Below are 121,896 nucleotides of genomic sequence, written 5' to 3' on the forward strand. Positions count from 1 at the left end.
GCCAGCAGATAGCCAGCAGGTAGCCTAGTGGTTAGAGTGTTGGGCCAGTAACTGAAAGGTTGCTGGTTTGAATCCATGAGCTGACAAGGTAACATTTTTGTTCTGCCCCTGAACAAGGCAGTTAACCCATTGTTCCCTGGTAGGCCGTCATTGTAAATAAGAATTTGTTCTTAACTGACTTGCCTAGTTAAAAAAAATATATATGTATTTGGCTCCCGTCTAAGATTTGTGCTCCACGCCCCAAAAACCTTGCTCCCTCAGCATACTGCTCTTGATAATGGATATTAAAGGGCCAGTGGAGTCAAAAACATGATTTTACTGTGTTTTATATATATTTCCACACTATGAGGTTGGAATAATACTGTGAAATTGTGAAAATGATGAAATGCCCTTTTAGTGTAAGAGCTGTTTGAAAAGACTGTCTGAAATTTCTGCCTGTTTTGGTGGGATGGAGTTTTGGCCTGCCTGGTGACATCACCAGGCAGTAAATTAGTTAATGGACCAATAAGAAAGAGAGTTTCAAACCTCTCTGCGAATAACAGCTAATTTACAGTTTTACCCTCTTTGCTAAGAAGCAATCTTAGTTTTTTTTTGACCATTTTAATTGAAAACAATCACAGTAAGGTACTTAATTGTTACTCAGAAATGATTGGATATTGATATAAAAACAGCTGCATTGGACTTTTAAAGCCGTGATTATCAGTGAGTTCACAAAGGATATAGTCAGACCCAGCCTGGATAAAGCTGTGTATCATTACATTTTTGTATAGAGCTGACGCTCGTTGTTTAGATGATATGAATCACAATCTCTTCTTTAATTAGATTATTCTATCTTATTGAGGCCCTGAAGCCCTCTCTCCCTTAACAACCTAACATCTAATCAGACTATTTGTTTGCTGGATTCTAGCTAGATAAGTATGTTTTCAACAGATTCATCTTACTTACCTGGGAACTTTCCTACTACAAGAGGGAATTGCTTGCTGGAGTTAGGTTAATAAAATAAAATAATGCTAAGCAAAACCTGAATTGTTTTAGACAGGCAGTAGTTCCCTAGTGGAGGCTCTGGTTGGAGGTATGATAGCAGCTATAATGGTCTGCTTTATCCTAGTCAGAAGCAGTCAGTCAGGGAGAGGGTACCGGCTATCCCAGGGCAGCATAATGTCCACACTGAAAGAGTTGTCTTTCTCCTCTCCTGGAGTATTTTGGCTCTCTGTGGTTCTTTCAGAACCTGCAGCTCCCTTAGCGACCACAGCTCTGCAGCCACTCTAGCCACTAGCTCTCATCTCCTATGCCATCCACAGCCTTGTCTCTAGTTCACCCTCTGTCCCCAGGCACACCAGCCCATTTTGTCCCCCAGCATGTCTAAGCCTCTGTACTCCCATAGCCTATTAGGGGCTAGAACACCTCCCTGGTTTCATAGCCCCTTGCTTTAGCTCTACGGTCCTTTTAGCCCTCAGCTACCTATCCCCTGAGCTTCCTACTGCCAGCCTCAGCTACCTATCCCCTGAGCTTCCTACTGCCAGCCTCAGCTACCTATCCCCTGAGCTTCCTACTGCCAGCCTCAGCTACCTATCCCCTGAACTTCCTACTGCCAGCCTCAGCTACCTATCCCCTGAGCTTCCTACTGCCAGCCTCAGCTACCTATCCCCTGAGCTTCCTACTGCCAGCCTCAGCTACCTATCCCCTGAGCTTCCTACTGCCAGCCTCAGCTACCTATCCCCTGAGCTTCCTACTGCCAGCCTCAGCTACCTATCCCCTGAACTTCCTACTGCCAGCCTCAGCTACCTATCCCCTGAACTTCCTACTGCCAGCCTCAGCTACCTATCCCCTGAGCTTCCTACTGCCAGCCTCAGCTACCTATCCCCTGAGCTTCCTACTGCCAGCCTCAGCTACCTATCCCCTGAGCTTCCTACTGCCAGCCTCAGCTACCTATCCCCTGAGCTTCCTACTGCCAGCCTCAGCTACCTATCCCCTGAGCTTCCTACTGCCAGCCTCAGCTACCTATCCCCTGAGCTTCCTACTGCCAGCCTCAGCTACCTATCCCCTGAGCTTCCTACTGCCAGCCTTAGCTACCTATCCCCTGAGCTTCCTACTGCCAGCCTCAGCTACCTATCCCCTGAGCTTCCTACTGCCAGCCTTAGCTACCTATCCCCTGAGCTTCCTACTGCCAGCCTCAGCTACCTATCCCCTGAGCTTCCTACTGCCAGCCTTAGCTACCTATCCCCTGAGCTTCCTACTGCCAGCCTCAGCTACCTATCCCCTGAGCTTCCCATTGTCAGCCTTCAGTTCCATGTGACCAATAGTCCCCTCGGCCCAAAATGTTTGGCTCCCAGCTATCCTCCTCAGCCTTCTGCCTCCTGCTCAGACAGAGGAGAGAAGAGGTGTCTGACTGTCCATTGTCCTGCTGCCATTACCCCGATTAGAAAATAGGCCACGTCGCTGTAGCTCGAAGTCAACCTGAATATGTGGTGTCCACTTTCTAATGAGGTCGGAGACGTTGCCTGTCCTTCAGAGAAGACAAAACGCATTCACACGTGTTGGCGGTTCGGCACAGGGCTGCAAACTATCAAGAAATGACTCAGCCAAAGTCTCTAATCTATACTGAACCAGAGAGGGAACAAGCTAATATTTTTGGCAAATAATGAATCCATTACAGAAAACAAATGGATGAAATGTCATAAATCTGTAGCTAATTTTCGAACAAAATTGTTCCTCTCTCTCAGCCAGGTACGAGTGAAAGTTAGTCCCCTTCCAGGTGCCATTTAGTTGAATTTGCACTGATGTGCCAGTCACTCCTCTTTAACTCCCACTCCCCAGACTCTGGGTTGAAATGTGGTCTCTAAATGATTACCTGCAGTGCTCCACAGCCTCATTAATTATACATGTAGCGGAGCCAGAGTGTGATTCTAAACTGCAATGGGTGCTGAGCGATGCGCCTGTCACTCAAAGTTCAGACAGTCGGGGCGCGATCACGTCGGCGGCACCAGTCAGCCTCCTCTCTGCAAGCCCCTCAGTGCTAAACAGGAGAGTGAGAAGGTATGACGGTGACGGTGTGAAAAATAGCATTTGTTTAACCCTCGTACATTATTCTGGAGATGAGTGTCATCGGGATCAGGGAAGATGGGAAGGCAGGGAGGAGAGAGAGCCGTGGGAGAAAAATGGGTCCTTGCTATCCGGGGTTTTCTTGGGACGTTCCAACTCTTACCCCATTGAAGTTGACATTTAAAATGGTTAAGGTAAGGGATAATGTTAGGGTAAGGGTAGGGGTTCAGTTTAGGGTATGGGCGTCCCAAGGATCCCGGATAGCACTAACCCTGTGGTAATGTTCCATTTGAAACAGCCTTTTAATTAAATACAGTCAATTTGTGGTCATTAAGAAAATACAAAAACTAAGAAAATTCTGTATGGAATACATGGCTGTTAGTTTTTCTCCTCATACATCAAGCCCTTTTCATAAACTTGTGTGTAGTTGTGTGTTTATGTATGAAAGTAATGTATTTTATGATGATGACAATAGCATGAAAGAATTTGAATAATTGGTTTGTGGTTCCTGCAACAGTAAACACACTCATCTAATAAACTGCACATATGAACACTGTAAATAAGCCATAGTTCATAACCCTTTGGTGAGCTCAAGTTGTTTGTCTTCATTAGTCAGATTCCAGAACGTTCCATTTGTCTTTTGTGCTCTTCTTCCCTCTTCTCGTTCTGGTGAGCAGAAGCAACAGTGCAGAGACAGCATCGCACCAAGAACGCAAATGATGATTGGTGAAAGATCCATTCTCATTAGACTATGCCTGACTTTTCCTGAGTTACGAGTGATGTTGTGGAGTGTGAGTTGCATGGTGGGCTCACCTCAGAAACAGAGCTCCCCCTTCTCTCTGCAGCCCCAGAGTCGTACATTACTCTCCCCACCTCTCCCTCCCTCCCATGCCTTGTGTAGCCCTGCTACTGTGAATACAGATGTAATCTTACAGCTCTGACACATGCTAGATCCCAATACAACACTGTTATCCCCACAGTCCACCATCCAGCACCACCTACATAATCCTCTCATTCCCACCCTGTGTTTCTCCCTCCATCCCCTGCATCTGTCCGTCTGTCTGTATGACTAGCCGTCTGTCCAGACACTTCATTATGACGACAGACACCAGGTCGATAGGCAGAGTTGGAGGAGGGACCAGGGAATGCAGGCTGCCTACTTTCCTCTCCTCTTACAAGTGGTCAAGGACATTGGCCCCATGTTCTGTTCTGTTCTATAGCCGGCAGGTTGTACTAACTCTTTCTTTGACATTCAAATGAGGATCATCCCTTAGGTCTGTACAGCTTTCCTATCTCTACCCTTCCAATAAGAGCAGATATGAATTCAAAATGACCAGGCCCATCACTACTGTAACTGCAAGACCTGTCAGAATCATTAGGATTTGTCAACTGTATTTCACCGGTACTGCATGCTGATTTTAAATGCTAATGGCCATCTGCTTATCAGTAGATGCTTGAACTGCAGCTCTTTTTTGAAAAAGAGAGTCAAATGTGTAGCAGCCAGTCTTTGGAGTTACATGTCTGTAAAACAAGTTCAATCCCCCAGATGTCAGTCACTCATCCCACTGTCTGTCAGAGGGGGGGTTATTCCCTAATTGCCCCCATGTTCTCATCCCACTGTCTGTCTGGCGAACATCGGAAGGGGGGGGGGGGGTTTATTCCCTAATTACCCCCATGTTCTCATCCCACTGTCTGTCTGGCCAACATCGGAGGGGGGGGGGGGGTTTATTCCCTAATTACCCCCATGTTCTCATCCCACTGTCTGTCTGGCCAACATCGGAGGGGGGGGGGGGGGGGGGTTATTCCCTAATTACCCCCATGTTCTCATCCCACTGTCTGTCTGGCCAACATCGGAGGGGGGGGGGGGGGGGGTTATTCCCTAATTACCCCCATGTTCTCATCCCACTGTCTGTCTGGCCAACATCGGAGGGGGGGGGGGGGTTTATTCCCTAATTGCCCCCATGTTCTCATCCCACTGTCTGTCTGGCCAACATCGGAGGGGGGGGGGGGGGTTTATTCCCTAATTGCCCCCATGTTCTCATCCCACTGTCTGTCTGGCCAACATCGGAGGGGGGGGGGGTTTATTCCCTAATTGCCTCCATGTTCTCATCCCACTGTCTGTCTGGCCAACATCGGAGGGGGGGGGGGGGGGGGTTATTCCCTAATTACCCCCATGTTCTCATCCCACTGTCTGTCTGGCCAACATCGGAGGGGGGGGGGGGGGGTTTATTCCCTAATTGCCCCCATGTTCTCATCCCACTGTCTGTCTGGCCAACATCGGAGGGGGGGGGGGGGGGGTTTATTCCCTAATTGCCCCCATGTTCTCATCCCACTGTCTGTCTGGCCAACATCGGAGGGGGGGGGGGGGGGGGGGTTATTCCTTAATTACCCCCATGTTCTCATCCCTCTGTCTGTCTGGCCACCATCGAAGGGGGGGGGGGGGGGGGGGTTATTCCCTAATTGCCCCCATGTTCTCAGCCCTAATCACTTAATTAGGAAGCTAATCTCTGCAATTCAATTAAAGCTGTGTGATGGCGTTCAGAGCATCAAGCTGACCCCAAAGGCGAGGCGGAGTCCCCAGACAATTATACTACACTACTGACTCACCGTGTGAGGCTAAATGGAATTCATTTATAAGCCTGGTGTGGAACAACTGGATTGGGTGGTCTAATGACGTACACATTGCAGTGCTCAGTTGAAATATGCTGAGAACATGATCGTGTTGTCATATTGATGGAGTCAGATATTCAAGACCATCTGCAAGGATCTGAGTATGTGTTTTTGAGCTGTCATGATTTTCAGAATTTGCTTTATCAAGGTTGATAACATGTTTCCATTCATTGTTGAAGTCAAATTCAGAGTTGATAGTGTTTTGTCTAAAGAACAACTTGTTCATTATGAAAGATGTTCCCTCTAATCTGTGCGTGGGACTGCCACACAGAAGAAATATCAGCCTGCACAGAGAAGCAAAAAATTGAACTTCACTTAACATTCTAGAGTTTCCCGTTAATTAACACTATCAATGTTTCCCTTTACTGTGGAAATTGTGATCGAATCAACGCAATATTAGAAACTTTCAATACAACATACCGAAACAAAACAAACGATGCAGGAGTTAGTATGCAAAACTAACTATACAATATATTATGTTGTAGGCAGTATGCATCGGAGTAGGATTCTATTGTGTTGACAGGAACGACAGGCCTGTACTCTACACAGACCGCTGTAACATAGCAAATCAGAGCTGCAGTAGACCTACATGCAAATAGACCATTGCCATATATGGATCTGTGCCAATCCAAGATGGCGTAGCAGTCAGTCGTCCTTTGTCCTCGTCTTATCGTGTCCCGTGTATATATCTTTTTCTTCGCATATCTTTTTGATATTTTTTTCTAAAACTCAACTTCAAAACACTCTCCTGCATCCCGCCTCACCCAATGTGGTGCGGATCTGTTTTTTTCTAAAGAATTATTCACCTCGAATAAGGAATCCCACAACAGGAGCTAGCCAGCTCACTAATTACTAGCTAGCAGTCAGCTAATCACTGCTAGCGGTCATCAGCTAACCTTTAGCTCAGAAAGCTCCCGCCAGTTTGTACAACTCGACTCAAACCAGAGCATACCGGACCTATTTTCTCTCCATATCCCCGGATTCCTACCGCAAGCTCTGGACATTTTCACCTGGATCGTCGCAGCTAGCTAGCTGCTACCCGAGTACTGGTTAACGTCGGTCCCGGAGCAAGCACCAATTAGCCTGGAGCCCATGCTAGGCCCTTTCTCCCGCCTTGCTTGAGGCCCATCAGCCACTCCTGGGCTACAATACCCGGACCCCTTCTACTGCCGGTACGGGGCACGGAACCCCGCCGATCCTTCACAACTGCACTACGACTTAATCTGCTCGAGGGGGTACTCAACTGGCCTCTACATCGCGACCACCCCTGAATGACCATCCGCAAGCCGCGGCCCGCTAGCTGCTAGCTGTCTAGAGCATATTGGACTGTTAGCTGTATAGATCCATCGACGATTTCTTGGGCCACTATACCTTTTTTGCCAAATGGACTTGGACCCCTCTGCTACTCGGAACCCTACTAATCCATCATGACTGGTCTATCGACGTCACCAACGTGGAGACCAAAACAGACTTTACTCCGTCGAGACGTCCCTCTAAGGCCCATTTGCTAGCTTGCTAGCCCCGGTCTGCTAGCTTGTATCAGGCCCCGGCCTGATAGCTGTCTGAATCGCCGTGTCTCCAGCCAGCCCAACCACTCACTGGACCCCTCTTGATCACCCGGCTACGCATGCCTCTCCCTAATATCAATATGCCTTGTCCATTACTGTCCTGGTTAGTGATTATTGTCTTATTTCACTGTAGAGCCTCTAGCCCTGCTCAATATGCCTTAACCTACCATTTAGTTACACCTCCCACATATGCGGTGACATCACCTGCTTTAAACGTCTCTAGAGACAGTATGTCTCTCATTATTACTCAATGCCTAGGTTTACCTCCAATGTACTCACATCCTACCATACCTCTGTCTGTACATTATGCCTTGAATATATTCTCTCACGCCCAGAAACCTGCTCCTTTTACTCTCTGCTCTGAAGGCACTAAACGACCAGTCCTGTTAGCCTTTAGCCGTACCCTTATCCTACTCCTCCTCTGTTCCTCTGGTGATGTAGAGGTTAATCCAGGCCTTGCAGGTGCTCTCATTTGTTGACTTCTATAACCGTAAAAGCCTTGGTTTCATGCATGTTAACATTAGAAGCCTCCTCCCTAAGATTGTTTTATTCACTGCTTTAGCAAACTCTGCCAACCCGGATGTCCTAGCCGTGTCTGAATCCTGGCTTAGGAAGTCTACCAAAACACCAGAAATGTCCATCCCTAACTATAACATTTTCCGACAAGATAGAACTGCCAAAGGGGGCGGTGTTGCAATCAACTGCAGAGATAGCCTACAGATTTCTGTCTTAATATCCAGGTCTGTACCCAAACAATTCAAACTTCTACTTTTAAAAATCCATCTTTCCAGAAACAAGTCTCTCACTGTTGCCGCTTGCTATAGACCACCCTCTGCCCCTAGCTGTGCCCTGGACACCATATGTGAATTGATTGCCACCCATCTATCTTCAGAGCTCGTGCTGCTAGGTGACCTAAACTGGGACATGCTTAACACCCCGGCCATCCTACAATCTAAGCTTGATGCCCTCAATCTCACACAAATGATCAATGAACCCACCAGGTACAACCCCAAATCCGTAAACACGGGCACCCTCATAAATATCATCCTAACCAACTTGCCCTCCAAATACACCTCTGCTGTTTTCAACCAAGATCTCAGTGATCACTGCCTCATTGCCTGCAATGCCCCAAAGCCCCATATACTACCCACCACTGCGACCTGTATGCTCTCGTTGGCTGGCCCTCGCTTCATACTCGTCGCCAAACCCACTGGCTCCAGGTCATCTACAAGTCTCTGCTAGGTAAAGCCCCACCTTATCTCAGCTCACTGGTCACCATAGCAGCACCCACCCATAGCACGTGCTCCAGCAGGTTTATCTCACTGGTCACCCAAAACCAATTATTCCTTTCGCCGCCTTTCCTTCCATTTCTCTGCTGCAATGACTGGAACGAACTGCAAAAATCTCTGAAGCTGTTGACTCTTACCTCCCTCACTAGCTTTAAGCACCAGCCGTCAGAGCAGCTCACAGATCACTGCACCTGTACATAGCTCATCTGTAAATAGCCCATCCAATCTACCTCATCCCCATACTGTATTTATTTATTTATCTTGCTCCTTTGCACCCCAGTATCTCTACTTGCACATTCATCTTCTGCACATCCTACCATTCCAGTGTTTAATTGCTAAATTGTAATTACTTTGCCACCATGGCCTATTTATTGCCTTACCTCCCTTATCTTACCTCATTTGCACATACTGTATATAGACTTTTTCTACTGTATTATTGACTGTATGTTTGTTTATTCCATGTGTAACTCTGTGTTGTTGTATGTGTCGAACTGCTTTGCTTTATCTTGGCCAGGTCGCAGTTGCAAATGAGAACTTGTTCTCAACTAGCCTACCTGGTTAAATAAAGGTGAAATACATATATTTTTTTAATCACTTTGAACTGGACTGTTTTTACAGCGTAAGCGGTCGTGAGTAGATGCACTTGTCTTGAGATCAAAGCACGAGCTGCATTTAGCCACCAGTGCACATTTGTACATTTGTTCATATTCATTGCTGGTCAGTGAGTTATTAGCCCAGTTATAGATCATTCGTAATCAGCAATAGGGGAGTGATTGTGTCACACCCTGATCTGTTTCACCTGTCTTTGTGATTGCCTCCAGGTGTTGCCCATCTTCCCCATTATCTCCTGTGTATTTATACCTGTGCTCTCTTTTGCCAGTTCGTCAAGTCAACCAGCGTTTTTGTGTCTCAGCTCCTGCTTTTCCCAGTCTCTCTTTTTTTCCACCCTCCTGGTTTTGACCCTTGCCTGTCCTGACTCTCAGCCCACCTGCCTGACCACTCTGCCTGCCCCTGAGCCTGCCTGCCTGCCGACCTGTACCTTTGCCCCACCTCTGGATTATAAGACTTCTGCCTACCCTGAGCCTGCCTGCAGTCCTGTACCGTTGCCCCACCTCTGGTTTACTGACCCCTGCCTGCCTTGACCTGCCTATTTCTTGCCCCTGTTGGATTATTAAACCATTGTGAATTCAACGTTGTCTGTATCTGGGTCTTACCTTCATATTGTAATGAACACGATGGGAGACAGAGAGCTGGTTTCAAGCGCATGGCGCAGCAGATGTTTATTTGTAAAGGACCACAGGAGGAGGCAGGTAGATTGGTCCAGGGGCAGGCAGAAGGTCATACACAGGGGTCCAAAAAGGCAACAGTACAGGCAGGGAAAAGGCTAGTAACGAAGTCCGGGAGATCAGACACGAGGTTGATAACAGGAAATCCAATAGTCAAAAGTACAGGCAGGGAATAGGCAAAAAGGCATCGTTAGTGAGGGTGGCCAAAACTATGATACACAAGAGAACAAATACGGGAAAAAACAGAGCTCTGAATAGAAATGTGTATCAAAACAAACAATACCTCACATTGATGGTGTGCAAAGAACTGAACTAAATAGAGTGTGTAAATTACATACAGGTGAGTGAACAGGTGATTATAATTCAGGTGATTGGGATCTGGAGAGTGAGCTGCGTTCAGGGGATCTAGGTGTTTGAGAGTGTGAGTTGGAAGCAGACGTTACACATACCTGATAGATTGCTTCCTGCAAGAGCACAAAACGTGTGCATTTCTAGACATCTTTGAAAAGTGAGTCAGATAAAGAGTTTTTTTTGTCTGAAAGGGGCAGTGGTGTATTTTGAGACAGGCTTGAATAAGCTAAGTAGACAATAGGCAGAGGATAGCATAATTTGTCTGATTCTCTGTAATAATGGTATGGGAATAATTATGCATTTTATTTTGTGAAGTGGTTTTTGCATCAAACAACACAACAATATTTTCAGTCACCTCCTTGTCTGAAGGACAAGTGGATAAACAGGTTCATGTCAAGCCCTGCATGTTTTTATCAAAAGTCACATGGAATGTAGGCCTACGTTGAACACCACACATTGGCTGCAACTGTGGGCTGAATGACAGAACAGCTATTTCCATGTTAATGCATTTTCTCCATTATTTCTGACGGTTGGCCACTCCTGTATGCCTACATTATAATCAAATAGCCACAGTAGTCTAATTGACCGCTCTTAAAACTAACTTAAAGTGTGTACAGCCTCAGTGTTCACAGTAAACGTGTGTCAGAAGTTGTACAGAATTTTCACAACATTCAAGTTTGCGCTCAGCAGACCTGACATTTGCTCAGTGACGTAAAACAATTGAGGGAACATTGATTATGGGTCTTGGTCTTTTAACTGGATGGATGACACACAAACAATCTCAAAAGCGGGAATCTGTGAACTGAAGTCAATAAATATCCAATGAACCTGATCTGAACAGAACATTATTTTCAACACACCTGTCTCAAGGCAAGTCACAAAGATTCTCATAAACCCATCTATTAGCAGTAAGCATGTAGTCACTGAATCCAAGAGAGCGTCTGTCAATTCTCCTTACATTTTTTGCATGTTTAACAATTAACAAGGTACAGTTATTAACATGGTAATTCACAGGTGACTTTCAAATGTATAGTTACACAACATTAGTTACATAGTGTAACAAGAAAATGTGTCATAGCATCAATAATTACACATGTGGAATAACCTTCGGCCAGTGGATGTGTGATTACACATTCCTTGTTCCAATTGTGTAATAACTGATAGCTACTAGCTCTACAGCCTTATTACCACATAATGACATAGTAACACGTAACTACTATGTTGTTACTAGTTATTCATGTGTAGTTATATAGTAATAGGGGCAACTTTATGTAAAGTGTTACCCAAATTCATTAAAACCACCAGGTTTTACGGGTTAAGACTCTGAATGCTATCATCCTAATCCTTTTAGTATTCAGGCAGCACATAATGGAAGCAACCAGATTTGGGGAGGGCAATCAGTGAGTCTAAATTGAGAAATGGAGGGGCCGTGCCTTCAACCTCCTGGTGCATTGTTTACACGCCACCTAATTTAAAAGGAAATTGAATGCATAATTGCCTGTACATCTGGGGGCATCGCCTTGATAATTGAGAGGAGGGAGAGATGGGGTGATGTCGGGAGAGGAGGAAAGGAGGAGTGCAGGCTTCTTCTTCTCTTATTTTGTGTGGAGATCAATCAGACAGTTTCCCAGCGGTGAAGGAGAATAGAAACAACCAACTTTTTTCCAGTGTCTTTGTGTTCCCTCAGTGAGTGTCCCTCCTCTGTTTCTCTCACCCCTTGTTTGGTTCCCGTCGTCCAAGTGTCGAAGCAACAAGTTGAATCCTTTGCCGTTGTAGCTGTTGGGGAGATAATGAACAGGCTAATTAGGGGACGTCGTTAGTGTGGATTGTAATTCTCTTACTTCATCTGCTCATTAGCTGTCAAAATTGTTAATTAGTGGCGTTAGGAGTAACAAACATCTGAGGTGGAGCAGCGTCAGATTTTCTGCTGTGCTCTGCCTCTTTCCTGTACTGTGGCCGTGGCTCCATTCATTGTAGCCTGAGAATGGCCAAAGGCTTAGCCTCCAGAACGTGCGTGTGGTAGCGATGGTACTGTGGTGTACTTATAACTGACTTGCCTAGCTAAATAAAGGTTAAATAAATAAAAAAATAAGCCACTGAGGTCAGCTAGGGTCACATTACATCCTGTGAAACTGACCGCTAACATCAACATATTTAACACAGGGAGTAAGTAGCCCAGGTTCTCTTAGCTACGGTACAGGATGGGTCACGGGTTACATTGAACTCTGTTCTATCCTCATGGGATGCCAGCTCAGTCATTAGATAGCTATTGTTGAGACGGCCACTCCCCTCACTTTGGGTTGAGTGTGTCTCGCTGATTTCCACAGAGCCTTTTCACTTCGTCCTGAAAACCAAGTGTCCTCCAGTTAAGTTGAGAACAATGGCCTTTTAATTTGTGCCATTTCGCACGTTGCTGATGATCTTGTATTTCAAACCTGTTTGAAACCCCCTGAAAAAGAAGAGTCCCAGGCAAAGATGCAGAGGAGTATATTTATTTAATTTGTCATTAATCATGCTGGACTAAATAATAAGGCGGCGTGCGGCAATTAATCAAAGACGACGAGGGCAGCAACATCTTTCAGTTGTTTATTGTGCACTATTGGCACTATTTTTCTATTTTTTTAATTAGGAATGGGTTGGCTTCGAAGTCAAAACTAAGAGGCTTGGTGTGTGTGTGTGTGTGCGTGTGTGTGTGGAATATAGGATGAGTGTTTTAATTACGACGCAGAGGCCTGCGTGTCTTCCGTCCACAGTAGTCCTCTCTGATTTATGACGGCAACAGAGAGGAGACACTAGATTGTTTTCATCTGGTTTCTTCCGACCAGGGAGGGGGAAGAGTCGGTTCATCTGTTGATTAATTTCTTCTTCTGCATTTCCTGCATGCGGGGAGAAAAGACTGTGTAGGACATGCTCCAGTGAGTCTGGAGGGAAGAGAGAGAAAGAGAGAGAGAGATGTCTTTTATAATGGAGAGAAGACAGAAAAAAGAGGGAGAGCGGGATGACATTGAGTTTGGTGGAATCTGCACAATAAAAAAACTTTGATTTCAACTCGTCCTTGGTCGGTATTCATTTAGCGTCAGAGGGCTAGATAGATACACTGTTGTTGTAGCTAATTTAATTGATTTGATTGACAGCTACTGCACTCGCTGTGGTTATTTTCAAATGGAATAGACAGAAGAATGAACATGCACATTAGAGTATAGACTATATTTCTTTTTACTAGTGTCTTTGCACTTAATATATGCAGGGAGAAGCAAGAGACTACTGTCTGCTGAGCCAAATACCGAGCTGAGATTATAGGACCAATGGCAGACAGGAATGATTACTGAGGTTAAATGACCTCATATTCTCCCAAAGACTATTTATCTACTTCCCTCTCTGAGGAAAACCATCACCTCTATTTAGTTTCTCCTTGGGGTAGAGCACTGTGTGGGCTAGCTGCCACTTGCCAGGTCTTAATCAGTGGGACTCCGCCTGCGGTGGCTGTGAAAAATGGTTGTGCCTCTGCAGGTATAGTGATTGGAAAAAGGCAGCCATTTTGTGCTCCAGGGGAAGGAGGACCCGAGGTTGTAGGTCGCTCCTCTCTTTATGAGGAAATTAATAAAACACTCCTCTGTATTTAAAGATGTGGAGAAAATAGTTGTTCCTTTTTTCCTGAAATGAAGTTCAAGCAAGATTTACGAAGACTCAATGATTAACAAATTATTTCTGACTGACTGTGGAGGAACTCAATGTAATTCAAGTGGCAGTACCATGTTATTGGAATGTCTCCGTATTTCTCTGCTAGATGTTTCAGCAGTACCACAGCTGCTACACCAGCCATGAAATGAAGTGGTTGATTCAGAAAGTAATTCTGGCCTCTTGGTTTATTTCTTTTTTCTTCAATGAATTTCCTCTGCCTCTGTAGACGGAGAGAGTGCCCTTTCACTCATCGGAGGAGTGCAGAGGACTCTCATCAATTATTCCCCCCGGAGACGCGGCCGGCCGACCGCGGCCGTTAATCCAGCTGCTGGGGTCTGTAGCTCGACTCAACTCCCCTCTAACTCTCCCTTTGTTTGTTGCATTTTATTCATGTCCCCTTTGCTTATCTCCTCCAGTGGCAAAGCCATTTGTTTTATCCAAAGCAATTTTGGGTTTTATTGCAGTGTGATTGTGGCACAGTGAGGTTCTGTCGGAGCACCGATAAATGTAGAGGACGCCGACAGCCGGTACTCCCACCCATCCGGCCAGTCACCAACACACAGTCAGGGGAGTCCAGACACCAGCTTACCCCTCCCTTATGGTCTTCCTGTGTTATGTACTGTACACAGAGATTGAGCTGTCAAATGAATACAACAAACACAACGCAAACACTGTAACAGGAAATGATGACGGAAATAGAGCCGCAGTCCATTGCATTCATTGCAGGTGTCTTATTCCCGACACAGAGGTGTTCTTGCAGTGTGAACATTTGAGTGTTATATTCTCTTCAGTAGCGCAATCCCCTCCTTTTCTCTCAAGCTTTTCCTCTTTTCTGAAATACAGGGCTCTTTTCCTCTCATAAGGAGGAGATTGCAGCCATCAATATTGATTTCGCTCAGCTCAATTGCAGATGATTGCATACATTTCCTTTTTAGATGTGCATAGATAATTATCTCTGTCAGCTAATCTAACATTATCACCCACCCCCAGAAAAGTTTAATGGTTGGTTCCTGACAGAGGCTTTGAGTAGATCAGTAGACATATTACTGAAGACGCCTGGGTCTCCTTAAAAAGTTTCGGGCCTCTTAAAACATTGATGGGCTAATGTCTGTTGAGGGAAGAAAAATTGTACATGAAATATTAATTGAAATTTTAATTTCACTGTTGATGTGTCACAGCCAGTGTTGGGGCATTACAGTAATACTATTACTTTTTGCGGTAACGAGTAATATAACGGAGTACTGTTCTAATTTGAGTAATAATATTACAGTTACTGATCAAAGATAGGTCGCTGTTACTTCTTTACTTTTGTTATCATTACCTTTCTATTACAGTTACTGATCAAAGATAGGTCGCTGTTACTTCTTTACTTTTGTTATCATTACCTTTCTATTACAGTTATAGATCCAAATAAATATTTGGGACGGTTATTATTCCCTCTGCTGACGCAATATTAAATCCCCCCCTGTCCCAGATTCTAATTGTTTTTGTCCTTAGTCCTTTCACCAAGTTCCTGTTTACGTACACACTATTACTACTAACTGTTTTAGTGGGCAGGTGAAAAATGTCAGAAAAGTGTCTAAAACATTGAGTTTCTCAGGGTGGAAGTACTTCCATTACTTTGATTTGGTAGAAGGACAACATCACAATTGTCACGTTCTGACCTTAGTTCCTTTTTTATGTCTTTATTTTAGTCTGGTCAGGGCGTGAGTTGGGGTGGGCATTCTATGTTGTTTTTTCTATGTTTTGTTCTGTGGTTATATTTCTGTGTTTGGCCTAGTATGGTTCTCAATCAGAGGCAGGTGTCGATCGTTGTCTCTGATTGAGAATCATACTTAGGTAGCCTGTTTTCCCACTATGGGTTGTGGGTAGTTATTTTCCGTTTCAGTGTTTTCACCATTCGGGACTGTTTCGGTTTTCATTTTGTTTCACTTTGTTATTTTTGTATTTTGTCGTATTCATTCTCATTAAAAGACATTATGGATACGTACCACGCTGCATTTTGGTCCTCCTCTCCTTCCACCAACGAAATCCGTTACAACAATAATATAACTGTAGAATGTAAACTGTGTCCAGGAGAGAAACATCTCTCCACTGCTAGAAACACAACTTCCAATCTCTTGAAGAACCTGTAAAAGCAACACGCCAAGACAAAAGTCGTAGCAAAAGATCCCAGAGGCCTGACCACTGCTGCTGTAGGCCTACCTCAACCAAACAACCAAGGCTTGATCTAATCGTTCAGGAGGACAGGCTGGAGCCCAGGGGGCTACTTGTATAGGCCTACATACTGTAACCTTGACATTATTTACAATGAGTGAGGACACTCAATGTTTTGGTGTAACGCGAAAGTGCTATATCCAGTAGTGTAACTAATTACTTTTCCCAGGGAGTGATAAGTAATTTGTTACTTTTGAATGAAGTAACAACCCCAACACTGGTCACAGCTACTGTATTGTTGATGACCAATATTCGATCTCCTTATAGTAAGGATCAGTGGGTCCTCATCACCCTTCGTCACATGCACATTCTATGCACAGCTTTAATAACAGAGTCAGAAGTCATTATTTCTTGGGTGACTGTAGTTTGCCTGATGAAATGTTGGCTCAGCCTTACTGGTAGAAATGTGTTATTTATGATCCGCAATATAATACAAAGTCATTTGAGACCAAATCAGAGCGATTATGTTTAAGGAAACCATAACCATAATCACTCATCAGCAAAATCATTGTCAGTGCTGTTGTCATTTATTTAGTCATCATTATCATGCTCGTCGTTGTCATCATTATCATCGTCATCGTCGTTGTTGTCACCATGACATAAGCATAATGTAATTATCAGATGATACCTTGGTAAAATACCAGTCCCCTTTTCCCCAACCTAATACACTTGTGGTCACAGACATATAGGACGCCCCCACCTCCAAAACAACACACAGATTACACATAAATACAAGATGGATACCACTGTGACCCAACTACAGCTCATAGACCCAAGTACATATGTATATATTCTTAGACGGATAGAGACCCTATATATTACACAATCATGTACCAATTCCCACACTGTAAAACAAATATGTTGTTGTAAGCTTTACAGTAATGTACTGTTAAACCAAAGTTTCTTTGGAATTTACGGTAACATACTGTACTTTTTTTTTTACAGTAACTGCCAGTAAGTTTATTTTTTTTACATTGCAGCAGTTCACTCTCATTCAGGTGAAAAATGGCTTAATATGCAAGGTAGGGTCTTATCTGCCTCCTTGGTGACCTGCACTCACCCTCCAACAGAGCAGCCTCCTCCCTCCCACCCCTACCTGCTCAATATCACCTAACCCTCACAGGGAGCGCTAGTAGGTTGAACACTGTCAGTACACACAGGAGTTCAGGAGATCTCTGAATGCTCTTTGAGGTTTTACAGGCTAAGTCCTGTTTTTATCATTGCTATGGTAATGTGATTGAATAAAAACAGAGATTGCTACAATAGGCAGTTAAGGAGTGTACAGTCCTTCCCTTCATGGTGGAGGTTGGCCTAGCCATTCTACTAATGATGCCAAACCAGTAGTGTGCGTTGTGAGTTCAGTTATATTCCCCATATCCACCCCTTTTATACACATGTCTAGCCCTCAGAGAAAAGCCAGGCATCGTGTGCTAAGTCTAGAGGACTGTGTAATCACGCAGTAAGCATGTCCAATTGTGATCAATGGAACTATTGATCAAGTGTGTTGTGAGGTTGCAATGCCTTGGGACCCTGTGGTTTGACCTCTGCAGGGAACTTTCTGTTGTTCAGATCTGAAGACTCGTGTCCTCTGCAGCAGGGCCTCGGGGCCTCAGGGCTTACTGCTTCCTGGAGAGAGGCGCTCGAGACCCCAACAGATCCACAAACCGGTAAACCGACACAGACAGACACATGCTGTCATAGAGCATAGAACGTACACACTGCACTGTCCTCTGGAATATAACGGTATATAAATAAACGTAATTGGAGGAGAGAGACAGATAGCTTTTACATGAAGGAAACCTCGTGGGGATATCACCGATGAACAAAACAGAGGATGATAATGCTTTGAAGATTGCAGTTCAGCAGTCATGGATTATAACATATTTGTATGCATGAGGAAATGACCCGAGGTACTTTTGCAGATTAAAATAATTAAAGTTAGGATGGGATTTGCATGATAGTAGCAAATATTTTAATTTCTATTGCATGAAGAGAAAAAATACATGTCTGTCAGTATGAATTTAATCTGATTGTATTTGCTTTTTCAAACCTATTTATTCTAGTGATGTTATTATGCAGAGTATGATGCCTAGCGTGTTGACATTGGTGTTTTATATCCTGACCTAGTGGTCTCTCCTACTAATCAACATATTCACACAGACCTCATCACACATGGAACATCGCCCGGAGAGGAGAGAGGTGGCACCCTGGTTCAGTCTCTGGGAGACAAAGAAAGGAAAGTGACAGATGTGTTTTCTAGAATTCTGCCTGAGCAGCAGAGGACAAGGTTGATATCAACGGTGAAACTAGTTTTCAGGGTCCAACTGTTGTTTTTTTCTGCGATCTGGTTCGTTGTCCCCTGGGCGCCTGTGGCTGACAGTCTGTTCCAGACATGTTTTTGCATCGCTCTGCACCTGGACAGGGACATACCGCAGGCCAGAGAGGGGGGAGAGGAGCGGAGCTGCATCCCTGTGATCCAAATCTGTGAGCTCTTGGGGCCTGCAGCTCGCATTCTGCATTTGGTGTGACAGTGTGTCTTTCAGGGGCATAGTAAACACTAAACACTTCTTCTTCTTCAGTTGACTAAATCCAAACTTCTTTTTAATGCTATTCAGCATAATTATGTTAAACAACCCCATCTCCCTTGTGACAAATCACAAATGCTATTTATTTACCAACATTTTATTTATGATGATTCCTGAAAATTACAGTCTCAGGTTGATGCTAACCATTGACCTGAATGACCTCAGATCACATCCTATTGTAGTATTGATCTGATGATTTAAATAATATATAAGATGAGGTCATTGCTGATGGTGTATCACTGCATTGTATCGGGGCACAAACCAAATTAACACGAGGGGGAGGGGGGAGGGGGCTCACCATTCTGGGTTTAATCAATCACCCCTGTAGGAATCAGGGGCGGGAGGAGGAGGGACAGGTGGAGGAGGGGTTGGGATGTGGGATGTTGGCTGGGGAAGGAAGGAATTCCCCTTCAGGGGCTGGTGCAGAACCGGCTCGTTTTTCACCGCTCTGGGCGCGGCTCATTCATTCATTAGGCAGCGAGACGGGGGTGTTACGGTGGTGGTTCTGCCACGCTGGCGCTGCCTCGTTACTATCCCAAGGCTGGCAGGAGTGTACCACGGTGTGGAATATCTAACACCCCCTCCATCGTCCCCAACCCTGCCAGGGAGAGATGTGAGCTCAACATGTTGGATTGTCTGCTCATTATTGCAGTATCGTCATAACTCAGCCAAGGACGTTGTGTGTGGAGGAGAACGGGATAAGTGACGTAGAGCTAGAGAGGGGTTTCAAATCCCCGCGAAGGGACGTGGGAGGTATTTCTCTGATTGAAATACTAATAGCCTTGGAAGATAGAAACCTCCTCTCTCTCCCTCTCTTTTTAACTGCCTGTTATAGCGTAGGGCTTAAATATCATTCTTCCCTCCAAGTGCATCTAGAAAATATTGAAATCCAGTGAACAGTTGATTTAGCTTTGTACAGTACCTATTAAGAGCTTCTTTTTAGATGAAGGACCAGGGCTTTGTCCCAAATGGCACCCTACTCAGAATGGGGCTCTTGTAACGATAGTCTTCATCCTCCTCATCTGAGGAGTAGGAAATGTCGGACCAATACGCAGCGTGGTGAGTATTCATATTTATTCGAATACTTTAAATAAAGAACAAAACAATAAACAGACGAAACAAACGAAGACGCAACAGTCCCGAAATAGTGAACACTAATACACACCAACAGGAACAATCACCGACAACCCACAATACAAAACAGGCTACCTAAATATGGCTCCCAATCAGAGACAACGACAAACACCTGCCTCTGATTGAGAACCATATCAGGCCAAACACATAGAAATAGACAAACTAGACATCCAACATAGAATGCCCACTCAGATCACACCCTGACCAAACAAAACATAGAAACATACAAAGCAAACTATGGTCAGGGCGTGACAGCTCTGCACTAAATGGGGAATAGGGAAGGATCTGCCATTTAGGAGGCACCCAGTGCTGTTGAATGTAATCACCCCATATTGATCAGAGAGGACAAAGGCCACGTTATTACTGGTCTATGAGTGTCTCAATGCTCCTACCCATTTGCCTGTGATGCATTAGTTCCATTTACATGGCTGAAATGTCCCCAGCAGAAACACCTCGCCTTCACCTAATTACTGTCATTTCCCCTTGTTTGAAGCCAGCCTCCATTTGAAGCCAGGTAATGGCTTTTAGCACAGCAATTATTCCACTTCCTTGTATCTTCCTATCTCTCACTTTGGATTAGAATAATTTCTCCCGCTTTACGCTGTTTCGAGGGATATCTGCAACCACACCACAGAACGAGCCCCTGTCGTTGTTATTAACGGTTGCATGTAGGAGAGTGGCTCCTTCACTTTAGAAACTGCAGTACAGGATTGCTTCAAACTCACTAATTCCGAAGCCACAATAGATGTTTTATCTGTGTTCCATTTATACTATCACAATTTACTAACAAGATTCTTATCCCATGTTGTTCTCTACTCTCCCCAATAGGCACTTCAAGGTTGGTTTTTCTTTCCAGCTTTTCTTGGCGATGGGTGCGGTATGCCTGCTCTGGCAGCCCGTAGAGACCAGACTGTGATGGGTGCGGTATGCCTGCTCTGGCAGCCCGTAGAGACCAGACTGTGATGGGTGCGGTATGCCTGCTCTGGCAGCCCGTAGAGACCAGACTGTGATGGGTGCGGTATGCCTGCTCTGGCAGCCCGTAGAGACCAGACTGTGATGGGTGCGGTATGCCTGCTCTGGCAGCCCGTAGAGACCAGACTGTGATGGGTGCGGTATGCCTGCTCTGGCAGCCCGTAGAGACCAGACTGTGATGGGTGCGGTATGCCTGCTCTGGCAGCCCGTAGAGACCAGACTGTGATGGGTGCGGTATGCCTGCTCTGGCAGCCCGTAGAGACCAGACTGTGATGGGTGCGGTATGCCTGCTCTGGCAGCCCGTAGAGACCAGACTGTGATGGGTGCGGTATGCCTGCTCTGGCAGCCCGTAGAGACCAGACTGTGATGGGTGCGGTATGCCTGCTCTGGCAGCCCGTAGAGACCAGACTGTGATGGGTGCGGTATGCCTGCTCTGGCAGCCCGTAGAGACCAGACTGTGATGGGTGCGGTATGCCTGCTCTGGCAGCCCGTAGAGACCAGACTGTGATGGGTGCGGTATGCCTGCTCTGGCAGCCCGTAGAGACCAGACTGTGATGGGTGCGGTATGCCTGCTCTGGCAGCCCGTAGAGACCAGACTGTGATGGGTGCGGTATGCCTGCTCTGGCAGCCCGTAGAGACCAGACTGTGATGGGTGCGGTATGCCTGCTCTGGCAGCCCGTAGAGACCAGACTGTGATGGGTGCGGTATGCCTGCTCTGGCAGCCCGTAGAGACCAGACTGTGATGGGTGCGGTATGCCTGCTCTGGCAGCCCGTAGAGACCAGACTGTGATGGGTGCGGTATGCCTGCTCTGGCAGCCCGTAGAGACCAGACTGTGATGGGTGCGGTATGCCTGCTCTGGCAGCCCGTAGAGACCAGACTGTGATGGGTGCGGTATGCCTGCTCTGGCAGCCCGTAGAGACCAGACTGTGATGGGTGCAGATGTTGTAGATGAGGGGCAATGAGGGGAGATGAGGAGGAGGAGGAGGTGCAGCGTGGTGCTGGAGGATCATGTGTTGATAGCTGACATATCTGTTTTCAGATGGGGAGAGCCGAAGCCCTATGCCTCCCTCGGGGGAAATCTGCTCTGTTTCCATCTCACACAATTCTACTGGCTCTCACTCTCTTCCTCACACGCACACACACACAACACACACAACACACACAACACACACAGACACTGTATCATCCCAGATGCAAGAGCCAGATTGACTTATTTCATGATGGGCTTCTAATCCAGCATTATCTATTGATTTCGATGAATTTTTATCTCCCACCAAAGCAGTTATGATTTATCCGCTAGAGCATACGTGATAAATGTTCTTGAGAGTAAAGACGGTATTTGTGTAATTGGATCATTCTTCGTCCCACTCCCCATAACTCCTCTGTCTGTTCTTTGGTAGAGTTATGAGCGCTCATGGCAGGTAATGTATTTCATTATACGCCAGGCTAGTTTTAAATATAGAAAATGGGTGGGATGGGACCAGTCCAGCCTGAGGCCATTTTCTCGGCTGGTCCCTGAAGGTGCATCCAATATTGATTGCTATGGAGCGGAGTGTTATATCCCCACAGAGCAGGATGTGTAGGCAGCAGGAGAGACGCTGCTGCTTGTTTCCTGGCCAGATTTAGACTGCCAAGCAACACTAGTGATGACAGACTACTGGTGGAGGTGCCATGGATTTACAGTGAGCTGCAGCTTCACAGCTTGAGCTGCTGAAGCCCCCAAGCTGTCTGCAGAGCGGAGAGGCAAAACAGAGACGAGGCGCTCTCTTTCTCTCTCTCTCTCTCTCTCTCTCTCTCTCTCTCTCTCTCTCTCTCTCTCTCTCTCTCTCTCTCTCTCTCTCTCTCTCTCTCTCTCTCTCCTTCTCTCTCATCATGTCAACATGTGAGCATTGATTAAGGCTGAGAAGATGTATGCAAGGGGGAGGAGAGAGTAAAAGAAATGCTCAATTGTTCTGTGTTTACCACCTGTTATGCAAGCAGGTTGTTTCCATCTACTGTGGGATAGGAACACAGCATCCATGATAGGAGAGGACTGTCTCCAAAGAAAGTACAGAATTCAAAACAGCAAATATCTGTCACTAAAATCCTGCTGCCTAAGGAATGAATTTCCATTCAGATTGTGACCAGAAAAATATGGGTATTTATTCGGCGCTCTAACTTGCTGAATGATGAAGAAGTTTTGCCCAGTGATGCTCTTGACTAGATTCACGTCAAAAGTATCCTACTTTGCATTCTGGGTGTAAGGTCTGGCTTCATCTGACTTTCACTTTGAGCTGTGATGAATCTGCTGAACAGTTTTTCTCCCTATAAAGGGACATCTGATTAAATGAAAGGCGTCTGATTCTCAGAGCAGTGGTGGTTTGACAGCCCAAGTATGATTCATCGTCATAATCTCCTTTGCACAGCGAGCGATTTTTGTAATCAACACATTCCAAGTGAAAAAGACGTGAATCATTCTCTCTCATATGTGCCTAATCAAGAGGGGAAAGCAGCAAATGAAACAAGCTGGTTAGGACTGCGTGGCTCATCAGACAGCTCTGAGCGTGGTGTGAGAATATGGGTGTACATAATGGGAAAGTTATGCCTCTACTTAGTATAGAACATTGTTTCTCAAGCATGTGCTTATTTCTGGGGGGTTTTCCCAAGCCTTGATTCGTGGAATTTATGATTATTTGAATATGGTGTGTTAGTGCTGGGGTAGACACAGGAAGAGGCGAAGTGGGATGGTCCACTCCCGTTGAAATCTGTCCACAAAGACAGCAATAAGCAGAGCGATAAGCAGAACACCTGCCTTCCAGCCTTTGGGACGACTCCCATTGTTAGGGCGGAGAATAGACCATCTCATCATTATATACAATATATCTGGCGTCCCCCAGGAAAGGAATGGGATTGTTACATAAAAAGAAACACTCAAAAATGCAGCATGTGTCCAACCCTGGTAAATGTTTTCACCTGGAACTGATCATCAATGCTGACAGAGGAGCAACAATGTGCATGAAGGGTTTTTCCAGGTGAACTGCTACAGTACACAGATTCCGAAGCTGACTCAAGCGTAATGCATCAAAGTAAGGAAATAAAACTGTTTGGTCAGCAAGAATAAAACGTCCCTAATGTTCTGCATTATTTTTCCACCCCTCGTCTCTCAGGGCTGTAAAGCTGGTGCTGCAGTCTCTAAGGTGTTTACGCTGGGCAATTTCAGTTATTCACCACCGAGGAGCGAGGAGGACGGGAGGAATACCAACCTCATCTGATACTCACCTGGGGCATGAGTCTGGCTGCATTCCATACAGGTAATTACAATTATGCTAATCAACTGCACCATTTGGCCCGGAACAAACACATACACCTTCTATATAAACACACACCACATATACCGACACGTCCACTTGCACTCTCACATGGTTTGGTATGTCACGCTCTAAATCTGTTACAGTTAATAGTTTCCAAAATTGTAATCAATAAAGTAACTTTTAGATTAACCAAACTCAGTAACGTAATCTGATTACTTTGTTACTTTTGGATCAAACACATTTGGTGTGTCATCATAGTAGTCACTGACTTGTGGTCAGACTCGCTCATGTGGAGCAAACTTAAAATTGCCCCTTTTTCAATAAAACAGAAAGGTGTCGTTTTTTTTCTCCTCGCAAACATAATTTCTGAATTTATAGTAATCCAAGAAGTAATCATCTTGTTTTTCTAAAGTATCTGTAATCTGATTACAATATTTTTGCTGGTAACGTAACTCAGTCCTGGGGCCCCCGGTAGATGCACATTTAGTTTTTTTGCCCTAGCACTACATAGCTGATTCAAATAACCAATTGATCATCAAGCTTTGATGATTTGAATCAGCTGTGTAGTGCTGGCGGGGGGGGGTGTTGGACCGAGTTTGGGAAACCCTGAGTTACGTTACCAGCAAAAATATTGTAATCAGATTACAGATACTTTAGAAAAACAAGATGATTACTTGTAATGAGTTATTCCCCAATCCTGGACTCACACACACACAAACATGCACAGACAAACACACACACACCATCAATCTTATCATCATCCTATGCAACTGATGAAATGAACAAGTGGTTAAAAATACTAGGCTATACATCTAGCACACAAGGACATAAGCGGGCAAATCATGGCCACTCTCAAGGAGAAAGCTGAAAGTAGCCGCAATCTTCTCTCTCTTGTTCCTGATTCAGTTTCCTAGATTGGCTTTGGAAGGAGATTGAAGCCATGAAACTGGGTGGGGGGATAGAGGAGGTAATAGGTTTTGGACTAGGGCCTTATGAGACACAGGACAGGTGATGATTTGAGCACTCTCAAGGTGATTTTAGTGTGCACCGGAGGCAGTGGAGGACCATGTCAGTAAGGCACCTCTGGATAGGGCAAAATAGCACAGGACTCAACATCCACCAGAATGGATACATACAACTACACAAAGTTTCATTTAGCATCTATGCCTAGTGATTTATGACAGCAGATTGACAGCAGTCCTTGATGAAGTTTAAATCAATGTATTATATACCTTGATGCAGCAACATTTCCAAAAGCAATCACTCTCCCTGCTGCATAGTGATGCCTGTTGCAGGCCAGGACTGGTATAGCTCACAGCCTAGAGCCTATAGTTGGCAGCCTACAGTTTAATTTACAACCTACAGCCAATACAACCTATACCCTATGCACCCTAAAGCCGGCAGTGGCCAGGCCAAGACATTCCCTCCCGCCTCCCGGAACAACAGAGCGAGTGCTAATGAGGCCATCTTCCCTTAATTTAATTTAGCATGGCCCATCCACGGGGCTCTACCTCCTTCTGCCATGCAGCTCCCAGCTGCTGGGTGATTAACCTGGGAGGAACTCTACAGGATTCTGTGGTAAATACCGCTGTCTGCATGGTCCATTACTGTGGAGGGCTGCCCTGCCTCCCGCCACCCGCCCACCATTAGCCTCACTCAGCCAGCCTCAACGGCGGCACAACATTCAGCTGTCTCATGCACACACAACACACAACACACACACACACACACACACACACACACACACACACACACACACACACACACACACACACACACACACACACACACACACACACACACACACACACACACACACACACACACACACACACACACACACACACACACACACACACACACACACACCTACAATGTGCTATTGCAGGCCACATCACACATCACATACGCATGGACACACTCACATCTGGACTTCAGTAATGAACTTCTGTGGTGGATCAGGGTGTTCCTTTATCTCCATTCTAATTGGACGGGGGGAATGTGTGTGGAAAAAGTGCTATCACTCGCCTCTGATTAATTTATTTTCTCACATCACTCTGACTGTATCTCATGATGATCATTCTTATTGCTGACGTGCTCTCAGCTCTCGTTGAACTATGCATTGATACATCGTTGAGTCAGCATAGAGAGTTGTTCATTTTCTTTAAAAGACAGCCCACTGGTTGAATCAATATTTTTTCCATGTCATTTCAACAAAAACATTTAATGTGATGACATTGAATCAATATGGAAAACTGATTGGGTTTGCAAAAAATCCTCAACGTAAGAGAATATCCCAATTTTTTCACCCAATATTAGCCTAAATCCAATGGTAGGGTGACATTTTTGGTTGATTTCACGTTGAATTCATGTTAATTGACAACTCAAACCAAATCAAAACTAGATGTTGAACTGACACCTTTGCCCAGTGGCAGGGGTCACCTTAGAATCCTACTATTAAAGTAAATGCTAAACCAGTGATTATTGAACATATTTGATGAGTCTCACCTGTCTGTGAAACATGTGGGAGCATTCCTGTGCGCCCAATGTGAAACCAGTGAACAAACAACCGGAAGCTAAAAACCCAGAAATTGATAATTGAGCAGTGTAGACAGTCACACACACACATACACACATGTATATATCACTCATTTACAAGTTCAAAAATGAATATAGCAACTAAGGATTCTAGCTTTAAAAATGCTAAGGTATACATCTAGCACAAAAGGACATAAGTGGGCAAATCATTGCCACACTAAAGGCAAACTCTCAATCGCAATCTTCTCTCTCTTGTTCCTGATTTGGTTTCCTAGACTGGCTTGGGAAGGAGATTGAAGTCGTGAGACTGTTGATTAGAGGAGGAGGGAACAGGGTTTGGACCAGGGCCTTATGAGTAGGGCCAGGAGTTTCTGGCCACAATTGTAGGAACTGTGCTTTTACCGGTGTTTACAGCATTGTCCACTAGTATTGACATAAACTGTCTCCAATCAATCAATGTGTGTTTGGAGGGGGGATTTCCTAAGCCAGGGGAGGCATAGCTCTGTTAACTTCTTTATGATAGGGGGCAGCATTTTCACTTTTGGATAAATTGCGTGCCCATAGTGAACTGCCTCCTACTCTGTCCCAGATACTAATATATGCATATTATTATTACTATTGGATATAAAACACTCTGAAGTTTCTAAAACTGTTTGAATGATGTCTGTGAGTATAACAGAACTTATATGGCAGGCAAAAACCTGAGAAAGAATCCAAACAGGAAGTGAGAATTCTGAGACTGGTCAATGTTCAACTCATCGCCGATTCAATTCCCTATAAGATATGGATCTGTTTGCACTTCCTACGCCTTCCACTAGATGTCAACAGTCTGTAGAACGTGGAATGAAGCTTATGCTGTGTTGTGGGGCCGGATGGGAGGGGTATGAGTCAGTGGTCTGGCAGATTGCCAGTTCCTGGTCATGCGCTTTCCTCATGATATCGCCTTGCGTTCCATTACTTCTACAGACATGAAGGAATGCTCCGGTTGGAACGTTATTGGATATATATGATAACAACATCCTGAAGATTGATTCTCTACTTAGTTTGACCAGTTTATTCGACCTGTTATATAACTTTTTGAAGTTTTCGTCCGAGGTCGCCTGCATTTGCGCGACCGTTTGGACATGTGCACTAAACATGCTAGCAAAAGTAGCTACTTAGACATAAGGTATGGACATTATCGAACAAAACAACAATTTAATGTGGAACTAGGATTCCTGGGAGTGCATTCTGATGAAGATGATCAAAGGTAAGGGAATATTTATGATGTAATTTCGTATTTCTGTTGACTCCAACATGGCGGAGAAATGTTGTTATGTTTGAGCGCCGTCTCAGATTATTGCATGGTGTGCTTTTTACGTAAAGTTTTTTTGAAATCTGACACAGCGGTTGCATTAAGAACAAGTATATCTTTAATTATATGTAAAACATGTATCTTTCATCAAAGTTTATGATGAGTATTTCTGTTATTTGACGTGGCTCTCTGCACTTTCTCCTGATATTTTGGAGGCTTTTCTGAACATGGCGCCAATGTAAACTGAGATTTGTGGATATAAATATGCACATTATCGAACAAAACATAAATGTAATGTGTAACATGATATCCTATGAGTGTCATCTGATGAAGATCATCAAAGGTTAGTGATACATTTTATCTCTATTTCTGCTTTTTGTGACTTATCTTTTGCTGGGAAAATGGCTGTGTTTTTATGTGGCTATGTACTGAGCTAACATAATCGTTTGGTGTGCTTTCGCCGTAAATCCTTTTTGAAATCAGACATGTTGGCCAACGTTACCGTCCCACATATCCCAGAGAAGTTAATCTCACAAAACCTATTATTTGTTAGGGAATACTATTTGTAGATCAGTGATTCTACACCTCACTTTGCTCAAGCTGAACCTCTCCAACTGACACGGAAGTTACTGCTGAGTTCCTCCCAGGTTAATCACCCAGCAACTGGGAGACGCATAGCACTCCTATATTTATTCTGTGAGGCAGTACCATGCACAGCTTAGAGGGAACATTTTTCATAATGAACAAGTTTATCAGGAATCAAGGTAAGACCCAGATGCAGACACGTCAAATTCACAAAGGTTTAATATTCCAACAGTGGCAGGCAATAGACAGGTCAAGGCAGGCAGGGGTCAGTAAACCAGAGGTGGGGCAACGGTACCAGACGGCAGGCAGGCTCAGGAGACAAGGGCTGTGAGACATAGGTTTGACTCTGGACACATGAAAGGTGGGGTGTATATGAAGGGTACGGGGCAACAGAAGAGGAACATCAGAAGGCCTAATAACCTTGGAGATGGGAAATGGGCCCATAAACCAGAGGGAGAGTTTGCGGGATTCCACCCGGAGGGGCAGATCCTGGGTGAATAGCCACACCTTCTGCCTGAGACGATGTTGATCAACTTCTTGTTGTTCCCTGGAGTTGGTCTTGAGGAGGGCCGACCGGGCACTCCTCCAGGTATGACCACAGCGGCGGACAAACATATGGGCAGAAGGTACGCCGACCTCTTGCTCCAGTTCGGGGAAGAGCGGGGGCTGATACCTCAGGGAACACTCAAATGGAGATAGGCCCATGGCAGAGCAGAGAAAGGTGTTGCGGGCGTACTCGACCCACACCAGTTGCTGGCTCCAGGAGGTGGGGTTGGCAGAGACCAGGCAGTGCAGAGTAGTCTCAAGATACAGGTTGGCTCTCTCCAACTGGCCATTTGACTGGGGGTGGAATCCAGAGGACAGGCTGGCCGACGACCCAATGAGGGCACAAAACGGCTTCCAGAATCGGATGAGAACTGAGGCCCCCGGTCGGAGACCATGTCCATGGGAAGTCCATGGATCCAGAAGACGTGCTGCACCATGAGCTGGGCCGTCTCCTTGGCCGAGGGTAGTTTGGGGAGAGGAATGAAGTGAGCGGCCTTGGAAAACCGGTCAACCACAGTCAGGATGGCAGTGTTGCTCTTAGACGGGGGGAGACCCATGACAAAATCCAGGGATATGTGAGACCAGGGACGGTGAGGGGCAGGCAGTGGTTAAAGAAGACCAGCCGGAACTTGCCGATGAGTCTTATTCTGAGTACAGACTGTGCAGGCGGAGACAAATGCGGCAACATCCGGAACCATCGTAGGCCATGAATAGCGTTGTCTCACGAAGGCCAGGGACCGACAGGAGCCCGTGTGGCTGGCAAGCCTGTAGGAATGGGCCCACTCCAGGACCGCAGAGCGGACAGCGTCAGGCACAAACATCCGATTATCCGTCCCCCCCAGGGTTCAGCTGGGACCGTTGCGCCTCCCGGACTTGTTTCCCTATACACCAGTTGAGTGTTGCCACCAGGCACGAGGTGGGAAGGATGGTCTCGGGCTGCGGTGTGGTACCCGTGGGGCTATGGCAGTGGGACAGTGCATCCGCTTGACATTCTTGGATCCCGGCCGGTACGAGAGGGAGAAGTTGAACTGTGTGAACAGCATCTGGTTGCCTGGAGTTGCGGCACTTGGCGGTGCGGAGATACTCCAGGTTCTTGTAGTCGGTCCACACGATGAATGGGTGTTCCGCCCCCTACAGCCAATGCCTCCATTCCTCCAATGCCATCTTCACCACGAGAAGCTCACGATTCCCCACATCGTAGTTCTTTCTGTGGCGTTGAGGCAGTGGGAGAAGAAGGCACAGGGATGTAGCTTGAGATCCAGGGCAGAACGCTGAGACAGGACCACCCCCACTCCGACATCAGAAGCATCGGCCTCCACCACAAACGGATTGGAAGGGTCCGGTTGAACCTAGATAGGAGCTGTGGTGAAGCGATGTTTAAGGTCCAGGAACGCCCAGTCATCAGCTGGAGACCACACAGCAGTAGCCCACACAGCAGTAGCCCAGGTGTGAAATTGTGTGTGAATTTGATGTTCAAAGCAATGAGGGAATCGAGCTCCGTAGGTAACTCCCAGGCTGCAAGCTTGTCCTTGATCTCCTCCGAGACACCGTGCAGGAACATATCGAACAGTGCCTCTTGATTCCAAGCATTCTCCGCTGCCAACGTGCGTAAATCCACCGCATAATCAGCTACACCGCGGGAGTCCTGCCGAAGTTGGATTAGCTTGGCTGGAGAATGGGGTATCAAAAACCTTCCTCACTTCTCCCACGAGACTAGCGCATAGGGCGGGCTGTTGTTCCCACACAGCAGTAGCCCAGGTGAGAGCCCTCCTGGACATCAGCGTGATGAGGTAGGCTATCTTGGAGCGATCTGAGGGGAAGGAGGAGGGCTGAAGCTCGAAGATGAGGGCACACTGAGCTAGGAACGCCCGACAGGTGCTCTGCTCTCCATTGAAGCGTGCTGGAGGAGGTAAGTGGGGCTTCCGAGAAGGTGGAGTGACCGATGAGACGCCACTGCTAGCAGCTGAGTCGCTGAGTCTGTGGGGTTACCACCGTGGTAGGCGGCCTCCCAGACAACCCGTGGAATTGCTCCAGCAAACTGTCCAACGCCCGGTCATGGCGTTCAGCTACCATTTGGACCCCCTCCACAAGGCCATGAAGCAATTCCTCGTGCTTACCAATGGTGGCTCCCTGGGTGGAGATGGCGTTGTGCAGCTGGCCCCGGGTCTGCTGGGTCAGTCATGGCCAGTTCGTACTATCATAAATCAAGGTAAGACCCAGATGCAGACACTTCGAATTGACAATGGTTTAATGTTCCAACAGGGGCAGGCAATAGACAGGTCAAGGCAGGCAGGGGTCAGAGACTGTGAAAAGCAGGAGCTGAGAACAAAAACGCTTGTTGGCTTGACAAACAAGACGAACTGGCAACGGGCAAACAGGGAACACAGGTATAAATACACAGGGGATAATGGGAAGATGACAAGAAGACACCTGGAGGGGGGTGGAGATAATCACAAGGACAGGTGAATCAGATCAGTGTGTGACAAAGTTGTTCTTCAGGCAAAAACCTATCAACTCTGAATTTTGACTTCAACAGTGAATGGAAACATGTTATCAACCTTGATAAAGCAAATTCTGAAAACCATTACAGCTCAAAAACACATACTCAGATCCTTGCAGATAGTCTTGACTATCTGACTCCATTAATATGACTACACGATCATGTCCTCAGCATATTTCAACTGAACACTTACTTGCATATGTCATTAGACCGCATAGCAGACGGAGGTAGAACCCTGTGGGAAGGTTGACATTTATTGTCATGAGTCTTGTCCTGGAGGCAGAACTGAGCGTTTCCCCTTCGATAGACCAGCTGCAAAGTTAAAATTGCCAAATTTGTAAAAATTCATAAAAACACATCATTTAAGGTCATGGTTAGGCTTAGTTAAAGTTAGCAGTGTGGTTAAAGTTAGTGTTAGGGAAAACGTTACGTATAAAATCTGATTTTATGACTTTGTGGCTGTGCCAGCTAGTAACTACTCTGCAGAGCTGCCTCCAGAACAAGATTCATGACGAAAAACACTAACGCCCTTTGGGATGGGAGGTGCTAAATTAAATTAATGGAAGACGGCCCCATTAACACTACCTCCATGGGCCGTTACTGTGGAGGGCTGCCACCTGCCACCCGGCACCCGCCCACGGACCAAACTTTACAACTCAATTCCTACATTTGAATTTAAAAAAATATATCAAACAAAATGATGCTACATTTTATCTCTGGGACCCTCAGGATGACAAATCAGAGCAAGATTACTGAATGTAAGTACATTATTTACCTTCAGAGATGAATTCATGAAACCAGTTGCGGTGATAAACGTTTTTTGTTGTTGTGCACTCTCCTGAAACAATAGCATGGTATTCTTTCACTGTAATAGCTACTGTCGATTGGACAGTGCAGTTACATTAATAGGCTCTTACTATAGTCTTTTTTTTCTCTAGAGATAGGACAAAGTTTTTTGTTATGTTGAACATGTGCTCTTCATGACAGAACGTTAACATCAGGTGAAATAAAACTATTTCCCCCATCAAGTGACTACTCAAAAGGCACCTGATTTGTGCACAGGGATCACCATGGAAACCTGCGATTAACTAAATGCTAAGTAATAAGGGTGAATATTAACCATATTTGATTAGCCTTACATGTCTGTGGAACATGTGGGAGCATTCCTGTGCTCCCAATGTGAAACCAGTGAACAAACAACCTGAATTTAAAAACCCAGAAATGGAAAAGTGAGTAGTGTAGACCGAGGTGTTCTGTACCCCTTAGGTGGTTTAGCAGTCAGAAGTGATCTAATGTGTTGCTTAGCCCCTCTCCTTCACTTTGTGTTCCTGAGCACCTGAAAAGCAAAGTTCAGAGTCCTCGGCAGACGAGCCCTATTGATTCAAACGGCTGTGATTCGCTCTCTGTTTCAACAACAATTCACAGGAGTGTGCTGTTTGCTCTCGTAAGAATCAGAGACAGACTATTCAAGATCTAGTATTGTGCATATCAAAGAAGACAGTGAGCTTCCTGAGCTAGAGGCTAGCAGTTACTCCATAGCTCTGTGTACGCTCACCTCTGCCTTCTGTGGTCTCAGGCAAAGCAACTACACAGGGTAGCTAATGTCAACCTACACTCTTAGAAAAAAAGGTGCTATCTAGAACCTTAATGAGTTCTTCGACTGTCCCCAATGGAGACCCTTTTTGATTACGGGTAGAACCCTTCTGGGTTCCATGTAGAACCCTTTCTACAGAGGATTCTATATAGAACCCAAAAGGATTCTACCTGGAACTCAAAAGGGTTATCCTATGGGGACAGCTGAAGAACACATTTTTCTAAGTGTAACAAACCTCATATTGATGAATTGCTGTCTAATTGGGAGGCTGGAGATTGCATAGATTTTCTGACCAGACTTATCACAAGTGAAGTCTGTCTCACAAGCTGTGTAAGATAAGGAACCATATTAATAGGGTAGCTTTGTGGTGAACGATCTGAACAGGGAAAAGCATTTTAAATGTTTTTAGATCGCCCAACCTTGATTAAGTATCAAGAGAAACAGTTGTAAAAGTTGACTGTTCTATCTTCCGGTAACCTTCCCTCAATCCCTCTTTGAGAGGGAAATCTAAACATGCAGAAACATTTAGCTAAAGTGTGCGAAAATTTGTATTCACCTAATCCCATTCATTTTCCCCTTCTGTCTCTAACTCTAAACTTGGAGGCAGAAATTGGATGATTTCCATTGGCACTCGAGTGAGGCGCCTTTTCACAAGGCACTGCTAATCTCCCAGACCTCCCTCTGTTTAACTCATCCTGTGACATATTGACAGAGGGATTTCTCCATTCTTTACTGTGTTAAAACAAATCATCTAACTTGACTCATCCTGTAAATGGAATATACGTCAATGGAAGAATTATTCATCTATTAGACATTCTCATGTATTACCATATTTTCACTCATATAGATATTGGCTAATGTATTTTACTGTGGGCCCAAGTAGTTCGTATAATCAGTATGATCAACATGATTTCCCTCAGTCCATGACCGGTACATTGAACTAGTTATCAGGAGAGAATGGAAAGACTACATCCCAAGGGAGGACTGCTAGATGGTGAGGGAGCGGCGCAGATAATAGGGGGTGATATGCTGGAAGGAAAGAATGAAAGAAGATAAAGAGCGCAAGCGGGAGAGAGAGAGCGCAAGCGGGAGAGAGAGAGAGCGCGAGCGGGAGAGAGAGACAGCGAGGGCTGCCCGTGAAAACTGGGGCCCGCCACGCACATCGCTCACACGTCCAGCAGAGAATGGAAGCAGGCTGACTGATTTGTGCCTAATGAAGTTGTCACATCCTATCAACAGCCACATCGACAACGTGCAGCACAAGCCCTCAGCCAGGGCTGTTTAGGGGTGACCAGGGGCAGCCAATGGCGTGACAGGGCTAGCTGAGGGATGGATGATGCGACGGAGCACTGCTTGATGGGAGCGGGGGCAGATGATAGAAGGTTATAAGGGTTAACTCTGGACAGTGGACATGCACTGTACAGTATATTTGCTTTGTAGTTGTAGCTGTACAGTATATTTACTATGTAGTTGTAGCTGTACAGTATATTTACTATTTAGTTGTAGCTGTAAAGTATATTTACTATGTAGTTGTACAGTATATTTACTATGTAGTTGTCGCTGTACAGTATATTTACTATGTAGTTGTAGTTGTACAATATATTTGCTATGTAGTTGTACATTATATTTACTATGTAGTTGTAGCTGTACAGTATATCTACTATGTAGTAGCTGTACAGTATATGTACTATGTAGCTGTAGCTGTACAGTATATTTACTATGTAGTTGTAGCTGTACAGTGTATTTACTATTTAGTTGTAGCTGTTCAGTATATTTACTATGTTGTTCTACAATATATTTGCTATGTAGTTTCACAGTATATTTACTATGTAGCTGTACAGGATTTTTTATTATGTATTTGTACAGTATATTTGCTATGTAGTTGTACATTACATTTACTATGCAGTTGTAGCTGTACAGTATTTTTACTATGTAGTTGTACAGTATATTTACTATGTAGTTGTACAGTATATTTACTATATAGTCGTAAAGTATATTTACTATGTAGTTGTTCAGTATTTTTACTATGTAGTTGTACAGTTTTGCAATAGTTGTAAATATGTTATGAGATACCATTGTTGACTTTATTCCCAATGTTGTAGATGTACGCTAGTACAGCTAGTATGCTAGTACAACACTGCTCCTCTGGTGGCGCAGCACCCCTCGTCTAGTGAATTGATACATTTACATTTTAGTAATTTAGCAGATGCTCTTATTCAATTAGAATTAAGTGCCTTGCTCAAGGGCAAATCGACAGATTTTTCACCTAGTTGGCTCTGGGATTTGAACCAGCAACCTTTCGGTTTCTGGCCTAACGCGCTTAACCGCTAGGCTACCTGTCACCACTAAAATCTAAACAAATGATTGGAATCCACTTCTCTGCACCTTTGAGTGAGAGTAGCTGTTGCTGTGTGCTACATAATTCCAACGGTTGGAATGTAATTAGAATTACACCTTCGCGGCTTTGTAGACAGGGTCCCGTCCAGGAGCCTTCTTATTTTCTCCCCACCCACACAGCCACGCTCCCATGTGGAGTGGCAGTATAGGAGTATCCAGGGCCTGACCTCGAGAGGGAGGCAGAAGCTGGAGTCAGAAAGCAGCTGTCCACCCACAGTTCCATATTTCCACTGCCTTTAATAGATGCAGAGTCAGACATGGTCAATGGTCAGACATGGTCAGTACAGAACATGTTCCCGCCACACCGTTGATGATGATCTCTGGTCTCTGAGTGGTTTCACCGTTTTACAATGGCCTGCTTTTTATAAACCTGTCAGTCAGCTATATATAAAGAGAACATGCTTTTAGAACTTCCCAGTCTTGCTCCTGGCAAACTATTTTCAGAGTGAAGCCTTTATTACCTTGTTATTAATTTCATGCAGTGAACGAGATCGCACAGTACATTAAAATGATACTCCATTAAGTTGATTCAAATGTATTATTGGTTATTCCTCAGGTGCTTGGGGAATCTAGCATGGATTACATGTGGTGTGAAGCCGATGTGGAGAGGAAGACGGATATAGATTTATATAGATCTGGTTTTATTGGTTTAGAATTGCAACTAATTTGCAGCAGTATTAAGCTGATATGCATTAAAACTCTTTCTACCACAGGAGGTTGGTGGCACCTTAATTGGGGAGAACGGTCTCGTGTTAATGACTGGAGTGGAATTAGTGGAATGGTATCAAATACATCAAACACATGGTTTCCAGGTGTTAAATACCATTCCATTTGCTTCGTTCCGGCCATTATCATGAGCTGTCCTCCCCTCAGCAGCCTCCTGTGCTTTCTACAAATTGCTAAACTGTCTCCTGAAGCTAGAATCGTTAGTTGCTAAATCTATTATAAATTAATGATACATACTCATTGATTGTTGAAGAACATAACTTATAAATGCCTCATGAGCTTAGTTCAACTGTTGTACCCCATCAGATCCCAAAATATGTGCTTGTTGTACTTCAATGTTTGTAACAATGTAAATGTAAACAAACCCTATATAACTTCAAAACATGGTTAAAACTATAATTTTTATATCATGGTCAGTGGTCATGATCAGTCAGTCAGTGTGGTCAGTGGTCAGATGGTCAGTCCTTGTACCCATAGCTCTGTCTAGGAATTTGAGAGTGGTTACATTGCTCTAAGCCCATCCCTCAGTTTTTTTGATCAAAACAGAGGCGGAGAGACACTTTGTTATTGTTTCAATTAAGGATCCTAGCTTTAATATGTAACGAGACTGATAATAGTACTGTTGAACCATGCTGTCATACTGTACAGGTGCTGTTGTGATTCTGCACTCCAGAAACAATGGTTTGGTTGTGCTGAGGGGAAGGGAAAGCATATAAGCCCCAAACTTCCTCTTCTCTCAATATACTCAGTATCTTCCTCTTCCCCTTTATTACTTTTCCAATCTGCATTTTGATTCATTCTACAAACACGCCAAAGAGAAAACAGAACTATATTATGCAACTGTCTTATCAAAACTTTCCAAAATGTAAAGCGACAAGACCAGATGCTGCCTCTCTTCATCATAATCTATTTCATTCCTCAACATCAGAAACTGAATTGGGTTCATATGGAATATCTTTGGGTATAAATAGTTTGCAAGGTTTCAGAGCATGCTAGTCTATATCAATCATGGTCGGCTGCTTACTTTTGAGGGTGACTTAATGTAAATGCTCTGTGGAATTCTGTGCAAAGCAAATATTGAAGCAGTTGAAGGCTAAAGCGCACACTGATACAGAAGCACGGTGGTTACATAAACAATTATTAAGCGTTTATATAAAATCACTTAAATCCCTTAAATTAATCATAACTTTTACAAGTGCAATCTCTGTCAATTAACATTTTCATTAAATACATTTTCAATTTTTTAAAGTAATGCTGTATAGTTAAGCAATAATGCACGTGTCACGTTCCTGACCTGTTTTCCTTTGTTTTGTATTAATTTTAGTTGGTCAGGGCGTGAGTTGGGTGGGTTGTCTATGTTTGTATTTCTATGTTGGGATTTTGTGTTCGGCCTGGTATGATTCTCAATCAGAGACAGCTGTCAATCGTTGTCCCTGATTGAGAATCATACTAAGGCAGCCTGGGTTTCACTTGTGTTTTGTGGGTGTTTGTTCCTGTGTCAGCGTTTGGGCCACACAGGACTGTTTCAGGTTAGTCACGTTTGTTGTTTTGTTAATTTGTAGTGTTTGTTGGTTTGCCATTAAATCATGAATACTTACCAATCCGCATCTTGGTCCGATCCATGCTCCTCCTCGTCTGAGGTGGAGAACGACATTGACAGCCGTTACAGAAACACCCACCAAACCAGGACCAAGCGGATTGGAGAAGGACGGCAAGAACAAAAGCAATGGAGAGAAGAGGAATGGACATGGGAGGAGATCCTGGACGGCAAAGGACCCTGGACTCAGCCAGGGGAATATCGCCGTCCCAAAGCGGAGCTGGAGGCAGCGAAGGCAGAGAGGCGCTGGTATGAGGAGGCAGCGCGGCGACGCGGTTGGGAGCCCGAGAGTCAGACCCAAAAATTTCTTGGGGGGGGCACACGAGGAGTGTGGCAAAGCCGGGTAGGATACCTGAGCCAACTCCCCGTGCTTACCGTGGAGTGAGAGGGCGTCGTACTGGTCAGACACCGTGTTATGCGGTAAAGCGCACGGTGTCCCCAGTACGCGTGCTTAGCCCAGTGCGGGCTATTCCACCTCGCCGCACTGGTAGGGCTAAGTTGGGCATCGAGCCGGATGTCATGAAGCCGGCCCAACGCATCTGGCCACCAGTGCGTCTCCTCGGGCCGGCATACATGGCACCAGCCTTACAGATGGTGTCCCCGGTTCGCCAGCATAGCCCAGTGCGGGCTATTCCACCTCGCCGCACTGGCAGGGCTACGGGCACCATTCAACCTGGTAAGGTTGGGCAGGCTCGGTGCTCAAGAGCACGTGTCCTCCTTCACGGTCCGGTATACCCGGTGCCACCTCCAAGTACCAGTCCACCGGTGGCAGCCCCCCGCACCAGGCTGTCTCTCCGGGTTCTCTCTCCAGCTGCTTCCACCTGTCCAGCGCTGTCAGAGCTTTCCTCCTCTCCAGCGCAGCCAGTGCCTATACCACGCACCAGGTCTACAGTGCGTCTCAGCCGGCCAAAGTCTGCCGTCTGCCCAGCGCTGTTTGAACTGTCTGCCTGCCCAGCGCTGTCCGTCGGTACTGAGCCTTCAGAGCCGTCCAGCCAGGACCAGCCAGAGCCGTCCAGCCAGGACCAGCCAGAGCCGTCCAGCCAGGACCAGCCAGAGCCGTCCAGCCAGGACCAGCCAGAGCCGTCCAGCCAGGATCCGCCAGAGCCTTCCGCCAGCCAGGATCCGCCAGAGCCTTCCGCCAGCCAGGATCCGCCAGAGCCTTCCGCCAGCCAGGATCCGCCAGAGCCTTCCGCCAGCCAGGATCCGCCAGAGCCTTCCGCCAGCCAGGATCCGCCAGAGCCTTCCGCCAGCCAGGATCCGCCAGAGCCAGCCAGCCAGGATCCGCCAGAGCCAGCCAGCCAGGATCCGCCCCTCAGTCCGGGGCTGCCCCTCAGTCAGGTGCTACCCCTCAGTCTGCTACTGCTCTTTAGTATAGTGGGATTGACATGGAGGGTGGACATTGGGAGGAGGCCACGGAAGCGGGGGTGGACTATGGTGGGGTGGGGACCACGACCAGCGCCAGAGCCGCCACCGTGGACAGACGCCCACCCAGACCCTCCCCTAGACTTTGTGCTGGTGCGCCCGGAGTTCGCACCTTAAGGGGGGGGTTCTGTCACGTTCCTGACCTGTTTTCCTTTGTTTTGTATTCATTTTAGTTGGTCAGGGCGTGAGTTGGGTGGGTTGTCTATGTTTGTATTTCTATGTTGGGATTTTGTGTTCGGCCTGGTATGATTCTCAATCAGAGACAGCTGTCAATCGTTGTCCCTGATTGAGAATCATACTAAGGCAGCCTGGGTTTCACTTGTGTTTTGTGGGTGTTTGTTCCTGTGTCAGCGTTTGGGCCACACAGGACTGTTTCAGGTTAGTCACGTTTGTTGTTTTGTTAATTTGTAGTGTTTGTTGGTTTGCCATTAAATCATGAATACTTACCAATCCGCATCTTGGTCCGATCCATGCTCCTCCTCGTCTGAGGTGGAGAACGACATTGACAGCCGTTACAGCACGAGGAGGTGTGGTATATGGCCAATATACCACGGCTAAGGGCTGTTCTTATGCACGACACATCACGGAGCGCCTTGACACAGCCCTTAGCCGTGGTGTATTGGCCGTATACCACAAACCCCCGAGGTGCCTTATTGCTATTATAAACTGGTTATCAACGTTATTAGAGCAGTAAAAATACATGTTTTGTCATACCCGTGGCCAATCAGCACTCAGGCCTCAAACCACCCAGTTTATAATCATGTATATAATGTATATATAATCATGAAGCACAATGTTATTGTAGTCTTTGTCAATTTGGAGTCTGTCTCTGTCTCTGTCTATGCTAATGCAGTGATGCCATTGTGTTGGGATCTCCCTGGCTGCTGTATGAACCCGGCACAGTCTGTCTCACTAATCATCAGCCAGTTAGCATTGACAAGACTGATAGAGATGGATTATTGCAACATGGTCAGCACATGGATTACCTGTCAGTACTCTGACTAGCTGACCGAGCTGGAGATGTGGAGATGCTCTTATAGGTATCAGAGCTTGACAGAAAGCTGGAGATGAGTTTGCTATGCGGTGCAGACAGAAGACAGAGGAAATAAAAGAAGAAGCAGGGCAGACAGAAGAGGAGGAGGAGGAGGGAGGAAGATAAGGAGAACATGTAGGGTGAACTAGATGTTTGATCCCTCTGCGTTGGCAGGTGAAGACTCATGCTCGGTGATGAAGAGAAACTGCCCCAATTACCCGATGTTACCCCTGGATGCACACTGGAAGCATATCTCCCTCATCCATACCATTCAATATACCATGTGGCACACATTAATATTGTTCACCTTCATGTTTAATTCGAACCTTCTGCAGTGAGAATGAATGGCCTTGCCTGAGAGGAGGAAAAGTTGCTTGGTTGTCAAAGTTTTTGGACACGGCCTCTGAAAATGCGATCTTTCATTTAATGAGATTCTTCTCCAACTTTTCTTTATCTTTGCGGTGCGATAAAAAACCACTGCCTGATCTGTCATGTTTTGTCTTTGATCTTCATGTCTTGTCCCTGTGCTTCCCTCTGCTGGTCTTATTAGGTTCTTTCCCTCTTTCTCTCTCTCTCTCTCCTCCTCCCTCTCTCCCTCTCCCGCTCTCTCTCTCTATCGTTCCGTTCCTGCTCCCAGCTGTTTCTCATTCTCCTAACGACCTCATTTACTCTTTCACACCTGTCCCCTATTTTGCCCTCTGATTAGAGTCCCTATTTCTCCCTCTGTTTTCCGCTTCTGCCTGGTCGGATTCTTGTTTGATGTTTGCTGTTCCTGTGTCCTTGTTCCGCCCTGTCGTGTTTTTGCCTTCTTCAGATGCTGCGTGTGAGCAGGTGTCTATGTCAGCTACGGCCTGTGCCTTCCTGAAGCGACCTGCAGTCTGTGGTCGCGTCTCCTGTCGTTCCTCTCTACTGACGAGAGGATTTCAGTTTCCTGTTTTGGATTTACCTTTGATATATCCAGGAGAATCATTGTTTGTTTGATACTGGAATAAAGACTCTGTTACTATTACGTCGCTGTTGGGTCCTCATTCATCAGCATAACAGAAGAATCCGACCAAGATGGACCCAGCGACTATGGATTCTCTCAACACTGCCGTCGAGTTCCAGGGAGCAATGCTCGGCAGACACGAGCAGGAATTGTTTGCTGCTCGTCATGCCGTTGAGACCCTGGCCGCTCAGGTCTCCGATCTCTCTGGACAGTTTCAGAGTCTTCATCTCGTGCCACCAGCTACTTCCTGGTCTTCCGAGTCTCCGGAACCTAGGGTTAATAACCCACCATGTTACTCTGGGCAGCCCACTGAGTGTCGCTCCTTTCTCACCCAGTGTGATATTGTGTTCTCTCTCCAGCCCAACACGTACTCAAGAGAGAGAGCTCGGATCGCTTACGTCATATCACTCCTTACTGGTCGGGCTCGGGAGTGGGGCACAGCTATCTGGGAGGCAAGGGCTGAGTGTTCTAACGATTATCAGAACTTTAAAGAGGAGATGATACGGGTTTTTGATCGTTCAGTTTTTGGGAAGGAGGCTTCCAGGGCCCTGGCTTCCCTATGTCAAGGTGATCGATCCATAACGGATTACTCTATAGAGTTTCGCACTCTTGCTGCCTCCAGTGACTGGAACGAGCCGGCGTTGCTCGCTCGTTTTCTGGAGGGACTTCACGCTGAGGTTAAGGATGAGATTCTCTCCCGGGAGGTTCCTTCCAGCGTGGACTCTTTGATTGCACTCGCCATCCGCATAGAACGACGGGTAGATCTTCGTCACCGAGCTCGTGGAAGAGAGCTCGCGTTAACGGTGTTTCCCCTCTCCGCATCTCAACCATCTCCTCCCACCGGCTCAGAGACTGAGCCCATGCAGCTGGGAGGTATTCGCATCTCGACTAAGGAGAGGGAACGGAGAATCACCAACCGCCTTTGCCTCTATTGCGGTTCTGCTGGACATTTTGTCATGTCATGTCCAGTAAAAGCCAGAGCTCATCAGTAAGCGGAGGGCTACTGGTGAGCGCTACTACTCAGGTCTCTCCATCAAGATCCTGTACTACCTTGTCGGTCCATCTACGCTGGACCGGTTCAGCTGCTTCCTGCAGTGCCTTGATAGACTCTGGGGCTGAGGGTTGTTTTATGGACGAAGCATGGGCTCGGAAACATGACATTCCTCTCAGACAGTTAGGGAAGCCCACGCCCATGTTCGCCTTAGATGGTAGTCTTCTCCCCAGTATCAGATGTGAGACACTACCTTTAACCCTCACAGTATCTGGTAACCACAGTGAGACCATTTCCTTTTTGATTTTTCGTTCACCTTTTACACCTGTTGTTTTGGGTCATCCCTGGCTAGTATGTCATAATCCTTCTATTAATTGGTCTAGTAATTCTATCCTATCCTGGAACGTTTCTTGTCATGTGAAGTGTTTAATGTCTGCTATCCCTCCTGTGTCTTCTGTCCCCTCTACTCAGGAGGAACCTGGTGATTTGACAGGAGTGCCGGAGGAATATCATGATCTGCGCACGGTCTTCAGTCGGTCCAGAGCCAGCTCCCTTCCTCCTCACCGGTCGTATGATTGTTGTATTGATCTCCTTCCGGGGACCACTCCCCCTCGGGGTAGACTATACTCTCTGTCGGCTCCCGAACGTAAGGCTCTCGAGGATTATCTGTCTGTTTCTCTCGACGCCGGTACCGTGGTGCCTTCTTCCTCTCCCGCCGGAGCGGGATTTTTCTTTGTTAAGAAGAAGGACGGTACTCTGCGCCCCTGCGTGGATTATCGAGGGCTGAATGACATAACGGTTAAGAATCGTTATCCGCTTCCCCTTATGTCGTCAGCCTTCGAGATTTTGCAGGGAGCCAGGTTCTTTACTAAGTTGGACCTTCGTAACGCTTACCATCTCGTACGCATCAGAGAGGGGGACGAGTGGAAAACGGCGTTTAACACTCCGTTAGGGCATTTTGAATACCGGGTTCTGCCGTTCGGTCTCGCTAATGCTCCAGCTGTCTTTCAGGCATTAGTTAATGATGTACTGAGAGACATGCTGAACATTTTTGTTTTCGTTTACCTTGACGATATCCTGATTTTTTCACCGTCACTCGAGATTCATGTTCAGCACGTTCGACGTGTACTCCAGCGCCTTTTAGAGAATTGTCTCTACGTGAAGGCTGAGAAGTGCGCCTTTCATGTCTCCTCTGTCACATTTCTCGGTTCTGTTATTTCCGCTGAAGGCATTCAGATGGATCCCGCTAAGGTCCAGGCTGTCAGCGATTGGCCCGTTCCTAAGTCACGTGTCGAGTTGCAGCGCTTTCTCGGTTTCGCTAATTTCTATTGGCGTTTCATTCGTAATTTCGGTCAAGTGGCTGCCCCTCTCACAGCTCTGACTTCTGTCAAGACTTGCTTTAAGTGGTCCGGTTCCGCCCAGGGAGCTTTTGATCTCCTCAAGAAGCGTTTTACATCCGCCCCTATCCTTGTTACTCCTGACGTCACTAAACAATTCATTGTCGAGGTTGACGCTTCAGAGGTGGGCGTGGGAGCCATTCTGTCTCAGCGCTTCCAGTCTGACGATAAGGTCCATCCTTGCGCTTACTTTTCTCATCGCCTGTCGCCATCGGAACGCAACTATGATGTGGGTAACCGCGAACTGCTCGCCATCCGCTTAGCCATAGGCGAATGGCGACAGTGGTTGGAGGGGGCGACCGTTCCTTTTGTCGTTTGGACTGACCATAAGAACCTTGAGTACATCCGTTCTGCCAAACGACTTAATGCACGTCAGGCTCGTTGGGCGTTGTTTTTCGCTCGTTTCGAGTTCGTGATTTCCTATCGTCCGGGAAATAAGAACACCAAGCCTGATGCCTTATCCCGTCTCTTTAGTTCTTCTGTGGCTTCTACCGACCCCGAGGGGATTCTCCCTGAAGGGCGTGTTGTCGGGTTGACTGTCTGGGGAATTGAGAGACAGGTAAAGCAAGCACTCACTCACACTGCGTCGCCGCGCGCTTGTCCTAGTAACCTTCTGTTCGTTCCTGTCTCTACTCGTCTGGCTGTTCTTCAGTGGGCTCACTCTGCCAAGTTAGCTGGCCATCCCGGCGTTCGGGGTACGCTTGCTTCTATTCGCCAGCGGTTTTGGTGGCCTACTCAGGAGCGGGACACGCGCCGTTTCGTGGCTGCTTGTTCGGACTGCGCGCAGACTAAGTCAGGTAACTCTCCTCCTGCCGGTCGTCTCAGACCGCTTCCCATTCCTTCTCGACCATGGTCTCACATCGCCTTAGACTTTATTACCGGTCTGCCTTCGTCTGCGGGGAAGACTGTGATTCTTACGGTTATCGATAGGTTCTCTAAGGCGGCACATTTCATTCCCCTCGCTAAGCTTCCTTCCGCTAAGGAGACGGCACAAATCATCATTGAGAATGTGTTCAGAATTCATGGCCTCCCGTTAGACGCCGTTTCAGACAGAGGTCCGCAATTCACGTCACAGTTTTGGAGGGAGTTCTGTCGTTTGATTGGTGCTTCCGTCAGTCTCTCTTCCGGGTTTCATCCCCAGTCTAACGGTCAAGCAGAAAGGGCCAATCAGTCGATTGGTCGCATATTACGCAGCCTTTCGTTTCGAAACCCTGCGTCTTGGGCAGAACAGCTCCCCTGGGCTGAGTACGCTCACAACTCGCTTCCTTCGTCTGCTACCGGGCTATCTCCGTTTCAGAGTAGTCTTGGGTACCAGCCTCCTCTGTTCTCGTCCCAGCTCGCCGAGTCCAGCGTTCCCTCCGCTCAGGCTTTTGTCCAACGTTGTGAGCGCACCTGGAGGAGGGTCAGGTCTGCACTTTGCCGTTACAGGGCGCAGACTGTGAGAGCCGCCAATAAACGTAGGATTAGGAGTCCTAGGTATTGTCGCGGTCAGAGAGTGTGGCTTTCCACTCGTAACCTTCCCCTTACGACAGCTTCTCGCAAGTTGACTCCGCGGTTCATTGGTCCGTTCCGTGTCTCTCAGGTCGTCAATCCTGTCGCTGTGCGACTGCTTCTTCCGCGACATCTTCGTCGCGTCCACCCTGTCTTCCATGTCTCTTGTGTCAAGCCTTTTCTTCGCGCCCCCGTTCGTCTTCCCTCCCCCCCCCCCGTCCTTGTCGAGGGCGCTCCTATTTACAAGGTACGAAAGATCATGGACATGCGTTCTCGGGGACGTGGTCACCAGTACTTAGTGGATTGGGAGGGTTACGGTCCTGAGGAGAGGAGTTGGGTTCCATCTCGGGACGTGCTGGACCGTTCGTTGATTGATGATTTCCTTCGTTGCCGCCAGGGTTCCTCCTCGAGTGCGCCAGGAGGCGCTCGGTGAGTGGGGGGGTACTGTCATGTTTTGTCTTTGATCTTCATGTCTTGTCCCTGTGCTTCCCTCTGCTGGTCTTATTAGGTTCTTTCCCTCTTTCTCTCTCTCTCTCTCCTCCTCCCTCTCTCCCTCTCCCGCTCTCTCTCTCTATCGTTCCGTTCCTGCTCCCAGCTGTTTCTCATTCTCCTAACGACCTCATTTACTCTTTCACACCTGTCCCCTATTTTGCCCTCTGATTAGAGTCCCTATTTCTCCCTCTGTTTTCCGCTTCTGCCTGGTCGGATTCTTGTTTGATGTTTGCTGTTCCTGTGTCCTTGTTCCGCCCTGTCGTGTTTTTGCCTTCTTCAGATGCTGCGTGTGAGCAGGTGTCTATGTCAGCTACGGCCTGTGCCTTCCTGAAGCGACCTGCAGTCTGTGGTCGCGTCTCCTGTCGTTCCTCTCTACTGACGAGAGGATTTCAGTTTCCTGTTTTGGATTTACCTTTGATATATCCAGGAGAATCATTGTTTGTTTGATACTGGAATAAAGACTCTGTTACTATTACGTCGCTGTTGGGTCCTCATTCATCAGCATAACATGATCACTAGTAAGACAACTAAAGGGGACATGTACTAGAAAACACATTCAATATCAGTTTCCCAGATCATTTAAGATAGAGCTGAAAATAGGGGTTTATTCATCGTTTTGAGAGAGAAAACATTTATTTACATTTTTGCCCCGTTTTGTTATTGAAAACGGGTTCATATTTTTGCCGCCTTGGGATTTTTTACCAAAGTGAAAAATGGAGGTGCCCCATACTGTCAAATCTGTAGGGACAACTTGTTTTACACTCCATTCCTCAACATCAATGCAGCATCTCGAGATGTTACAGAAAAGTGTATGTCCTAACTTTCCTCTCCCTTTAGAGTTCTGCCCGAGCATTCATTTTGAATATGGTGTTCATTTCTTAGTCCAGCACTCTTCAGGCTTTATTGTCTATAATAAGGTGGGATGTCCTGTAAATCATCTGCTTTAAAGTGTGATGTGACTCACTATAATCAGCAGGCGGCCATCTTACCAGCCAATGATAATTACGTTAGCACATTGAAATGTTCACTACAATCCTCATTAGGTATTGCAGTGGGGACATTTCAAAGGAACACAGCAGCACCCACGAACATTCATTTGAGTTTTAACCAGCCATCAACATTCTGTATATCGGCCTGCTGCTCATATATACTGCACTGTATGAACTTTAGATCACCCAATGGTGACTCATTTGAGACATGTATGAGACATTAGCATGCCAAGCAGGGGAATGTAGGGAGTCATGTCCTATGTCCTCATCCTCATGTGGCGAATAGATACTCCAACCCGTACTCTGGAGAGTTTATTACAAACACATAAAGCAGTTTTAATGGCTACCCTGAACCTCTCCTCAGACAAGCAGTGTGTGGGTATTGTACATCTATCAGGCTTAGAAGAGTGGGGGACAGGGGAAGAGGCTGGGCTGCAGGCAGGACGTTGGAGGAGAGTTAGAGAATATCATTACCTTCATTTTTATCCCGAGTGCAGAGCCCTATTGAATTTTCTCCAAATGGCGACTTTTATAGTCGCTTTTCATCTGCTGGCCGAGTTTGTTTTTGCTCCAGAGTGCTTATTTGATGTAATAATAGTGCTACAAACAGCCATTCATCACAGAGAGAGGGACATATAAAGCCATTTGATAGCGTGGGTTGGGGGGGGGGGGGGGGGTAGAGGGTGGAATATAGATGTGCGGGTCTTCCTGTTAGGGAGGCTAGAGACTATGACATGAGGAAGATCTCAGTTGCATACTCCCCGTTTCTTCTCTCTCCTCTCCTTCTGAAAACCCATTGGAAGAGAAGGTCAGAGAGGAGGGTCCTCTGGCTTTTTTATCCAATGGGTTTCGAGAAGGAGATGAGGATGCGAGGAGTATGCAATTGAGATCGTATCATAGCCTTGAACTTCTTTGATCTTGGCCTTACCCCTTCACAATGATTGACATTAACCTTTGATAAGATGTTCAATCTACTATCATCAGTGGCTATTTTGCCCCATTGGGAGTTTGGTTTAGTCCTGATGTGTTTTTATTAACCTGTGGGTTCAGCAGACCTGGTATCTATTAGTGATGTCCCATTGAATAGCAAGAGGGAGGTAATGGAAATTGCCATGGAGTGAAGAGCAGATGCCAGGAGATGGGGGGTTACTTCCTCTCTACCACCCAGAGTCAGTCACACTCCTCGGGGCTGACTGAGTGATGACAGGAGCTGTTACACCACATGCCTTAAAAAAAACGTCTGAGATCCCCAAAGATTGGAAAGATGCCGTGGTCATCCACCTCTTCAAAGGTGGAGACACTCTAGACCCAAACTGTTACAGACCTATATCTATCCTACCCTGCCTTTCTAAGGTCTTCGAAAGCCAAGTTAACAAAAAAGATCACCGACCCTTTCGAATCCCACCCTACCTTCTCATGTTGCTGGGGATCATGTGCGCGTGAAACAGGTTGAGGTTCCAAGGGTTTGAGCAGTGCAAAAAGTGACAAATGCTGAGGCAGTGAGGAAAGTAGAGGATGATGGGCAAAGGGTAAGGGATCATGAGAGAATACCAATAAGTAGTAGGGCAGGAATGAGTGTTCTGAAATAGTTTGTGTTTTAGCAAGGTTGGTTTCTTGGCATTCATCGCTATGGTAATTAACTGTACAGCACAGATGAAAAGGAACAGAAGTCGCAGAAGATAAAAGTAGTAGTAGCAGCAAGTAGTAGCAGCAGCAGGAAAGTTATTAGGAGTGAACGATTTTACTGCAGAATAGTTAGAGGAGATCTTGAAAGGAGTCCCATCCTCCCAAGCTAGAAGCCAGGAGTAGGAACAGTTCGAGAAAAGTTGTGGGATAAGGAGTGTGTTTTGATTTTATAGGTGCAGGGTTAGTGGGTGGTGCAAATGTTATTTTACCGTTCACATTTCTATATATATTTGTCAAATTCCGAACTGAGAAGGGCTGGATTTCTCAAAAATCGTCTCATCAGGCAAAAATTCTAACGAAGAAGATCTGCGTTCTCAGTCGTCACTAGTTACCACAATCACAAATTCATAAACCCCGCCCATTTCTACAATTTAACTTCTTAAAATGTGATTTTAAACCTAACCTTGAACCTAACCTTAACCACACTGCTAACATTATGCCTAACACTAAAAAAAATTTTTTTTCCAGTGAATTGTTCATATCTAGCCAATTTTGACCTTGTGCTTTCTAGTGGAAACCGTATTTTCGGGCATGAAGAAAGGTTAACTTCCGGGTGTGCGGCATCGGAAACGCTTCATGAGAGAAAGGCGGACCCCTCCTCTGCTGTCCTTTCTTTGAAACTTTATTTTTTAACAATTGCCTGCACTGCACTCTTGAAGTACCAGGTGTTCAATTTAGCAAATTATTTAATTCCTGTAACGCTGCAAAGTTTATAGCCGCCTTCGCTTGACTACGGAGTGATCTGTCAATAACTGCTTGCCTTGAGAGAAGTGTGACAGCTGCCTTTTTCATCAGGGAAGCCGCAGTGAACTCTTTGAACACAAGAAAATGGGGGATAAAGAATTGATGTGGGCCTTGAAAAATGGAGACCTTGACGAGGTTAAGACCTTAATGAAGGTACGATATACTGTAGCTATCTTACTCGCAAATCAGCCAGCTAAGTGCGCTAGCTAGCTATGTTTTGTCTGTATAGCTAGCAAACGTTAGCTAGCCATGGCATTGCAAGGTTAGCTAGCTAGGTAGCTAACTTTCATTGCTAGCTTAGTGTACATACATAAGCTAACTATCCGTTCACCTAACTATCACAAACTCACTGTAGTTAGTTAGCTAGAAGGTTTGCTTTTACAAACGTTTGTAAAACAATCGGTACCTAGATTGGGTAGATTGTTAGATAGCCAGCGTTAGCAAACTACCATGCTGAACAGAAATGGTTAGCTAGTTACTGCAACAACTTGTTGTAATCTGATTCAATCACAGTGTATCGGTGTGTGTCTTTTTGCTATTACCTAATGAATGACTATATTTCTGCAGACAAGCATATGTATGGTCAAGTACCTAGCTAACGTTAACTAATTATTAAGCTAGATAGTTGGCTCCTGCTTGAGAATCAGTCTTGGTTGGTTTTAGCAAGCAGCCTAACTAGCTATAGCAAAATCCACAGGCCCCTGTTGTTGTGACAGCTAGCTAGTGTGAAGTGTGCGGGTGTCTCAGAGCTTTGTTGCAAGGCAGATCTATCTAGAAGGCTAGCTTGCTAACTTCATGCCGTTGAAAACATGAAGTAGGCCTAATCATACTAGTTTGCGCTCTGCTTTGAATGAGGATGTTCCGGGAAATCTTATCATTCAGCCTCCATACTGACTGAGTCTCACTAATTATCAGGCCACACCTATGCCATTTTTAGAGCATTGAAACATTAGCTATTGGTCTGTAAACAGGTCATTTAGACACTAACTTATTTTGGTCAAATTCTAGACATAAAATAGACTCAAACTTTAATCAATCATATTTGAAGAACACTAATGGTGGCAGTCGTTTTGTAGGCATCTCCTTGAAATAGATTTTTATCACCAATGTTGCATTCTCTGTAGGCCTACATTCCAGGCACACATGGTACATTTGGAAAGTATTCAGACCCCTAGACTTTTTCCCCATTTTGTTACATTTCAGCCTTATTCTAAAATGGAGATGTTTTTTTTTAAATCACTCAACAATCTACACACAATACCCCACAATGACAATGCAAAAACAGTTTTTTAGAAATTTTTGCAAATGTATTAACAATTTTTTTCACATTTGCATAAGTATTCAGAACCTTTACTCAGTACTTTGTTGAAGCACCTTTGGCAGCGATTACAGCCTTGAGTCTAGGGTATGACGCTACAAGCTTGGTACGCTTGTATTTTTGGAGTTTCTCCCATTCTTCTCTGCAGATCTTCTCCAAGCTCTGTCAGGTTGGATGGGGAGCGTTGCTACACAGCTATTTTCAGGCCTCTCCAGTTATGTTCGATCGGGTTCAAGTCCAGGCTCTGGCTGGGCCACTCAAGGACATTGAAACTTGTCCTGAAGAGTACAATCTTGCTTCTCATTGTCTGAGAGTCCTTTAGGGCTGTCATGTGCCTTTTACAGAAAAGTGGCTTCCGTTTGGCCACTACCGTAAAGGCCTGATTGGTGGAGTGCTGCAGAGATGGTTGTCCTTCTGGAAGGTTCTCCAATTTCCACAGAGGAACTCTGTCAGTGACCATCAGGTTCTTGGCCACCTCCCTGACCAAGGCCCTTCTCCTCCGATTGCTCAGTTTGGCCGGGCGGCCAGCTCTATGAAGAGTCTTGGTGGTTCCAAACTAATTCAATTTCAAGAATGATGGAGGCCACTGTTCTTGTGGAGCTTCAATGCTGTAGAAATCTTTTGGTACCCTTCACCATATCTGTGCCTTGACACAATCCTGTCTAGGGGCTCTGTTGACAATTTCCTTTGACCTCATGGCTTGGTTTTTGCTCTGACATGCACTGTCAACTGTGGGACCTTAGACGGGTGTGTGCCTTTACAAACCATGTCAAGTCAATAGAAACAGGATGCACTTCAGCTCAATTTCGAGTCTCATAGCAAAGGGTCTGAATACATATGTAAATAAGGTATTCATGTTTTTTAATTTTAATACATTTGCAAACATTTCTAACCCTATTTTCACTTTGTCATTATGGGGTAGAAAAAGGCTGTATCATAACAAAATGTGGGGAAGGGGTCTGAATACCCCCCCCCCCCTCCCCCCAAATGCACAGTACATAAGGTATCTAAGCATTGGATCTTTCTGTGATGTACCTGAAAATAATACTGAAACACGGCTTGTGGTTTGAGGTTTAGCCAGTCTGGTGTAGGTTGAACACCTTAAAATAGCTGTGGGTAAACTCTTGTTGAAAGCTGAACCACACTGATGAAGTGTTAGGTCTGTAGAGCTCCTGTGTAAAAGCAACATGTCTTTTTATGCATTTTATTTAGACAGTAGGCTTGGAGCTAGACAATCTAACCTCTATTCTTTATAGACCTATCAGTTGATTAGCTAACTTCTGTGAAATAGCCTAGCTCTAACCATTAGGGTGGACTGTATTTAGGCTCTGCTTTCCTTTCAGCTTTTGGTGATTGAGTTTAATCAAAGTCAGAGGTACAGCTATTAAAAAAAAATCTTTACTGATTTTGGCAAGCAAGACCGTTACTAATGCACTGAGTTGCTGCATTACTCATATTGATCTCAAAGGCTGCGTTTACACTGGCAACCCAATTCTGATCTTTTGCCGCTAATTAGTCTTTTGGCCAATCAGATGTTTTGCCAGTAATTGACCAAAATATCAGAATCTGCCTGCCTGTGTAAACCTAGCCCAATAATCCCGGATTACAATTAAATTGCAATAGGATGGAAATGTTTCAGATATGGGCCATTCAGTTGCGGAGATGGGTTTTTCCGCCCTTTGCCAAAGATTTTTCAAAAGCAGGCAGCTCCTAGACACTTCATACTGCACATGTGGAAATTAGACTGTGATCCACTGTGGTTTCCCTTATCCCTCAACCTGAATGAAGCCATTTAAATTGGCCCCATATTACCCAGCTCCTGGAGGTAATATTTGAAAACTATTAGAACGGGGATGAGATACCATCATGCCTAATGGATTCAGTTGGCTTGGGTGTAAAATGAAGGCGTGGAATCCGGTTTCCACTGTTTTCCTTGACCTTCAGGGGAATGGTGACACAGGTGAGCATGCCAGAGATGGGCCTCTGGGTTATATATATGGGCCTCTGGGTTATATATATATATATATATATATATATATATATATATATATCAGTCATACAGCTAGTGACAGGATAGCAGTTTCACTACACATCACTGTCGGGTTAAGCCGTTATGTTTGTCATTCATATATATTCATATTTGAACTGCAGGAAGGGCAACTAGTGTCTGCAGCTGCTGTCTCAGTTTATCCAATAGGAACCTTTCTCACCAGGCTACATTAGCCTAACTCACGGGAGAGTAGAGAGGAATGTGTAAACTCTGATTACAACACATGGATGGACCATAGGCTACATTTACCTGAGCTATGGAGACCTATCAAGCTTCAGAAATCCAATGAATTGCAGCAAAGGCATCCATTGGATCACTGTGCTGTCTAGCCTAAGCTTTTGACAGCAGGTGAGTGGTGCTAGCATTACCCAAAGCCTGGCTGTAACCTTTACTGCGCCAGATTGATTATCACGCCCGGCCGGCACAGCTAAAGACTAGCCCAGACCCCGACTCATCTCCTGATAGGCTTGTTGCCTTAATTCCATTACCGCGTAACTGCCCTATGCGGAGACTCAAACAAAAACCATTGACTTCAAAGTTTAGCAAACCATACAACTCAATGCGCAAGGATTTGTCTACTCTTAACAATTTCCACTGAACATTTTACAAAACACATTTACAGCAAGAACTATGCAAAAACAAAGTTTGATAACCGCACTAAACTGAGATTTTACCGTATTTCTTTTACCAAACTTTGCATCAAGTTTTTTTTCTTACATTTTTTATTTACTGTGGAAATTGTTCAAAGTTGTCATTGTGCATAGAGCTGTATGATTTGTTCAAAGTTGTCATTGTGCATAGAGCTGTGTGATTTTGTTAAACTTTGAAATCAATGGGTTTTGTTTGGCATACATTTTAAGTGAAAAACTGAGTCATCAAATCTGCTGGTGACCAACACAGACGAAGGATAGCCATGCCCCCTCAACCCCAGCTCTAGTGTCTCTCCATCACACTCTTGCTTCCTGTAATAAGATATGTCTCTCTGTCACACAAGCTGAGTAGGTTCTGCTTCATGTTCATGGGTACACCGTAGGTCCTAGCTAATGTATAACCTATAGAGCTGCTGTCTGGGAATCCATTTCTGTCCTGTAGCTAGCCAGGTACTATAAAAAGTCATTAAAATGGGTTGGTTTTATGCAGGATGCTTAGCAGGTGAATACATTCCAGTCCTCTCTTTCCTCGGGCCAGATAGCCAGCTAATGAGAAAGGTGCTATGGTGTGACATGGTACTGACAACGCTGCCCGGTCTGAGTGACCGGTCTCTGTAATGAGTATTGTCCCTTCAGGACTACCCACCGCTCCACACAATGGACTGTGGAGGAGCTATAGAGCCTGTCTTTCTTCTCGCCTGTAGGCTTGACAGTTTGAGGCCTCGCAATACCACAGCAGGGAGACTCTAGGAAGAGGCGTGTGGTGTGATTGTGTGACGGCCTCTGTTTTGAACTGAGGGGTGTTTCTGGCACAAGAAAGGATTTCTATTATGTGATTGTATTAACTGTGTGCATGTCCATGCAGTAAGTGTTTATGTTCCTTTTTAGCAAGCGGGTGACCAAGTCTTGATACAGGAGGGGAAGTTGTGTAGGTGATGGTATCTCAACCGTTTTTTAAATATTTTTTTTTTTAGGATGAGGATGTGAACAGGACCCTGGAGGGTGGCAGGAAGCCCCTGCACTATGCTGCTGACTGTGGCCAGGCTGAGATGCTGGAGTTCCTCCTCTCCAAGGGCGCAGATGTCAACGTAAGAGCTGCTAGTGGGAATACTGCTATCAATATAGGCCTACTGCTGTTATACAGTTATTAGAATACTGCTGTCAATATAGGTCCTACTGCTGTTATACAGTTATTATACTGCTGTCAATATAGGCCTACTGCTGTTATACAGTTATTAGAATACTGCTGTCAATATAGGTCCTACTGCTGTTATACAGTTATTATACTGCTGTCAATATAGGCCTACTGCTGTTATACAGTTATTAGAATACTGCTGTCAATATAGGCCTACTGCTGTTATACAGTTATTAGAATGCTGCTGTCAATATAGGCCTACTTTTTTATACAGTTATTAGAATTCTGCTGTTAATATAGGCCTACTGCTGTTATATTGTTAGTATTTAACAACCGTATTCTAATATGAGTCCTTCTCTGTTTTATTAGTAGTGATATGGAAGAAGGCTATGGTGGTAGCCCTCTCTGTCACCTATCTGCTCACGTTAGAGAGATCAGTTATTACTGATGACCAAGGAGGAAGGATGATGCGTTTTCCATTCTGTGTGTTTGCATTCATTTGCTTATTGAATAGATCTAATGGTACCAGAGAAAACAGCACTCCCTTATTCTGAATCCACTCATACAAAGCTTCTACTATAGTCAACCACATACTGTAGTAACGACTCAGACCGACATGACTTAACTACTGTAGACTCTGCTAGTTTTGTTCAGACATGTAGAGAGTGGTTAAGCTCTATGTTTGGACCAATGGGATTCCTCCGTTATAAGGGACTCGTCATTCTCCTGAAGCCCCCCCCCCCAATTCCCTCAGTGTGCAGAGAGCAGCACAGTCTAACTGGCCATAGTCTGTCAGAATGCTCCCCTGAGCCTCAACCCATTACCACACTGCAGTGGAGGGAATCCATCTGCTGTTACAATGGGATGGAGTAGTGTGATGGTTGTGGCATTTACAAGTTAGGGAAGGTGACCGTATTGTACAGTTCTGCGCTAGTATCTTTCTAGGTAGCCTCGGTGTGCAACTGTTGTTAATATTATAAATTCTTAACCTTATTCGAAGCTCTTCTTTGGTCTCAGTCCCCTCAGCTCCTCAATATTGCCACACAAGCCTGAACGTGCTTATGGATGTCACTGACCCAAGACGTTATAGTTAGTTTCACACAGACACGTGTTGACCGTTCAGGCGATACTTGCTAGAGCTGGAAGTTCTGACCTTCCAGTGTGAATTTGGAATGCTTGTTAACTAGGCCCAACTCTCACTGCACACAGTCTGTAAAGCCATGTCCTCTCCCCACCTCCCTTATCTGCCTCACGGTCTGATCACCACCACACTTGTCATTCACTCCAACATCCATCAGTCTGCCTGTTACACCATTTTGTTTTCTCTAGGCTTGTATCACTAACACCCCCCCCTCCCAGAATGTGTAACTCTGTCTCTCTTCCCCAGTCCCTTCAGATAAGGGGCCCCAGCCAGGGCTCCTGAAACAGGGGAGATAAATAGTGGCAGAGTGGATTTCCTCTAATTCATTGACGTGATAAGGAGAGAAATAAAAGCGCTCCCTCTGAGTTATTTCCTGTGATAACGAGAGTGACGTGATGTGCCCTTGTGTTGGAGGCAGGGACGACTGGTCTGCTGATGTATGGCGCCTGTCCACGCACAAACCCGCTCACTCCCTTTTTTTTCACTTTCTTTGGTCTCCCACAGGCCCCAGACAAACATGGTATCACTCCGCTGCTCTCTGCCACGTACGAGGGTCACCTCACCTGTGTCAAGATCCTGCTAGAAACGGTAACGCCACACACGCGTGCACAGAGCTGTCTTTACACTCGTCAGAGCCATTTCTGTGTTGGAAGTTCTGTGTGATGTGTAACTGCTGAGGTAACTCCTGTATGACAAGGGACTACAGTAAAGGCTGAATGTTCAGTGACTGTCTGGTCCTGCCTGCCCAAACCTTCTGTTCTGTGTGGAGGGAGCTGGAATGTTCCCAGACCTCATCACACAGCACTGCTGCTGTTTGTTACTCTCCCACTAGCTAGTGCCACTCACACACACACACACACACACACACACACCTCTCACTCAGCTCTGGAACACTGAGGAGATGATGATACGATGGCTGAATGTGACACCTCTGTCCTGGCAGTGACCCACCGCTGTAGTGAGGAGCCAACACTTTTCCTGAACACCAAGGAGCTGCTTTTACAGTCCTGTACTGCTGCCATTTTGGATTCATACAAGCAGATAGGTTATGTATTCTTTGAGAGGTGATCTTTGTCAAATTATGAAATCTTATTCCTAGTACACAGTAACTACTATCACAGTGCAGTCGTAGAGCAGTGATTTTTAGACCCTATTTGTTTGATGCAGAACTGTGTACATACAGGACATGATTTGGGCACTGCCTTGTGGAGTAGAGTCAGTCACTCACTGTGTGGTGTTAGTATTCATTCAGCTCACGTTTTCCCAGCTGCTATCTGTTATCATGGCGTGCCGGCTCAGTGAGGTACCTGTTGTGCAGCCACATAGAAATTACAGATGTCTCCGTTCTCTAATAGTAAGCCCTGTGGAGGCTTATATCACTTTCCTCTCTTTCTCTCCCCCTCACTCTCCCCTCTTTCTCTCCCCCTCACTCTCTCCCCTCTTTCTCTCTCCCTGCTTCCCTCTGAAAACATGCCAAACTGCTGTGAAATGGATGTACCCCTCTCTCCCTCACTCGTAGCTGCACAACACAAAGGGTAGAAGCATAATATGGCCATTTCTTTCATTACCTCGTGATTGTGCTTTTTTTTATGTCTGTGGTCTTTATCTGGGGAGCGCCGACATGTCAGTACAATTACAAATTACTTTCATAAAACGTGTGTGTGCCTCAGCATTTGTATGTGGATGTTTGTGTTTTCTTGTTTCTGACTGTGTGAGAATGGAAACCAACAGGCTAATATTTCCAGTGGGTAAGCATCGGTCATCTCCCAGCCCCAGCCAGGCTAAATGAGGCGGGGTATACAAAAGCTCCGTGCCGCGCTTCTCCGAGAGTGGCGTAGGCGGCCTCACTCGCCGAGAGATCCAGCGTCACAGCAGTTAAGGGACTTACTCGCGACGGGACTGCCAAAAACACGTCGCCACTCGCCTGTGTCCAAACTCCAAGCGGCGCCCCTCTTTGCATCCTACGGACACGACCCGCCACGTAAATCACCCGGCACCAACACTACTGACTATTGGATGTTCTTATAGGCACAATAGTATTGCCAGCCTAATCTCGGGAGTTGATAGGCTTGAAGTCATAAACAGCGCTGTGCCCCAAGCATTGCTAAGAGCTGCTGGCAAACTCAGTAAAGTGCTGTTTGAATGAATGCTTACAAGCCTGCTGCTGCCTACCACCGCTCAGTCAGACTGCTCTATCAAACATCAAATCATAGACTTAATTATAATAAACACACAGAAATACGAGCCTTAGGTCATTAATATGGTCAAATCCGGAAACTATCATTTCGAAAACAAAATGTTTATTTCAGTGAAATACGGAACCGTTTCGTATTTTATCAAACGGGTGGCAACCCTAAGTCTAAATATTGCTGTTACATTGCACAACCTTCAATGTTATGTCATAATTACGTAAAATTCTGGCAAATGAATTACGGTCTTTGTTAGGAAGAAATGGTCTTCACACAATTCGCAACGAGCCAGACGGCCCAAACTGCTGCATATACCCTGACTCTGCTTCCACTGAACGCAAGAGAAGTGACACAATTTTCCTAGTTAATATTGCCTGCTAACATGAATTTCTTAACTAAATATGCAGGTTTAAAAAATATATACTTGTGTATTGATTTTAAGAAAGGCATTGATGTTTATGGTTAGGTACACATTGGTGCAACGACAGTGCTTTTTTCGCGAATGCGCTTGTTAAATCATCACCTGTTTGGCGAAGTAGGCTGTGATTCGATGATAAATTAACAGGCACCGCATCGATTATATGCAACGCAGGACAAGCTAGATAAACTAGTAATATCATCAACCATGTGTAGTTAACTAGTGATTATGTTAAGATTGATTGTTTTTTGTAAGATAAGTTTAATGACAGCTAGCAACTTACCTTGGCTCCTTGCTGCACTCGCGTAACAGGTGGTCAGCCTGCCACAGTCTCATCGAGGAGTGCAATGTAATCGGTGTCCAAAAATACCGATTGTAATGAGAACTTGAAATCGGCCCTAATTAATCGACCATGCCGATTATTATATATATTTTTTAATCGGTCGACCTCTAATATGGATGGAACCAGATCACCTCTTAGGGATGGGACAGCCACGATACATGCAGAGACCGAGATATCATGTGGCTGGAGCCAGATCGCCTCTTAGGGATGGGACAGTCACGATACATGCAGAGACCGAGATATCATGTGAATGGAACCAGATCGCCTCTTGGGGAGGGGACAGTCACGATACATGCAGAGACCGAGATATCATGTGGCTGGAACCAGATCGCCTCTTGGGGAGGGGACAGTCACGATACATGCAGAGACCGAGATATCATGTGGCTGGAGCCAGATCGCCTCTTAGGGATGGGACAGTCACGATACATGCAGAGACCGAGATATCATGTGGCTGGAACCAGATCGCCTCTTGGGGAGGGGACAGTCACGATACATGCAGAGACCGAGATATCATGTGGCTGGAACCAGATCGCCTCTTGGGGAGGGGACAGTCACGATACATGCAGAGACCGAGATATCATGTGGCTGGAACCAGATCACCTCTTGGGGAGGGGACAGTCACGATACATGCAGAGACCGAGATATCATGTGGCTGGAACCAGATCACCTCTTGGGGAGGCGACAGTCACGATACATGCAGAGACCGAGATATCATGTGGCTGGAACCAGATCACCTCTTGGGGACGGTCTCGGCGCGATACGTCAGCAATTGAAACCCCATCTGGCAGATATGAGAATATGGCGTCTGTCATCAGGCGAAGGCAGGCCCGGGTCACCGCCAGCCAAGGGCTCATCAGCAGGGGTTAGGCCTGAAGTGGAGTGCGAGGAGATATGAGTTGACGCTCCACACCACAGCAGCCTGATGGCTCATTTCAGCCAGAAGCACCAGCTTCTGGCTCCATCAGGACTGGAGCTCTGAAACACTTTCTCTCTGGCTACCTTTCCCCACACTGTTATTACACATCAAGAGCAACAGCAGGCCAGTGCTTGAATGTCTACTCATTGATTCATGTCCACTCGTTTATTCAGCTTTAAGAAACATTCAGAGGAATCTGATACTGCATCGTTAGTCCACTACTACCAGAATGTATCATTCATGATAACTCAAATATTCATTTTGGACAAAATGCTTGATAGTCTCGGAAGTGTGCACCTGAGCATCATGGGAGCTGACCTCTGACTGCCCCCCAGGAGGTTCCTGTATTATCGAAGGCCTGTTAACCCTGTGTCTAAGCAGGCTGGGGGAGGGAGTGTTGCTGACTTGACTACAGTCCAGAGAGACGGCTTCAGAAGAACACGGGGCTTGTTAATTATGAATCAACACTGAATCCCTCCCTACCTCCCTTAACAACTCCCACTTTTATTTTTATTAACCCATCAACCCCCCCCCCTAAAAAATATTTATTTTTATTTTACAGCTTTTGTGCTACATACACATTTTACATACATGGTACTTTTATATAAAGCAGTCACATCAAAAATACATTACCAAACATAAGCTCTTCAATCCCACCACTTTCAGCCCATCCCACCTATCACCATAGACCACACTCTTTTAACTGTTGGCCATGGCCATTGGGTCAGGAGTATGATATTATTCAGCCTAGTCTTCTAGCTGCATTAGACCTGGGGTGTATTCAGTGATGTGAAACGGTCTGAACGTTCTGTGAAATGTTGCAGATAGAAATGGAATGAGTAGAGCTCACACTGTTCCCTGTTCAATCATCTGTTCTACGTCATACGTTTCTATCTACAGAAGAACGTTCTGTTACGTTACATCCTCCTGATCAGGCCCCAGTCTACACTGTGCTAGGCAAGCGAGGGAGAGTGATTGTGGTGGGTACCGCAGTGTGAAGAATGTGTTGTGATGGATTTAAGACTTGAATGAAGGGTGGGCTGGGTAACAGGAAATGAGTTAGTAGGATTGTGAAGACTACCATTTCCTCCCTGTCTAAATGTAGACCTCTGCGCACCACTATGGGCATGTTGCTAGGAGGGAGGAGGACTGGGGGAGTGAGACATGCTCGTACTGTGTCGGGATGCTATTAAGCTTCTCTCTTCTCTCAGGACGATGTTTAGCTTTTGGGACTAACTAGCCAAGATACTTTTTCATGTGCTCGACAATAGATGCCAGAAATGGTTTGTTGTGGACAACTGTGTATAGATAGATAGTACTACCTTTTCCAGGCTTATAGTGGCTCAGTTGGTTGAGCATTGTGCTTGCAACACCAGGGCTGTGGGTTCAATTCCCATGGGGAACCAGTATGAAAATGTATGCACTCAATACTGTAAGAACTCTGGATAAGAGCGTCTGCTAAATGTTACACTACAGCCTCCCCCTCACTGTCTTACAGTACAGCATACCCCTCACCCTCACTGTTGTCTTGCAGTACAGCATACCCCTCACCCTCACTGTTGTCTTGCAGTACAGCACCCCCCTCACCCTCACTGTTGTCTTGCAGTACAGCACCCCCCTCACCCTCACTGTTGTCTTACAGTACAGCACCCCCCTCACCCTCACTGTTGTCTTACAGTACAGCACCCCCCTCACCCTCACTGTTGTCTTGCAGTACAGCACCCTGCTCGTGTTTTGGTCCAACAGCCGTCCAATCTTTTTCCTCTTCTTTGAGCACAGTGCAGCCAACAGAAGTCGGTTTCTCCATCCCCATACAGATATCGAGCTCTCCTTTCTTTCCTCTCCTCCCTCGTTCAAGGCCATGTAAAATATGCCCTGTGAACGGCCCCGCGGCCGCTTGACTGGAGCGGGCGGGTCGATGCACTCCTGTAAGCATCACATCTTATAACCAATTCTGAGGGGAGGAGATCTGAGGGCCTGAGATTATTCATGGGCAGTCTCTCCTTTCCACTCAATAATGGCATAATGAAGACTTAATGGACACCTCGGCCAAGAGGCAGACTTACATAACCCCTATTACTACTTACTACACACACACCGTGGCGTTGTTTGTCTCTGTCACTCCAGGATGTTGTGACTGGCCTACATCTCACTTAGCTCAGGCTGTATCACATCCGGCCGTGATTGGGCGGCGCACAATTGGCCCAGCGTCGTCCAGGTCTTGCCGGGGTAGGCCGTCATTGTAAATAAGAATTTGTTCTTAACTGACTTGCCTAGTTAAAGGTTAAAGACATTTAAAAAATGGTTGCAGCCTCAATCTCTTCCTGGCTGGATGTTGTTTGGATCATCAGTGTTTACTGGCTACCATCATTACTCCCATTTTAGACTAGCTCATTATTCTAAGTGGAGACCGGTGGATGTCCATGGTAGATAGTCTGCAGTTGTTTTCTCCCCCCTCTCAGTAGAGCCCAGGGAGAGTGAGAAGCCGTGTCGGTATACGACAACACGAGTTGGTCTTCACTGGATAATACAGCTAGCTAGCTCCAGTTATGAGTCAGGGAATGCTCATTATATGGTGCTGGAAGGCTCCTGTAGGTAGTCGGCTAGGTAGCAGCCTTCTCCCAGGCTGTGTTGACTAGGAGTCTTGTTGAGGTGAGCGTCGGGGTGAAGTGGTGCTGTTGTGTAAATGAGGCCTATGGAGTACTGTTACGTCTGGGTCCTCCTCCACCGGTACCAGCTGCTAGCTAATGACTTCCCCTGAGCTAGAGGGCCTCCTCCACCTCCTCTTCCTCCTTGTTCTCTTTGCCGTCAGCCCGCGAGAGCTGAGAAGACGATGACCATGGAGAACAGCAGGCTTGGTCACAAGATGCCTCACTAACACACCATCCAAGTACAGGTGTTGAGGCTTCGCTCCTGCTCGTTCTCGCTCGCTGCGTGTCTGCAGATTGCTGGTTTGTTTAACCATGTTACCACATTTATTTAGTGATAGTTTGGTCCTGTTATGAATATTGAAACCCATACAATCTCACTAAGCCAGGTCGTCATTGTAAATAAATAGAAAATATATAACTTTTCACAAAGTTGCATCAGAACACTGTAAACTGTATTGTGAGATGCAAGTAAACTCTTAAATGTAGCTTTTCCCCCAATTTTAGAGATCTCTTTCTAAGACGGTATCCACCAGTCCTGTTTAATCCCTGTAGCCCGTGCCCCGCTCCGATGCCCCTTTTGGCAGCACACACACTTTCTGCCTGGCACTCAGTGAGTCAGGCTTCTCCACTCGACAATGGCGTGTTCTCTGCCCGGGCTCCGTAAGCCCCCGCTAAGAGGCTGAAGTCTTCCATTAAAGTTGTTGGTCTGGTAATGCTCGACCACTCGTCAGCTCGTCTTCTTGTAAGTTTTATCCCACTTTGTCCGTTATTTGCAACCCTTGCTGCATTCCCTTCACCCTCATTCACCTTCACTGTCTTGTTCTTAAACAGTGTGTGTGTGAGAGATGAAGAGCAACATTGGGTTAGAGGGAGTTGGCCAGAGCAGGGCGCTACACAGCTTTGCTTCTCTTGAACCTATAATGAGTAGTAGTTTGGGATGCTTGTTGATTAGTTAATCAGTGATTAAGCGCAGTGCCTTGCCGGTCCTTTTGGAATGCACTTGGAGAGGGTGAGAGAGACTACATCATCACAGAGTGGGTTGAGGGGGTCAAGCAGGTTGGCCCACACTCTCACAGAGCATTACTGATGGGCTGAACCTGTGGCCTTGGGTAGAGGGCCGGATGGGGGTGTAGGGTGAACACTGATTCTAACCTTGGCCTGTAGTTCACTTTGAGAGAGAGGGTTCACACTGAGGTTGAGGCCTTGACGCTCCACTCAGATCATAATGTCTCCCTGTCATGTCTCCCCCCCCCCCCCAGGGAGCCGACAAGGAGCAGAAAGGACCAGACGGGCAGAGCGCCTTCGAAGCAGCCGAGACCGACGCCATCAAGGCTCTCCTCAAGTGAGACGGGAGCCTAGAAGGGACGGACAGGTGGATGCAGCAGTGGTCCCCCAGACAGACAAGATGGACACACCGCTTCCCCCGACCTCTGTCTTTAGCACTGCTTTGTCTGTTTGCGGTTTTTGTTTTTTCCCTTTTTTTGTTTTATTTTTTAAGTTGTAGGGATTCTCTCTTCTTGCCTCTTCAGTAGCCATTGAATGGATGGAATTGTCAATCATGTCTCCCTAAGGGACCAAACACTGAGGGGAAAAGCACTGACTTGGACCCTCCCTGAACACACAAGGATGCAATGTAAAAATGAATAGAGCTTAACTCTTAAATATGATCGCTCTCAAGTCCTGTGTGCACTCCTTTCACAAAGATGTTGGCAGAAAAACAACGGAAACATTCAATAGTGTTCATTTTTGTTGGCCATTTTCAGTATTGTAAGACCACTTGGTTATATTCATCTTCCAAACATCAGTTGTGCTAGATGGAGAACGGTTGTAAAGATGAATTCTATTAGCCCAGTAAGATGGCCTCTTTCCCCTGGCTGTGTACTGTAGCTCTTCTCTGTAGACCTGACTGGCTAACTGTCCAGTGCTTCAACTAGGGGGGTTTGTACTGTATGAGAGGGTAGGTCCTGTTTAGGTCGCTAATAATATTGGTTACCCACTCTCTACGTAACCCTCTACTGATAACATATCACACTAAACATTAATGACCAAGGTTACTCTAACGTATAATAGCGTAAATACCCCCTTGACCAATCACCATGTTGGCTATTACAAAAAATGTATGTAAAAAAAAATATTGATTAATCTGTTATTAAAACATTGCTGTGTAGTGGTGGCATTATGTCAACATTGACCATTTATGCAATTTAGAATTGCATAATGTTTTTCCCTTTTTGAGTGAGTTTTGAACGTGTTCTGATCTGCAATCCTTTGTTGCCGCAGTGTGTTTTGTATTAGATGAATTTGGTGGGTGGGCTCTGAACAGAGGGATATACAGGGGTGTAGGGTTCGAACTGTAGATCGGGGAAATGATGGTCCTCTCTGTGTTTGATTAACCTGCCGGCTCTGCTGCATGTCAGAACTGCCTCTACTGCTACCTTCTCCAAAATGGATGCCTTCCTCTTTTGGTTGCTTTCAAATAATTACAATGCAATGGTAACAAAATACAAAACGCTTTCTCTCTGGCATTGTTGTGAGGGGAAAACTGAAATAAAAAATCTTAATTATTCTTGTCTTTGTGTGGTAATCCATTGATTTTGTTTTCTGCTGGTATTGTCAACTTTTCAGTCAGTCTTACAAATCGAAAAACACTCATTGACTGCTCTTAGAACGGACACTTCTGAGCGGTGCGCACACTTAACTGTAATCTATATTAGTTCCTTTGTATACAGCTATACACTGTCTGTGCACCCACTTACCTGCGAGGCTGCGATCCATACTAGGTGCTTTGTATACAGCCATGCCCTCCATCTTAATGACTTGAGTATTGCTTGTGTCTTTGTCAAACTGTCAGCAGCATCAAAGCCCCCCTCCAGCTGTGTCTGAGCCTGGAGCACAGTGGGTTATCCTGAATGAATAACAAGCAGCAGCTATTGATTCCATTGATTCCTCATTATACTGTCTGGGCTCTGAGTGGTGAGTGTCTCTGGCAGTGGGAAAAATTACTTGCTCATATTGTTCGCTGGCTGCTGCCTCTCAAGTGCCCCCAGTCCCAGGTGAACTAGCTCGCTCGCTCTCCCCCCGGTTAAATACCCTCCTCTGCTTAGTCGTTGACTAACACCTAGCCAGTTGCCTCCCATTGGGTAAAGGGCCAATGGAACACTATCACGGTCTGCTGCTCTCTCCAGCCTATAGGATGACATTAGAAAATATAGGCTGAGGTTTGAGAAAGGGATGTTTATCACTTCTTTGACATCTTGGTGTTTTATTTTCCCTTCGCTGGTGTCTTTATCTTCAAATCCTTTGGTTTCTCAAAAGGAATCAGCCCGTGTTCATGAGCTTGACCTGAACAAAGTCTCCCTTTTCAACTCCGATAGGCCTGTGTCTTTCAGGAGGTGAATGAGGAATCTTGATGGTATGGGGGAGTATGACCATTAGGTTGCTTCCCTGATGCTTGTAGACATGGGTCACCTACCAGGCACATTGCTCTGTACAGAGGAGGGCTGAGAGCATGACGTCAGTCTGAAACACAATGCGCTGTGATTGGGCATGGCCCAGCTCTTTTTCATATTTCACTAAATGACACATGGCTTAATGAAGAGCCAGTTATGTACCATCTGAGATCATAATCCGCTTTCTTCATCCCTACACATTGCATGTTATGTTCTGTTATGCTCCCTGACAGTCAATAGAATACTGTGGACTAGCTCAGGTCAGGAAACACATTCCGTCCTGGCCCATTGGCCAGTACTCGACACACACCCCATCTAAAACAATGGTATCATTGAAAAGAGCTGCACACTGGAACGGTGCTAACGTACGTGTTTGTGAAGTATATTGAGTATGGCTGAAGTGGGCGGGCTGCCTAGTATCCAATGGTGTTTCTGTTATAGAGGCTTTTCTTTCGTCTCTAAAAGGCATTACTGGCAATGATCAACTGCACTGTTCTGTACCACACTAAGAGCAGTGAACCCTGGGGCGCACACTAAAAGTACCCAACCATTTCAAATGGTGAGGCAACAGTTGGTTGCAACATGTTTCCTGCTGTGCCACTCAAGCTTGACTAGAGTCTATGATGGAACCCTGCTACACAAAACATAAACAAAAGCATTCAGTAGCAGGTGAAAGACATTTCACCCAGCTTAACCTGCGGCTGATAGACAACAGTCACCATAATGTCTTCTTTAGTCTGTAAATACTAAAGGTAGCTGGAGAGAAGAGAGCAGGGGGGAGAGAGAAGAGAGCAGGGGAGAGAGAACAGAGCGAAACTGGATGAGTGTAGTGGCAGGCCTGTGAAGTGTTAGCGTTAGGTGTTCTGTTAATCAGACCTCTCTTTCCCCTGCCCATGTCTAAAGCCTTCCCCTGTCCGTCTCCCCGAGAATAAAGGACAAATCAATTATTCCAGAGCTGTGAAACATCGACATAAACTCAGACTGCGAGTGCAAATTTTGTTCAACCCTTGTCTCTTCTCTGATTGGGCCTCTACACGATTAAAATGGTTAGAAAGGTCTTTCTGTCCATTCTTGATTGGGAAGGAAATTCTGCTTGGGAATATAAAGCACTTAATTTCCTACTGTCTTTGCAATGCAGAGGCACAAATACTCTTCATATGTGTCGAGAAAAAGCTATGATTTAGGCTGATGATGAATAAGAATTGATTCATTGCCTCCGTCTTGTCAATTAGCCTATAAATTGCCTCTCTCCACAGGCCTGCGGACCTGCTCACAGGCAGTTCCGGCGTTTTCAACTGAGCTTTATCTGCCTAGACCAGGGAGGGAGATCCTGTTTTATAATCAAACCATAATAATTTGCTTGAAAATGGAAGCCGTTCCCAGTAGTTTAGATACTGTTTGTAGTCTAGGGGAGAATCTCAATTCCATACTCCTCATGTCCTCCCTCCTCGCCTCCTTCTAAAAACCCACTGGAGGAGAAGGTCAGAGGGGCGAGACCTCTGGCTTTCTCATCCAATGGGTTTTGAGAAGGAGGTGAGGAGAGAGGAGTGAAGACGCGAGGAGTATGGAATGAGATTCTCCCTTGGAGGCCATCTATTTGATGTGCTGCTTATCGCTATTCTATATGTGATAGTAAGACTGGGTCAAATAGACATCAAAACCAATGTTTGAACCAGGTCAAATAGACATCAAAACCGATGTTTGAACCAGGCCAAATAGACATCAAAACCAATGTTTGAACCAGGTCAAATAGACATCAAAACCGATGTTTGAACCAGGTCAAATAGACATCAAAACTGATGTTTGAACCAGGTCAAATAGACATCAAAACCGATGTTTGAACCAGGCCAAATAGACATCAAAACCGATGTTTGAACCAGGTCAAATAGACATCAAAACTGATGTTTGAACCAGGCCAAATAGACATCAAAACCGATGTTTGAACCAGGTCAAATAGACATCAAAACTGATGTTTGAACCAGGTCAAATAGACATCAAAACCGATGTTTGAACCAGGCCAAATAGACATCAAAACCGATGTTTGAACCAGGTCAAATAGACATCAAAACCGATGTTTGAACCAGGCCAAATAGACATCAAAACCGATGTTTGAACCAGGTCAAATAGACATCAAAACCGATGTTTGAACCAGGTCAAATAGACATCAAAACCGATGTTTGAACCAGGCCAAATAGACATCAAAACCGATGTTTGAACCAGGTCAAATAGACATCAAAACTGATGTTTGAACCAGGCCAAATAGACATCAAAACCGATGTTTGAACCAGGTCAAATAGACATCAAAACCGATGTTTGAACCAGGTCAAATAGACATCAAAACCGATGTTTGAACCAGGTCAAACAGACATCAAAACCGATGTTTGAACTAGCGCTTCCTATCAGGGAGTTGGTCTAATGTTTCATATATTCATGAAGTGAAAAGAAAAAGCTATTTTACATACATGTCAGACATGATAAAGATCCATGGGTTTCTTTCTGTTCCCTTGAACTCTACTCCCACCTTCTGTATGGAAAAGAGAACCGCACCAACTGGGTTTTTTTCTTCCATAAATGATTATGCAACCACATACGTGCATTTAGACTCAAATAGATATCACACTTGTGAAATACCAATTCACAAAGAACACTGTTCTGTTCATGATTATGTTTCACCAAAGTGAATGGTCTAAACCTGATAATGTAGGGAATAGTAGAAGCAGATTGATTGCTAAGTGTCCTGTCTCACAGACATAATTGCCAGACGCAGTAATTAGCGTGTGTACGCATGGACACACACATTCACACACACACATTCACACACACACCATCCTCTCTACTCCAGTTTTTATCTATTTCTACAGAGATTCCATGTAGAGTGGAGCTCGTGACTAACCAGCTCTAAATGCTGCCAAATGAAGTAACAAATCCCGGTCATTATAATAATAATGATTTGTCTTTCTACCTATGATTGTCTCTGGATGATCCTCTGCCTGTCTCCTGTTTTTTCACCAAAAGGCATGGTCTACACTACATAGTGCAGGGAATAGTAGAAGCAGATTGATTGCTAAGTGTCCTGTTATACAGACATATTTGCCAGATGCAGAAATTAGTGTGTGAGCGCATAGACACACATTCACACACACACCGTCCTCTCTCCTTCCTGTTGCTACTGAGAATCCATGCAGAGTATGATAGTGATAATAATTTGTCTTTCTATCAGTTATTGCCTCTGGACGATCCCCTATGTTTGTACTTTTAATTTCAATAAATAATTTGTCTTCTTCAGAGAGAAATAAAAAAGGAAAACCATTCCTCTGGAAAAAATAACACTTTTCATATATAAATTAAGCTCAAATCCCTCAGGCAGTTTAGATTGGTGAAACGGTTTGGCTTTTCAACTGATCTGAATACATGTAGAACAGTACCTGCTCTGTCAGTGTGTGCTTGTGTGTAGAACAGTACTTGCTCTGTCAGTGTGTGCTTGTGTGTAGAACAGTACCTGCTCTGTCAGTGTGTGCTTGTGTGTAGAACAGTACTTGCTCTGTCAGTGTGTGCTTGTGTGTAGAACAGTACCTGCTCTGTCAGTGTGTGCTTGTGTGTAGAACAGTACTTGCTCTGTCAGTGTGTGCTTGTGTGTAGAACAGTACTTGCTCTGTCAGTGTGTGCTTGTACGCATGTGGATTTGAAATATTGGACAGCATCTTGTAAGTTTGATCCATGAAGAAGTCAGCAGGAGAATGAAAAGAATAAAGTGCTGGTGGGTGACGGACTGACTTGCCTCCATATCAAGGCTAATCACATAAGCGTTTAAGGAATTTTCAATGCAAGACTTTAATTAAGATTCAGTCCAGTGGTCACAAAGCCACCGTCTCCATGGGCTGGAGTTAAAAGCTGTCAGGGAGGCATAAGGGTTGGCCTGGGCCCCAGCCTACGTCTCCTCTCTTTCTGCTCCTTCATCCTGCTCTCTGTCTCTCCATCTGGCCCAGGGGAGCAGGAGGGAGATGTTTGAACAGGTAGGTAGGGAGGTGGGGGGTAGAGGGGACTGGACTGGAGAGTTGTCTACAGGTAAAGGCAGGTCAGCTCAGGTAAGGCATTTTTATCGTGGAGGGAAGTAGTGGTAGTTGCTTCCTATAAATCTCTTATGGGCTATTTACTTATCAATACCTTTTTATTTGTACTCACAGCTAATGCGTACAGAGCCCCAGCCTCAGTCCCAAACCGACCAGGGCCCAGACTCCAAGCTTTCTCAGCTGGATAATCATTTGTAGAGGAATCAATGGTGGCTGGAAAGCTATTAGGAACATTTTAATTTGGAATAAAAGGAGATTTATGATTGCTGTTATGACGGAGCACCCCAGGTGCTGCGTGGCTGCCGGCTATGGAGGCGTGGGCTGCTGAACAACATCGGGGCAGGCTGGGTAATATGTTGGAGGGACCACATGCTGCCTCAGTGACTTTGGTGAACCACTCTCTCCCCAAACTTTCCTCCTGCACAGCTAGAGTTAGAAAGTGATTTACAGAACACTGGCAGCTTCTTCCGTCTATTTCAGCCTTCTTCAACAGACTATTTAAAAGTGGGTGTGTACTGTAAGTGCACTTAGCTGATAACAACTACTGTGAGTACAACAGCTGGTGGCATTTAAACAATAGATAGGCCTGGAGGGAGAATCATGAGACAGAATGTTCCAGGCCAAATCAAATAAAACAATTATTGTCACATGCTCTGTAAACAACAGGTAGCAAAGCTACCAGTGAAATGCTTACTTACAGGCCCTTCCCAACAATGCAGAATACAAAACAAAATATTAATATTAATAATATAAATACTCAATGAGCAATGATAGCTTAGCTATATACATGGGGTACCAGTACTGAGTCAATGTGCAGGGGTATGAGGAAATGGAGGTAGATATGTACATATAGGAAGGGGTAAAATGACTCAGCAACAGGATAGATAATAAACAGTATCAGCGTGTGTGGTGAGTGTGGAAGTGTGTGTGTGGCAAATGTGTGTCTGTGTGTACGTGATATGTGTGAGTGAGTGTGTATGTATGTGTGTGTGTGTATGCGTTGGAGTGTCAGTGTAAGTACAGTGCACTTGGAAGGTATTCAGATCCCTTGACTTTTTCCCCCAAAATGTACATTACAGCCTTATTCTAAAATTGATTAAATTGTTTTGTTTCTCCTCATCAATCTTCACACAATACCCCATAATGACAAAGAAAAAACATTTTCAAAACTTTTTTTTGCAAAAAAATAACAATACAACTGAAATATTACATTTACATAAATATTCAGACCCTTTACTCAGTACTTTGTTGAAGTACCATTGGCAGTGATTATAGCCTCGAGTCTTCTTGTGTATGAAGCTTGGCACACCTGTATTTGGGGGGGGTTTCTCCCATTCTTCTCTGCAGATCCTCTCAAGCTCTGTCAGGTTGGATGGGGAGTGTCTCTGCACAGGTATTTTCAGGTCTCTCCAGAGATGTTGGATCGGGTTCAAGTCCGGGCTCTGGCAGGGCTACTCAAGGACATTCAGAAACTTGTCCCGAAGACACTCCAGAGTTGTCCTAGCTGTGTGCTTAAAGTCAATGTCCTGTTGGAAGGTGAACCTTTGCCCCAGTCTGAGGTCCTGAGCACTCTGGAGCAGGTTTTCATCAAGGATCTCTCTGTACTTAGCTCCGTTCATCTTTCCCTCGATCCTGACTAGTCTGAAGAACATCCCCACAGCATGATGCTGCAACCACCATGCTTCACCGTAGGGATGGTGCCAGGTTTCCTCCAGACGTGGCGCTTGGCATTCAGGCCAAAGAGTTCAATCTTGGTTTCATCAGACCAGAGAATCTTGTTTCTCATGGTCTGAGAGTCCTTTAGGTGCCTTTTGGCAAACTCCAAGTGGGCTGTCATGTGTATTTTACTGAGGAGTGGCTTCCATCTGGCCACTTTACCATAAAGGCCTGATAAATTGAGCGCTGCAGAGATGGTTGTTCTTCTGGAAGGTTCTCCCATCTCCACAGAGGAACTCTGGAGCTCTGTCAAAGTGACCCTCGGGTTCTTGGTCACCTCCCTGACCAAGGCCCTTCTCCCCCGATTGCTCAGTTTGGTTGGGCAGTCAGCTCTAGGAATAGTCTTGGTAGTTCCAAACTTCTTCCATTTAAGAATGATGGAGGCCACTGTGTTCTTGGGGACCTTCAATGCTGCAGAATGTTTTTGGTACCCTTCACCATATCTGTGCCTCGACACAATCCTGTCTAGGAGCTCTGTGGACAATTCCTTCAACCTCATGGCCTGGTTTTTATATAGACAGGTGTGTGCCTTTCCAAATCATGTCCAATCAATTGAATTTACCACAGGTGGACTCCAATCAAGTTGTAGAAATATCTCAAGGATGATAAATGGAAACAGGATGCACCTGAGCTCAGTTTCGAGTCTCATAGCAAAGGGTCTGAATACTTCATATATATATATAAATTCAAAACATTTCTAAAAACCTGTTTTTGCTTTGTCATTATGGGGTATTGTGTGTAGATTGATGAGGGAAAACAATTATTTAATACATTTTAGAATAACGCTGTAACATAACAAAATGTGGAAAAAGTAAAAAGGGACTGAATACTTTCCCGAATGCACTCTATGTGTGAGTGTGTGGGTAGTGTCCAGTGTATATGCATAGAGTCAAAAAGGGTCAATGCAGATAGTTCGGGTAGCTATTTAGCATTCTTATGGCTTTGGGTGTAGAAGCTGTTCAGGGTCCTGTTGGTTCCAGACTTGGTGCACCAGTACCGCTTGCCGTGCAGTAGCAGAGAGAGCAGTCTATGACTTGGGTGGCTGAAGTCTGACAATTTTTAGGACCTTCCTCTGACACCTCCTGGTATAGAGGTCCTGGATGGCAGGGAGTTCGACCCCAGTGATGTACTCGGCTGTACGTACTACCCTCTGTAGCACCTTGCCAAGCAGTTTCCATGCCATGCAGTGCTGCAGGCAGTCAAGATGCTCTCAATGGTGCAGCTGTAGAATGTTTTGAGGATCTGAGCGCCCATGCCAAATCTTTTCAGCCTCTTAAGGGGGAAGAGGCTCTTGTCATGCCCTCTTCACTACTGTCTTGGTGTGTTTGGACCATGTTATGTCCTTAGCGATGTGAACACCGAGGAACTTGAAGCTCTCAAACCGCAGCCCCGTCGATGTGAATGGGGGCATTTGGCTCTCCATTTCCTGTAGTCCATGATAAGCTCCTTTGTCTTGCCCACATTGAAGGAGATGTTGTTGTACTGGCACCACACTGCCAGGTGTTTGACCTTCTCCTATAGGCTGCCAGGTATTAGTAGTGGGAAGTGTTTGTTCACCTTCGGCCTCACTACCTTTGTTGTTAAACCTGACATCTCCCCTTACCGCAATCTTCCCTCCCACTGCCTTGGCTTTGTGACCCCTATTAGTCAGACTTGGTCAGCGAGATGCTCTTTGTGTCTGTGTTACATCTCTTTGTGTCTGTGTTACATCTCCCACCACAGAGCACATGCACGAGCCCCCGTTGCTGTGCAGGGCAGCCAGTGTTCCCATCCAACCTTTGTGTTCTCCTGAGTTGAATCCACAATTAGCTGTCTCCTATTCAACATATACCCCTAATGCTCTCTTAGCATGACCTATCTACAGGTAAACACCAAACCAATGGACCCCTGGACCCTTACTGAACTACCCCTGTTGCCTGGCTACCCATCCACATCTCTGCGGCCAAACTGACGTTTCTTCTCCAGGATGACAGCGATCGATAGAGCAGCGAGTTGTCAGGCAGCTGCCCCTCCTTGGTCTATGGTATCGATTCATCATGTTCTTCAGCAGATTCCATTCCACTAGTGGTTTGATGATGTACAAACTGTGCCCACGTGAAAATCTCTGGTTCCCTCTGTTTCTATTACATAGAAGGAATTCTAAGTTTGGTTTTAGATGGGAGTTCGAACTTTTAGCCCTGATCAAATAGAGGGTTCGACTCGAGAACTGTTTCATTATTGTAGGGTTAACGACCCCTAAGTGTATATTTAACTTTTGGGGGTGGACGTATTTCTTCACAAGGGGGAGTGCTTTAAAGTGTGGTGGTCTTGATTTTGAAACAGGGTTTATTCACTAGGAACTAAACGGAAGCAAACCGAAAGATACAGGGAGGGACCTAATGTACCTGACTTTGTCAAATAGAAACTATTGTTTTTGTTGTAAAATGTTTTTCCGTTTGGAGTAAACGGTTTCTTGTGCAAAACAGGGGGTGTATTCATTACGGAAACTGTTTAAGGTTTAAGAACCAAACGGAAGCAAAACAAAAGTTTCTATTGGACAAATTCAGGTAGGTCCCTCCCCGTTTCGTTCCGTCTGCTTCCTTTTACAAAGAAACGTTTTGCAACCAAATCTGTGTAATGAATACGCCCCTGGTGATTATGTTTGTGATCCATCAACACATCAAGATCAAGAATATGGTGAGTAGCACTGAACCCCTTTTGTAAATGCTTTTACCTGTGTACTCAAATTAGCCATATTTCAATTTCTGAGTACTTTCAGTGCAGATAGACTAGAGCAAATCCTTTTGAGAAGTGTTAATTCCATTAAGATCAAGCTATCTCTTCTCCGTCTATCAAATGCACGAGGAGGACCTTTGCCGTCAAAACTCATTCACACCATGACAGTGTGTAGCCTATGGTGCTGTGAAATCTTGAAACATCTTCTATTGTCTCGTCTATTGATTTATTTACGTTCTTTAGGCAGTTTGTGTTCCTTCCTGCCAGAGAGATAGATAGATAGATAGGACTGAGTATAAAATCGCTGGCACTCGGGGCTGACAGAGTCCATTATGACAGCAATGATGTGTTCACTCCTGCTGTCACCCTTTGACTAATGGCATCTCCTGTAGAACGCATCAAAACTCTGTCTGCCATTCAACTCAGTATCGAGGTCTTCCATACTTTCAGAGTCAGGAATCTGAGTACAAGTATAATGTCTTCTTTGTGCCAGTCGCTGCTTGTTATTATTCACAAACTCCTTCAGAAGCTGACTTTAATCAATAGATACAAACACAGCTCTTTATTTTTTTATGTCTTTGCTCTGCACATTTTAAATGATAAGGACGATAATAGCACAGAGCAGACATTGTGGAGGGAGAGCTCGTTGGGGATATGCTGCCTCAGTCGTCGCTCGGGGATGTTGTGGTCCTGCCAAGGTGCATAGTCTGTGCAGGGCCGGGAGAAGTGGCCTATTAAACGCCTGTAAAGTAAGCACATTTGATGTCCTTGAGACGTCTACTTCACTCACGCCCTCATAACAGGGTCAATACAGGCCCAGACAACGGTGGTTCATTGAAAAACATATAAACAGAGACCCATAGATATTGTGATGAATCACTCAAGATGCCGATATAATAATAGAGTTAGCCAATTGGCCCTCTCTCCTGTCTCCACCTCCCCTCCAAGGCTCTTGCCTATGCTACTCCTCATGGGGGACACTTGTTGTGTGCTCATTGATTATATGGTTTTTAATGCACATCATGCAGAGCAGGAGATGCACAGTAGTAGTGCTGAGAGGGCCTGTATGTCAGTGCATCGATCTCTCCATTAACCGGTCAGTGTTGGACAGTGCAGCCATGTATCCTGTTAATAAAGTGTCTACGGTACCACACTGAACCAGGTGCAAAACACATTACTTCCTATTAGATTGGCCAACAACAAGGAGAGCAAATACTTTGTCAACTGTTTAGTGTTTCCCCATGGACTTTATTCTAATGGAGAGTGTGATATGAGATATCATTTCCCTGGTTTATATTTGCGACTTGTTGTTGTGTTCCTGCAAAGGCAATAAATCAAGCTCTTTAGCGACTGTCTCCAGATCAGCGCTTGCTGCTACTGCATCAGCATCTAAAGAGCAGACGACATCCATCAGATACTCTGGGGGCATGTCAATAGTGTGAAGTGGCTTGTCTCCTCCCTTTCATCTGCACTGATATTAAAGAGGCTAAAGCCAATTCACCATAGGTATCTTTACCATATTGTTTCCTCCATATCCTGTTTGTCTCAGACACAATTCCGATGCTCCTTAGTTGAGATTCTGTGAACTGAGACTGGGGCGCTGTGTGATTCCCTGCTCAGTTGTAAAGATTCATAGATATCTTTAGACTCGGAGGACGTTAGCTTATGGTCTCATGTTCAATTATTAAACCGGCCCAAATGGTGTCTCGGTCTTCCTGGGCGTCCCTCCCCTGCGCTAGCTGGTGGCTAATGGCTCTGACCGCCACAGAGCTGCTTGTTCAAACCATCAGCAGGAGCTCTGCTGGGCGAATGGTTAAGCTTATTTGCATGTCTTAGTTTTCAGTTGCAAATAAGCTTAACCATTCGCCCAGCAAGCATGTCTTAGTTTTCAGTTGCAATGAAATGGAATTAGTTGGAATCACATTGTGGATGTATCTGGTGTCAGGGTGTGCCGTAGACTAGCCACAGGTCAGAAATGTACTGCGTCGTCCAACTGAGTGTTGGAATTGGGAGATGATACTGTGGGGTTCCTATTCGCTCCACTGGTCTTTATGCAGTAGTAACAGAAGAGCAATACATGTTCCCATTCAATCTCTGTTAATGTGCCTATTAACTTTAATCGTTTATCAGAGCATCAGGGGTAATTTAATTGTAATCTTTGAAGAGAATAGATTATGTGCACTCTATTAACCTTTTCACTGCTTCCCAGCTAGGCTGCTGTGTGAATATCAATAGTGTTTTCAGTGTTTGGTCCTCTCCTTTTCTCCATGAGGAGAATTTGAGCAGAGTCAATCTGGACTCAGAGATAGACAATTAGTATGATATGTTACGTTTTGTATGGTATGTATTCATTTGTGGATTTTCATCATCCATTTCATATGATATGTTATGAATTACAATTCGTATTTGTTACAATCTGCCATTTGTACAATATGTTACTAATTTGCAAAACGTAAGATATATTACGAATTCCAATTTGTTGTGGCTAACATTAGTTAGTTGTCTAGGTGGCTAATGCTAATGTTAGCTAGGTACCTAATGTTAGCTAGGCTAGGGGTTAGCTAGGCTAGGGGTTAGGATTAAGGTTAGGGTTAGGTTAAAGGGTTAAGGGAAGGGTTAACTAACATGCTAAGTAGTTGCAAAGTTGCTAATTAGCTAAAATGCTAAAGTTGTCTGTGATGAGAATCAAACAGACAACCTTTGGGTTGCTAGAGGTTCACGTTATACGTAAACATTCCATCCCGACCAACCACCCTACTTTAGTTTTTGCCTTAAGTAATCCTCTGTTTTATGTATCCATACCAAACGTAACATTTCATACTAAATTGAGTAGGATTTACATTTACTATGTTACGTCCAGTGTATGAGAACAGGCTGGCAGAGCAGGATTGTCTAACGTGTATCACTGAGTGCACAATTTTTTTTTTTTCAACTTTATTTAACCAGGTAAGCCAGTTGAGAACAAGTTCTCATTTACAACTGTGACTTGGCCAAGATAAAGCAAAGCAGTGCGACAGAAACAACACAGAGTTACACATGGAATAAACAAGCATACAGTCAATAACACAATAGAACAAAAAAGAAAGTCTATATACAGTGTGTGCAAATGGCATGAGGAGGTAAGGCAATAAATAGGCCATAGTAGAAAAATAATTACAATTTAGCAGATTAACACTGGAGTGATAGATGAGCAGATGATGATGATCAGATGATTGTATGTAGGTAGTGATACTGGTGTGCAAAAGAGCAGCAAAGTAAATAAAAACAATATGGGGATGAGGTAGGTAGATTGGGTGGGCTATTTACAGATGGACTAAGCACAGCTGCAGCGATCGGTTAGCTGCTCAGATAGCTGATGTTTAAAGTTAGTGAGGGAAATTAAGTCTCCAGCTTCAGCGATGTTTGCAATTCGTTCCAGTCGCTGGCAGCAGAGAACTGGAAGGAAAGGCAGCCAAAGGAGGTGTTGGCTTTGGGGATGACCAGTGAGATATACCTGCTGGAGCGCGTGCTACGGGTGGGTGTTTTCATCGTGACCAGTGAGCTGAGATAGGGCGGAGCTTTACCTAGCATAGACTTATAGATGACCTAGAGCCAGTGGGTCTGGCGACAAATATGTAGCGAGGGCCAGCCGACTAGAGCATACAGGTCGCAGTGGTGGGTGGTATAAGGCGCTTTTGTAACAAAACAGATGGCACTGTGATAGACTACATCCAATTTGCTGAGTAGAGTATTGGAAGCTATTTTGTAGATGACATCGTGAGTGAAGGAGGCTTTGTTGCGAAATAGAAAGCCGATTCTAGATTTGATTTTGGACTGGAGATGTTCGATATGAGTCTGGAGTTTACAGTCTAGCCAGACACCTAGGTATTTGTAGTTGTCCACGTATTCTAGGTCAGAACCGTCCAGAGTAGTGATGCTTGTCGGGCGGGCGGGTGCGGGCAGTGAACGGTTGAAAAGCATGCATTTGGTGCTAGCGTTTAAGAGCAGTTGGAGGCCACAGAAGGAGTGTTATATGGCATTGAAGCTCGTTTGGAGGTTAGTTAACACAGAAGGGCCAGATGTATACAGAATGGTGTCATCTGCGTAGAGGTGAATCAGGGAATCACCCGCAGCAAGAGCGACATCATTGATATACACAGAGAAAAGAGTCGGCCCGAGAATTGAACCCTGTGGTATCCCCATAGAGGCTGCCAGAGGTCCGGACAACAGGCCTTCCGATTTGACACACTGAATTCTGTCTGCGAAGTAGTTGGTGAACCAGGCGAGGCAATCATTTGAGAAACCAAGGCTGTTGAGTCTGCCAATAAGAATGTTGTGATTGACAGAGTCGAAAGCCTTAGCCAGGTCGATGAAGACAGCTGCACAGTACTGTCTTTTATTGATGGCGGTTATGATATCGTTTAGGACCTTGAGCGTGGCTGAGGTGCACCCGTGACCAGCTCGGAAATCGGATTGCACAGCGGAGAAGGTAAGGTGGGATTCGAAAGGGTCAGTTATCTGTTTATTAACTTTGCTTTCAAAGACTTTAGAAAAGCAGGGCAGGGTGGACATAGGTCTGTAACAGTTTGGGTCTAGAGTGTCACCCCCTTTGAAGAGGGGGATGACCGCGGCAGCTTTCCAATCTTTAGGGATCTCGGACGAAACAAAAGAGAGGTTGACCAGACTGGTAATAGGGGTTGCAACAATGGCGGCGGATCATTTTGGAAAGAGAGGGTCCAGATTGTCTAGCCCAGCTGATTTGTACGGGTCCAGATTTTGCAGCTCTTTCAGAACATCTGCGATCTGGATTTGGGTGAAGGAGAAGCTGGGGAGGCTCGGGCAAGTAGCTGCGAGGGGTGCAGAGCTGTTGGCTGGGGTTGGGGTAGCCAGGAGGAAAGCATGGCCAGCTGTAGAGAAATGCTTTTTGAAATTTTCGATTATCAGGGATTTATCGGTGGTGACTATGTCGCCTAGCCTCAGTGCAGTGGGCAGCTGGGAGGAGGTGCTCTTGTTCTCCATGGACTTTACAGTGTCCCAAAGCTTTTTGGAGTTAGAGCTACAGGATTCAAATTTCTGTTTGAAAAAGCTAGCCTTTGCTTTCCTGACTTCCCCGAACAGTTGCATACTATTCGATGCAATTGCAGTCCGCCACAGGATGTTTTGTGCTGGTTAAAGGCAGTCAGGTCTGTAGTGAACCAAGGGCTATATCTGTTCTTAGTTCTACATTTTTTGAAAGGGGCATGCTTATTTAAGGTGCTGAGGAAATTCCTTTTAAAGAACGACCATGTAACAGTCCTGACCTGTTTTATGTTGTTTTTTATGTGTTTATGGTCAGGGCATGTGTTTTGGGTGGGCAGTCTATGTTATCTGTTTCTATGTTGGTTTTGGGTGACCTGGTATGGCTCTTGATTAGAGGCAGGTGGTTTGCGTTTTCCTCTAATTAAGAGTCATATTTAGGTAGGGCGTTCTCACTGTTTGTTTGTGGGTGATTGTCTTCCGTGTCTGTGTCTGTACACCACGCGGGACTGTTTACGGTTTGTTCGTTTTGTGTAGCCTATGTTTCCTATTCGTGCGTTCTTCTTGTTTTATGTAAGTTCGTCGTCTAGGTTTGTCTACACCGTTTATTGTTTTGTTAGTTTAGTCAAGTTCGTGTTTTCGTTAATAAAGTATGTCATTTCACTACGCTGCGCCTTGGCTCGATCACTACTCCACCTCTTCTTATGAAGAGAGAGAGGACAGCCGTTACAGAATCACCCACCATACCAGAGCCAAGCAGCGGAGTCAACGGAGTAAGGGACAGGAAAAGAAGGAGCAATGGACATGGGACGATATATTGGACGGAAAGGGTTGCTACACTTGGGAGGAGATCCTGGCTGGTAGGGATCGCCTCCCATGGGAACAGCTGGAGGCACTGAGAAGAGCAGAGGCTACCGGAGAGAGGAACCGGAGCTATGAGGGAACGCGTCTGGCACGGAAGCCCAAAAAGCCCGTAAGTAATTCCCAAAAATTTCTTGGGGGGGGGCTAGAAGGTAGTGGGCCAAGGGCAGGTAGGAGACCTGCGCCCACTTCCCAGGCTTACCGTGGAGAGCGGGAGTACGGGCAGGCGCCGTGTTACGCAGTAGAGCGCACGGTGTCTCCTGTACGAGTGCATAGCCCAGTGCGGGTTATTCCACCTCCCCGCACTGGGAGGGCTAGATTGGGTATTGAGCCAGGTGTCATGAGGCCGGCTCAACGCGTCTGGTCTCCAGTGCGTCTCCTCGGGCCGGCATACATGGCACCGGCCTTACGCATGGTTTCCCCGGTTCGCCTACATAGGCCGGTGCGGGTTATTCCACCTCCCCGCACTGGTCGGGCAACCGGGAGCATTCAACCAGGTAAGGTCGGGCAGGCTCAATGCTCAAGAGAGCCAGTACGCCTCCACGGTCCGGTATTTCCGGCACCACCTCCCCGCCCCAGCCTAGTACCTACAGTGTCTACACTACGCACTAGGCTACCAGTGCGTATCCTGAGCCCTGTTCCTCCTCCACGCACTCTCCCTGTAGTGCGTGTATCTAGCCCGGTGCCTCCAGTTCCGGCACCACGCACTAAGCCACCTGTGCGTCTCCAGAGCCCTGAACACACTGTATCTTCTCCCCCTACTAATCCTGATGTGCTTGTCCTCAGCCCGGTGTCACCAGTGCCGGTACCTCGCATCAGGGATAGAGTAGGCTTTGAGAGTACAGTGTGCCCTGTTCCTGCTCCCCGCACTAGTAGGAAGGTGCTTATCATTAGCACGGTGCCTCCAGTTCCGGCACCACGCACCAGGTCTACAGTGCGCCGTATCCGGCCAGAGCCATCCGTCTCACCAGCGCCATCTGAGCCATCCGTCTCCCCAGCGCCATCTGAGCCATCCGTCTCCCCAGCGCCATCTGAGCCATCCGTCTCCCCAGCGCCATCTGAGCCATCCGTCTCCCCAGCGCCATCTGAGTCATCCGTCTGCCAGGAGCCTGCAAAGCCGCCCGTCTGCCATGAGCCTGCAAAGCCGCCCGTCTGCCATGAGCCTACAGAGCCATCCGCCAGACAGGAGCCGCTAGAGCCGTCAGCCAGACAGGAGCCGCTAGAGCCGCCCGCCAGACAGGATCTGCCAGAGCCGCCAACCAGACAGGATCTGCCAGAGCCGCCAACCAGACAGGATCTGCCAGAGCCGCCAACCAGACAGGATCTGCCAGAGCCGCCAACCAGACAGGATCTGCCAGAGCCGCCAACCAGACAGGATCTGCCAGAGCCGCCAGCGAGCCATGAGCAGCCAGAGCCGTCAGAGAGCCATGAGCCGTCAGAGCCGTCAGAGAGCCATGAGCAGCCAGAGCCGTCAGAGAGCCATGAGCAGCCAGAGCCGTCAGAGAGCCATGAGCAGCCAGAGCCGTCAGAGAGCCATGAGCAGCCAGAGCCGTCAGAGAGCCATGAGCAGCCAGAGCCGTCAGAGAGCCATGAGCGTCGAGAGCCGTCAGCCTGCCATGAGCGTAGAGAGCCGTCAGCCTGCCATGAGCGTAGAGAGCCGTCAGTCTGCCATGAGCGTCGAGAGCCGTCAGCCTGCATGGACCTGCCAGAGCCGTCCAGCCAGGACCTGCCAGAGCCGTCCAAACAGGACCTGCCAGAGTCCTTCAGCCGGGATCTGCCCCTTGTCCCGGTGCTGCCCCTTGTCCCGGTGCTGCCCCTTGTCCCGGTGCTGCCCCTTGTCCCGGTGCTGCCCCTTGTTCCGGTGCTGCCCCTTGTCCCGGTGCTGCCCCTTGTCCCGGTGCTGCCCCTTGTCCCGGTGCTGATCCTTATTCCGGTGCTGGTCCTTATCCTGGTGCTGCCCCTTGTTCCGGTGCTGCCCCTTGTCCCGGTGCTGCCCCTTGTCCCGGTGCTGGCCGTTTATTTAGGGGAAGGTAGTTTTAGGGTGGTCAGTGGAAGGGGTAGACAGAAGAGGGGAGTGACTATGGTGGTGTGGGGAGAGCGTCCTGAGCCGGAGCCACCACCGTGGTCAACTGCCCACCCAGACCCTCCCCTGGACTTTGTGCTGGTGCGCCCGGCGTTCGCACCTTGAGGGGGGGGTTCTGTAACAGTCCTGACCTGTTTTATGTTGTTTTTTATGTGTTTATGGTCAGGGCATGTGTTTTGGGTGGGCAGTCTATGTTATCTGTTTCTATGTTGGTTTTGGGTGACCTGGTATGGCTCTTGATTAGAGGCAGGTGGTTTGCGTTTTCCTCTAATTAAGAGTCATATTTAGGTAGGGCGTTCTCACTGTTTGTTTGTGGGTGATTGTCTTCCGTGTCTGTGTCTGTACACCACGCGGGACTGTTTACGGTTTGTTCGTTTTGTGTAGCCTATGTTTCCTATTCGTGCGTTCTTCTTGTTTTATGTAAGTTCGTCGTCTAGGTTTGTCTACACCGTTTATTGTTTTGTTAGTTTAGTCAAGTTCGTGTTTTCGTTAATAAAGTATGTCATTTCACTACGCTGCGCCTTGGCTCGATCACTACTCCACCTCTTCTTATGAAGAGAGAGAGGACAGCCGTTACAGAATCACCCACCATACCAGAGCCAAGCAGCGGAGTCAACGGAGTAAGGGACAGGAAAAGAAGGAGCAATGGACATGGGACGATATATTGGACGGAAAGGGTTGCTACACTTGGGAGGAGATCCTGGCTGGTAGGGATCGCCTCCCATGGGAACAGCTGGAGGCACTGAGAAGAGCAGAGGCTACCGGAGAGAGGAACCGGAGCTATGAGGGAACGCGTCTGGCACGGAAGCCCAAAAAGCCCGTAAGTAATTCCCAAAAATTTCTTGGGGGGGGGCTAGAAGGTAGTGGGCCAAGGGCAGGTAGGAGACCTGCGCCCACTTCCCAGGCTTACCGTGGAGAGCGGGAGTACGGGCAGGCGCCGTGTTACGCAGTAGAGCGCACGGTGTCTCCTGTACGAGTGCATAGCCCAGTGCGGGTTATTCCACCTCCCCGCACTGGGAGGGCTAGATTGGGTATTGAGCCAGGTGTCATGAGGCCGGCTCAACGCGTCTGGTCTCCAGTGCGTCTCCTCGGGCCGGCATACATGGCACCGGCCTTACGCATGGTTTCCCCGGTTCGCCTACATAGGCCGGTGCGGGTTATTCCACCTCCCCGCACTGGTCGGGCAACCGGGAGCATTCAACCAGGTAAGGTCGGGCAGGCTCAATGCTCAAGAGAGCCAGTACGCCTCCACGGTCCGGTATTTCCGGCACCACCTCCCCGCCCCAGCCTAGTACCTACAGTGTCTACACTACGCACTAGGCTACCAGTGCGTATCCTGAGCCCTGTTCCTCCTCCACGCACTCTCCCTGTAGTGCGTGTATCTAGCCCGGTGCCTCCAGTTCCGGCACCACGCACTAAGCCACCTGTGCGTCTCCAGAGCCCTGAACACACTGTATCTTCTCCCCCTACTAATCCTGATGTGCTTGTCCTCAGCCCGGTGTCACCAGTGCCGGTACCTCGCATCAGGGATAGAGTAGGCTTTGAGAGTACAGTGTGCCCTGTTCCTGCTCCCCGCACTAGTAGGAAGGTGCTTATCATTAGCACGGTGCCTCCAGTTCCGGCACCACGCACCAGGTCTACAGTGCGCCGTATCCGGCCAGAGCCATCCGTCTCACCAGCGCCATCTGAGCCATCCGTCTCCCCAGCGCCATCTGAGCCATCCGTCTCACCAGCGCCATCTGAGCCATCCGTCTCCCCAGCGCCATCTGAGCCATCCGTCTCCCCAGCGCCATCTGAGTCATCCGTCTGCCAGGAGCCTGCAAAGCCGCCCGTCTGCCATGAGCCTGCAAAGCCGCCCGTCTGCCATGAGCCTACAGAGCCATCCGCCAGACAGGAGCCGCTAGAGCCGTCAGCCAGACAGGAGCCGCTAGAGCCGCCCGCCAGACAGGATCTGCCAGAGCCGCCAACCAGACAGGATCTGCCAGAGCCGCCAACCAGACAGGATCTGCCAGAGCCGCCAACCAGACAGGATCTGCCAGAGCCGCCAACCAGACAGGATCTGCCAGAGCCGCCAACCAGACAGGATCTGCCAGAGCCGCCAGCGAGCCATGAGCAGCCAGAGCCGTCAGAGAGCCATGAGCCGTCAGAGCCGTCAGAGAGCCATGAGCAGCCAGAGCCGTCAGAGAGCCATGAGCAGCCAGAGCCGTCAGAGAGCCATGAGCAGCCAGAGCCGTCAGAGAGCCATGAGCAGCCAGAGCCGTCAGAGAGCCATGAGCAGCCAGAGCCGTCAGAGAGCCATGAGCGTCGAGAGCCGTCAGCCTGCCATGAGCGTAGAGAGCCGTCAGCCTGCCATGAGCGTAGAGAGCCGTCAGTCTGCCATGAGCGTCGAGAGCCGTCAGCCTGCATGGACCTGCCAGAGCCGTCCAGCCAGGACCTGCCAGAGCCGTCCAAACAGGACCTGCCAGAGTCCTTCAGCCGGGATCTGCCCCTTGTCCCGGTGCTGCCCCTTGTCCCGGTGCTGCCCCTTGTCCCGGTGCTGCCCCTTGTCCCGGTGCTGCCCCTTGTTCCGGTGCTGCCCCTTGTCCCGGTGCTGCCCCTTGTCCCGGTGCTGCCCCTTGTCCCGGTGCTGATCCTTATTCCGGTGCTGGTCCTTATCCTGGTGCTGCCCCTTGTTCCGGTGCTGCCCCTTGTCCCGGTGCTGCCCCTTGTCCCGGTGCTGGCCGTTTATTTAGGGGAAGGTAGTTTTAGGGTGGTCAGTGGAAGGGGTAGACAGAAGAGGGGAGTGACTATGGTGGTGTGGGGAGAGCGTCCTGAGCCGGAGCCACCACCGTGGTCAACTGCCCACCCAGACCCTCCCCTGGACTTTGTGCTGGTGCGCCCGGCGTTCGCACCTTGAGGGGGGGGTTCTGTAACAGTCCTGACCTGTTTTATGTTGTTTTTTATGTGTTTATGGTCAGGGCATGTGTTTTGGGTGGGCAGTCTATGTTATCTGTTTCTATGTTGGTTTTGGGTGACCTGGTATGGCTCTTGATTAGAGGCAGGTGGTTTGCGTTTTCCTCTAATTAAGAGTCATATTTAGGTAGGGCGTTCTCACTGTTTGTTTGTGGGTGATTGTCTTCCGTGTCTGTGTCTGTACACCACGCGGGACTGTTTACGGTTTGTTCGTTTTGTGTAGCCTATGTTTCCTATTCGTGCGTTCTTCTTGTTTTATGTAAGTTCGTCGTCTAGGTTTGTCTACACCGTTTATTGTTTTGTTAGTTTAGTCAAGTTCGTGTTTTCGTTAATAAAGTATGTAATTTCACTACGCTGCGCCTTGGCTCGATCACTACTCCACCTCTTCTTATGAAGAGAGAGAGGACAGCCGTTACAGACCAGGCATCCTCGACAGACGGGATGAGGTCAATATCCTTCCAGGATACCTGGGCCAGGTCGATTAGAAAGGCCTGCTCGCAGAAGTGTTTTAGGGAGCATTTGACCGCGGACCCATAGTGGATGCAGGCAATGAGGCAGTGATCGCTGAGATCCTGATTGAAAACAGCAGAGGTGTATTTGGAGGGCAAGTTGGTCAGGATAATATTTATGCCCATGCTTACGGATTTAGGGTAGTACCTGGTGGTTTCCTTGATAATTTGTGTGAGATTGAGGGCATCTAGCTTAGATTGTAGGACTGCTGGGGTGTTAAGCATGTTAAGCATATCCCAGTTTAGGTCACCTAACAGAACAAACTCTGAAGATAGATGGGGGGAAATCAATTCACATATGGTGTCCAGGGCACAGCTGGGAGCTGAGGGTGGTCTATAACAGGCGGCAACAGTAAGAGACTTATTTCTGGAGAGATACATTTTTTAAATTAGAAGCTCAAGCTGTTTTGTTATAGACCTGGAAAGTATGACAGAACTTTGCAAGCTATCTCTGCAGTAGATTGCAACTCCTCCCCCTTTGGCAGTTCTATCTTGACCGAAAATGTTGTAGTTGGGTATGGAAATCTCCGAATTTTTGGTGGCCTTCCTAAGCCAGGATTCAGACACGGCAAGGACATCAGAGTTGGCGGAGTGTGCTAAAGCAGTGAGTAAAACAAACTTAGGGAGGAGGCTTCTGATGTTAACATGCATGAAACCAAGGCTTTTTCGATTACAGAAGTCAACAAATGAGAGTGCCTGGGTTAGCCTCCACATCACCCGAGGAACAGAGGAGGAGTAGGATGAGGATACGGCTAAAGGCTAGCAAAATTGGTCGTCTAGTGCTTTGGGGACAGAGAATAAAAGGAGCAGATTTCTGGGCGTGGTAGAATAGATTCAGGGCATAATGTGCAGACAGGGGTATGGTGGGGTGCGGGTACAAGCCCAGGCACTGAGTGATGATAAGAGAGGTTGCATCTCTGGACACGCTGGTTATACTGGGTGAGGTCACCGCATATGTGGGAGGTGGGACAAAGGAGGTATCTAAGGCATGTACAGTGGGACTAGGCGCTCCGCAGTAAACTAAAACAATGATAATTACCCTAAACAACAGTATACAAGGCATATTGACATTTGAGAGAGACATAAAGCGAGGCATAATGCAATCACAGCTGTTGATTGGGAGAGCTAGCTAAGTCAACAACGGGTAAGACAACAACAGCTAATCAGCTAAGACAACAGGTAAAATGGGGATGAATGGGCAGAGGGTCGGTTAACTACACACAGGGCCTGATTTCCCTTGCTAGGGCTGACAGATAAACATAGGTAAACAAAGTGGAGTACCGTGATAAATGAACAGTCCAGCAGGCATCAGCTATGTAGCCAAGTGATCATAGGGTCCAGTGTACAGCAATAGATGGAACAAGGATGCCGCGGGGTAGTCGTTGCTACGCTAGCACGCGGGAGACACGGTGTTTAAAGTTAGCAGTCCGGTGTAAGTAGAAGCGTCTGCTCCGTCGTCCGGCAAAGGCCGGTTGAAGGCACAGCTGATGGAATTACGTCTGCGGACCAGTCGTGGTGGTACGGCGGGGCGCCGTGTCGACAAAATTACCGGTCCGGTCCGGCCAGATGGCGAAAGAGGTATTGTAGTTGTGGTAATTTCGTTTGCTAGCACCTGGCTCAGGGCTAGCTTCGGGGCTGGGTCACTCAGTGACAGCTAGTTATCTGTGATGATCAATGGTCCAGGGTTTACGGCAGGAATCTGGCGTTGTAGTGGAGAAAAACAGTCCGAGCCTGGCAGGTATTATCCAGGCAAAAAAAACGGCTGGTGCCTGAGCAGAGGGTAAAGGCCGCTAGCAGTGGCTAACAATGACTAAATAGCTAGTAACTTAGCTAATTAGCTGGCTACCTTCTGATGAAAGTTTTGGCTATAGGGTCTAAAAAAATTGCGGATCTGTTTCACATTGAGTGAGGCGGGTTACCGGAAGGTATATTTAATTTAAAAATGGAAAAAGAGATTGAAAAATACATTGGAATATATACAAAAAAAGATGAAAAATACAAAACGTAAACGAGAGGACAACAAACCAATACATTAAGAACACCTGCTTTTTCCATTACATAGACTGACCAGGTGAAAGCTAGGATCCCTTATTGATGTCACCTGTTAAATCCACTTCAATCAGTGTAGATGAAGGGGAGGACACAGGTTAAAGAAGGATTTTTCAGAGACATGGATTGAGTGTGTCAAGAACTGTAACGCTAGTGGATTTTTCACGCTCAACAGTTTCCTGTGTGTATCAAGAATGGTCCACCATCCAACTTGACACAACTGTGGGAAGCATTGGAGTCAACATGTACCAGCATCCCTGTGGAACACTTTACACCTTGTAGAGTCCGTGCTCCGATGAATTGAGGCTGTTCTGAGAGCAAAAGGGGATGCAACTCAATATTAGGAACTTGTTCCTAATGTTTTGTACACTCAGTATACATCTAAATGTTGCTCATGTCTCAAACAGTCATTGGTTGAAGCATCTGACACCAGTCGAGTGGAGTTTCCAAAGAAACACAATGTTCATAATAGTAATGTCCTGCAGTTCTCCTCCTGGGAGAGAGATGCAGCGAGAAATATCAAGAAAATAGAACATTTTATATTTTGCCAAAGAGCTGAAGTCAAAACAACAGGTTTTTTCCGTTCACATCTGCGAGATATTGCGGTCTGGATCAGAGGAGAGGGAAGCTGATGGTGGATATGTGATTTTTGGCCTTTCAAAGGGAAATAGTGAAACTAAATTGACTGTGTTTCAGTGCATTGCTGGCCGTTTGGGTAAGCTGTTCATCTGGTCATATCTCTTCTTGGTTAATGTTTCTTTCATTGTCCAATTTCCGTTCCTTTGCGGGCAGATTGTTTCACCATGCGTAATGCTAATAACATAAGAGTGTTGCTAATGAACGCACAATCGGCTGGAGACATCCAGCGTGTGTTTTATAAAAAGATGAGCTACGTTCCATGGGGAATAATAAAAACTGTCTTCTAATAGTGAATCATCTAGACTAGAAGATGAGTGAATTGTAGTCATTTGGACACTTTATACAATTTTCTTATGATTTCCTTTGAAATGTTCAGCACCAGTTAAATGCACTGCACAAGCAGCAACCAGCCCTATAAGTCATGTATGTGTGTGCGCACATTTGCGTGTGCGTGCATGCAAGCAAGCATGAGTGTGCGCAATGACTGTGTCATCTCCCAAAAAAAGCCAATTAATTCCATCTCCCACTGTAGAGCCTTGTCAGCCAGGGCCATTAGCCAGAGACAGACAGGACGAGGCGCTGAGACGTCTTTACACCTATGTAACATCTCTGTTGATGAAAGTCCTCTGAGATCTTTGATTGGACGGTTGGTGTGGGGTGACGGGAGATTCCAGACTTAAAAAGACACCTAAAAGACACGTCGTTCTCGAGCTCATTTGAACAAGTTTGGTGATTGGCAGGAAGTTGTTTTTGTGCTTGGCTCTTTAGGATCGGAAGTTTTAGTGGATTATTTTTAAGTCGTTTTCCTGACCTGCGAGTCAGGCAGTACAGTAGCTGATTATCTCCATTCATTTAAACTTGTCTCCATATTGTTAATTAATTATGCTGTATATTCTGGTTAAACACTTGATTGAAGCTTCAATCTCTTGCCTAAGGGTTGGTTCTAATTCTCCACTGAAGCCCTCTTCAATAGAAGGTCTGAGGCGATATTTCCCTCTCTCTATACTCACTGGCACGTACTCTTTCAGCTTGTTGTCTTTCAAGCTCAACTTCACAGGAATTTCTAATAGTCCTCAGCCATCTGTCTATTACAGTACCTCAGTAAAGACAGAATGGACAGCAGACAAGCTCAGCTTCTTTACTTCTCTTCTATGGTAAATCCATGTTTCCAGCACCAACCCACAGTCTGAAGAATCATATACTGTACTCTGTGTATTGAGGAAAACTTTAGTGACGAACAAGAACTGTAAATACATCAACTAGCTAATTTAAAGACGATGGTGTTGTGATTATCCAGGTTGCTCCTAGTGACTCAATTTCCTGAACAAATATGAGGTACTGTATATGATTCAATTGGGGTAGCAGTGCAGACCAAGCACTGTGCAGTGCAGCTTAGTCAGCCTTCTTACCCTGAAGACTGATACTGGTGTTACGAGGCCTTTAGATAACATAGTATTATAGAAAATAGAGGAGCTGGTGGGAGGAGCTATAGAAGGATGGGCTCATTGTAATGCTGGAATGGAATTAATTGAACGGTATTAAACACATCAAACATATGGTAACCACATTTGACTCTGTTCCATTTATTCCATTCCAGCTATCACAATGAGCCTGTCCTCCTATAGCTCCTCCCACCAGCCTCCTCTGATAGAGCTAGAGGCCTATGTTTCCTCTTTAGCCATCAACAGAATGGGGACATTTAGTTTCCTTATCTCTCCTCTAATGGGAACACAAACAAACTGAATTGACTTTTCCGCATGGCTTCAGACGGATGGGATAGTGGGATGTCCGTTGAAAGGCAGATAATTGCTATGTTTAACTTTTAATTTCAAGGAGTGGGAGGGAGAGAGAAATTCCTCCTTCTTGTTTCATTGGCCAAATAATCCTTCATTGGAGGTTGATCACCTCTCTATCACTGCTCAATCTGTTAGATAAAGACGGCATGGCATCAAAAATAGGGAGGAGGGAGGATGGACAGAAATAGAATGACAATTAGATGGAGATTTGGAGATTGTGCATCCCAAGAGTCCCTCAAAGCAGGGTGGGCGATGCTCACAGGTTTGGAAATGATTCGTTTGAAGAATCGCCTCGATTTTTTTTTTTTTTCTCCCTGCCCCCTCTATCCGTGTCTCTTTCTTGGGGCGAGAGGAAAGGTATTCATTTTAATTTCTCAATAAGTCATTATTTGTGCTCCTCTTTGGCCATTTGTCTTTATATTTATTATACTTGTGTTTTTTTTTTGGGGGGGGGGGGGCAGATCGTTCTGCTTTCAATTTAAGAAAGGAAATATCTCCTTGAGCTCATAAAGCTCATAAGATGTGTCCTATAAAAAAATCAAGGTTGGGTCCATAAAAGATTTACGGTCAGGTAGGAGTGTTGGCGGTTTAGTTGAGATCTCATACAGGTCTTCCAGGTTTTGATCTACAAATATGTGATGTTGGTTTTGGAGTGTTATTCATTTCCCTCAGTTTACACACCTGTTGTCACGACTTCCGCCAAAGTCGGTTCCTCTCCTTGTTCGGGCGGCGCTCGGCGGTCGGCGTCGCCGGTCTTCTAGCCATCATCGATCCACTTTTCATTTTCCTTTTGTCTTGTCTTGTATTCCTAAAAACCTGGTCTCAATTCCCTCCTAACATGTGTATTTAACCCTCTGTTCCCCCCATGTCTTTGTGCGGAATTGTTTATTGTAAGTGCATGTGCATGTTTCTCTGGTGCGCGACGGGTTTTGTACTCATTTGTTTGTTGTTCTGGTTTGCGGTGGTTTTATGAATAAAACTGTTCAGTTGATGACCCAGTTTTGCTCTCCTACGGCTGACTTCCCTGCCGCCAGTTACGCACCCCCTTACACCTTACATATCCTTTACCTGAAAAATAAAAACATGAACATGTGATGAAATGACTGCAAAGTACAGTAGAAAATCAAAATGTTACGATGAAACCAATGCTTTTACCTCTGCACTAGGTGCAGTGTTGTGTTCAGGGATGTAGTAGTAGAAAAAGTAAACTCTCAACGCCTGTCGAGATGACGGTTGGAGACTAGCGTTTAGCCTCAACTGCATCCCTGGTGTTATTTTTACTGTGTAGTTTTACTGTAACAGTTTTGCTACCCTTTAGTTTCTCCCAACATACCATATCATCATATTAAAGGTAGCCATACTGACTGAGGAGGAGGCAGGATGCATAGGTTGTTGCCCCAGCCGATATCATCTTTAATGGCTTTGGGCCCAGAGGACAAAGGTGGGGACAGAGACAGAGGGAGAAGTAGAGACAGAGGGGGAGGCAGTATTAGCCCTGGTGCGAGAGGAGCTGGCCCAAGAGGGAGATTATAAAGTCATTGGAAAGCTGATCATCGGTTATTAAGGGAAAGGCCAGTGCATTAATGTGTCCAGAGACCTGAGCCACACAGGGAATGTCTAGCAGGCAGTGTGGAGAGGGAAGGCCACATTGGTGGTGTATGGAGATAGGAGGAAAATCAAAGTTTATTGGTCGCATACACAGATTTGCAGATGTTATCACAGGTGCAGCGAAATGATTGTGTTTCTAGCTCTAACAGTGCAGTAATAATACCTACCAATACAAAACAATAAGCACATTATCCAGAAAGTAAAACGATAGAAATACCAGAACGAGCAATGTCTGAGTCTGGGATATAAATGGTACATCTGTAGAAGTTCATGAGGGACCAAGCCAAATTTCTTCAGCCTCCTGAGGTTCCTTTTCACCACTCCGCCAGGGCTCACACCTCCTCCCTGTAGGCTGTATCGTCATTGTTGGCAATCAGGCCTACCACTACTGTGTCGTCAGCAAACTTGATGACTGAGTTGGAGATGTGCGTGGCCACGCAGTCATGGGTGAACAGGGATTACAGGAGGGGGCTGAGGAGAAAGAGGGGAGGTGGTGGAGGAGGGGGCAGGCCACTGGTGGAGGTAGAGGAGAAGGGGGAGCGTAGGAGCAAGAGGAGGATGGGAAGGAGTAGGTGTTGAAGGAGGATGACGTGGAGAAGGAGGGAGAACGGTGAGAGGGCTGGATATGAAAGCCCTTTAGATGGGGAGAACAGGAGAGGGCATCAGGAGATTAGATGAACTGCTGTGAATTGAGATGAACTGGACGGCAAGATAGAAGTTCTGTCTGTTAAACGTTGATGTGTCTCTTTTGCTATTGATCAGAATAATTACCCTGCACCTCTTAATAGTTCCAATTTACCAGAACATTTCTTTGTTGACTGTGCAGAGAAATTGTGTAAGCAACTTGTTTTGTTTCACTCATTGTTGCCTCAGGAGCCCTTTCTGCCAACTTTTTGATTTGGCTTCAGCAGCAGGCTTTACTCAGGGACAGGTCTGATTGTTCAACTTGACTTCAGAGCTCCTTAATGGTGTTTGTGGTTAATGCTGTTATGGGGAGCTCTCAGCTGATTGGCTATTGAGTCACATAGTCCCCGAGTGGTTTCTAAACAGGGACCCTTCAGACGTTAGTTTCTGGAATATCTTTCCTCGCTGAAGAGAAAAGCATGCAATCAGTGGTATTGATTTAGGGAGCTCAATTTCTTAAACAGTTGCTATGAATATTGGAGTGTCATGATCATGACTTTTCACAATCTCTTACTTACCAATCACTTACTGCACTGTACTTTCTAGTTCTGTGAACTCTTCCTCATTGGTCACAATAGGTTGAATGTGAATTTGAGATACGCACAAGGTACTCAAACCTTGTAAATGCCCTATTGATGTAAATGCATGACTTGTGCAGACGTTAGTTACTGTAGTTGTTAACATCCTAAATTAATCTAGGACTCTGCATCATAAACTATTGCCAAAAGCAAGTTAACACGGCATATTACATTTTCAAAGGCTGATTTAGTGGCTCAGTATAATAGTTATGCAGACAATTGTATCTTTCAACGCCCCAATGCCTTGTTATTTATGATTTTTACAACTCAACACCCATTACATTTCCGCATATTCATAAATCATTTAACTCTACCTATCCAAAACATGCCAATAAACAAATTAACAGACTAATCAAAAAGTGTGCACTCTGAGTTTTTTTTGCTAACAGTCACAGACTGAGAATTGACATTAATACTGTTTCAGAGCTGATTATTTGGTCTGTTGCATTCAGAGTGCTTAGATGGTTGGTATGGTATTGCAGGGAGTTCAATATTCTTCTCACTGAGTAAGGCTGCTGGAATTACCAGACTAAAGATAACAAAACAGTTTGAATTCAGTTCTGTCCCTCTTGCTTGTTTGTTTATCCTACGCCCAAATACAGTCTAGACAGCAGGGGATTTTGAGTGGGTGTTTCTTGGTGGGTGAGGTTAGGAGAGTTTAAGATCGCTCTCTTTTGGGTGCTTGTGCATGCTGTCAAAACGGCTTCAACTTTTCCACCTCTCGCCAACTATTGAAACAAACCAGACTTCACCTGGAGAAGGGTGCTTTGTGTTACCTTGGGGATGTGGATCTGTTGGACGCTCTTTGTCATTGTGATGACATCAGGTTATGTATGAGTCTCTCTGTCTTGGAGAGGGGTTAGGAGAGCTCTCTGCTGGCCAGAGGGGTGAAGGCTTGACATAGAGGTACGAATGATTAGCCAGGAGTAATTAGAGTCTCTTCTCCTGTCGGAACGATGTGTCTGATTAATCTGCAGCAGTGGGGAGTCTTGGCTCAAAACAGGACAGTGTATCATAGCGTAGGCTAACTGTGTGCTTAAAACAGCATGATGAGTGACAGTGAATGATGATGCTTAATGGACAGGACATTTGTATAGGTGGGAACTTCGTCTTGGGACAGTAAATGTCTAAGATCACTTTGCTTGTCTAACTAACCGGTCTGCCGAGATTCTGTAATCTTGTTAATAAATGTAAATCTACTTTAGATGTCTGTTAAATGGACAGTATGTAGACACAGCTAATCATGAAATGAATGATATTGTGATTTGTGAGGTAGTTACAATGAGCTAATGTATATTTTTCAAACTCGTGGCCACAGCATTCTATTGAGGTACATTGTTAGCTGTGTGTGTGTGTGTGTGTGTGTGTGTGCGTGCGTGCGTGCGTGCGTGCGTGCGTGCGTGCGTGCGTGCGTGCGTGCGTGCGTGCGTGTGTGTGTGTGTGTGTGTGTGTGTGTGTGTGTGTGTGTGTGTGTGTGTGTGTGTGTGTGTGTGTGTGTGTGTGTGTGTGTGTGTGTGTGTGTGTGTGTGTGTGTGTGTGTGTGAGAGAGAGACCTCTACTCCCACCGACCCCAGGGTTCTCCCTAACCGGCTGAGTGGTTTGGGCCAGGGCTGACCTTGGAGGTGAGTCCACTGACCTGGATGTCTGAACAGCTCATTATCCAGCCCATAGGCCCTCAGGGGACCAAGCATGAGCCAGACTGCTCCCTGGGTAACAACCCGGGAAAACATCCCGATCCAGCTCTCATCTCGACCCTGCACAACAAAGTTCAACCCAGCTCTCAGCACGGCTAACAGAAGGAGATTCATTATAAGGGGCAGGAAATGTCACACAGCTTAAGCCCCTGTGATTTGCTAATCGTCTGAGGTCCCCAGATCCTGCTGGCAATGCAACATTTAGCGGGAGGTTTTATATCCAGTATTTTTTTATCCATGTCTCTCTTACCCTGTTCGTTATCTTCTCAGTACTCTGTTTTTTATTTTCTTGTCAGCATTGTTGTGCGCTCTAAGAGAATCCCTCTTAGAACAGCGTCTGTCTGTCGCTAAGACTCTCCATCTCGTCCCATGTCTAGTCCCTCTTTTCTCTCCAGGCCCTTTCTGTCAACAGTGGCATTCTTTACTTGCTCAGGATCTCTGCATTAGCAATTCAGTTGTCAAACAGAGGGAGAAGAGCGCAAAAAGGCAGAGCTCACAGGGGCCCATCCCATTTCTCACTGTGGCTAATTTGTCTTGATTAGGGCCAGACGTCTTTTGCACAAGTGAAGGCAACGCCACATGGGAGGCACTTGAGTGTGCAAAGACATAATTACCTTACTGTGTTGGAAGGAAAATGGTAGCAAACACAAAGAAACTCAAGTCCCAACCCTACTCCAGGACCATAAATGGCATCTTTAACCTTTATTTAACTAGGTAAGTCAGTTAAGAACAAATTCTTATTTACAACGACGGCCTACCCCTGCCAAACCCGGACAGCGCTGGGCCAATTGTGTGCCGCCCTATGGGACTCCCAATCACGGCCGGATGTGATGCAGCCTGGATACAAACCAGGGACTTCCACTGAGATGCAGTGCCATAGACCGCTGCACCGCTCGGGAGCCCCCCCAGGATGATCAAATCGTTATCACTCATAGATGAAGAGAGATGCCCAACTTCCCCTGTGGTTCCATGGAAAAAGAGATTATGAAGCACAAGTTGCCTCTAGTTCATGTTTGCACTGTTGTTACCCCCCCCCCCCCCCCCGCCTTCTTACTAACGACACTAGGCAACAGGGATGGTTTTGAGATTCCAGGAGTGGAAGGAAGATCAGGATAAAAAAAAGCTTTGGGTAATCAATTCTCCCCTGGATCAAATATGTCCCCAGGGGCTGGTCACTGAGCCCTGGCCAATAACAGGAAAAATCTATTAGCCCCACCAGTGGCCAGATTCCATCTGTTAGCATGCTACGGGGTGTGTGTGTGTGCATGTGCGTGTGCACAGTTAGGCCTGGGAGGGGCTTGTGTAACCTCTCTCTCAGAACAGCCCTACTGGGCGCGAGACAGAATACATAAAAACGTCTTCTTCAGGACACACATTATCCAGTCATACCTCTCCAATGAAAAGGATGAAAGCCAAACACACTGTCTGACACAGAGAAAAACAGAGACAGAGAGAGGGGAGGGGGGGATAAAGAGTTACTGTCGGGGAATGTGGACAAAGCAGGAACACTGTAAGTACAAGGGTTCTGAAAGGGTTCTTCGGCTGTCCCCATAGGAGAACCCTTTTTGGTTTCAAGAAGAACCTTTTTGGTTTCCATGTAGAACCCTTTCCACAGAGGATTCTACATGGTTCTCAAAACGGTTCCATTTGGAACCAAAAGGGTTCTACATGGAACCAACAAGGGTTCTTCAAAGGGTTCTCCTATGGGGACAGCTGAAGAATCATTTTAGGTTCCAGACAGCACTTTTTTTCTAAGAGTGTACTACATCGCTGTGTTCAAAGACAGACCTGCCAGACTTTTCAGACAGTCAGTCAGCCATAACAGTTTTTGTCAGGCATTGTCTACCTCTGATTATACCTAAAACTGACCTTGATGTTGAGGAGTGAAACTCACACACGCTCACAACAGGAAACTCAGAGAGAGGCAGAGACAAAATCAGTGAGAAACAGAGGGGGAGAGAGGGAAACTGAGGAGGAGAGAGAGAGGAGGAGGGAGAGATGGAGAGAGGGAAACTGAGGGGGAGAGAGCTCAATCCAGAGGCTCAGACAGGACATTGTACCTTTGATCAGCCTTGTTGTTAAACATTCTGACCTCTGCAGAGAGGCAACCCCCAGTAGAGAGAGAACACCATAGAGAGGGCACACACTTTTCTCTGTCCCTCCTTCATCCCGCATTTTCACTCTACAGAAGAGCCCAGCAGGCAAAGCAGTGCTTGATATGGCATTTTTAGATAGTTTGGATAGATATTTATGTTGTTTTTTAAAAAATTATTTAGCTGTTATTTTACCAGGTAAGTTGACTGAGAACACATTCTCATTTAAAGCAAGGACCTGGGGAATAGTTACAGGGGAGAGGAGGGGGATGAATGAGCCAATTGTAAACTGGGGATTATTAGGTGACCGTGATGGTTTGAGGGCCAGATTGGGAATTTAGCCAGGACACCAGGGTTAATTAACACCCCAACTCTTACGATAAATGCCATGGGATCTTTAATGACCTCAGAGAGTCAAGACACCTGTTTAACGTCCCATCCGAAAGACGGCACCCTACACAGGGCAGTGGGATATGTTTTAGACCAGAGGAAAGAGTGCCTCCTACTGGCCCTCCAACACCACTTCCAGCAGCATCTGGTCTCCCATCCAGGGACTGACCAGGATCAACCCTGCTTAGATTCAGAAGCAAGTCAGCAGTGGTATGCAGGGTGGTATGTACATGATAGTGATGACAAACAAGTTCTCTATGGTGGGTACAGCGTTTAGGAATTCATACAATGGCTCTGTCTCTAACAAGGCTCCATGAAAACTTATAGTTGGGTTAAGAAGTTTAGCAGGGATTTACAGTATCTGTGAGGCAAAGCACATTGTTAGCTTTTTGCTGCCCGGTCCCCTTTGTCCTGAAAGCTGTGTTAGAGAAGAGAGTCACCAGAGTGGATCTGCTGCTGCAGAGGAAAGAGTGTAATGAGAGAGGCTTTTAGAGGGGATATATAATGAGATATCTAATGAGGGGAATGAATGAGACACAGCAGGGGGACCGGAGGAGGGGGGGGGATCACATCCACTCACAGTAAACAACACAGAGGGAGGGAGGGCCTGTGGATACATACACATCAACTGTCTGCCACCTCACTAATGTCTTTTCTGTCCTCATCAGTGTGTGCGTGTGCATGAATGAGTTCATGAGTGAGTGTGTACAGACTACAGGCTATACGATTCTTTTTGTATGTCTATATGTGTGCAGGGGAATGTGCAGGTGTATTGTTGTATGTCTATATGTGTGCAGGGGAATGTGCAGGTGTATTGTTGTATGTCTATATGTGTGCAGGGGAATGTGCAGGTGTATTGTTGTATGTCTATATGTGTGCAGGGGAATGTGCAGGTGTATTGTTGTATGTCTATATGTGTGCAGGGGAATGTGCAGGTGTATTGTTGTATGTCTATATGTCTGCAGGGGAATGTGCAGGTGTATTGTTGTATGTCTATATGTGTGCAGGGGAATGTGCAGGTGTCTTTTTGTGAGGGGCTTTGTAGTGTAACAATATATTTCTGTATGAGCTGATTGTTACTTGTAAGAGCCGCTGTTGCATTTGGAAATGTCTTGGTCTGGAATATAGACAGCAGCTCTGCCTCTGATCTAACGAGGCATTTTGCTCTGCGGTAGACAGCTTTGAGGGGATTTCAGAAGAGGAAGTGTGAGATTTTAACAAGGAGAAGATTTTATTTGGCAAACGTTGAGCCGAGAAAAGGTTGCAAAGGAGTGGGAAAAAAGACGGGCTTCAAGCTGAGTCCCACCCACTCAAATGCTGTTACGTCTATTTAGAATTGGATATAGGAAATCAAAGCCCTGAACTACCATTGTGTAACATAAAACATACCTCAAATTTAGCTAAAGCTGTGGAATTAGCTTTTCATACAAAGATGCTTCTCTTTCTGCTAAAGACGGAAAGAAATGTGCCTTGGGTTATCTAATGACTTTGTTTTTGTTTATTCTGTCATACTGTATGTCCGTCACACTAACTTTCCAGTACATCCAGCCAATCATTTTGCTTTCGTCACTTTCATTGACAAGATTGACATGGTCATTGAATATGAATGTTAGTTCTTTGTATCAGCTTGATGTCACAGTCTCATTTACATGCAGTACAGGTACCCACTGGGCACAGACGTCAGTTCAACGTCTAGTTTTGATTTTCATTTAGTTGAGTTGTCGACTAACGTGAATTCAACGTGAAATCAACAGCAAAAAAAATGTTGCACTGTCATTGGATTTAGGTTGATATGTGGGTGAAAAAAGATGCCTTTATGTTGATGACTTTTTGCAAATCCAATTAGTTTTCCACGTTGATTCAACGTCATCGCGTAGATTTTTGGGGGGTTGAAATGACTTGGAAACAACGTTGATTCAACCAGTTCTTGCCCAGAGGGTAAGGTCATGAATGTAGCTAAGATCACCCTTTGTTTTTCTTTCATCATTTTTATTTTACATAGAAAACTGTGGTTAGGGAAATGAGCACACTGCATAGCAACAAGGCAATCACTGAGAGTAGAGAATGGGAGATGTAAATTCTCTGTGCCAAACATAATATTTTATATTTTCTGCTACATCACTGTCTCACGGGAGGTTAGTGGAATTATCACATAATGGTTCTGCTTTGTGGGAGCTTATTACCCTAATGCCCTTATTAGAGAGTACCAGAGGTGAGTGACATAATAACCACATTCATCATATAATACACTGAACAAAAATATTGGTCCCATGTTTCATGAGGTAAAGTAAAATATCCCAGAAATGTTCCATACGCACAAAAAGCTTGTTTCTCTCAAATGTTGTACACACATTTGTTTACATCCCTGTTAGTGAGCATTGCTCTTTTGCCAAGATAATCCATCCACCTGACAGGTGTGGCATATAAAGAAGCTGATTAAACAGCAGGATCATTATTACACAGGTGCACCTTTTGCTGGGGACAATAAAAGGCCACTCTAAAATGTGCAGTTTTGTCACACAACAACACAATGCCATAGATGTCTCAAGTTTTGAGGGAGCATACAATTGGAATGCTGACTGCAGGCATATCTACCAGAGCTGTTGCCAGATAAATTAATGTTAATTTCTCTACCATAAGCCGCCTCCAACATCCAACCGACCTTACAACCGCAGACCATGTGTATGGCGTTGTGTGGGCGAGCGGTTTGCTGATGTCAACGTTGTGAACAGAGTGCCCCATGGTGACGGTGGGGTTATGGTGTGGGCAGGCATAAGTTATGGACAACGAACACAACTGCATTTTATCAATGGCAATTTGAATGCACAAAAATACGTTGATGGGATCCTGAGGCCCATTTTTTAAGGTATCTCTGACCAACAGATCTGTAGTCATGTGAAATCCATAGATTACGGCCTAATGAATGTATTTAAATGTACTGATTTCCTTACATGAACTGTAATGCAGTAAAATCTTAGAAATTGTGGCATGTTGCGTTTCTAGTACGTTTACAGTATATATGGTATAATACATTAGGGGTGAACACAACATACTGTATATACTGCAGCCAACAGTTACAATATCCTCTTCTCCTGTGGGTTTATGGACCTATGTAAACCAACATAAGACTGCTGGCTACTCCGATACAACACTTACAGTCCATTAGGAAAGTATTCAGACCCCTAGACTTTTTCCACATTTTGTTACTTTACAGCCTAATTTTATAGTTTTTTTCCCTTATCAATCCTCACACAATACCCCATAATGACAAAGCAAAAACAGGTTTTAAACAGAAATATCACATTTACATAAGTATTCAGACCCTTTACTTTGTTGAAGCACCTTTGGCAACGATTACAGCCTCGGTGTCCTCTTGGGTATGACGCTACAAGCTTGGCACACCTGTATTTGGGGAGATTCTTTCATTCTTCTCTGCAGATCTTTTCAAACTCTGTCAGGTTGGATGGGCAGCGTCACTGCATAGCTATTTTCAGGTCTCTCCAGTCCAGGCTCTGGCTGGGCCACTCAAGGACATTCAGAGACTTGTCCTGAAGACACTCCTGCGTTGTCCTGGCTGTGTGCTTAGGGTCGTTGTTCTGTTGGAAGGTGAACCTTCGCTCCAGTCTGGAGTCCTAAGCGCTCTGGAGCAGGTTTTCATCAAGGATCTTTCTGTACTTTGCTCCGTTCATCTTTCCCTCGATCCTGGCTAGTCTCCCAGTCCCTGCCGCTGAAAAACATCCCCACCGCATGATGCTGCCACCACCATGCTTCACCGTAGGGATGGTGCCAGGTTTCCTCCAGACGAGACGCTTGGCATTCAGGCCAAAGAGTTCAATCTTGGTTTCAGACCAGAGAATCTTGTTTCTCATGGTCTGAGAGTCCTTTTGGCAAACTCCAAGTGGGCTGTCATGTGCCTTTTACTGAGGAGTGGCTTCCGTCTGGTCACACTACCATAAAGGCCTGATTAGTAGAGTACTGCAGAGATGGTTGTTCTTCTATAAGGTTCTCCCATCTCCACAGAGGAACTCTGGAGCTCTGTCAGAGTGACCCTCGGGTTCTTGGTCACCTCCCTGACCAAGGCCCTTCTCCCCCGATTGCTCAGTTTGGCTGGGCGGCCAGCTCTAGGAAGAGTCTTGGTGGTTCCAAACTTCTTGCATTTAAGAATGATGGAGGCCACTGTGTTCTTGGGGACCTTCAATGCTGCAGAACGTTTTTGGTACCCTTCACCATATCTGTGCCTCGACACAATCCTGTCTAGGAGCTCTTTGGGCAATTCCTTCGACCTCATGGCTTGGTTTTTGCTCTGATATGCACTGTCAACTGTGGGACCTTATATAGACAGGTGTGTATCTTTCCAAATCATGTCCTATCAATTGAATTTACCACAGGTGGACTCCAATCAAGCTGTAGAAACATCTCAAGATTGATCAATTGAAACAGGATGCACCTGAGCTCAATTTCGAGTCTCATAGCAAAGGCTCTGAATACTAATGTAAATCAGGTATTTTATTTGTAATACATTTGAAAAAAATTCTAAATATCTGTTTTTGCTTTGTCATTATGGGGTATTGTGTGTAGATTGATGAGGGGAAAAAATGATTTAATCCATTTTATAATAAGGCTGTAATGTACCAAAATGTGGAAAAGGGGAAGGGGACTGAATATTTTCCCAATGCATTGTATATCCTGTTCAACCAATACTGTTGACTTGGATGCATTTTGACATATTCCTGGTCGATCCTAACCCCACTTTGTTCAGACTTCCCATCTTTTCCCCTTCTTTATGCATTTACGTTTCCTCTCTCTCTGTTCTCCCTCTCTGTTCTCTCTCTGTTCTCTGTTTCTGCTGGCAGTGCATGTTTCCTGTGTTGTGCATCCAGCAGGAGGTCTGGACTCAGCCTACCATTAGCCACCTCTGGTCCAGGCGTTGATGTGTTTGGTGTCCACTTCTGGAAAACAACACGTACGCTACCCTGAGGTCCTTCCTATTTTGCCTCACCCTGACTATTGGCCCTCATTAAACAACCCCTCCACCTGTCCTAGAATGCCCCCCAAGAGAGCCTGTCGTGTCCCAGCTCACCTTTTCAGGCGGGTTCCCTTCAGACATCTCTCTCTCCTTTCTATCTTTTGTTCTTTCTTTCTTTCTCTCTCTTTCCCCTGCTTTCATCCTGCCATCCGCTCCTAAGCTCAAGGCAGACTCTTCTGTGGAGTACAAACAGCATACAAAGTTGGGATGTTTTTGTTGCCATGGCACCAGGAGAAAGCCTAGGCAGAGAGCTCTGTCAATATTGTATATATATTTGTATTATTACGTGTTTTTTGTTGCATTTTGAAACAATTTTTTGTTACCCTGTTCAGAAAAAATATCTGGTGGTGGCCCATGGAGTTGCAGGACTGACAATGGCACATCTGTTTACTTTGCTTGGCTAGCATTAGCTCGCTAGCTGGGAAGTTTGTTTACTTTGCTTGGCTAGCATTAGCTCGCTAGCTTGGAAGTCTGTTTACTTTGCTTGGCTAGCATTAGCTAGCTAGCTGGCGAATCTAATTTGAACGCTGCATCAACACCTGATCAACACAGAACCAGATTTTTATTCCACCTGCCTCGGTTTCTGGAAGGATGTGGACTGTGGTGTGAGGGGATTACAGAGGCTCACCTCGTAGGAGACACTTGGTGATTACTGCCGAGGTGTGGTGGTTGTTTCAGTATGATATGTTGGATAAAGGAATAAAGACAGACACCAATGTCAAGTTCAATAGCCTTGTTCATGCATTGTACAAATCCCTACACGCGGAGTCCGGGGAACAGTCCGACTAGTCGAATACCTATCAACTAGACTCCATAACAGTGGTCTCTCAGGCACTTTTGCTGCCGAAGCATCATCCAGGTGGGTGCTATACATTCGGTGGTGGATGTTCCAGCGTACCTACAGAGGAGGAGTAGCTGTGAACTTCAGAGACAGAGGAGCCTGATAAAGAGCTCCCGACTGTTGTTTCTCCCTCCCTGGCTGTACCATCGACGCCACCTCCACTCAAGCTACTCCTTTACTGAACTGCATCATGATCTAGCTGTGGAAGACCATCTCCCATCAACTGCCAGCTCCCTGAATTTGTTTGAGATTCTGTATGAAAAGCTTTATATTAAATACACAGGAGGTTGGTGGCTCCTTAATTGGGGAGGACGGGCTTTTGGTAATGGCTGGAGCAGAATCAGTGGAGTGGTATCAAATAGCATTCCGTTTGCGTCGTTCCAGCCATTATTATGAGCCGTCCTCCCCTCAGCAACCTCTACCGATAAAATACATGTATTATTATTATTATTAGAGGGGTTGGAGAGACTGACATAGATCAGGTGGAAGCAGTTGGTAGTTATGGCTCGATGGGTTGTGGCATGGACTGGACAATAGGGCCTCAATTATGTTATCTCGTCTTTACCATCAAGAAACAACAACAGGTTGTGTAGATAAATATAATGTTTTGTCCTTTCAAGTTGGTACAATTTCTACCAGCCATTGTCCGCATGTTGAGTCCTCCCCAACTATTTCAACAGCAGATGCATTTCTCTCAACATTAGCCTGCCTGTGTGTGCAGCCCGTGGGCGTAGCGACCAGAATTCCCCTTCCCAAACCTTCCGTCAATCAGAGTCGCATCACCAGGCAATGTCGCCATCACCATGCACCCGTCACTCACAGACTAGTCCGGTGACACTCCCCTCTACCATTCTGCAGGTGACAGCGTTGTCCCTGGAGGCAGAGAGGAGGGGGACGGGGGAGGGAGAGGAGGGCAGGAGATAGAGGTGTTGATGGCTCTCTGGTCAGCAAACATGCCTTCATTGTATTCATTACTAATACTGTGCTATAATTGGTAATTGCTATAGCATGACCTGAGACGTCTGTGTACCTCCCTAATCATTGTGTCAGAAATAATCAATCTGCCCACATGTAACAAGGCAGGAAGCTCTCAGTGTGTCACCATCATCAACACCTCTCACTTTCCACAGGAAAGTCACAGGAAAAGCTGTTCCCCAGGGCGAATGTGTCACTGCCCACGACACACCAACAACAACCTGCAGCTCTGAGGAATTCAGCCAAGACATGCAATACTGCCTCAGCACAGAGACACTGACAAGCTTCAGTATACCCGCAACTGGAACTGCAATGACTAACACTAATGACTGAAACAATGCTGTTGCAAAGTGAAGGAGCAAATACTAGTTTCAGACAACAATTAAGTGTTTCCTTCTCGTTATTGAAATGCTGGACTGGTCAAAAAGTGGTGGTGCAACAGAAAAACCCAAAGAGCGTTTCAGGGAACTTTGCCACCGGTGGTCATTAATTGCAGAGCAATTACGAAGCAAGATGTCCATAACGAGTCATTATTGCATTGTAATTGTCTCTATGTCTGAGTAATGAGGCTGGTGTTGGGTGTTGTGATTTGGCTGGTTAGTTCTGCAGGCTCCGCTGGTCTTGGGGAGAGGCATAATCAGCAGCAGTGGAATCTCTCTAAGAGAGCCTGGATGGTGTGTGTGCCCTCTGGCCAACCATAATAAGAGGAGCTGTCATGGGAGAGGGCCAGGAGACATCAGCTCCATTTGCAGTTAAGACACAGTGGAGATGGATCACGCAGCTGAGCCGCTGTCTGTGTCCAGACAAATTAGCTCTGAACTAATATCCTCCTGACAGGGTTTAGGATATGTTTCTACAGTAATGTTTTGTCTATTCATAATGGGTCTTTTATGTTGGATCTTTTTAGCGAAATTCAATTAATTCTTGATGTCGGATGACTTGGAATTGTGTGGTGGAAGACGTATCAGATAGGCACTGGTGCTGACCCTGTCAAGAATTTATATTTTCCATTAAACCTTTTGCTACAGCTCAAATAACGATTCTGTATATTCTGCCCCATCCTGATTGCTGGTAATTACAGTCATGTGACATTTAGAGTCTGAAGTGTATAAATTAAAATGCTTTTCTTTTGTAGTTCTCCTATAGGGACTGCAGCTGCACTTCTCTTGTCTAAAGGTAATTTGACTATTGAGGATTTTACAGACTTCTAATGGCCTCCTATTCATTTGCATATTTTATGTATTACAGAGCTTTACAGCACGACTTGGGCAATTAAGCACTTGAGCGATTTCTCAAGGGTCCCCACCTGGACCTGAACCCAAACAACCCCTACATCTCTCTCAAGTGCATTCATATCGTGAGCATTTATCTTAATAGAATTCATTCTCAAATTCACACAGCATCACCAAAATAGTTTGAAAACGGCATCAGTCTGATGGGGTGCTGGAGTGATGGAAGAAGAATGTGTGTTCTTAGCCTGCCCCCTGCTGGTAAATGGAGAACTACACGTCAGTAGAAATGACTAGGGCTGGGACTTTTTCCTGCTCAGGTATCCAGGAGCTCCTGTGGACCTCATTTTATTTTTTAGCCTACAGTTAGGGATATGCTTTACTTGACCATGTGACCTCTGGGATATGTTTTATTCGACCATTTGACCTTACTAGGAGTAAATCCTGGCTGTGGACATGGTCCTGTGTCACAGTGTCACCTCCTCATCCATTTCAACAGACAGATTTACTACTGTCTTCTAAGAGTAAAGGTGCTGGGTAGGTCAACAAAAAGACTGGAGTTCCTCTCTACCATGACCCTTCCAGTAAGGAGACGAGAGACAGGCTGTGGTGAGGTTTTCTTTACCTGCTGGACATTGTTCTCTCAGACTCAGAAACACCATCTGTTATTACCTTATGAGTTGATTGTGTAATGTACTGAGAGACAGACAGGTGTTAACTTGTTCACTGGGAATATCATCACCTTCTCTCATCATCCTTTATTTGAATATACTGTTCCTTCAGTGAGACACGGAAGGGCAGAATACCTCAGGTGCCCATCTGGTTTCAGAGGGGAACGTTTCAATTCAACATATTGTGTTCGTAAAGAAAATAACTTGAAAGTCAGCGGGCGCTCGATTAATCATGCCCTCCAGCGTTGCCTGATATATCAGTGAAATGTTTGAAGGTACCTTATCAAGGTGGTGGCAATAGTGATGTGAAGTGGGTAATTAAAACCGCTGGCAATTTTAGATTTTCATTTAGATTTCATATCAGTCATCAGTCATATTTCTTATGATCGTGCGCTGATAATATAGAAGCAGTAATTGTAAAACAAAACATTTAACCCAAATTATCATTTATGAATACACCATTCGTTCTCAGCAGTAGAGTACTGATATAGCAGATATTGATTGAGCTCTGAAATACATACTGCAAAAACAAGTAGCTTACTGACTGTGGATGACAAGGTAGAATGGTGTAATTATATTTAACAATAGCAGACTCGTTTCTGAAATCGCTTGTCTTTTCCAGTTATTTTCCTTTATTCCCTGCCTTCATCTCAGAGGACAGGCCAACCAAAGCAAAGCCCCTGGATTCCTGAGCAAACCACTATGCGCCTTGGCCCTGGTAGCGAGAGTTTTTAATGTTGTTGTAACTGACATCATGTGACTGACTACACAGAGAACAGACACTGTTCACTGAGGACAATGGAGAGACGAAGAGAACCCTGAAATGCTATACTGCACTGTAGTCTATTGTATGTGGAGTGGATGTATTTGAAGTGGGCAGATATTGGTGTTTTACTCTTGTCTGTGATGAAGCTGTCAGACACTTACTGTGTATACAATATGTGGCATGCAGGTGGATTCTAAGACCGAGTATGGATGATAATGAAGATGGAGATGATGATGGAGACGTGGTATTCCTCACAGTGGTGATAGTCTCAGCCACCATCGTTGTCTCTGTGTGAGGTAGCAATAAGCCTGGGGACGAGGTTACGATATGACCATGATGACCATTATGCTAATGCTGATGGAAACCATATTGGAAACGACGGTGACCACGATGATGATGATGATGATGATGATGATGATGATGATGATGATACTGGACAGCTTTTACAGGTTGTAGACCAGCTGCAGTCAGTCTGGTGTCAGCTCTGCCTCAGCCAGTAGCACAGTGAGCGGCAGGCCAGCCACTAACAGAGCAGCCATTCCCTGGGTCTTGATGACTTCCAGATGACAGCCCAGACAGCCTGGCCAGCGAGAACTCAGCACTCAGTCACAGACAGAGAGAGGGGGGGAGGCAGAGATTAGGGAAGGGGAGGAGAGGGAGAGAAACAGACAGACAGAGTGGTGGAGAGGAAACGATGAAGCAGTTGCATATGAAGTGGTTTAGCAGTGCTCCAGTCAGCGTTCTTACCTCATTGTTTTTACACAGCTCTTTCCAGCTGGGACCTGGCTGGCTGCTGTGATTGGCTGGGGACTGATCCACATTCAGATCCCAGGGAGACAGACAGACGACAGGGCAGTGTCAGTGTGTGTGTGCTGGGCCGAGAGTCAGCATGATGCATCAGTGGGGTCTACTCATCACTGTGTTCTACTGCCAGCTGTACCTGGCTGCTGCTCAACACTGGAGGAAAGGTAGGACACCTGAGCACCTCACAGAGCTTAGACTGACTTCAGGTCAGTTTGAGGGGTCCACATAGACACGTTCATAGAAAGTTCATGGTTGTTGTGTAGACGTACTCAGAAATAGTAGCAATAAGAAGTAATGACCTGCATTTTGGAATCAAAGGAAAAAATAAACAATATGGTTATTTATTAAGTATCGTTGTGTGTTATCATAACTGAACGTTTTGCTGCCAAATAGATTATTTAGGTGGAGTTAAGTAGGCTACATTTTTTTATGTAGACTTTTTTCTGATGTGTTTACAGACTTTTATGAAATGTAATGTTTTTTTGAAGAAAAGACAAATGTTTTGTTTGATTTGGCAGGGCTGTGGGTGTTAGGCTCCTGTATGTATGTGATTGTGTTGATGAGAAGGAGAGAAATGCTATTTTCTGAATATCTTTCAACAAAGTTCCCAGGGAAAAACAACTTCAAGTGCCTCTTTGTAGTTGGGTCCAAACATTTGGATCCACATTCATACATTCTCCCTCCCACACACATCAATGTTTGGTTCCTTGGAAATGTTGACTGCCGAAAATAGGTCCCTCTGAATTAAGGAATGTAGGAGGGTGGATTTACATGTAAATCACTGAATCAGTCACATGATGTTGAACTTGCTTCAGGAAACGCAACTTAGCTCAGGTCTTTGCTGGCAGATGAGATCCAGTCATATACAGTCGTGGCCAAAAGTTTTGAGAATGACACAAATATAAATTTTCACAAAGTTTGCTGCTTCAGTGTCTTTAGATATTTTTGTCAGATGTTACTATGGAATACTGAAGTATAATTACAAGCATTTCATAAGTGTCAAAGGCTTTTATTGGCAATTACATGAAGTTCATGCAAAGAGTCAATATTTGCAGTGTTGACCCTTCTTTTTCAAGACCTCTGCAATCCGCCCAGGCATGCTTTCAATTAACTTCTGGGCCACATCCTGACTGATGGCAGCCCATTCTTGCATAATCAATGCTTGGAGTTTGTCAGAATTTGTGGGTTTTTGTTTGTCCACCCGCCTCTTGAGGATTGACCACAAGTTCTCAATGGGATTAAGGTCTGGGGAGTTTCTGGCCATGGACCCAAAATATCGATGTTTTGTTCCCGAGCCACTTAGTTATCACTTTTGCCTTATGGCAAGGTGCTCCATCATGCTGGAAAAGGCATTGTTCGTCACCAAACTGTTCCTGGATGGTTGGGAGAAGTTGATCTCGGAGGATGTGTTGGTACCATTCTTTATTCATGGCTGTGTTCTTAGGCAAAATTGTGAGTGAGCCCACTCCCTTGGCTGAGAAGCAACCCCACACATGAATGGTCTCAGGATGCTTTACTGTTGGCATGACACAGGACTGATAGTAGCGCTCACCTTGTCTTCTCCGGACAAGCTTTTTTCTGGATCCCCCAAACAATCGGAAAGGGTATTCATCAGAGAAAATTACTTTACCCCAGTCCTCAGCAGTCCAATCCCTGTACCTTTTGCAGAATATCAGTCTGTCCCTGATGTTTTTCCTGGAGAGAAGTGGCTTCTTTGCTGCCCTTCTTGACACCAGGCCATCCTCCAAAAGTATTTGCCTCACTGTGTGTGCAGATGCACTCACACCGGCCTGCTGCCATTCCTGGGCAAGCTCTGCACTGGTGATGCCCCGATCCCGCAGCTGAATCAACTTTAGGAGATGGTCCTGGCGCTTGCTGGACTTTCTTGGGCGCCCTGAAGCCTTCTTCACAACAATTGAACCGCTCTCCTTGAAGTTCTTGATGATCCGATAAATGGTTGATTTAGGTGCAATCTTACTGGCAGCAATATCCTTGCCTGTGAAGCCCTTTTTGTGCAAAGCAATGATGACGGCATGTGTTTCCTTGCAGATATCCATGGCTGACAGAGGAAGAACAATGATTCCAAGCACCACCCTCCTTTTGAAGCTTCCAGTCTGTTATTCGAACTCAATCAGCATGACAGAGTGATCTCCAGCCTTGTCCTCGTCAACACTCACACCTGTGTTAACGAGAGAATCACTGACATGATGTCAGCTGGTCCTTTTGTGGCAGGGCTGAAATGCAGTGGAAAAGTTTTGGGGGGATTCAGTTAATTTGCATGGCAAAGAGGGACTTTGCAATTAATTTCAATTCATCTGATCACTCTTCATAACATTCTGGAGGATATGCAAATTGCCATCATACAAACTGAGGCAGCAGACAAATGAATATTTGTGTCATTCTCAAAACTTTTGGCCACGACTGTACATGATGTGACTGTGTGGATACGAGTCTGACATGATCAGATAAAATAACACAAACTTTATTAATCCCAGAGGGGAAACTGGTCTGTCAATCAGTCATGTGTTTCAGTATCCATTAGGAAAATATTATTACATCCATGTCATACTAGTACTAAGCTTATCTACTGTATGGCTATTGAATGTCAGGTCACTTCTATAGATCACATCTGAATATTTATGATTTGATAGAGGGGACAGACAGTGATTTAGAATTGGGGACAAACTGTAAGTGTAGCCCATGTGACTGTCTCTGGCCCATGTGACTGTCTCTGGCCCACTGTGTCCCTCTGACTGCTGCCAAATTCTTTCCCAGCTGTTTTGGCTGCAGCAGCTTGGAAGAACATCTGCATATCTGACTTGATATATTGTTATCCCTTCAATATTGAGACACATCTTGTCCCATATTTGGAGCTCTCAGGTCTTCGGTCCACTGGGAAAGTTCTAATTAGGACATATACTTAGCTTGCTCCAGTGTGTGTGCATTCTGTGGAAAATATCAGTTTAGACATCACAATGCAAATATGTCAACTGGTTAAGCAAACATCATTCATCAGTTGTAGTATGGCAAATGTTCCTGACTTTGGTTTTGGCTCTGACTTTAATCCAAATAACCATTACTGTAAACCTGGAGTACAGTGACCTCTGGTTTGCCTGCTTTTCTCTAGTCACGACACAATTCCAGCCAAGACCATTTAGCACTGCTTGTAATGAATGGCTTTGTGTTTTCCCCTGGCTCATTGCATGTGCTTAGAGGGAGATTACAAGTTCCCTGCTTGTCTGTGAGGACACAGGGGACAGTGTCCTAGCAAACACTGATTATTTAGTCTAGCGCTACAGTGGGCCGAGAAGCACGAGCGATGATTGGTTTCTTCTAGCTTTGAAAACTGAGATCTGCTTTCAGAGGTGGATCATCCACTTTAAACCAGCAACCACTTATTCCATATGTGATCGGCTAGATTCGGAAACCGAGTCTACTGTGCATCAGATGACTGTGTTGGCCCGCTGAGCTAAAGCCTAGGCATTACACAAGTCTTCAGGTCTCAGGCAAGGTTACACATCACATGGGCATTGCACATAGATGTTTCTTTGTGTTGCTGTTGTTCTGCTGAGGTGAAAAGAAGGTTCCCTCCTGTTCTTCACTTCTGACTCGAGCTTAACACAGTGGACTCAACTCATCATCTGTGTGTGGAATTCCAGCTCCACCTACCTCCACTTATAGATACAGACTGGAAGGCATCAGGAAAGGATGTGCTCCTGGATGGAAGTCAACATTGGGGCTTAGGCTTTCCAGTACATACTGGATGAGTATCTCACTTGGATGCACAGTAGCACATATCAGCCCAAATCTAGGTGAAAATTATGACGGCAGTGTCTGGCATTCCTCGCAGCTGCTGTATGTATGGCACCTGTGCAACTACTGGGTAAACCCATACAAATTGCTGGCTGGTTGGAGCAGCCATTTTGGAGCTAATATCTCCACAGTGGTACAGCATCACCTTAACATCAAACGATTCATGGAAAACGAAGCGTGGAAATGAACCTCATAGACCTCGTAACCTCACTGTTCACACTGGCTCTGTGCCAATAAAAGTTGTTGTCCCTATGGGTGTGTTCTGTATGCTTATACATTCCAACGCTGCTTCTTTAACCCTGTTTCTGAATGGGGAGAATGTGGCAAGTGTTGTCCCGTCGAGAGTGTGAGGCCTTGGTGGCCGGACGGTTAGGAGTACAGTGGAGGGGGACTGGGAATAACAAGAGCTGATCCTGGATCAGAATCCATATGGAGTACAGTCGGAGAACAGTAGAATTGTGCTGGGTGTCAGTTGACCAGAAGCTTATTCCTGATCAGTTTCCATTGAGAGGGCCAATGTTTAAACTATGAGCCTCATTAAGCTCAGTGAGCCTATATTTCTCTTGGCTCAAACAGCAGTGATTGGATATCTGGCTTAGATTAGTAACAAGAGCACGTTCTACAGTAGTAGGGAACTAACCAAGCTCAGAAAGAATGTCACTCTCTGACAGGTGTTGTATCTATGAGAGAATGAGTAAGCTATGGTGTAAGGTATGGATAAACAGTAGCCCTGTGTGTTGTGTTTCATAAAGCTAAGTTACAACCGCATTGAACTCTGAACTGTTGAGAGAACAACTTATTTTACCGCTAGTCACGCTGTGTTCCTACCGTGACCTTTCTGTTCTGTCCAGGGCCCAGGCATTCCTCAGACAGACTGAAGCACTGCATGATCGATGGTCTGTTTGTGTCCATTTCATACATGCTCCGACTTCCAATCAAGCTTCTTATTTGGGCGTTGTCTGTCTGTACCTGACCCTTCAACCCAAAAGCACATGGCCCTGTACTTTCAACACACAGTCAGAGTTCCTGCCAGGTATTCAGGGCTGTAATGGAAAAGAAAACAAATAAGGTATTGAGGGAGAGATGCTGTTGCAACAAACTTTCTTTGGGTTGGGCTGGGTCATCTCTAGGTTATGTTAACAACATTTCTCAACGTGTCATATTTTTCTGTTGAGGTCAAATACTTGACCACAAGAATGTCTCTATGTACTGTAGCTGTCTCTCAAACTGGTGAAGGGTATTACCATGTCACTACTGTGACTCCTGCCTCAAATCATCCCCTCACTGTTAAGAAGCTCAGAGTAATACAGAGAAAACACTGTTGAAAGAAGCCGCTCAAAGCCCCATTATCTCACTTAATGTTAATCAGGCCTAGGTCATTTTTGAGAAATTAGACGAGTCCTTTGTAGATATAATAACTACCACATCTCCCTTACAGGTTGAAGAATAGGTGTGAAGGAGGTGGTTCAGTGAATGGCCTCATCTGAGATCAGAATACCTGCCTTAGCTGCATTTAGCTCAGGAGCTGCCTTTAGCTCAGCAGTCTTGTGGTATGCAAGAGACCAAGGTTGGAACCCAGTTGGTAAGCTTGTGTCCAGGTGTTTCTCTGCTTCTGCTCCTGGTTAGCTCCCCTTATAAATGACAGAGCTGCCTTAGTCTGCGGTCCTGAAGGCTGAGAGAGGGGGCTTTTATAAGGAGCAGACCACAGCTCCTGAACTCTCAGGCCTGCTGCGACACATATGCCCTGACACTTTGAAATCTGACCGCCCTACCCTATAGCCAAGCCCTATAGACACACCTGGCTCTTTGAAAAGAGGGGGCATCTATAACGTGGGACATACCTGAGATTACCGGTGTCAGAGGTTTAAAGGTTTTCACCTGGTTTCACATAGGGACATCTGCTGCAGTTTACACCCTAGTTGTCTCCCACAAACCTGGGGCTAGATAGTTTAACCTACGTAGACATGTTTACAGTATGCAGTAAGTGTAGGATTTTACATGACCTATAGCCACTGTGTGAATGTATTTGACTATATTGTATACTGTACACCTATGCCACTGCGTAAATACTGCAACGTGTGCTGAGTTTGACTGACCTCCTGGTCTCAACAACGGCAACCATATTCACCCGCTCAACGGGAAATTCTGGATCTATTGTATTTCAGGCCTTCTTTTGGTTGCCATTGGTTTAATGAGTCATTCAACTACTCCAAATGCTATCTCTCCTCTTCTCACTTTCTCTCTCCTTTCTCTTCAGCCCTTTACCCATCAGCTTTTAGAGTGAAGCGTGGCACACACTCATTGGTCAACCCCACCTTCCAGAACTCTGTGGAAGATGTTAACCTGCTGTTTGAGGTGAGTCAAAAATAGCCATCTCTGCTTAAATTACATTAATGAGCTTAAAGGGGATTTAATTCATTGTGAATGTTACATGGAAACAAGAAGATTGTTGTCAGATAAAGTTAAATCTTCCACAAACGTAAAGTTTTATTGCAGGCTCTCAGTCTGTAACAGTCTGGCTCTTCTCTCCGACCCACAATGAATCATCCAGAGACCCTCCTCTCAGATCATTTTGTCTTTAATACTTAATAATGTTCTGACAGTGAACTCCATATCCCAGAGGCCCCTGCTTCTTCTCGTTGTTGAGCCAGACCATATCCACTGTGGGCACAACCCAGATTCATCCACACATATTAGAGCTGGTATGTTGGAGCCCAAGGAGCAAACATTATGTCTGGACATATACCGCTCAACCATCCTCCAGTGGAAAACATGGACACAGAGGTTATAGGTTATTGAATCTTTGTGAATCTTGTGGGGTAGCAGCAAAACATGTTGCATCAGAATCAATGCCACTCAAGCTTTTATATTCGCCATTGCTTCTAAATAAAATATCTTAGGCATAACAAGTCAAAAATACCTGAAAGCTCATCTCTTGTGCTTTTGGGAAGAATTCTTAACTTTCAGAAACTCTGTTAGTTACTTAAGTGAGTTGTAGGTCGCAGAGGGGCCCCTTTCTCCATACTGTAGCAAACTCTTCTATCAGTCCTTGTCAGTGCCACATCTCAAATCGACCCCTAGACCCTGCACTTATGGAGATCTGAGAGTGCATAGGGTCTAAGGGTTGATTTGGAATTGGGCATTACAGTATGGGAAGAGGCTACATTTCTACTGTTTGTTATGACAGAACTCAGAACATCGCTGAGCAAACAACGGAAACCAAGAAGTGCGTGTGCAGTAAGCAAAGTTGGAGAGCTCTTGTCTTCAGCAGTGGGCCTATGTGTGTAGGTGTGTGTATCCCTCAGAGTTCCATTCAGAGAGAGAAGTGAAAGTTAAAGACGAATTGAATGTTTGACTCCTCTTCTCCTACTAATTGAAGAGCTGAAACATTTCCTGTTTGATGTGAATCTTGTGTGTACTACCGCTCGTCGTGCTGCAGGGACATGGAGGTTGGAGGTGGGAAGGGCAGAGGCAGAGAAGCTGTAGGCAAAGTGAACAGTCCTCATGGGTTCAAACTTTCTGAATTTCATACAGTTGAACTTGGGCAACGAGAGTCATGGTTGGAACAGGAACGTAGTTTTGACCTACTGGGAAAGGGAAGCTGAAGCCTTAGGCAGCAGTCGTCATCAGTGTGTGGGTAAAATCACTGGGGAAACCAAGACAGGAAAAAAAGCCATATTACAACCTATGTGTTGTGAGAATTTATTTGGTTGCTCTATGACCTGTTAGTTCATATGCCTTGCCACCGTGATATATTGATATAGGCCTAAGGCCGAGTCAATAAGAAGACACAGTGGCAGAATAAATTCAACCACACATTTGTTTCATCACAAAACCGGAGAGCATCCTCTATGCGGTGAAGTCCACAAAGCATATTGAATGTAACCAACAGTTACATGAACTACAGCATGGTCAAGCAAAAGAATGTTTCTGGAATTTTCAGACTACTTAACAACTATTTATTTAGAACCACGGAGAGTTACTGCAAGTCACAAAGAACTGGAGCTGCCTCCACTATTCCAGCACCATTTCATCTTCAACATTTCAACATGATCAAATCACCTATGCTTAGTCTAACACAGTGACAACTAAAATACACCAAAAACAATCTAGTCCAATCAACGTAATGTGGCGTACAGCAGGTCAGCCACCAGGGGGAGAGTCGTCGAGGCGATGGCTCCATCTGCTGGGTGTGCCAGGTCTCGACGGGTTCTCCGGCCAGGACTAATTGGCGCTGATTGGGAGTTGGTGAGTAATCAAGGGCTGATTGGTCACAAGCTGTGCAAGGCCCATAAAGCTGCCAGAAGGGCAGCACACAGGGAGAGAGTGGGGAAGAAAGGACTCCCGTATAGTTGGGGACGGTTACAGAGGGAACAGGAGTGAGTGCAGTTGTGATCCTGATAGGATACCGCAAGACCCGGAGCCCAGAAGACGGTATCCCGGAGAGGGTCTCATAGGGGATAAAAAAAAAATATATATATTATTTAAATAAACACCCTTGAAACCGAGTTTATCCTACTCTGTCCGTGTCTGATCTGTGTCAACGTCTTGACCAAACCCCCTGGTCTTCCATAGTAAGCTAAATATGATGTGGCTTCCCATGGTTCTGATTTCTCTCTCTCTGTGTGTGCGTGCGCGCTTGTACATGCATGCAAGTAGAAAAAACACATTGACTCACCCTACTTGTAGAGAAACGCCAATGCCATCCTCTTTCATGTTGATGAAACGGTCTATACAGTACATGCTTTTTTTTTTTTTGTCCTAGGCTACCTGGCTAAAATGCTTACTCGCTAGCCTAACTTCCTTTCATGGGCAACGTTAGCTAGTTAACATTAGCCTTCTACATCTAGCTACATATTGAACTTCCATCCTCTCAGGTCAAGGGCACAATGTATGAATTTATCATTGGATCAGAATCGCGGTTATAATAATTTGCCAGTATGATGAATATATGATGTAAAACAAGTCCACCGGAGGACAACACAATGAAATGTAACAATTGAAGTTGTTTTTTGTCAATGATGTTTGGGTCTCAATGTGATAGAAGTGAAGCCAAATCCAAACTGGCTTCCCCTGACACTTTCTTTTGGTGTGCCAAGACCATTAACAGTTTAGCTCAACACTGATTGGCTAATATTTTATCATTTTTATCAAGGGAGGCCAAATGCCAAACAATTTTTGACCAGACATCATCAGATAGATGGCCTACATATACAGAGAGAAAGGGGCGCAGTTTCACTCGCTCTAATGCTTTCTCCGGTGAGATACATTCCGCCTCTTGCGAACTGAAATAAAATTCTCAAAGACCGGGACAAAAGATTTTTTTAAATTACACTTTTTTTCTCTGACAATTTTTTGGGGAAGCCTGGCTTCCCTTGGCATCCATGAATACATGCCAACGGGAGTCAGGTTACTCAAGGTAAACTGTCCCTCTATCCATGGAAGGAACAGAAACGTATTTTTAAGTTCTTAATTATTGAGTGTTTAGTCCGACTCAACAGAGGAATAAGGCAGCAAACATATTTTTAATGTATTGTATACCCCCTGGTGGTAAGAGCTTGACTTGTATTCCAGTTATACCATCGGTGGTGCATGAGGTGAGTTTCACCATGACTGTTGGGAAATCGCTCTGTTCATCGAATCATTCAATCAGTCAATTGATTAAATCAATCAAACAATCTCAGAACATGAAGGTATTGAGATGACAGATGGACATATGAAAAGTGGATCTGATAGAACCTGTAAAGAATCTAATACAACTGTGTCTGTCTTCTAGATCCTGCTGGCAGGCCTGCAGATCGAGGGTGAGGACAAGCCCTTCGTGATCCCAGACATGGAGCTGGCGTCTCTGAGGACGGTCCAAAAGCTGGAGGTTATCTGTGAGGACGTCCTGCCCAAGAGACTATCCGAGATCAAACGTCTGACCTCCCACCTGTCCCAGCGCAGAGGTGCCCTGAGCAGGGAGGACTTTGAGCGCACAGTGCTCACTATGGTGTACACTGCCCAGACTCTGGCTCATACCACCTCCCAACACCAAAAGGCACTGTGGGGAGACGCCCTGCTGCAGCTGTTCAGGGCCATACAAGAAGATCTGACGCCTCCACCCAGGACACCTCAGCACAACTAGTGTTATGGACATGTGGACACATTCTTTTAGATACTGTAATATACTGATTATTTTATACTGTAACACAAGTCACTTTTTGGCAAAGAATTTGAAGGATGTTTTCTATTGAGTTGTATTGTATTATCAAAATGGCTGTTCTGATAATGTAATATGTTTGGTTATGATCAAATTATATGATCTAATCATATTGAAAGGAGGATGTGGGAAAAGGAGGGATGTGAACTATATCTTGTTCATGTTCTATCTACCGGATTCCGCCTTGTTCCAGGACTTCAGACGTAATCAAACATTTTAAATATTTTATCAGTCACTCTGTCATCGTGATTCATACCAGGTCTTTATCAAATCTTCTGTCAGCTGTTTATCACAATCACATAATCTTTCCCCAGCACAGTCCCATGGCGAAAGGGAGCTTCATGAAAAAGTTGTCCTATGAGGTGCAGAAATATTGTATTGAATTGTAACATTGCTTTGGATGAAGACAGGGCTATCAATTTGCTCAGCTTATTTCTCTAATTGATATTATAATAAAATAATGATCAATATATATATTTTTAACTGTACCATGTTATGACCATGTTATGATCCAACCTATCCTGATGCAGGACGGATTCACAGGTTTTACGCACCAACAATACTTTTTGGAGAGCACTATGGTCCTCTTTTGATATGGCCTTGTTCTGAATATGTGCAAATGAGGGATATGGCTATAGAATGTTCACTCACATTTGCAAAAAACGTGGGGAGGGATTTGCCTCAGTCTCAACCAGTTTTTATTTTGGAAGTAGAGGATTTTAGCTGCTCTAGCCTGCAGGGAAGATGTCTAGCTGTCCTGGTGGTCACACATAATGGCAGGGGTGAGTCCAAGCCCCATGCTCCTAGTAGAGCCCACTAGAGCCCTCATTGATGAGAAACTACAGACTGTGGTGAAGAATGTTTTTCCCTAAAAAATAAGATGACCCTTCGTTCCTTTCAGCGCTCTGATGGGAGGCGTTCGGCCATTATGCCAGTGATGAAACAGGGATGGTCAAAGGCAAGAACAACTATGTTTTTGGGCTTGGGTTCCTACTTGTTGTTTTGCCAGATGTTACTATTTATGGTTGTTATACTTCATGCAATTTTTTTTTTTTTAAGTACAGTATTTTGACTTGTTTATCAACTGTACAAATTGCTATAGTAAAGCAACTGAGTTGTGTTATTGTCCTGTACCGTGTGTGAAGTTGCCGAGGACATCCGTTTTTGTGGTTCTTATGTGGGCTTAGAGTCCATGGGCTTACTGTGGATCATGAGGCCAGTGTCTGGCAGTGAAACAGGACTCCGGTACACACACACACACACACATACCAAATTACATAAGATATGCCTCTGCTCCAGTATGAATTCTGAATTATTTTCAGTTAGCTCTCTCTACATAGTTGACTGTTTCTTTTCTCTCTGTAACACTGTAAACAATTATTTTACAGGTGCTCTGTAGACACAACCCTATTATCCAACATATGTTTTGATAATTCAGCCCAGATGTATGGTGTGTATAAGTGACAGCCATGTTTTCCCTTTCAGATTGTCCCTTGTGTCAATAGCTGACAAGTACAACACGTGAGTGTGTTTTAACCTATTCTAAAGCAATGGTAAATTACCAAATTTGGAATGCACTGAAATTATAGTTGTATTTTGCTAAAATCTCTAGAAATATGCACAAGATGCACTTTGATGAGAACAACCATTTGATCTGGAGAGACATGATCCAGCCCATCACTGAGAGTGGCCCTAAAGTAGAGGTGATGACATCTTTCAGACTGCATTGTATGCACACTATACTGTATGTATTTGTACAGTGAGGAACTGACATGTGTTTGGGCCTCTTTTTTCACCCCATAGGTCAGGAGGTTAAAGTGTCCATTACTGATGGTCATTGGAGAAGCTGACCAGAACTGTGCCACTGCAGGATGTAAGTACTGCACATTTGAGTTATTTAGTAGACACTCTTGTCCAGAGCAACATACAGGAGCAATTAGTGTTAAGTGCCTTGCTCAAGACATATTTTTCACCTAGTCACCTCAGGGATTCAAACCAGCAACCTTTCAGTTAATGGCCCAACACTCTTAACCACTAGGCTACCTGCCACTACCTGATAATGCATACATAGACCTATATTGATTACAGTATAAGTTGGCACACTAAAAGGCCTATCCCAGATATCACCTGACCTCTGACCTCTATGCACAGATGCGCAGTATGTTGGAGAGGGCAGGGAACGGTCACCTGCTGACAACTGTGTCCTACCCTGGGGCTGGTCACCTGATCAAACCTTTCTACTCCCCTCACTTCCGCTCCAGCACCTTCCTTAGGCTTTACACCAAGAACAGGGTCAAAGGTGAGGGATTTTACAGACCATCTCTCATCTGCTCTGACTTACTGTACGGCTAGATCAAGGACCCAGTCGATAGTATCACTAGACATTACACATTACATTACAAGTCTCTGAAAGGGATTGTTTTTCATTAGTATTTTTACCCTACTGTAAAACTGTGATGTGTTGTTGCAGTGATCATGTTGTGGGGAGGGAAGTCCAAATGGAGGAGGATCCTTGAGTTCCTTCAGAAGAACCTGTACCAAAGACAGGACCCCTCTGTCCCCTCAGAGCTGTGAGATCCTCCTGGACTATCTCCATTATAGTTGTCGCTTCTCTAGCTTCATTATCTGTCAGGGCCCTATTCTTGAAATTAATGAGAGACAATATTGGTTGGATTTAATTTTACTCACCAGGTGGCAGCATTGTACAGTCTCTTAAATGACTGGTCTGCTGCTCGTAGTTGTCATAGTAGTCAATGTCCTGACAATGACAAGGAGGAAGAAGAGGAGATGGTCGACATCGGCCTTTCATCAAAGTCCTTATGAGGAACCCTTTCTGTTTAAAGACCTTGGGTCAGACCTTGGCTGCTCGGTCACGGTTGAGTTGCGGTCTTCTAGCCAGCCTGGTTTGGATTCCAAACTCCTGTGAGGTGATATGAAGTGTTATTGATATCAGCTGAGTTGGAGAGAATGAACACCGCTGCCTTTAACTCTTATCAACTGCATAACTTTATTTTTTTTGAGATGTCACCCATATATTCTCACTTCAGATCACTTCATTCTGGCAAAGGGGACCGATGGCCTAAACATCTCCATGTGTTGCTCATATATTAAACCAATAGCCTGGTCTGGATCTGTTTGCGCTGTGTTGCTCCTATGGTCATTGTCGTCCCAAACATCGTCATGCACAAACAGACCTGGGACTACGTAGGCTACTAAACCAATGCCTTCTCTAGTGATGAAGGATAAAATCCCAATTTGGCAACCTGCCGTGCTATTAAACCAATGCCTTCTCTAGTGATGAAGGGTAAATACCCAATCTGGCATCCCGCCGTGCCATTAAACCAATGCCTAGTGTAGTAGTTTAAGAATAAATACCCAATCTGGCATCCCGCCATGCCATTAAACGTTTACAGACTCAGCGGAGTATACCCTCAACCTTAATTTCTCCAGAAGCCTTGTGGTGTGACTTGCCCCCCCCCCACCCACTATTATTATGAGGAGGAAGTAATCCAGCGCCTGTATCCCAATCATCAGACCCACGCTCCGGCTCCGCCATGGAAAACATTCCACTGGCAGCCCCTCAGCACGGCCCATATGGACCAAATTCCTCCTTTTGAAACTCCATTGAAAGAATATGTTCATGTTGTGAGCCCGAAAAAAAAGGGGAGTAATAGATAAAAGCGATTTTAAAAGAAAACATTTCTATTACTCATTGTCACACATGGCGGCGGGAGAGAAGAGGACGGAGGGGAGGTCTTTAGAGACGCAGTCAGAGACTCCAGATGTTGGGTTCAGAGGTTCTGATTTATGAGCTATAGAGCCAGGCACAGTGTGATGCTATTACCCAGATAATGATGCCACCTAGTGACCATGGCAACGTACAAATCCTGTAACTCTCTGGTTAGGGTCCATGCCATGTTAAGTGGGCAGCCCACAGAACACTAGATCTAGAATCCCTACTCCCCAGGGGCTGATAGTGAGGTAGGATTTTAGAAATGTGGCCCACCCACTTTTAGTGGGGAGGTGGAAGGGAGGGTTGAAATATTTCCCTGTCCATCCATAGAGTTTTGACAGACTGATATAGCATATATAATGGCTAGGGAGCCTGGCTTTGACAGTGAGAGGGGAGAGGGGTGATGATGCCAACGTTGTGTGCGCTTGCATGCTTGTGTGTGTGTTAGTTTCCTATGTGTTAGTCAGGGAATGGGATGCCTCAGTGTATCCAACAGCCAATTACACAGTATGAGGAGGGTAGTGCCTAACCCATAACAAACAATACTTTAACAGCCTGCATGAACTCATGAGATCAGCCTGATATTAAATTAACACACTACCACTACTTGGAATCATGTCACCAAGAATAGATAAAACTACGTCTCAAAACAGATCAAATAAATAAAAGCTATTTAGCACATTTAGGTATGCCATGCGTTCATTTGATTGGGTTAATATATGCTTCTGTCGCTGTTTTTGCCCTTAAAACTGAGTATCACAGCAGACTGTCAATCTAATTCTTGCCAAGCACTTGCCCGCTTTGATGTGGTTCTTGGTGACGGCTTCTCCTCCAAAACCCCATAATAATCAGTAACCGAAGCGGCCACATTTATCACAGCTCTTGGAATTCTGGCATTCTGCTCCATGTTCCCACACAATGAATTTGTTGTGCATAGCACCCCTGACACAGTCGATAAGCGATGGGAGATCGTTGTCAAGGAGGGAGTGATGAGGCTTAGGCATGAGGTGGTTCTCTCTTACTCCCCCAAAGCTCTTATCTAGTATTG

At 45.7% G+C, this 121,896-nt stretch overlaps 3 protein-coding genes across 3 annotated transcripts; all 3 read left to right on the plus strand.

Annotated features, from left to right (window-relative positions):
- Positions 1-48,859: 48,859 nt before the first annotated feature.
- Positions 48,860-64,477, plus strand: LOC139533903 (myotrophin-like). The gene is made up of 4 exons (XM_071332386.1): positions 48,860-49,249; positions 54,089-54,202; positions 55,895-55,978; positions 63,167-64,477. Exons 1-4 carry the CDS (start codon positions 49,181-49,183, stop codon positions 63,251-63,253), a joined length of 354 nt encoding a protein of 117 aa, XP_071188487.1. The 5' UTR covers positions 48,860-49,180; the 3' UTR covers positions 63,254-64,477.
- An 8,985-nt stretch (positions 64,478-73,462) lies between these two features.
- On the plus strand, positions 73,463-117,587 carry LOC139533905 (protein FAM180A-like). The gene is made up of 4 exons (XM_071332387.1): positions 73,463-73,818; positions 107,062-107,264; positions 113,171-113,268; positions 116,690-117,587. Exons 2-4 carry the CDS (start codon positions 107,186-107,188, stop codon positions 117,038-117,040), a joined length of 528 nt encoding a protein of 175 aa, XP_071188488.1. The 5' UTR covers positions 73,463-73,818; positions 107,062-107,185; the 3' UTR covers positions 117,041-117,587.
- A 128-nt stretch (positions 117,588-117,715) lies between these two features.
- Positions 117,716-120,682, plus strand: LOC139533906 (bile acid-CoA:amino acid N-acyltransferase-like). Its single transcript, XM_071332388.1, has 5 exons — positions 117,716-118,636; positions 118,728-118,818; positions 118,919-118,988; positions 119,267-119,414; positions 119,586-120,682. The coding sequence occupies exons 4-5, from the start codon at positions 119,267-119,269 to the stop codon at positions 119,687-119,689; spliced, it is 252 nt and encodes an 83-aa protein (XP_071188489.1). The 5' UTR covers positions 117,716-118,636; positions 118,728-118,818; positions 118,919-118,988; the 3' UTR covers positions 119,690-120,682.
- Positions 120,683-121,896: the final 1,214 nt, after the last annotated feature.

This window comes from Salvelinus alpinus, chromosome 11 (genome assembly GCF_045679555.1).
Source record: "Salvelinus alpinus chromosome 11, SLU_Salpinus.1, whole genome shotgun sequence".
Classification (NCBI taxonomy): Eukaryota; Metazoa; Chordata; class Actinopteri; order Salmoniformes; family Salmonidae; genus Salvelinus; species Salvelinus alpinus.

Bases quoted from the DNA above. Each gene is read 5' to 3' on its own strand.
- LOC139533903 (XM_071332386.1), top strand. From the start codon at position 49,181: ATGGGGGATAAAGAATTGATGTGGGCCTTGAAAAATGGAGACCTTGAC. The intron at 49,250-54,088 runs GTACGATATACT...TTTTTTTTTTAG, and splicing joins AGGTTAAGACCTTAATGAAG to GATGAGGATGTGAACAGGAC. The intron at 54,203-55,894 runs GTAAGAGCTGCT...GGTCTCCCACAG, and splicing joins CCAAGGGCGCAGATGTCAAC to GCCCCAGACAAACATGGTAT.
- LOC139533905 (XM_071332387.1), top strand. From the start codon at position 107,186: ATGATGCATCAGTGGGGTCTACTCATCACTGTGTTCTACTGCCAGCTG. The intron at 107,265-113,170 runs GTAGGACACCTG...CTTTCTCTTCAG, and splicing joins TGCTCAACACTGGAGGAAAG to CCCTTTACCCATCAGCTTTT. The intron at 113,269-116,689 runs GTGAGTCAAAAA...TCTGTCTTCTAG, and splicing joins ATGTTAACCTGCTGTTTGAG to ATCCTGCTGGCAGGCCTGCA.
- LOC139533906 (XM_071332388.1), top strand. From the start codon at position 119,267: ATGCGCAGTATGTTGGAGAGGGCAGGGAACGGTCACCTGCTGACAACT. The intron at 119,415-119,585 runs GTGAGGGATTTT...GTGTTGTTGCAG, and splicing joins CACCAAGAACAGGGTCAAAG to TGATCATGTTGTGGGGAGGG.